Genomic DNA, 144,179 nt, shown 5'->3' with positions numbered 1-144,179 from the left:
GTGCGTAACAGAGGAAAAAAGTGTTAAACTTTGCTGTTCTGAAACACTATGTAAAGAAATTAACTTGGAAATATACTACATAAAAAACCGTATCACAAATACGATAATGTGCACAAGAGCTAAAATTTATTCCTAAAAATAGCCCTCCATTTTGCATTCTTGTAAACAGCCCATGAAACACAAACCACATTTTGTAGGCTAAGGTTATTCCACAATTTCATGCAACAGAAGTTAAATTTTAAATTTAAATGTAAATTCTTTGAGCTGTATAAAACATCAAAGAAGAAATATGGACTTTTGTTGTAAGTAAAGAACCAGCGATAAATTTAAAGACAACCCTATATTTCCATACATCAAATAATAAAATATCCAGTACAGATAAACCATATAGTTGTGTGCTATGGAACAGTGCCGAATTTAAAGAAGTAATCATACATTTTCGCGCACAATGGCACATTTCTTTTGCCAGATGTGTGAAGGTTGTATCTGTGCCCTTTACAACTAAGCATTTTTCTAAAATCTTAAATGAATCCCTAAACAGAATAAGCAGATTGGCCTCATCACTAAGAATATTTAGTGCAGCCAGTAATGTGTTTCTGTTTTACCACTTATTACGGTGTGCTGTTAGACGGTTATCCAAATAAGGGGAACAAGTTCTTCATACAGTTCATAATATCTGTGTTAGTTATGTGAGATGTTGCTGGCATGTGCCGTTGATATGAATCCATTTCCTTTGCGTATCGAGACGACACTGACAGTTCCTAATAATATCCGTACAATGATGAAACCCTCTTCTTGGGACAGCTTTTTCGACTATAAACAAAAAATAATAATAGGTTTTCGGTTTTGAGGAGTCACCCTATTTAAGCTTTTTCGATCGTATGACCAGTGATTTAAAATGCCTACCAGACAGCAAAGTTCCGTTTAAAAAGAAACTGAAAAAGAAGAAACTTAAAAAGATTTTTCCATGATTCCCGCAATTCCGTAGTCGAATTTTTGTTCAGAAGCGTGCGGTGGGGCATTACTTCTTGCGTCATAGAATTTAAAATGCCTTCCAGCCAACAAACGTATATGTAAAGAGGAACTGAAAAAGATTTATCACGGTTCTCGCAATTGCGTGTACGTATTTTTGTTCAGAAACCTGTCGTATTTAGGGTACGTACTGTGCAACAGAGTAACAAACATGCCTGCTTGTTTAGTATCGTTACACTGTTGATCATCAGTTGCTAGTGAATTGTTTATGACCTACAAGTATGATATCGGATTTTTTAACTGAATAGTGCTTCATATAAGAGTAGGTACGTATACAGGGTGAGTCACCTAACATTACCGCTGGATATATTTCGTAAACCACATCAAATACTGACGAATCGATTCCACAGTCCGAACGTGAGGAGAGGAGCTAGTGTAATTCGTTAATACAAACCATACAAAAATGCACGGAAGTATGTTTTTTAACACAAACCTACGTTTTTTTAAATGGAACCCCGCTAGTTTTGTTAGCACATCTGAACATATAAACAAATACGTAATCAGTGCCGTTTCTTGCATTGTAAAATGTTAATTACATCCGGAGATATTGTAACCTGAAGTTGACGCTTGAGTACCACTCCTCCGCTGTTCGATCGTGTGTATCGGAGAGCACCGAATTACGTAGGGATCCAAAGGGAACGGTGATGGACCTTAGGTACAGAAGAGACTGGAACAGCACATTACGTCCACATGCTAACACCTTTTTATTGGCCTTTTTCACTGACGCACATGTACATTACCATGAGAGGTGAGGTACACGTACACACGTGGTTTCCGTTTTCAATTACGGAGTGGAATAGAGTGTGTCCCGATACGTCAGGCCAATAGATGTTCAATGTGGTGGTCATCATTTGCTGCACGCAATTGCAATCTCTGGCGTAATGAATGTCGTACACGGCGCAGTATATCTGGTGTAATGTCGCCGCAGGCTGCCACAATACGTTGTTTCATATCCTCTGGGGTTGTAGGCACATCACGGTACACATTCTCCTTTAACGTACCCCACTAGTGCTAGCGCTCGTCTTAATGACAGCGACAGTAAAATTACTCTCCTGATCTGAGTCCGGATCGAAAGTTCTTCACCCTTGTAAAATATAGGATACCGAAGCTGATAAAAATCAGTAACCTTCCTGATAGTAGTATGAAGAATGTTAAGCATGCCTCCGAAATAACATGCAGGGTGTTTATAAATGAAGTCCAGAGGTGTAAGATCAGGAGAACGGGCTGGCCAATTTATGCGTCCTCCACGTCCTATGAAACGCCCGTCGAACATCCTGTCAAGGGTCAGCCTAATGTTAATTGCGGAATGTGCAGGTGCACCATCATGCTGATACCACATACGTCGACGCGTTTCCAGTGTGACATTTTCGAGCAACGTTGGCAGGTCATTCTATAGAAACGCGATGTATGTTGCAGCTGTTTGGGCCCCTGAAATGAAGTGAAGACCAATGAGGTGGTCGCCAATGATTCCGCACCATACATTTACAGTCCACGGTCGCTGTCGCTCTACCTGTCTGAGTCAGCGAGGATTGTCCACGGTAGAACTGCAACGCATTCTCTGTTCATGCCCGTTGACAGAATTGCACTTTGAGGGCAGATTTCAATTTTCGGAAGAGGAAGCAGTCGCATGGTGGTAGGTCAGGCGAATATGGCGGATGTCCCATCACTGGAATGTTGTTTTTTTGCGAAAAATCTCTCTACAGACATCGCGTTATGGACTGGACTGATGAAGTATCCATGAAAAATTCTTCCACAGATCTGGTATCGTAGCACACGTTACCAGAGGGTCTTCAGAAGTTACATAATAAGGTTGATTGACAGCCTGACCTTCAGGCACCCAGTCAATGTGGATAACCTCTCGAATATCGAAGAAAACAATCACCATTACTTTGAATTTTGATTTGCTCATGCACGCTTTCTTCTTCCTAGGGTATTGAAGGCTTTTCCAATGCTTCGATTGTCGCTTAGTCTGTGAATTTTATGGGAATATCCATGTTTTACCACACGTAATTACTTTTCTGAGGAAATCAGGGTCATTTTCAATGTTTTCAAGAGTGTCAGCACAGCAATCCATTCGATGACGCTTTTGCTCCTTTGTGAGAATTGTTGGCACCACCTTAAAATTAACCTTTATCATGTCCAGGCTGTCTAATGGTTTCCCTATCGATGTAGGCAAGTTCTGAAACTACTCGAATGCTCAGGCGGCGGTCTTCTCGAACAATTCTATTGACCTTCTCCCACATTCTCTTCAATTTTCGAACTGGAAGGAAGGCCTGATTTCGGATCGTCTTCGACGTGTTCCCTAGCGTCCTTGAACCTCATAATCCACTCGAAAACTTGCGTACGAGATACACACTGACCACTGTAAACTTGTTTCAACAAATCGTAAATTTCTGTGGCGGATTTTCCATGTTTTGTGAGGAATTTGTGGTTAACACGTCCAACGGGACTCAGACATACGACCCGTTTCTAAGAAGGCCCACAGCCAGACTAACCACCACAGAGGCGTAAAATTTTGTACACGTGTCAGAGATAGTCCCAAGGTTATTCTCTCTGCCCCACCTTCTCTTTGTCATCGACGAAGTCGGAAATGCGGTTTCTTTATTGCCACACAACATTACAGACTGCGGAGGCACAGCGCTAATAATCATGTACAGAAAGACAACTCCACATTCTACCTGGGCAGTCAATTACCGCCAAGAAAGATAAGCTCAGAGGATGCAATCGCGGTAGCAAATGATCTTCCAGCAGCATCTTCGAGGACGCTTATAAACTCTCGGCGTAGGTGCTAGAGGTGTTGCCCCACACTGCGTTACGTAAACAACACACTAGAAGCAACAGGAAAGAGTGATAAGTACAATGTGTCACCAGGGGACATGCCAGCAATTAATCTAACTGGTATCTTTACTTGCTGTAACACCAGGAATTTCAGAAGGCTCAATTCTATACCTATGACAGCAACTTTTATCAAATGAAATATAATAAAGAGTACTCTTTGATCAGTATTCCACAAATTGTGTTATTACTTGACGGATAGTTTCGGCTCACATGGTCCTAAAACGTGTGGGAAAAGGTTTAGAAAAATTATACCCGACTGTGAACAAGAAGCTGATATCTCGTAGTTTTACCATTGTCTACGAGACTGTCCATCAAACTGTTTTAATCTAATTTGTCTCAGAGTGGTCACAACTGACAAGTTTCAAGACCAGCGGTCACCTTCAGGTTATTACCCTATGCGTACTAACAGCTGCAGGATATGAATCTCTGGACTCTGGAGCGCATCTTGCGAATTACTTTAGTGGTTTCCATAATCCTCACTAAGCTGTAATTGTTAATATCCCTTCCTGCCTTCCCCCCGTTTGATCACACTATAATTACCTTTTGAAATCATTTATTTATTCATACTGTTGTGAATCTGTTACGATAGCGGTATTTTTTTAAAATAAGTCTTTGATCAGTATTCCACAAATTGTGTTATTACTTGACGGATAGTTTCGGCTCACATGGTCCTAAAACGTGTGGGAAAAGGTTTAGAAATATTATACCCGACTGTGAACAAGAACCTGATATCTCGTAGTTTTACCATTGTCTACGAGACTGTCCATCAAACTGCCAAATCGAAAATGGTTTTACATTTTTGTATGCAGCACAGCGTCGGAAGTGCGAAAAAGCAATTCCGCACTTGGTCCCAAAACTTTTCATCTATGCCTTGCATTTACGTTAAGTGAACAGAAGACTACTGGTCGGATTCGAGTGCAGCATAGTATGATGTAGGGGTCTATCGCACAAATTAATCTAGGTAAATGTTATGAGACAACAGAGCGCAACATGGTGAGCTTTGTATGCAGGACCAGTCTAAGAGTTCATTCTCTTCAGTCAGTCCACAAAATAGAGAGATCTTTACGATTTTTCTTGTATTTTTGAATAAATTAAAATAAACGTAACCCATTACTCCTAGCAGACATGCCCGAGGTGTGATTTAGGAAAATTTCATAAACATATCTTTATTAGGGTGCTGCGTACGTTCCGTCAGCTTGAAGCACACTGAGTCTGGCTTTGGATTCCGCAGAGTCGGTCGTGTGTGTGTCATTTGTAAGTAGGCTGTTTAGGTTTTTATGTTGGTAACGCCACGTAGCGCTCTGTATGAAAATCACTGACTGTGCTGCGTGCAGTCTGTGGCTGGTTGGCATTGTTGGAATAGTCGCTATTGTAGTGTTGGGCAGTTGGATGTGAACAGCGCATAGCGTTGTGCAGTTGGAGGTGAGCCGCCAGCAGTGGTAGATGTGTGGAGAGAGATGGCAGAGTTTTGAGCGAACGCTCTGGACGTGTGTCCGTCAGAAAAACGAAATTTTTTTAATTGGATGTCACAAAATATATAATGACGTTTGAACGCTATTAAGATAAATACATTGTTTGTTCTCTATCAAAATCTTTCATTTGTCAACTATGCCTATCAGTAGTTAGTGCCTTCAGTAGTTAGAATCTTTTATTTAGCTGGCAGTATTGGCGCTCGCTCTATTGCAGTAGTTGGAGTAACGAAGATTTTTGTGAGGTAAGTGATTCATGAAAGGTATAGGTTATTGTTAGTCAGGGCCACTCTTTTGTAGGGATTTTTGAAAGTCAGATTGCGTTGCGCTAAAAATATTGTGTGTGTCAGTGTAGTGATGATCAGAATAAGTAAAGAGAAAACTGTCCGAGTGCGTTCAGTTTTAGTCAGCTGTCTTTGTATCAAATAACGTAGAAGTTTACCAGCACAGTCATTCATAAATTTTCTAAGGGGATGTTTCAGTACCACAAATTTCGCTTCTCCCCAGTTCTGTGCAGTACCTCCTCATTAATTATGCGATCTACCCATTTAGTATTCAGAATTATTCTGTAGCACCACATTTCAAAAGCTTCTATTCTCTTCTTGTCTAAACTGTTTACCCTCCATGTTTCACTTCATACATGGCTGTACTCCATACAAATACTTGCTGGAAGGACTTCCTGACACTTGAATCTATACTCAATTTTAACAAGTTTCTCTTCTTCAGAAAAGGTTTCCTCGCCTTTGCCAGTCTATTTTTTATGTCCTCCCTACTTCGAACATCATCAGTTATTTTGCTTCCCAAATAGCAATACTCATTTACTACTTCGAGTTTCTCATTTCCTAATCTAATTCCCTCAGAATCACCTGATTTAATTAGACTACATTTAATTATCATCATTATGCTTTTGTTGATGTCCATCTTATATGCTTCTTTCAAGATACTGTCCAGTCTGTTCAACTGCTCTTCCAAGTTTTTTGCTGCCTCTGATAGAATTACGATATCATCGGCGAACCTCGAAGTTTTTATTTCCTCTCCCTGGATTTTAAATCCTATTCCGAATGTTTGTTTTGTTGCCTTTACTGCTTGTTCAATATACAGATTGAATACCATCGGGGATAGGCTACAACCCTGTCTCACTCCCTTCTCAACCACTGCTTACCTTTCGCGCCCCTCTACTTCTATAACCGCCATCTCGATTCGGTAAAAATTGTAAATAGCCTTTCACTCCTTGTATTTTACCCCTGTCACGTTTAGAATTTGAAAGGGAGTATTCCAGTAAACATTGTGGAAAGCTTTCTCTATGTCTACAAATGCTAGAAAAGTAGGTTTCCCTTTCCTTAAGCTATCTTCTGTAAGAAGTTGTAGAGTCAGTATTGCCTCGCGTGTTCCTACATTTCTCCGGAAACCAAACTGAACTTCCCAGAGGACGGTTTCTACCAGTTTTTCCAGCCTTCTCTACAGGATTCGTGTTAGTATTTTTCAGGCGTCAATTATTAAAATTATTGTTCCGGACTTTTAACATCTGTCGACACCTGCTTTCTTTGGAAGTGGGGAAAAAATATTATTCTTGAAGTCTGAGGGTATCTCGCCTGTCTCATACATCTTGCTCACCAAATGGAAGAGTTTTGTCATGGCTGGCTCTCGCAAGGCTACCAGTAGCTGTAACGGTATGTTGCCTACTCCTAGGGTCTTGTTTTGATTTAAATCTTTCAGTGCTTTATCAGACTCTTCACGCAGTATCATATCTCCCTTCTCACCTTCCTTTAAGTCCTCTTCCATTTCCATAACATTGCCCACAAGTACATCTCCCTTGTATAGCCCTGCTATATACCCCTTCTATCTTTCTGCTTTCCCTTCTTTGCATAGGATCGTCTGAGCTCTTGATATTCATACAGGTGCTTCTCTTTTCTCCAAATGTCTCTTTAATTTTCCTGTAGACAGTATCTACCTTACCCCTAGTGAGATATGCTCCTTACCTTTGTCCTCGAGCCATTCCTGGATAGCCATTTTGCACTTCCTGTCGTTCTCATTTTTTAGACGTTTGTATTCCCTTTCGCCCACTTTATTTATTGCATTTTTATATTTTCTCCTTTCCTCGATTAAATTCCGTATCTCTTGTGTTACCCAAGGATTTCTACTAGCCCTTGTCTTGGTCCTGTGGTGCCTCCACTGTTTCATCTCTCAATACTACCCATTCTTCTCCTATTGTATTCCTTTCCCATGTTCTTGTCAATCGTTCCCTAATGCTTCCTCTGAAGCCCTCTACAACCTGGTTCTTTCAGTTTATCCAGGTCCCATCTCCTTAAATTCCTGCCTTTTTGCTGTTTCTTCAGTTTTAAAATGCAGTTCATAACCAATAAATTGTGGTCAGGGTTCACATCTGCCCCTGGAAATGTCTTAAAATTTCAAATCTGGTTTCTAAATCTTTGTCTAACCATTACACCTTCCGGTGTCTCCAGGTCTCTTCCACGTGCACAGCCTTCTCTCATGTTTCTTAAACCAAGTATTAGCCATGTTTAAATTATCCTCTGTGCAAATTCTCCCTGGTGGCTTCCTATTTCATTCCTTCCGTCCAGTCCATATTCACTTACTACTTTTCCTTCTCTTCCATTTCCTGCTATTGAATTCCAGTCCCCCATGACTATTAAATTTTCGTTCCCTTTCACTATATGAATAATTTCTTTTAGCACCATCATACATTTCTTCTCTCTCTTCATCATCTGCAGAGCTAGTTAGCATATAAACTTGTACTACAGTGCCGCGCGGGGTAGCCGCGTGGTCTGGGGTGCCTTCTCACGGTTCGCGCGGCTCTCCCTTCGGAGGTTCGAGTCCTCCCTCGGGCATGGCTGTGTGTGTTGTATTTAGCGTAGGTTAGTGTAAGTTAGCATAAGTAGTGTGTTGGCTTGGGGACCGATGACCTGAGCAGTTTGGTCCCATAGTACTTACCACCAAATCAATTGTACTACTGTGGTGGGTGTGGTCTTCGAGTCTTATCTTTGCTACAATAATGCATTCACTATGCTGTTCTTAGGTTATCCGAGTTTCTATTTTTTTACTCATTACTAAACCTCCTCCTGCATGACCCATATTTGATTTTTTATTTATAACCCTGTATTTCGGATTCGGAGTAGGTATTAAAATTCATGGAGAAGAAGTAAAAACTTTGAGGTTTGCCGATGACATTGTAATTCTGTCAGAGACAGCAAAGGACTTGGAAGAGCAGTTGAACGGAATGGACAGTGTCTTGAAAGGAGGATATAAGATGAACATCAACAAAAGCAAAACGAGGATAATGGAATGTAGTCAAATTAAATCGGGTGATGCTGAGGGGATTAGATTAGGAAATGAGACACTTAAAGTAGTAAAGGAGTTTTGCTATTTAGGGAGTAAAATAACTGATGATGGTCGAAGTAGAGAGGATATAAAATGTAGACTGGCAATGGCAAGGAAAGCGTTTCTGAAGAAGAGGAATTTGTTAACATCGAGTATGGATTTGGGTGTCAGGAAGTCGTTTCTGAAAGTGTTTGTATGGAGTGTAGCCATGTATGGAAGTGAAACATGGACGATAACCAGTTTGGACAAGAAGAGAATAGAAGCTTTCGAAATGTGGTGCTACAGAAGAATGCTGAAGATAAGGTGGGTAGATCACGTAACTAATGAGGAGGTATTGAATAGGATTGGGGAGAAGAGAAGTTTGTGGCACAACTTGACTAGAAGAAGGGATCGGTTGGTGGGACATGTTTTGAGGCATCAAGGGATCACAAATTTAGCATTGGAGGGCAGCGTGGAGGGTAATAATCGTAGAGGGAGACCAAGAGATGAGTACACTAAGCAGATTCAGAAGGATGTAGGTTGCAGTAGGTACTGGGAGATGAAGAAGCTTGCACAGGATAGAGTAGCATGGAGAGCTGCATCAAACCAGTCTCAGGACTGAAGACAACAACAACAACAACAACAACCCTGTATTCACCTGACCAGAGGTGCTGTTTCTCTTGCTACCGAACTACACTAATTCCCACTTTATTCAAGTTTAACCTATCAATTTTCCTTTTTAAATATTCTAACCTACCTACTCGATTAAGGAATCTGACATTCCCCGCTCGGATGCGTTTTTTTTCTCCTGATGACGACGTCTTCCTTAGTAGTCTCCGGCAGGAAATGGGAGTGGGGGACTATTTTACCTCCGGAATATTTTACCCAAGATGATGCCATCCTTGCAGCAGAGCCGCATATCGTCGGGAAGAATTACGACTGTAGTTTCCCCTTACTTTCAGCCTTTGTCAGTACCAGCACAGCAAGGTCGTTTTGGTTGATGTTACAAGGCCAGATCAGTCAATCATCCCGACTGTTGCCATTGCAACTACTGAAAAGGCTGCTGACCTTCTTAAGGAACCACACGCTTGTCTGGCCTCTCAACAGATACCACTCCGTTGTGGTTGTACCTATAGTACGGCTATCTGTATCACTGAGGCACGCAAGCCTCCCCACCAACGGCGTTGTTCATGGGGAGCGAGGGGCCGGGAGGTACGTTTATCTGCTAAAAATCAGATACACAGACTCGGGTCTGCCTGAATTTAAGAGTAATACGGGGTGCAAACTCTGGCGCTGAAGAGAGTACGGAGGGCGGGGGAGAGGCTGCAGCGCAACTTCTCATCGATAGAATCAGATTGGAGTACAAGCCCGTTTTCAAAGGAAACGACCCGATAGTCCTGTTAACTAATTCAGAGAAAAGCCTGGATGACGATACGGTGATACAACTGACACCCCTACCACTCTTAATAATCAAATACCTTTCTAACTGTGCCACCTGGCTTGGTAAACTCACAGAAAACGCATGTCAAAATGTCTTGACAGGGAATCGATCCACACTCCATTCAAATTAGTCCATCTCTCTCGCTACCAGTGTTGCTACACCGATCAGCCAGAACAATATGACTACCTACCTAATAACCTGTATATCCACCTGTGGCACTGATAACAGCGACGATGCGTCGTGGCATAGAAGTAGTGAGGCCGTGGCAGGTAGCTCGAGGGAGTTGGCACCACATTTGCACGCGTTAGGTGACATGTTGTTGGTGTTGTTGTGGTCTTCAGTCCTGAGACTGGTTTGATGCAGCTCTCCATGCTACTCTATCCTGTGCAAGCTTCTTCATCTCCCAGTACCTACTGCAACCTACATCCTTCTGAATCTGCTTAGTGTAATCATCTCTTGGTCTTCTCCTACGATTTTTACCCTCCACGCTGCCCTCCAATACTAAATTGGTGATCCCTTGATGCCTCAGAACATGTCCTACCAACCGGTCCCTTCTTTTAGTCAAGTTGTGTCACAAACTCCTCTTCTCTCCAATCCTATTCAGCACCTCCTCATTAGTTATGTGATCTACCCACCTAATCTTCAGCATTCTTCTGTAGCACCACATTTCGAAAGCTTCTATTCTCTTCTTGTCCAAACTATTTACCGTCCATGTTTCACTTCCAAACATGGCTACACTCCATACAAATACTTTCAGAAATGACTTCCTGACACTTAAATCTATACTCGATTTTAACAAATTTCTCTTCTTCAGAAACGCTTTCCTTGCCATTGCCAGTCTACATTTTATAACCTCTCTATTTAGACCATCATCAGTTATTTTACTTCCCAAATAGCAAGAATCCTTTACTACTTTAAGTGTCTCATTTCCTAATCTAATACCCTCAACATCACCCGACTTAATTCGACTACATTCCATTATCCTCGTTTTGCTTTTGTTGATGTTCATCTTATATCCTCCTTTCAAGACACCATCCATTCCGTTCAACTGCTCTTCCAAGTCCTTTGCTGTCTCTGACAGAATTACAATGTCGAACCTCAAAGTTTTTATTTCTTCTCCATGGATTTTAATACCTACTCCGAATTTTTCTATTGTTTCCTTTACTGGTTGCTCAATATACAGATTGAATAACATCGGGGAGAGGCTACAACCCTGTCTTACTCCCTTCCCAACAACTGCTTCCCTTTCATGTCCCTCGACTCTTATAACTGCCATCTGGTTTCTGTACAAATTATAAATAGCCTTTCGCTCCCTGTATTTTACCCCTGCCACCTTGAGAATTTGAAAGAGAGTATTCCAGTCAACATTGTCAAAAGCTTTCTCTAAGTCTACAAATGCTAGAAACGTAGGTTTGCCTTTCCTTAATCTTTCTTCTAAGATAAGTCGTAAGGTCAGTATTGCCTCACGTGTTCCAGTATTTCTACGGAATCCAAACTGATCTTCCCCGAGATCGGCTTCTACTAGTTTTTCCATTCGTCTGTAAAGAATTCGGGTTAATATTTTGCAGCTGTGGCTTATTAAACTGACACCTAACACCTAATTCTCATAAATTCCGGGCAGGGGGACGATGAGCTCTGACGCCACGTTCAATCACATCCAAGATGTATTTGATCGGATTCAGATCTGATGAGATTGGGTGGCCAGTACATCAGCTGGAATTCGCAACTGTGTTCCTCGAATTTCCCCCTCCCCCCTCCCCCCCCAAAATAAGAATCACTCCTAGCCTGGTGACATGGCGTATTACTTTGTTGAAAAATACCACTGGTGGCGGGAAACATGATCGTCACGGAGGGGTGTACGTGGTCTGCAACCAATGCACGATACTCCTTGGCCGTCATGGTGCCTTGCATGAGCTCGATTGGAACCATGGACGTCCACGTGAATGTTCCCTGAGCATAATGGAGCCGCCGCGAGCTTGTCTCCGCCCCGCTGTACAGGCGTGTTCCACTGGAAGATCACTTATTCGCGCCCTCCCATTGGTACGATGAAAAAGGTATGGGGATTCATCAGACCACGCAACGCTCTGCCACTGCTCCAAAGCCCAGTGCCGATGGTCACGTGCCCCTTTCAGTCGTAGTTGCTGATGTCGTGGTGTTAACATTTTCACATGCATGGGTCGTCGGCTGTGGAGGTCCATTGTTGGGAGCGTTCGGTGCACTGTGTGCTCAGACACACTTTTACTCTGCCCAGAATTAAAGAGCGCCTCAGTTCGCCGCCTGTCGTGTTTCACCAGTCTGCCCAGCCTACGACGTTCGACGCAAGTAATGAGGGGTGGCCACCCAACACCACGACGTTTGGACGTGGTTTCACCTTGGGTTTGCTACTTCTTGAAGACACTCAGCACAGCACTCGATCACCCGGCAAATCGTACATTTCTTGAACGCTCTTACCGAGCATCCGGGCCGTCAAAATCTGCTATCGGTCAAACTCAGAGAGATCGCGCGCCTTCCTGCGCGTGTGTCTGACTGGCAGTCATTCTCGCCAGGTGACGCTGCTACCACCTGGACGGGTTTATATCGATAGTAGGCCGGTGGTCACAATGTTCTGGCTGATTAGCGTATGTTGCAGATTTATTAGTCTTATTGTAAGTAGTCAACAGTTTGTAAGAAAACTGCAGTCTCGTCCCTTTCTCTGAGGGGATGACGGCAGCCGTGGAGCTTGGGACAGGGAGGGACGTTTCCAGTCAGAGAAAGCTGCAGCCTTTGGCCAATACATTTCAGCTACGATGGGATGTTTTCTCCTCGAAGAAGCTTTTCACCCCCTTCCCCTCCACCCCCCGCCCCACCACCCTCGCCTCACACAAACACAATCCATGAGAGACAGGGACTATGGGAACAGTCATAAATTAGAAATTAGCTCAGTGAACGAGGAAAAGTCATAAATTAGAAATTAGCTCAGTGAACGACCTGAAGCAATAAGATGTTGAAAACAATCTGCTATTAAAGAGAGAACTTCGAATGTTATACGACATGTAACCATTTTGCAACAAGCATAGTAGGCACGACCTGTGGCAGCCGACCTCACGAATGGCTAATGGCTCAGTTCAAAACCGAGCAGTTGAGTGTAACACGGACATTATCCCACTAAAGATACTGGGAACAACCTAATTCTCGGTCATGATCGCCGGCCGTTGTAGCCGAGTGGTTCTAGGCGCTTCAGTCTGGAACCGCGCGACCGCTACGGTCGCAGGTTCGAATCCTGCCTCGGGCATGGATGTGTGTGATGTCCTTAGGTTAGTTCGGTTTAAGTAGTTCTAAGTTCTAGGGGACTGATGACCTCAGATGTTAAGTCCCATAGTGCTCAGAACCATTTGAACCATTTCGGTCACGATCTGGTAGACGTATCAAATGTATTTTCAGACAAGAACATAAAGAAAATATCACACAGATTTTAACTTCTACAACATTTCAGATCTTGAGAGGCCGTCGATTCCTCTTCTATTTTTAATATCCTATTACATTACTGGATATTAAACTGCTATTCATTGGACAAATACACTCCTGGAAATTGAAATAAGAACACCGTGAAATCATTGTCCTAGGAAGGGGAAACTTTATTGACACATTCCTGGGGTCAGATACATCACATGATCACACTGACAGAACCACAGGCACATAGACACAGGCAACAGAGCATGCACAATGTCGGCACTAGTACAGTGTGTATCCACCTTCGCAGCAATCCAGGCTGCTATTCTCCCATGGAGACGATCGTAGAGATGCTGGATGTAGTCCTGTGGAACCGCTTGCCATGCCATTTCCACCTGGCGCCTCAGTTGGACCAGCGTTCGTGCTGGACGTGCAGACCGCGTGAGACGACGCTTCATCCAGTCCCAAACATGCTCAATGGGGGACAGATCCGGAGATCTTGCTGGCCAGGGTAGTTGACTTACACCTTCTAGAGCACGTTGGGTGGCACGGGATACATGCGGACGTGCATTGTCCTGTTGGAACAGCAAGTTCCCTTGCCGGTCTAGGAATGGTAGAACGATGGGTTCGATGACGGTTTGGATGTACCGTGCACTATTCAGTGTCCCCTCGACGATCACCAGTGGTGTACGGCCAGTGTAGGAGATCGCTCCCCACACCATGATGCCGGGTGTTGGCCCTCTGTGTGCCTCGGTCGTATGCAGTCCTGATTGTGGCGCTCACCTGCACGGCGCCAAACACGCATACGACCATCATTGGCACCAAGGCAGAAGCGACTCTCATCGCTGAAGACGACACGTCTCCATTCGTCCCTCCATTCACGCCTGTCGCGACACCACTGGAGGCGGGCTGCACAATGTTGGGGCGTGAGTGGAAGACGGCCTAACGGTGTGCGGGACCGTAGCCCAGCTTCATGGAGACGGTTGCGAAAGGTCCTCGTCGATACCCGAGGAGCAACAGTGTCCCTAATTTGCTGGGAAGTGGCGGTGCGGTCCCCTACGGCACTGCGTAGGATCCTACGGTCTTGGCGTGCATCCGTGCGTCGCTGCGGTGCGGTCCCAGGTCGACGGGCACGTGCACCTTCCGCCGACCACTGGCGACAACATCGATGTACTGTGGAGACCTCACGCCCCACGTGTTGAGCAATTCGGCGGTACGTCCACCCGGCCTCCCGCATGCCCACTATACGCCCTCGCTCAAAGTCCGTCAACTGCACATACGGTTCACGTCCACGCTGTCGCGGCATGCTACCAGTGTTAAAGACTGCGATGGAGCTCCGTATGCCACGGCAAACTGGATGACACTGGCGGCGGCGGTGCACAAATGCTGCGCAGCTAGCGCCATTCGACGGCCAACACCGCGGTTCCTGGTGTGTCCGCTGTGCCGTGCGTGTGATCATTGCTTGTACAGCCCTCTCGCAGTGTCCGGAGCAAGTATGGTGGGTCTGACACACCGGTGTCAATATGTTCTTTTTTCCATTTCCAGGAGTGTATATTATATTAGAACTGACATGTGATTACATTTTCACGCAATTTGGGTGCACAGATCCCGAGAAATCAGTACCTAGAACAACCACCTCTGGCCGTAATAACGGCCTTGATACGCCTGGGCATTGAGTCAAACAGAGCTTGGATGGCGTCTACATGTACAGTTGCCCATGCAGCTTCAACACGATACCACAGTTCATCACGAGTAGTGACTGGCGTATTGTGACGAGCCAGTTGCTCGGCCACCATTGACCAGACGTTTTCAATTGGTGAGAGATCTGAAGAATGTGCTGGCCAGGTCATCAGTCGAACATTTTCTGTATCCAGAAAGGCCCATACAGGACTTGCAACATGCGGTCGTGCATTATCCTGTTGAAATGTAGGGTTTCGCAGGGATCGAATGAAGGGTAGAGCCACGGGTTGTAACACATCTGACATGTAACGTCCACTGTTCAAAGTGCCATTGAAACATCCCCTTAGAAAAATTAATGAATTACTGTGCTGATAAACCTCTTACGTTATTTGATTTTCAAACAGCTGAGCAGAACTGAACGTACTCAGACATTTCTCTCTTTACTTATTCTGATCAACACTAAACGGACACACTAAACTTTTAGCGCAACGGAATCTGACTTTCAATAACCTCTACAAAAAAGTGGCCCTGACTAACAATACCTATACCTTTCATGAATCACCTCACAAAAACCTTCGTTACACGAACTACTGCAATACAGCGAGCGCCAATACTGCCAGCTAAATAAAAGATTCAAACTACTGAAGGCACTAACTACTGACAGGCATAGTTAGCATATGAAAGATTTTGGTAGGGAACAAACAATGTATTTACCTTAATAATATACAAAAGTCATCATATATGTATCAGTTCATGATATCCAGTATTACAAATTTACACTTTCTGATGGACACACGTCCAGATCGTCCGCTCTCAAAATTCTGCCATCTCTCTCCCCACATCCACCACTGCTGGCGGCTCACCTCCAACTGCGCAACGCTACGCGCTGTTCACATCCAAGTGCCCAGCACTACAATAGCGACTATTCCAACAATGCCAACCAGCCACAGACTTCACACAGAACAGTCAGTGATTTTCATATATAGCGCTACGTGGCGTTACCAACGTAAAAACCTAAACAGCCTACTTACACCATCAATGCGAACAAGAGGTGACCAAGACGTGTAACCAATGGCACCCCATACCATCACGGCGGGTGATTCGCCAGTATGGCGATCACGACAACATGCTTCCAATGTGCGTTCACCGCGATGTCGCCGAACTCGGATGCGACCATCATGAAGCTGTAAACAGAACCTAGATTCATCCGAAAAAATGACGTTTTGCCATTCGTGCACCCAGTTTCGTCGTTGAGTACACCATCGCAGGAGCTCCTGTCTGTGATGCAGCGTCAAGGGTTACCGCAGCTATGGTCTCAGAGCTGATAGTCCGTGCTGCTGCAAAGGTCATCGAATTGTTCGTGCAGATGGTTGTTGTCATGCAAACGTCCCCATCTGCTGACTCAGGGATCGAGACGTGGCTGCACGATCCGTTACAGCCACGCGGATAAGATGCCTGTCATCTCGACTGCCAGTGATACGAGGCCGTTGGGATCCAGCACGGCGTTCCGTATTACCCTCCTGAACACACTGATTCCATATTCTGCTAACAGTCATTGGATCTCGACCAACGCGAGCAGCAATGTCGCGATACGATAAACCACAATCGCGACAGGCTACAATCCGACGTTTATCAAACTCGGAAATGTGATGGTACGCATTTCTCCTCCTTACACGAAGCATCACAACAACGTTTCACCAGGCAACGGCGGTCAACTGTTGTTTGTGTATGAGAAATCGGTTGGAAACTTTCCTCATGTCAGCACGTTGTAGGTGTCGCCGCCGGCGCCAACCTTGTGTGAATGCTCTGAAAAGCTAATCATTTGCATATCACAGCATCTTTTTCCAGTCGGTTAAATTTCGAGGCTGTGGCACGTCATCTTCGTGGTGTAGCAATTTTAATGGCCAGTAGTGTACTTTTTCGCAGTAAAAGTAGGCGTTTGTTTCCATACCCCTAACACGATGACACCTCTTGCGTTTTACAGTGTTTTGCGATTAAAAACAAATAAATACCAGGTAGAGGAAGGGCGCGTCCTAAGTGCTCCATGAGATTAGATGATTACAGCAGACGGTGGGTTAGAAACACCATGGGTATGTATTTGGCCTTAGGTGTACAAATTAGCACAATTTATTTACCTTTGTAATACTTCTAGGATATTTTTGACTATATGACTTGTAAATTTAAAACGTAGCGTGTAGTATGATAACCTTAGCAGGAAAACCTTGGCAGGAAAATTTTGACTATTCTTCTGTTGCTTGACTGTATTATTTGGAGAGAAGCATGTTATAGTGTCCTCATTGTTATACTGTAAATTTCTTTAAAGTAAATATCAACGAGTGCCTCAAGGTACTTTTCATTAAGTGAACTAAACTTTCTCAAGTTGATAATGTATGCTGTTACAAAATCTACTTTGCTACTCTAGCTGAAACATGAACACCAGACCCTACTTCCTACTTCTCTAGGTAATAACACCATCTGGTGACTATGTTATACACTCTTTCTTTTGTTTACTTCTCTCTCCTGGGTTACCAGTTGACTAGCAGCAGGTCTTATTTAACCGTAATTTAAGGGTCTGTGGCACAGTTAGGAAACGAAACAGAAGAGTTAAGGTAATAAACCAACTGCTTCTCAGCAAGTAAATACGTATGCGAGGCCAACATTCATGTAATCCCACTATGCAGAATTACCCTTCGCTTTCTTGATAGTCACTCTGATATTTTTACTTGATTATCTGCTGTTTTACGTTAGCTGCTTTATAAGATGGACCAGTTCTCCTTGAGTTGTAATTTTTTCTTTCTTTCCTATAGTTATCGTAGGCTGTATCAGTAACTCGTATGAAGCATTGAAGGCCTCGGGTAGAACGATCGCCAGCAAATGATATATCACAAAGACGATTGTTTTGCTTTCATTGCGGGTTATATAAGCTGCTTGTATGGTTTGGTCTGACCTTGACTTCTTCGCAAACCACTGCCTTGCGTCCCAGCGCATCGTGATATCATCCGCGTACTTAATTACGTGTCCGCAAGCTGCAAGCATCCGGCGCATGCGCTCTCGGTGTGATTCACTCCGTAAACATTGTGCCGTGCGCATCGGAGATGAATCGCATGTTACTGAGAACGTTGCATAGCGCGGTGCTGAGTGGAAGCCATCTTCAAATTGCTCCCAAGTCAGAGCGTACCTAGTATTAGATCTACAGCTACACTCTGCAAACCACTGAAGTGTGTAAGAGAGGGTACTTCATATTGCACCAATTATCAGATCTTCTTCACGTTCTGCTCACGCATTGAGTGCGGCAAGACTCATTGCTCGAATGCCTCTGTGCGCATTGTAATTAGTCTTGTTCGAACAGATTTCGGGATTGCAGCCGGTAGTCGTAAACTCCACGATATTTCGACTGGGCACCTGCCAGTCATCTTCAGGTGAGCCATCGAAGATTGGCGAAGATGTTCTCCGTTCCGCCCTACACAGCGCGCTGAGAATATTGCCGCGCGCATGCATCTGAGTCACGGTGACAGATTGATCACTCCACCCGGCGGCAGCTCTCGCTGTTGGATCCGCGATCTGCTGTCTTCGGCGTTGCCGCTCGCCGCAGCCATCGGAGTAGTCTGGCCTCTCCGTCTGGAGTAAATCTCGGAGATGACGGGATTCCACAAATTATCCATCTGGTAGCCGCTGTCACAGTTCACTAGATTTTCCGCGATGCGTATTTTAACGGATTCTTTTATAATGGAGTCCCAAAAAGATGTAGCTGTGGCTACAAATTAATGTTTTATCATACGCCATCGAATGTCCGTTGGAGATACAATGTTCCGAACTTGAAGCCTTGCTGGGTTGCAAAAGGCGAGTACAACGTTTATGTTTTCTTGCACTGTGTGTGTTGTTTGTCCTTTATAGGCCATATCATACTGGCAAGGTATTTTGTAAATTAACGCCTTCCGCAACAACAAATTATCCTTCACTGATACCAGCGGCTCAGAAATCTTAGATAGTGGGAGGAAAATCACTTTCACCTGAAAATTGCTAAAGATTCTGGCTATTTTGAAGGAAGTATTTACAACAAGAAGGGAAAAGCTAGGGACGTTGATGTCGCGTTTTCCTCTTTATCCACTTCCCGGTTCTTAGTTTTAGCTGAGAATGTGCTGTTAATTTTCCGTATAGAGTATCCTTTCTGAACACTGTGTTAAAATGTGCAAGCTCTTTAGGCAAACTATCTGCTTCCGAAACTGTATGGGCTCTGTGTGCAAGGGTTTTAAGCACATTCATGGTTTGGGTGGGATAGGTGATGGCAACTTGAAGAGCGGAAATTCATATTAATGTGAGTGGTGCGCTGTTAATTTTCCGTATAGAGTATCCTCTCTGAACACTGTGTTAAAATGTGCAAGCTCTTTAGGCAAACTATCTGCTTCCGAAACTTTATGGGCTCTGTGTACAAGGGTTTTAAGCACTTTCATGGTTTGGGTGGGATAGGCGATGGCAACTTGAAGAGCGGAAGTTCATATCAATGTGAGAGGACTTATGATAAACAGAATGTCCCAGAGAGGCGTCACTCTTCTGTCTAAGCGAAACACTCAGGATTGGGAGACAACCGTCTTTATCTAATTCCATAGTGAATCGAATGGAGTTAAGATGATGTAAAAATTTCATTAACTTATCTTCTCCGTGGGGCCACATTATGAAAGTATCATCCCCGTAGCTCCAAAAAACGGTTTAAGAACCCCTGATTCAAGTGCTCTTTCCTCAAAATCCTCCATAATATTGCCTTGGCAATCCCTATGGGAACGATAGTTAGGGGGCTGTAATATGTTCATGACTTAAGGTTGAATGTAGATACCTTCGAAGTAGGTTTCCACGGTAGTCCGCCAGTTCACTTCTTTCAGCACCTTCATAGCACACTCCTCGTGCGTCAAACAAACCTGTGATTGACACAAGAAAATTGGACGGATGCGAAACAGGACTCGCCGTCTGGGGGTTCCGTACAAATTTATCATCTGTACAGACAGTTCATCCATCCTGCGAGTCGAGAATCTTGACAGTTTCTGACAGTTATCGACATTGATACTGGCAAGATTTCGGTTCCGGGAATGTTTTATTTTTAAGCTTAAAGTCAGATAACAAACGAGAAAATAAAGAAAAGTGCGAAATTAGCAAATATCTGATTTTTTTCTTTATTTGTACTCCGAAACCTTGCTTTTTACACTCTCAATGGATCATAGGCCTTAGCATGTGATATAAATTTCAAGTTGATAGTTCTACCCTTTCATAAAGAAAAGGGGTCTTGGAAGACGGACGGAGAGACACGCAGTCGGAAAACAAATGTTTAAAAAAATTCATGTGAAACGTCCCCTTAGAAAAATTATACATCACTGTGCTTAAACTGACACACAATATTTTTTTAGCGCAACGCAATCTGACTTTCAGTAATCTCTACAAGAGAATGGCCCTGACTAAATTAACCTATACGTCTCACAAATCACTTACCTCACAAAAATCTTCGTTACTCGAACTACTGCAATACAGCGAGCGCCACTACTGCCAGCTAAATAAAAGATTCTAACTACTGAAGGCACTAACTACTGATAGGCATAGTTAGCAAATGAAAGATTTTGATAGAGGACAAACAATGTATTTACCTTAATAGTGTTGAAAAATCATAATATACATGGCAGTTCATGACATCCAGTCTTACAAATTTCAAAACTCCGCCATTTCTCTCCCCACATCCACCACTGCTGGCGGCTCACCTCCAGCTGCGCAACGCTACGCGCTGTTAACATCCAGCTGCCCAACACTACAATGGCAGACAACAATGCAAACTAGCCACAGACTGCACACAGCACAGCCAGTGATTTTCATACAGAGCGCTACGTAACGTTGCCAATAAGAAAACATAAACAGCCTACTTACACATGTAATATAATTACAAATTAACGATTTTCGGATTTTTTCCTTCAGTTGCCAAATTTCATGGTTTAATATCAATGGGAAGTAACCTACAGGTTTTGAGGAGTGAGTTTTGGAGTATCGAATAAAACGACACAAATAGTGGTATCTTTTGATTGCATTTTTCTAGAAGCTTCAATTTTCTACACCACCAAGGGACCATAGACCTTCGTTGTGACATAAATTTCAACTTGACACGTCTACCATTTCCAGAGAAAAGGGCAGACAGACAAACAAACAAACAAACAGACTGACAACAAAGTGATACTACAAGGGTTCCATTTTTACCAGTTGAGGTAAAATATGCGAGGAACTGCTGACAAATAATTTATTCATGTAACCTGATCTCATTAGGGCCATCAAGCAACCACATGTATTTATTCTGTTCTGAATACTAGTTGAGGTATTACATGTCATGCATATTATGATGACACAAATTACTAGGGGCGATGAGGGATGAAAAATCAATCAGTTTATCAGACAGAACCTTGTTACGGAAACGACTGCTTCGAAAGATACTAATCCAGACGTGTTCTGAAATAACTCACAACGAATAAGATGCCCGTCATAAAGTAATTTGTACGATGTTGTAAACTGATTTATTATGGATATAATTGCAAACTGTAATTGTTGACTGTAGTTGCTAACTGTATTTGCTGACTACGTAATGTAGGAAAACGTGATCAAACATAGGCCAATACTATAAGACCAAAAAACATCCGGAGACCTATTAGTGGATATTAATATCGTGTGTCAGTCCTCCGCCTTTATGATGGCTTTACCTCTGCCGGAGCCGGCCGCGGTGGGCTAGCGGTTCTACGCGCTCAGTCCGGAACCGCGCGACTGCTACGGTCGCAGGTTCGAATCCTGCCTCGGGCATGGATGTGTATGATGTCCATAGGTTAGTTAGGTTTAAGTAGTTCTAAGTTCTAGGGGACTGATGACCACAGATGTTAAGTCCCATAGTGCTCAGAGCCATTTGAACCTACCTCTGCCGGGGACAAGTTCAGTGAATGTCTGCGGGGGAATGGCAGACAATTGTTCCTCAAGAGCCGAACCTGGAGAAGGTGGAAAAGTTGCACACTGGGACATGAAGCGAAGTCGACATTCTGACGTATTCCAATCGTGTTTCACTGGTTTCAGGTGGCGGCGAAATAAATAATGCGATTGCTACTGTCATTTTGAATAATTGTTTTGCAGTCCAAATTACTCTTCTGAAGCGCGGCAGATCCGAGTCTGTGCTTGGGATACGGACAAAAAATTTTCTGATTTTTAGCAGATAAACGTAATTCTCCGCCCCCGCCCTCCCCCCGCTCACCGTGAACCACGCCGTTGGTGGGGAGGCTTGCATGACTCAACGATACAAATAACCGTACTGTAGGTACAACCACAACGGAGTAGTATCTGTTGAGAGGCCAGACAAGCGTGTGCTTCATTTAGACGGGCAGCGGCCTTTTCAGTAGTTGGAATGGCAACACTCTGGATGATTGACTGATCTGGCCATGTAATATCAACCAAAACGGCCTTGCTGTACTGGAATTCGATAGTAGGAAAGTGAAGAGAAGGGAAAGCAGTAGGGGAATTTGGACTGGGGGAAAGGAATGAAATAGGAAGCCACCTGGTAGAATTTGCACAATGTAAACACAGCTAACATTTGGTGTAAGAAACACGAGAGAAGATCGTGCACGTGTAAGAGACCTGGAGACACAGGAAGGTTTCAGAGTGATTATATAATGGTAATGGTCAGACAGAGATTTAGAAACCAGAATTTAAATTTTAAGACATTTCCAGGGACAGATGTGAACTCTGACCACAATTTATTAGGCAGGAATTTAGGGGGATGGGACCTGGATGAACTGAAAGAACCAGGTTGTAGAGGGTTTCAGAGGAAGCATTAGGGAACGATTGACAAGAACAAGTGGAAATGAACGCAATAGGAGAAAATTGGTAGCTTTGAGAGATGAAACTGTAAAGGCGGCACAGGATCAAGTAGGTAAGAAGACGAGGGCTAGTAGAAATCCTTGAGTAACTGAAGAGACACTGAATTTAATCGAGGAAAGGAGAAAATATAAAAATGAAATAAATAAAGCAGGCGAAAGGGAATACAAACGTCTAAAAAATGAGATCGACAGGGAGTGCAAAATGGCTATGCAGGAATGGCTCGAGGACAAAGGTAAGGATGTAGAAGCATATGTATGTCACAAGGGTTAAGATAGATACTGTCTACAGGAAAACTAACGAGACCTGTATGAATATCAAGAGTCCAGATGGTAAAACAGTGCTAAGCAAAGAAGGAAAAGCAGAAAGACAGGAGTATATAGCGGGCCTATACAAGGGAGATGTAGTTGTGGGCAAGGTTATGGAAATGAAAGAGGACGTAGAGGAAGGTGAGAAGTGTGATATGATACTGCGTGAAGAATTTGATAAAACACTCAAATACTTAAGTCAAAACAAAACCCCGGGAGTAGACAACATACTGTTATAGCTACTGGTAGGCTTGGGAGAGCCAGCCATGACAAAACTCTTCCATCTGGTGAGCAAGGTGTATGAGACAGGGGAAACACCCTCAGACTTCAAGAAGAATATAATAACTCCAATTCCAAAAAAAGCAAGTGTTGACAGATGTGAAAAGTCCCGAACTCTCAGTAGAATGATTGTCAGTTGCAAAATGCTAACATGAATCTTTTATAGAAGACTGGAAAAACTGGTAGAAGCTGACCTTGGGGAAGTTCAGTTTGGTTTCCGGAGAAATGTAGGAACACGCGAGGCGATACTGACCTTACGACTTATCTTAGAAGACAGCTTAAGGAAAGGCAAACCTACATTTCTAGCATTTGTAGACTTAGAGAAAGCTTTCGACAACGTTGGTTGGAATACTCCCTTTCAAATTCTGAAGGTGGCAGGGGTAAAATACAACGAGTGAAAGGCTATTTGCAATTTTTACAAAATCGAAATGGCAGTTATAAAACTTGAGGGGTGCGAAAGGGAAGCAGTGGTTGGGAAGGGAGTGAGACAGGGTTGTGGCCTATCCCCGATGTTATTCAATCTGTAAAGGCAACAAAACAAAAATTCGGAATAGGATTTAAAATCCATGGAGAAGAAATAAAAACTTTGAGGTTCGCTGATGACATTGGAATTCTGTCAGAGACAGCAAAGGACCTGGAAGAGCTGCTGAATGATGGACAGTATCTTGAAAGAAGGATAAAAGATGAACATCAAAAAAAGCAGAACGAGGATAATGGAATGTAGTCTAATTAAATCACGTGATGCTGAGGGAATTGGATTAGTAAATTAGACACTTAAAGTAGTAAACGAATATTGCTATTTGGGAAGCAAAATAACTGATGATGTTCGAAGTAGGGAGGACATAAAATGTAGACTGGCAAAGGCGAGGAAACCTTTTCTGACGAAGAGAAACTTGTTGACGTTGAGTATGGATTCAAGTGTCATGAAGTCCTTCCAGAACGTATTTGTATGGAGTACAGCCATGTATGAAGTGAAACATGGAGGGTAAATAGACAAGAAGAGAATAGAAGCCTTTGAAATGTGGTGCTACAGAAAAATTCTGAAGACTAAATGGGTAGATCACATAAGTAATTAGAAGATGCTGAACAGAACTGGGGAGAACTGAGTAAAAGAAGGGATTGGTTGGTACGACACATTCTGAGGCATCAAGGGACCACCATTTTGTACTGGAGGGAAGCATGGGTGGTAAAAATCGTAGAGGGAGACCAAAAGATGAATACAGTAAGTAGATTCAGACAGTTGTAGGTTGCAGTAGTTACTCGAAGATAAAGAGACTTGCACAGGATAGAGTAGCATGGAGACCTGCATCAAACCAGTCTTTTGACTGAAGACCACAACAACAACAAACGTTATTTGACTTTGGACTACTTTGCGGTAGTGTGCCCCTCCTAAGAACCTTCAGGCGCTTTTCTCTGCTATTTCGGTTGATATCTGTAAGTTCACTTCTGTAGTGGGTATATAGTGTCAGGCCAAATAAATAACGTCCGATACGTGTATCACACGATACCTAATGACAACGGAGAACGCCAGTTTATTCGTCGTTAGAAATAAAGGTTTGTTCAAATGGGATTTTATGTGGCCATACGATAGAGAGGTCTCAAATTAGTGGGATACTCGTTTTAGCGACATGAATTAACAGTGATAGAAAAACTCGAAAAAGGAGTGGTATACTCCTGCAACGACTGGGTAGTGTTGCTGCGTGGCTGTAGCAGAAAACGCGACGCAGTCTGGGCTTCGAGACGTGGGAGATCACCACCACCTAGAGACAAGCTGGTGGTGGGGAGATCGGGCAAGGGGTGCGTCCAAATAAGTTTTTACCGAGATGAACATTGTTGCTCTAGAGACAGCTGTTTTATTTGTTTATTTAGTAATTTTTAATCACAAAATATTGTAAAATGCAAGAGATATTACCGTGTTAGTGGTGCTGAAACAAACACCCGCAAAAATTATTGAAAGTTATACTGAAACGGGATGTATTAGAGCTGTGGTTCCGTGGCTTTCTCTCTATGTGTCTCTAATGTCACTGCTTCTAAAGATCGATAAATGTTTGTCCGATACGTTTTCATAAACGTGTACACGGTTAACTAAGGTGACAAGAGTCATGGGATGGCGATATGCACATGGCGGTAATATCACTTACAAAAGGTATAAAATGGAACTACATTATCGGTGCTGTCAGTTGTATTCAGGTTATTCGTGTGAAAAGATTTCTGACGAGACTGCGGCCGGACGACGGGAACTAACAGGCTCTGAACGCGGAATGGGCTTGGCGATAGAGGCATGGGCATTTCGTTGCGGAAGTCGTTAAGGAATTCAGTATTCCGAGATCCACAGTGTGCCGAGAATACTAAATTTAAAGCATTATCTCTCAACACTAACAGGCGATTAACGACCGAGAGCAGTGGCGTTTGTGTAGAGTTGTCAGTGGCAACAGACATGCAACGCTGGGTGAAATAACCGCAGAAATCGCTGTGGGACGTACGACGAACGTCTCTGTTTGAATACTATGACGGAATAGGGCGTTAATTGGGTATGGCAGCAGTCGAAACAGCACGTAATCATCTGCAGCGCCTCTCCTGGACTCGTGACCATATTGGTTGGACCCTAGACAAGTGGGAAACTGTGGCCTGGACAGATGAGTCCAGATTTCAGTTGGTAAGAGCCGATGGTAGGCACTGAATGTGGCCCATACCCCACCAAGCCATGAAACTGCGAACAAGACACTGTGCAAGCTGGTGATGGCTCCATAATGGTTTGGGCTGTGTTTACATAGAGCAGACTGGGCCTCTGGTCCAGCTGAACCGATCGCTGATTGGAAACAGCTATGTTTGGCTACTTGGAATCCATTTGCAGCTATTTATGGACTTCATGTCACCAAACAAAGATGTAATTTTTATGAGTGACAATATGCCAAGTCACCAGACCACAATTGCTCACGATTGGTTAGCAAAACATTCTGGACAATTCTAGAAAATTATCTGGCCACCCATTAAACAATTGATGGGACGTAATCGAGAGATCAGTTCCTGCACAAAATCCTGCATCACTTCCGCAATTATGGACCGCTATGAAGGCATCATGGCTCAATATTTCTTCAGGGGAGTTTCAGTGACTTGTTGAATCCATGCCACATCGAGATTGTGTAACACACCGTGTAAGAGGTATGCGATGTATGCGCTGCCTGCAACAGGCAAGACTTAGGAGAGTCTCTGACCAGAGAGCAGTATGTAGTTAGTTGTTGCTTGTCGTGAGTCGGCAGTAGTCTGCGTGAGTCGGCAGTTGTCGACAGTAGTTTGCGTGAGTCTGCAGTAGTGTGCAGTAGTCTGCGTGTCGGGAGTCTGCTCTGGTCGGGACTCTGGAGGATGGAGTGTTATTGTAGAAGGTAAAGAAGCAGCCTTGCGCATATCTAGTAAAGTATTTTAACTGTCATCCAATTTCTTTCAAAAATGCCCCAATAATAATTTTTATAATATAAAGCAATTTTTTCAAAAAAAAAGCATTCATTTCAATTTAAAGATTTTATTCAATGGATTATCTTTCCTTTCATGAATCACAAAGCATAGGCCAGCATTGCACGGAGCTGTGCCGAAATTTTTTTATGTAAGAGCAGATATATTCGCAGTTTTTATTGAGGTAAGAATTTTTGCTTTTTTTATTCAGAGTACAGGGCCGTGGCGCAGCGCTGCTGTCGTCATAAAATGTACCAGGTTACTGAATTTTTTTATTATTTTGGTGTTAAGGAATTTTTCTGTTTCGAACTTAACATTAAATGAGAAAAGAATTTTGTGGGTACATTAAATGTGAATGCATTTCTGCACGGAGATTATAAATGGGAACCAATTTTGTTCAGAGGTTACATTAAATAAGAATCACCTTCTTTACTCATCTTTCATTTTTTTGTGGGGAGGTTACACTTGGTTCATGGTTCATATTCATTTTTATATTTTTCTGGGGAGGTTACACTTGGCGACATCCGGCCAGGACAGTATTTCTTTGTGAATCTTCTGATAAGTAGTCATATATCTGCTCTTACATAAAAAATTTTCGGCACAGCTCCGTGCAATGCTGGCCTATGCTTTGTGATTCATGAAAGGAAAGATAATCCATTGAATAAAATCTTTAAATTGAAATGAATGCTTTTTTTTTTTTGAAAAAATTGCTTTATATTATAACAATTATTATTGGGGCATTTTTGAAAGAAATTGGATGACAGTTAAAATACTTTACTAGATATGCGCAAGGCTGCTTCTTTACCTTCTACAATAATACTCATCCTCCAGAGTCCCGACCAGAGCAGACTGCCGACACGCAGACTACTGCAGACTCATGCAGACTACTGTCGACAACTGCCGACTCACACAGACTACTGTCTACTCACGACAAGCAACAACTAACTACATACTGCTCTCTGGTCAGAGACTCTCCTAAGTCTTGCCTGTTGCAGGCAGCGTATACATCGCATACCTCTTAACCGGACAAAAGGAGATCCAACACGATATTAGGAGGTATCCCATGACTTTTGTCACCTCATTGTATAGACTAATGGTAGCTATTATCTAAGGTCTTACGCTTACCATAATCTCTGCGTCAACTTGTATGACCTCCTGCCATGGGCGCCAGACCTTATAAGGTGGCAGATTAAATGAAGTTCAATTTCGCACCTTACATGAGAGTTCTTATACATCGTAACAGGAAGGTGAATATAACCCAACTTACTTTGGTGCAAATGAGTAATTTTCCTCTAAGTATGTAATGCAAAGCGATGACACTCAATTGACGGTATTAACACACCGTTCCTATATACTGCATGTTAATGAGGAGGGGAAACAAACAGGTAGAGGAAACGTTTTGTTTGAAAGCAGGTGCGAGCAGGCGTGAAGGGCGCACCACGGGAAGTACAACGGAAAGCACTTAGGAGGTGTCCCATAGTGAGAGTCAACGAACGGGCACTCGGTGATTCATGCAGAAGAGCAAGTAGCGGGCCACCGGAGTAAGATGGAAACAAGCTTTAGAAATCTGTGTTTCTGAATTTCCAAATGGATACCAACAAACCAGTGATGCAGCTCATGCTGTACGCATGTAACTTTTAGGCGTCTGGAGCAGGCACAAAATGTCCAGTTGGCGGAAACGAACTAGGAAGGAGTAAAGTACCGAGATTTCGACGCAGTTTAATGGTAGGGCCTTTGCGATTGGCAGAGAGAGTTTCCACAAAATAAGAGGAACGCTCCTATTGGTTGGAAAAAGCTGTGATGTGGAGCACGAAAGGACCCAGGTGGGGACAGTTTTGCTGCGAGAAAGACAAGACCGAAATTTTCGTGGACACTCTCCTCTGAACCTGTCGTCAAGTGCAGAACGGGGCACATAACACTTTTTACGATACACAGGAGAAATTTCTGTGAACACTGGGTTCACTGCGAGCTGACATTCAGCTATGTATTAGCGTCGTTGAGCTCCAATTGCAGAGAAACTAAGCAGCCACTTAGTTAATTGTTCTTGTTAAAAGTGAGAGGGCATTGTAATATGCACGCTGCTCCAGCCATGCGCATGCATATCGCCGTATTCCAAGACTAGGGAGGTGTGCACGTTTTCTCGCCTCACGAGAAACATAGGGGAGTTTCTCTTGATAAAATCAGCATAGGTTTTGATTAGCTTTCATAGGAATTTCAGAGGACGAGAGCAGCCGTGTAGATGACAGCTCATCATAGCTGAGGTAAACACTGCGAGCAGAGGTGTAACTTGCTGGTTCGCCAGCTTGCGACCACTATGAACTCGAGCGACCCTTTGCTCAGCTTGTCGCTAAACTAACCATCCTCTGTAGACTTGATTATCATCCTAAACAGTACCGAACTTAGAACCGGAACCGGATGATTTGCCATAATATTGGCCAACTTCATGACGTATTAGTAAAAATAATGTTGTAAAGGAACCTCTAGTTAAAATTTGATATTGTTGTGTTATTTCACTTACTCAGGACGAGATGCGTTATCTTGACAACTATCCTAACATTGTCACGTTGCAAACTGTGTAAATTCGTGTATTTCTGTGAAAAAATTTCAGCATTAAAAACCAATTTGTTTACAGCTTAAACACCGTTGTGATCTGTCATAGAATAAGGGTCCACTCCTTACTCCAGTCATTTATTCTATATACGAATGCGCACTCAAAGAGTCTTTATGCTGACTTCTGATGGAGAAAATGGTTCAAATGACTCTAAGCACTTTGGGACTTAACATCTGAGGTCATCAGTCCCCTAGACGTAGAACTACTTAAACCTAACTAACCTAAGGACATCACACACATCCATGCCCGTGGCAGGATTAGAACCCGCGACCGTAGCAGCAGCGCGGTTCCGGACTGAAGCGCCTAGAACCGCTCGGCCACAACGGCCGGCGACTCCTGATGAAAGAGGAAAGGAGTGAAGTGTCAGAACCTTTATACGTTAGATCAACGTTTTCACTTGGTGTCGGGAGGGAACTGCGCAGAACATTTCAACTGAAACAGAAAAAGAGATAAAATTTATTTTGTATAACTTAATTTACAATTCTTCAGTTAAAACTTCCGGGCTGAGAGGCCGTGGTCGATGTATAAAATTTCCACCTGACGTTTCGTCTCCATCTGCGGGACACATCTTCTGAGGTCGTCCAGCTACTGCCACTGAGGCTCCAAGTACTCTCGCATTTATAGAGCGCATAGAGGGCACCACCATTCGTCACGTGATGTCGACGGCATGCCTATCTTTGGAAGGCGTCATCATTCTCGATTAAGAGTAATCGATTGTCATTCTGCTGGCGCAACGTCGACATCCATATTTTGTCCAACTTTAAAACTTCCTCTTTTCTATTGAAATTGTTGTGGTGTTCGTGAATTTCTATTGCTTCTCTATACATGCGCGCATGATAATGGGATGTTCGTGCTAGAACGCTTGTCTCATTAAATTTAATTTCATGATTCCCATCTCGAAAAACATCCCGAGCGAGGTGGCGCAGTGGCTAGCACACTGGACTCGCATTCGGGAGGACGACGGTTCAATCCCGCGTCCGGCCATCCTGATTTAGGTTTTCCGTGATTTCCCTAAATCACTCCAGGCAAATGCCGGGATGGTTCCTTTGAAAGGGCACGGCCGACTTCCTTCTCCGTCCTTCCCTAACCCGATGAGACCGATGACCTCGCTGTTTGGTCTCTTCCCCCCAAACCAACCAACCAACCATCGAAAAACATGCTACATTGTATGATTAATTTACAATTAATTATGAGTTAAAATGCCCAGTGAACTGAGGATCGCTTGAACAACATCAGAAGTGTAGAAGTGCCTTACGTGGTTTACCATTTGTGAGGAATTCTGGTGCTGCTGCGGCTACCTGAGTGGGTCCTTTTTCCGGCCCAGTGCGTCAGTGGTCCGACAAGTGAACAAACACTGGACCTGCACTCGGTCGCTGGACTCTGGTGTGTGTCTGGTGACTGCGTGCTCGCCAGTCACTGCCTTCAGGTCTCAAATCCGAGCCATCTCATCACGTTCAACAGGTTTCATGGGTGCATTACGTGTTTCCACATCTCGCCACACAAGGCTACGTCCAGCATCTTGTGAACAACGTTTTGGTGCTCCAGGTGTTATCGTGAGAGGAGGCAAAATTTCGAATGGGTGTACCGATCTCCAAATTTCTGAACACGGTACACTCATCGGCCGACGTTGTTGTGACGCTCTACTCTCCCCTCTCGAGTGGCTTCTCTGGAGTTCATACGGCTGTGACTTCATTTCTATGGATGACACATCGAACTGTGGAGGTGAAGAAGCTCTTGAAATGAGAGGGTATTCGGCGAAATGACAAGCCGGCTCCTTCCCTCGACGATGAATCCCATCGAGCACATTTGGGATGCGTTGGGGAGACATACTGCAGCTCCGGCCGGTGTGGCCGACCGGTTCTAGGCGCTACAGTTGTAACCTCCCCCTCACTTATCGACCTTAATGACAGTGAAATATTAAACCGCGTGTACCTGATGGAAATTTGGGAAAAGCAATCGTCACCGAAGTTAATTCGTCGGTAAAGAGTGAGGAAAGGTTTACATTTAAATGAAAGGAAAAATGCAAGTGAAACTGGTGGAAACTAATTTTGAAAGGGCTTAAAGTTAATAAAGAAAGTAAATGTGCGGCCGTTACGTTAACAATTAACTAGCGGTAATTAGATATTTGAGATTTGGGGAAAATTACGGTCGCCAGTCCTGTGAACAATTACTATAGGAACTGAAAAAGGAAGGTTATTGCACATATAATTAGCACAAGAAGCGTGGCAACTGAAGGTTGACACGTGTAGTGTGAAAACTGAATGTTTGTCAGAAGTAATAAATTTCGCTACACTCTGACTTAATTTAGCAAAAGAATTAATAAAACCTGAAAATTGAAAGTTAATTTAGTGACTGAAATTAATTGTGAGCTTTGTTTCTGAAGCACATCGAAATTCAGTAAAATACGGTTAGTCTTGGGCTACCTCAACAATCATTTCAAAAGCTACTTGAATCTACGCAATTTAGAAATAAGAGATTTAACTTTGAACTTGAATTAAATGATTCTGAACAATTAACAAAAGTAAAATTTAGTACGTACCAAGCTGAGCTGCAGTCACAGGTAAGCTAAAATACGGTAACAAAACTCGCACTCTTAATTTGTGCTTGTGTAATCTAAATATTGTAGCCAGCTATGAATACCTTAACTGAACTTTGAAATTAAAGCAGTGAAATCGAATGATATTACTTTAATGCTGGCGTTTGAATTTCAACGACACTCGGGTTCATGCCGGAAAAGGAAGGGACCCTGCTTGGTAATGCAATTGGAACAATGAGCAACAAAGGTTCATGCTACGTTGCTGTAATTTAATGAGAAAAATTCAACAGTTTGAAAAGCTGAGGTCTGCCATACAGTTCTAAAACTTTACGTGCTACCAGTCTTCCTTGTTGGTTGATTGAAGGTTTGAAGTCGTCGATCGAGGAGGTGGCGACAGTCACTCATTGTCGGCCGTCGCTGTTGCAGAAGCTGGATGATGGCGCGCCTTCTTCTCGACACGGTCTCCAGCCGAAACGGGCCTTGATGTGTGCCAGCTAACGCTTCCCGTCAGCGACACCATGTCAGAAACTAACATAGCAAGTAGAGCGCAATTACATGCTGCCAAACCCCGAAAGCGCGGCAACCACACAACACACCTCCTTAACCACACTACTCCAGCCAGACTCTGTCTGCTCTGCCCGCGCTGCACGCGGCAGAGTTAACACTACCAAAGATCCTAAACACTTTGATTCTCCACACGACCTATCGATGTATTCGTTCGATAGCATAGTTTTCCATAGGCAAGACCCAGCGTAAAAATACAAATAGTATTTACAAAACAAACCAATTATATATCGACATAAATGCATATATATATATATATATATATATATATATATATATATATATATATAAACAGTAAAACAATTACAATACATAAAGAGACAGAAATGTCATATCATCAAGTGACAAAATAAGGAAAAAATTTGTAGTATAATAGATGGAAATAGGAGGATATGCATTTCCGTCGTTACACAGTCTGGAACCGCGCGACCGTCACGGTCGCAGGTTCGAATCCTGCCTCGGGCATGGGTGTGTGTGATGTTCTTAGGTTAGTTAGGTTTAAGTAGTTCTAAGTTCTAGGAGACTGATGACTTCAGATGTTAAGTCCCATAGTGCTCAGAGCCATTTGTACCATTTGAACATACTTCAGCGCGCCCACGACCACTAACGATCATCCAGCTGGAGGAATGAAATGCCTCACCACATGAACTCCTTACCAACGTTGTGGCTAGCATCGTAGCACGTTGCAGAGCATGGATTGTCGTCCAAGGTTATCATCATTATCTTCGACAATTCTCAGCCTCTGGCCGTTCTGTATGGAACACAGGCCTCTCCATCGTCTTTTGTCTTGCTACCATCTCTCCGTCTTCATCTTGCTCCAGTCTTCTCCTTTCTTCTGGGCGCATTCCTCTATTCCTTTCAGCCACCAGTCTCTCGGTCTTCCTCTTGGTCTCTCTCCTTCCAGTTTCATCTCGTTTACCCTCCTGGGTATCCCCGTCTCCCTTTCTGAGCCCCGTTCTATTTCTGAAAGCAGAAATCATAATCCACTACTGGCTTGCTAGGCCTATCGTGGTAATAACACACCCAGTTAAGAACTACGTCCCGCCTTTTGTAACGTCCCGGGAATCCGCAAGGATCGTTGTGACATCCGTTTAATTACTGTCTTTGAATAAAGGTAACGTTTCCAGTGATAAAATTTACTCACTGGTCAGCTGAGTGGTGGCGTCATCTCGTCGTGATGTTTCAATGAGAGTCGTATCTGAAGACGCAGAGGAAGCTCACAATGACGGTGTCTTTTTCCTTCGTATCCTTACGTATTTATTTCACTTGCTTTCTGAACTATACTGTAGCAGTCCTGGTTTTAGTTTCATAGAGCTAGTTTTCTATGCATAAGTTCCTTTCGTCCTTAAGTATATACATAAAATCTTAATGACATTTACAAAGCACCACAATCTGTGATTGTTGGTCCGCTACTAACAGAGCGATGCATGGGCGTGCAGAGGAATGTAAGTATTTCAACGCTACTGTTTCTAAAAATTCATCGGACTTCGAAAACCATATTCTGGAATAAGCGTGGGCTATTTTAGGAATCATGCAATATCTGCTTAAGGCTGCCACAATAGCATCAATGCATTAGTGACACAATTCTGTAAAATACACTCAAAAATAATCTGAGGACAGGAAATATTAGTAAGATTAAACTAAATTAATTAAGCTTTAGATCATATGTAATGAATCTGAACTGTACAACAGCATTACCCTCTAATGTCCGTTCAGACAGATAAGGCGGTAAGAGATAAGTGGTACAAGGAGAAGAGGGTTAGACATACCAAATGATTTTTCAGACAAAATAGCAACGAGAATATCAGAGAGATTCTAATTTCTACAATAGATATAGTAGAATATATTACATATATTGTATATATATTATACATGTTGCAGAAATTAGAATCTCTGTGATATTTTACTTGTGTTTTTGTCTTAAAAAAACATTTGAAACATTTGATACGTCTAGCCCACTTCTCCTTTATATATACCGGGTATCCAAAAAGTCAGTATAAATTTGAAAACTGAATAAATCACGGAATAATGTAGATAGAGAGGTACGAATTGAGACACCTGCTTGGAATGACATGGGGTTTTATTAGAACAAAAAAAAATACAAAAGTTCAAAAAATGTCCTACCGATGGCGCTTTATCTGATCAGAATAGCAATAATTAGCATAACAAAAGGAAGACAAAGCAAATATGATGTTCTTTACAGGAAATTCTCAATATGTCCACCATCATTCCTCAACAATAGCTGTAGTCGAGGAATAATGTTGTGAACAGCACTGTAAAGCATGTCCGGAGTTATGCTGAGGCATTGGCATCGGATGTTGTCTTTCAGCATCCCTAGAGATGTCGGTCGATCACGATACACTTGCGACTTCAGGTAAACCCAAAGCCAATAATCGCACGGACTGAGGTCTGGGGACCTGGGAGGCCAAGCATGACAAAAGTGGTGGCTGAGCACACGATCATCACCAAACGACGCGCGCAACAGATCTGTCGGACATTTTGTGAACTTTGCTTTTTTTTTGTTCTAATAAAACCCCATGTCATTCCAAGCATGTGTGTCAATTTTTACCTCTCTATCTACATTATTCCCTGGTTTATTAAGTTTTCAAATTTATACTGATTTTTTTAATGTGTGTATGTTTTTTACAACTTACCTCCACGCATTCAAATGATTTCCTGCGTTTCGCAGGTATATTCACAGTGAAACTCAAGTTACGTGCATGTGGTAGCGAGAGAGGGCTGTCGCGACATTCTAACACGGCCAAGGTGCCTTTGTCCGCAGCTGGCAGTACCTGAAAACACGCATAAACAGAGCACAACCGGACGTGTGGTAGCAAAGTGAAGAAACACTGCACCTGTCTGCGGCTGCGTCAGCTTCCTGGATTACGAAGCGGGTGCATAACTGCCTGGTACCGCAGAGATGTGAATCACCGCTTTTACAATCCGCTTCTTGCTGTTTATCCTCTTACTTGTTAGCCGCGTTACTCTGTTCTTATCTGCTTTTAACGCAAACGATCACTCGTTCCACCCGTCGGAATTCTGTCCTAGCTCATCTTCGCTCACAGTTTCCTGGAACACTATAAATAATAGCATTCTCTGAGGATGCCTCTTGTAGAAAGAAATACCTAAATACCTCCAGAAATCGGGAAGATATGTTTTATCAACACACACACATACACACACACACACACAAGATCTCTCCGACAGGATTTCACGTCATTCGCGTGTTTAATCGAAACATCATATACAAGATAACTAGACCAGTTCTGATTCTCAAGATATCCTTTAACACGAGTCGAAGTTCTACTGAAGCGTGATTCTGTCGTCGGTAGACAGCAAAGAAGCGAGTCGAAGAAGTTACCGAAATGATAAGATGATGTCTATACGTAGAAATGAGAGTCATCTGATTTTTGTAGGAATATCACCAACAGAATAGTAACTGACTCATGAAATTTCTTCTTTTGACTCCCTCTAAAGACGTTGCTGTCAATTTATTACTTTTCTTCCATACGGAAGAAGTCGTTTCAGGAGTGTGGTGAAAGAATTTTACAAGCCTATCGCCGACTGGCGCCAACTACGCAAATTGGAGGCGAGACCCAAAAGTAGCAAAAATTCGCCTATGGACTGAGGGCCGATAGTGAGTACTTTTTTACGCTCTAGCTACCTTTGCTACACACCGTTTTTAATCAGTTGACCGACTGTCGTCATCTGTGCAGAAGCATCGCTTATCTGGGCTCTTTATTTTCCTAATCACTGTTGAGAGGGTCGCCTTTACAAATTATCATTAAACGACGCTGTTAAGATGATGTAACCTGCCACGCCTTTCAGAACTATACACGAGAGTTCGCGCAAAGCGAGGAACACAATTTATGCCCTGAAATACTCTGTCAGACAGAAAATGCGATCCAATGATATGGTGATTTGACCTTTTATTACCAACAGAAGATGGCAAGAGCACGCAAAGTGCAACGAATAAGCAAAGCTGTTGCATGTTGAACACATACATGACCTGCTACCTGCGTGCTACACAACTTCATTGTACATTAAATCCTACCTTATAGGTCCGATTTTTGAAAACACAAATATTTTTGTCGTTGACTGCATACATTACCTAATAACCTTTCAACATATGGCATGTGCGGTGAATACAATGAAATGCAATTACGTAGTCTCAGTCGCAAGAAATCCCGGAGAAACTGCATGAGCACCTATTTACCCAGTTTCCTGAAACTCACAAAAACAAGAAATTCCAGTACGGAACCCATGTGCATCGTAGCCCTAAATCAAATTCAATACAAGTCTGGGAAACACACCACCCCATGAAAATAAGTAAGAATTCCAACATGGAGACAAATACACGTTGCGGAAATCGTAATCATAAGAAAAGGTGTAAGTTAATGAATACGCGAATTCGAAATGCAACAGAAATTCAGTATAATTTACAAGTAGATATTGTATACAATCTCACCATGCTGATTGAACATCGAGTCAGAGTACATCATATCTCTTCCGAACAACCTCTGAGAATAACAAAAGACATAACATTACAAATGACTTGAAAACATCATCGTGAGTTAAAAATCTGCTTGTAAGTCACTTCAATATACAAGTGTATGGTACGGAGATGGATTCAGGTTACTAAATGTTCTCAATCAACTGCAAATGTGATCAGAGATCATATATTTTGAACGCTATACCCTCATGTGAAAGACAACGCGGAAAAGGCACAACATTACTTTACTTCAGTTTTATCATAGTTACCATCACATTAAAGTTATTGCAAAGCTCAAGTTTGCTTCTGTCTCATCATTGCACTGAAGATTGCTGGATATTAAGGCTAGACAAGTGTCTGAAATACTAAAAAAAAATGGTTCAAATGGCTCTGAGCACTATGGGACTTAACATCTGTGGTCATCAGTCCCCTAGAACTTAGAACTACTTAAACCTAACTAACCTAACGACATCACACACATCCATGCCCGAAGCAGGATTCGAACCTGCGACCGTAGCAGTCGCGCGGTTCCGGACTGAGCGCCTAGAACCGCTAGACCACCGCGGCCGGCATGTCTGAAATACTGTTGACTACCATGTGCTGGGCCGGGTGTAAGAAAAGCATACTGGAATCCAAAAGAAATCTGCCGCATAGCGTTTTTGATCGCTGGGTCAGTTCAAAGCGATTGAGTGAGGGAAGATTTTGTTTAACGTCTCATCGACATTCAGGTAACTAGAGACGGAATACAAGCTCGGATGTGTTAAGGTTGGGGAAGGAAATCGGCCGTGCCCTTTCAAAGGAACCATCCCGACATTTGGCTGGAGCGATTTAGGGAAATCATGGAAAACCTAAATCTGAACGGCTGGACGCGGATTTGAACCGCCGTCCTCTGCTAGCTACTACGCCACCTCGCTCGGTCAAAGTGTTTGGCCTTCCAGCAAGATACAGTAGCGCTTCTTTGTTTCTACCGAAGGTGAGTTCCTCTCGTGGCCAGAGGAAGCTCATGACTGGCTGCCAGTGATCAACAAGGGACCCAGGCCGAGCGTGGTGCACTTCTGTGCTGTATGAAATGCGCTCGTCCCGAAGTGTGACATTGCTATTGTTTCAAATTTGTGCTTTATTACTGGAATGAGGAAGTTATGCCCCAAATAATTTCTAAGAAAAACGATTACAAGGGAAGGCTTTCCTCTTCGGATGCTAATCTGTGAAAAATATGCAAAAATTCATTTCCTGCAAAAAATATGTTCAGAAATTTAGATCAATAATCATACACACATCACCATCAGATTTTAGAATTTTCTGAAAATAGTAGGCAAGGGAGGTATAGAAGGTCATTTTAATTAAATGTGAAAATTTTGGTGGAGCAAAATCATAAAAATTCAGGTTTCTGGTAAATTGCAAAAGAAGATTTACAAACTTATTAGCTAAACTCTATGTAATTTTAGAAAATACAAGCTGCAAATTCCTGTTGGCCATGTGTCTTTTTATCCTCCATACTCTTCATCTCTTTGTTTATCCCAGTCTCCTTGGTAACAGCTTCTGCTGCTTTCTTCACTACAGTCACCGACAGCCGATCAACAACAGTTCGAACATAAAACATATTCCTTTCTGTGTGACAGCTAATGTTTCCAGAACATTTATCTTAGAAATTACACCACCGTCGAAAGTTATTACTATCTATTACACCTATCTTCAACAGAGTCAATTTAACATATACAGTTTTCGGTATTCGTTTCCTACGCAGCTGTTGAAGCTTTCGTTGGGATACTTAGAGATATTTCCTAGGAAGATTTGTACGTGTAAGATCCCTTTATTTATGCATAAGAGCTTCCATAATAGCAAGGAGTGCTTTTGAGTGTATTATACGCCTGTACACCCAATTTATGTAGGTGTCTGTTGAACTAAATGATGTGTATTATTCGATGTTGCTTTGAACCAGTTGCCTCGAAGCCTCCATTTGGTGTTAAATTTCTTTATTATCAGCATTTATAACACAGAAAGCACATACAGGGACGTAGAACAACACAGCAACAACTATGAAACATGGTGTCTAAAATTCCGAAAGTAAGAAGTAAACGATTATACATAAGGTCTTTGGTTGCAGCTAAACCACAGCCTACTAGATACGCCAGTGCTTATAGGCTCTGGTAGTCAGAGCCTTCTACAATACACCTGTGTTTACGTTCCATCTCTAAAAGCCGAAAAAAGTAGGGAAAAGAGGAATACATCATATTTTATGACTGAGTTGAAAATTACAGAACGGCATGGCAATTGGCACCTATGAGGCTTTACGTTTAAACTAATTTTACGAACAAATGAAAAATGAAAATGTCTGTAAACTATACTTTTGCCAATCAGCATGAAATATTCTTCTCCATAGAGTAGAAATATTTTTTTTTAATTTTTTGTCATTTTTCACGGGCAGGTCCCCTTAACGCCTGAGCATTCAGAAAAATACAATCATACAGTTTTAACAGAATTAGTACTCACACTCAAGCGTAGTTACACCAAGTATGAGCGTATGGCAATGGTGGCCGGGAGACCCCTCGCGGGGCGTTTCGGCCGCCGCTACACAAGTTCTCTAACGCCACTACGGCGACTTGCGAGTGAATGAGGATAAAATTATGATGAAAGACACAAACACCCAGTCATCTCGAGGCAGAGAAAATCCCTGACCCCGCCGGGAATCGAACCCGGGACACCGTGCGCGGCAAGCGAGAACGTTACCGCAAGACCACGAGCCGCGGACGTTACACCAAGTAATAATGAGATTTGAACTACGCAAAATATACGCCTTTTTACGACAGTCATACAAACTTGAGCGTGTTCCAGTTATTAGGGATGCTGATCACCATTTAAATCACAAGCCAAACTGATGACCACTATCGAGCCGGCCGCAGTGACCGAGCGGTTCTAGGCGCTTCAGTCTCGAACCGCGCGACCGCTACGGTCGCAGGTTCGAATCCTGCCTCGAGCATGGATGTGTGAGATGTCCTTAGGTTAGTTAGGTTTAAGTAGTTCTAAGTTCTAGGGGACTGATGACCTTAGAAGTTAAGTTCTATAGTGTTCAGAGCCATTTGAACCATTTTTGAACCACTATCGAAAGATACACAAAGCTATAGGCGAGAACCCAAAACAAATTTCAGTGACAATGGGTTAGTAAAGAAACAAGGGTTTTCGCATAGCACACCCAACACTTAATCGACGCAAGATAAGGTGCTCGCCTTTTATTTCAGTGCCGGCTGTTGGTGAAATGAGGACTGCAGACAGGGCCATATCAACCAGCCAAGGTAACAGAAATGGGGACTTTGACGTCTCATAAGACGAAATCTGCGATCACCAAGGCAGAGGGAAGCAGTGATTCTTCAAATGGCGTAGGCAAACTCTTCACGGTAAACAATCACCACCTACAACAAGGCGATCGGACCTCCTCGCAGGCGAGCGACCCCTGTTAGCGACCGGAATAGCCAGCAACACAAATTCGCGCAGAGAGCCACATGCGCGACTAAATGTTTTCAAAGAGTCGCTAGGTTGCCCCCTCACGAGACGCCAAGGAAGACGTCGCTAGGAAATGAATACCAGAGAATCAGAATCGATATGAGTACGTGCATGGCTAAAAATTTATTCGAAGAATTTCGTCGTCGTAGTTTAGCAATACGTTTCGTGATGGTCGATCAAAAACGGTCGCTGTTTCAAAAATGTCGATGTTGTGTGTAATATGATTGAAAAGAATATGCAAGTGACAACGTGACATACTGGCAGTTCGAAGACTGCAGTTCTACATTCGATTTTGGACTGATATTCAGCTGTCAAAAGGTCTACTCTCGATCGATTCCGCATTATTTGACCTGAGTCAGAAACAGGCTCGTGTGAATTAGTTTAAAGATGTACTGAAAATATGTCCATCAAAGAAATGCAAAATACATACACAACATCGCAACAGGAGACTAAATTTTAATTCAGCAGCATTCAACAATTTGTTCTCCTAGGATGTACAGAAACCAACAAAAGTGATTGGTTCATATACAGATCACTTCCACGAAAATGGACGCATGCTCCTTTGTTTATATTGTCATGCCCACTGCTTTAGAAGGCAACGGCCTTTCCGCAGTGGATACAGCAGTAAATGTTTCTAATCACAAATCTCAAAAAGCTTTTAACGAATGCTTTGAAATTTTGACACAATCTTGCTCTGGAATACGCCGGTGTTTCCTTATACCTCTTTTTTAATACATGGAATATATAATTTTTTGTAAATTTAGTATTACGGAAACGTTACATAAAACATCTCAAAAAGTTACATGTATATTAATATTTATTTAAGAAAGAGTTAGCTAAAAATACGCATGTATTAATATAAAGCGTTTTGCTAGAATTTCAAAGCAATCGGTCAAGAGTTTCTGGCGATACACGATTTTGAACATACGAACATTTATATTTTTATTTGTGTAGATGTACAGATGGTGCGTGCAAAATCACGTAAACTTAAGGGAGAGTGTTTTCGGAAACAGTAAAACAATTTTAACAAAAATGAGTTTTCCCATTGTTAACCCAAAAGATTTAAAGTTTGCCTTCGTTTCATTTCATCTACGAACAGAGAACTTAAGATCTAAATAAAAGAAGACTGCAAGACTGCAAGATTTGGCGATTAAGGCCAGGCAAAACTGCTGTCACTTTGTTTTCAGGCAAAAACTGTATGACAATCAGCGCTGTGTGATCGAGCGCGTTGTTGGTTAAGAGCCAACACCTTGTTCGCCACAATGCAGGTCGTATGTTGGGTAGCTGTGTTACCTCGGGAAACAAATTCATCGATTCAGTCGAAAGAGAAAACCAAATTTCTTTTGTAAATGACATCTTAGTCGCCTTTGAGTGTAGAATTGAATAATAATTTGTACAAACCCATCATCATCATCATCATCAGTGTTCTGCCTAAAGGCAGGTTTTCACATGGTAGTTCTCCACGCTGTCCGGTCTTCTGCCATCCTCTTCGGGTCTGCATAATTTCCTCTTCCCTTTATGTCGTCTATCACCTTGTATCTCCTTCTTCCTCTCAGTCTTCTTCCACAAACCAATCCTTCCGAAGCATCTACTAGCAAGCACTCCCTTCTCAATGAATGTCCCAACCAGTTCTTTTTTCTTTCTCTTGCAACCTTCAGCAGACATCTTCTCTCACCAACCCTTTCCAATACTCTTTCATTACTCACTCTTTCCATCCAGCTTATTCTCTCCATTCTCCTCCACATCCACATCTCAAATGCTTCTAACCTTTTTTCATCCTCTCGTCTTAGTGTCTATGTTTCTGCCCTATATAGTGCCACGCCCCAGACAAAAATTTGCCAAGCCTTTTCCTTAGTCCTTTATCTAATTTGCCACATAAGAGTCTCCTCTTTCTGTTGAATGCCTCCTTCGCTATGGCAATTCGAGTTTTCATCTGCTGGTGACATCTCAAGTCTTCAGTTATTGTGCTTCCGAGGTATTTAAATTGACGTACTTGGCTAATGGTAGATTGTCCTATTTTAATATTGGACAGTCTGCGTCTTGTACTGATGACCATACACTTTGTTTTTGCTGTGTTTATTTGCATCCCATATTCCACACAAGCTTCATTCAGATCTTTGAGCATGTTATTCACTGCCCGCTCACTTTCTGCCACTAATACCATGTCATCAGCAAATCTTAAACATTCTATTCTCTTTCCACCAATACATATTCCTCTTTTCCCATCTAAACTTTTCGCAATAATCTCTTCAAGGTATACGTTAAACAACAGTGGGGAAAGGCAACAACCTTGTCTAACACCTTGTCCAATGCTGATTCCTTCTGACGTTTCATTTCCAATCCTTATTCTTACCTTCCGGTGTAAATATAGATTCTGTATCAGTCGTCTCTCTTTCCAATCTACTCCTTTCCCCTTCAAGATATCCATCAGCTTTTTTCACTGAACTCTGTCAAAAACCTTTTCTAAATCTATAAAAACAGCAAAGATTTCTCTACCCTTTTCCATATATCTTTCCCCTATAGTTCTTAGCAGGACAATAGCATCTCTTGTTCCTTTTCCTCTTCTAAATCCGAACTGCTCCTCTGCAATAAAAAAAAACATTTGATGTATATAGTTTTTAGTTTTTGATACCTGCCGAAGCAGGATATAGGTTAGTTCGGTAGGTTTATTGTTCCATATAATAATGAAGCGGAAGCCAAGCTGTGACCAGTACAGTGAAGTACGATCATAAGGATACGTTTTATGCTGTGTTGCACGCACGTGGACTGAACGATAATGCAGGACAACACCTTTACCGGCGCATTAAACATGGACAGCACTGGTCAGCCTGAGGTGGAACTTACCTACAATGATATGAGCAGTTGCAGTTCAGACGTAAAAAGAGACGAGCAAAGAAACTATATAGAGAATGAAATAATATTCCGAGAAACTCCAGCACTATCACGGAAAGACTGAAATGCACCCATTCTCGTCTGACATAGTATTCTAATTACAAACCAGAGTGATGAAAGTGAGCTGTGTGTGTTAGTTCCAGTACATCTGGCAGCTTAACAGTCTTGCTACTTCTCTGGTCAAATCCCACAATTAGACTGCAAATCAGTTCTGTTGGGTTCATATTGTACAGTACCAAAAGTAAAAATGCAGCATTAGTATGATGTGCTTGATGCTGTGAAAATGATTGTTTTTCACGTTTCTACGACACTTACCTACCTCTGTGGTATAAAACGATGAACATATTGCAAATAAAGAGGGTTTGATTATTTTTGCCTTAAAAAATTAAATTATTATGTTTTCTTAATTTAAGCAACATTTATGAACAGTCTTTCATAAAACATCGATAATTAAGAATTTGTATTTGAAATGAAAACAGGAATGTGCAATTAGAAACAAGAAAACGTGCATTATTCATAAAAATAATGATGAGTTTAATAATTACGCGATGTGTGATTTCAAACTGAATCAGGAAAAAAATGATAGTGGAGAGATTTAAACCAACGAGTATCTGAGTAAATTTATGAAAAACATTTAACGTAACTTATGAATAATATATCTAATACATAAGTAGGGCCTACTTCCAAGAGCGTAACAACAAGTGTGTACGTGTGCTACGGCTTCTGACCAGTCATCGCGTTGGTGTTTGTTTACATCAGGTTTATTCTTATGATGAACGGATTATAGTAATACCATTCACCAGTCTGAATTACAACTTTTTATCATTATGTGCTATCTTGAAACTAGAGATATCGAAAGTGCGTTCTGAGATGAGTAAACTGTATTACAAGTACAATTAATACACGGTCAGAAAGAATAACCTAGATGACACATAAATACTTGTATGATCAGTCGCCATTACAGCTCTTCTTTTTTTATCACTTCCGGTTCTGCTGATTGCTACAATACGTCACAATAAAATAATGCGTCACAGTAAATCTTTGGATTGATAGTTCACCCAGAATCTTACTTAAAATGAAAGCAATTTTGGTGTAATGAGAACTATATTTAGCCTTAATTAACTGTGCATTGAACATTTACGGCATCAGTATTTCAGGAAGCTAACTGCTTTTTCTGCTCGTGTCACCCAGATTTCTGTAGCTGTGATAGAATCATGCTGGCGAATGCCGAACGTCAAGCCAGTGCATAGGGTGGCCACATGCCGAAGGCGAAACAAGCCACCTCCGATTTCTTTTCAATCTCTCGTGCCGCAGTTTGGAGAACAGGTCTGTATAAGTACGAAACAAGGACAATGGGGAGTACAAAACGAAACGATTAGAAGACTTTGAAGTGAGGAATTTGTTAAAGACCAGGTGGATTGATCGAGTAAGAAATGAAGATACACTGCAAAGAGCCAGCGAGGAAAAAAAGTCTGATAAAGAACGCGAAGAAACGAAGACTAGTTTGGCGTGCATTATGACGTGAACTGAAAACAGTAGTAGTAGGGATGCTAGCAGGTACGCAGGCCTAAACATATCTATGGAAGTTCGCCAGTGACGTGAGATCCTGCAGTTGAGCTGAAATGAAGGAGTTCAGCTGCCTGGTGTAAAGCCTTCTATTTGACGCCACTTTGGCGTCTTGCGCGTGGACGATGATGAGACAAGCGACAGAAAACCAAACAGACCCTAGAGCTGCTGAATGAAACGACTGCACGTGTAATCCATCCACAACTAAAACGTACCGCGTGGTTAGAATTAAACTGCAGCTGCCCTCGGAGGGCCAGCGTGGGCTGTAATTGTCACATGGCAACGAGACTTAGTATATATGCTAACACGATAATGCGGAACCGATTTATGCTGGAAAAAATTAGTTCCAGTTTTGACCACCAGGCGTCAATCTGGCGCTGTACACTGTATGATGATATCACATCCACGCTGTCATTTGACAAGCCATAACGTGAGTGAACAGTACGGCTATCGGGAAGAGAGACCGTGCGCTGTTAGTGAAACTGTTTTAGGTGAACAGCATCAATTACAGTGCTGCGCTGAGAGAATCGCCAAATGAAAGAGTTGAGGAGATGCCATTAAATGATTTAAAGAGGCTGATAATGGAATTCGAAAACACGAGTGAACTTTGTGTGGCACCTGGAAGAGGAAGGCGACCAACCTATCCCGGGAGACGTTACTGACAAGGTTGCAGTTGCAACAAACTCAACACGCACGCCAGGTTGTGCTAAAGCTCGTGCAGTATCACGAGAATTGTCCGTCCCAAGGTCAACAGTAAGGAAATTGGTGAACTGTACATGAAAATTAGTCTACTTTGTTTATTTTCATTCGCTAATGTCGTATGGTATTATATTTTGGGGTGACTCTTCTCATTCTAAAAGGATATTTTTGGATCAGAAACGGGCGGTTCGGGCATTAATGGTGTAAGTCCGCGAACCTCTTATCGACCCCTATTCACTACTCTGGGTATTTTGACATTGGCTTCTCAATATATATGTTCTTTACTGTAATTTCTTGTTAACAATAGTAGCTTATTCCCAGGAATAAGCAGCTTTCACCCGGCAGAAATCCAACCTGCATTTGAATCGGACTTCGTTAACTCTTGTGCAGAAAGGTGTGCAGTATACTGCTGCATCCATTTTCAATAAGCTGCCACAAGAACTCAAAAGTCTTAGCAATAAGCCACGCTCTTTCAAATCGAAACTGAAGAGTTTCCTCATGGGTCACTCCTTCTATTCTGTTGAGGAGTTCCTAGAAAAATTAATCTGATTCCCTTGTTATATTGTTGATTGCCTTTACTAAAACTTATGGCTTGACTTTTTTGGTTCTTAAATACTTTATTCTTATCTGTTATTACTTTTATGTTGTAATTTCATGTACTGACACGTTTAATGACCTTGGAGATTTGCTCCTCAATTTGGTCCTACGGAACTTGTGTAAATAAGTAAATAAATCCAGCTCTCGGCTTCGAGTATAATTTGTGTGCGACGGATTTCTTGGAGGGCGGTAAATTCAGGTATTTTGTTACGAATGCTTCGACAATTTATTGTTAAAATATACATTATAAATGCTTTTGCTCTGAACGCGATCTGATTTCGCACTCTGCGTATCGCTTGGCGGGTTTTCGTCTGACGACCTCAAACTATCGCCTACCCTGAACAAGCTCCATGCACTCCACAAGTATTCTTCCATCCGAGTAGCTGCTTCTGTTGTGTAGTTTATCCGCAACCTGTCCAGGGGACTCCTATAATTCTCCGCTTCATAACACAAGTCCAGAACTCTGCAAACAAGATCGTTACAGAATCGCCGGAGCTTCTGGTTGAGATATTTCACTCGACTGCAAACCGAAGGATCCCCATCAAACTTCTGAGTTCCATCTCTTATAAATAGAATGGGACTGCGGCTCGTCGATGACTTCAAGAAAACAGATACCAACAGCCGTAATTTTATGAATTAATTTATTGGACTATTAGTTTCGGTGCCTCATTGGGGCAATCTTCAGGCCACTGAATAAATCGACGAAAATCAAGCTCAAAACAGACAACAAATCTGTTTGCACACGTTTGTGCAGCGGTTCTACCAGTTGACAAATATTGGTTCACATCCTCTCTTATTTATATTATTCAGTCTCTCTTGTTCCACTGTTCGTACACTCATATTTTGTTGAGGATCTGTTGTCATTATTTTAAGATATCAGTCTTCTTCATAAACTATTTTATTCCAAGCCATTACAGCTTGTGACGACTGACAAGGTTTTCACTATAATAATTGTCATATTACATTGTATAGTGATAGGTACTGTAAGGATTGACTGCGTTTTAAAGTTTACTTCCTCTATGCTTCTAAAGCAGCATTCACAGCTTGAGAGTTTACTTCGTTGATGACTTCTGGTTTTATTTTCTTGCGTTTTATGCCTGTCGTTATATTTTAAAATTTAGTTCGTTCTCGATAAGATGCAAATGTGATAGGGCATGTGAATTACAGCTTCATACTGGAAAAAAATAGCTTTTCGATCGTCGGCTCTTACTTTTACCTAAATCCATCGTTCATTTATGGTTTTCTAGTCTTTTTAACTGTTATGACATTCCTTCACAATTCTGTTAGAGTTACTTTGCTTGTAACCTTCCCACCGAAATTTTAAAAGATATTACCTTAAATGCTAATGCACATTGAGCTAAGTGTAAGCTACCTAGAGAAATTTTGAAACACAATAGTTGAATGTTAACAAGAATACAACCTAACGTAACCTCCCAGCAAATAAATTCAATGACAATGACAATTAAACAAAAATTAGCAATCTGACCCAAGTATAAATTCCTCACAAAAAAATGAAAGTCAATTCAGTGATAATAAAATCTCAGTGACAATGACAACACAAACAGATCGAAATGTCGATCTTAGGCCCTGTTCATTAATTAAACTGAAATTCTTACCTTAGTAAAGCTGCATGTCAAAGTTCTGCTCTTATTGTTGGCCGCCGCTTGGAGGAAATTGATTGCAAAAATTTTGAATTTAAGGGAAGCTTTTCTTTAAGGAATATCAAGGGAATATTTCTTTCATTAAAGAATTCTTTGTTAAAAAAAATTGCTTTGAAAACCAAAAATTATTATTGGGGAGATTATTGCACAAATTAGTTACAGTTAATTTACATTATTAGCTGAGCGCATTTAAAAATAATATACCTCATCCTGAATCTTGACCAGAGTGCCATGTCGACGCCCGCCGACTCCTCACACACAACTGTACTCGACTGCTACTACCGACAGACTGCTCGCAACTGAACTGCACGACTACTACTGACAGAGTACCGCTCGCAACTCTCGCGCGGTCAAGCGCAGACTAGCCACGATAAAAAGCTCTCTGGTCAGAGACTCTGCAATGCCGCGCCATCGCCGCCACACAACATACGTGTTTCATAACCCTCCACTGGGGGGGCAAAAATTTGGCAGCGATGGTGAGTCATTTGGACTTGCCAAGCGCGGCAAAATTTTTCTTTAATTAATTAACTTCTACAATTTACAGAATATTTTGATGTAGTACATGAATCAAATGTTGTGCACATGCACCGAGTACAAAACATTTCAGACAAAGACAAAATATGAGTACAAAACATATTCGCAGATCAGAAAAATGTATATACAAATTATTTGATGGATAATAACGTGCACACGCACTAAAAAATTCTTGAGCATTTTCAGAACAAATAAATAGAATGGCAAAAAATCATGTTGACAAGTGACATGAGTGCACAGGCACTGCAGTTCAGAGCATATCAGCAAATGACGAAATGTATATACAATGAGTAACAAATGACATAAGTGCATACGCACTGAAGTATGAGTACAAATCATATTGAAAAATGAGAAAAGTGCACAGGCACTGAAGTTCAGTAGAAAACATATTAACACGTAAGTGTACATGCACTGTAGTTCAGAACATATCATCAAAATAAAAATGTATATACAATATAAAAGACAAGAGTGCACATATACTGTACTTCAGAACAAATCGAAAAAATGTCTTTAGCATTTTCACAACAAATAAACATAATGGCAAAAAAATCATGTCGACAAGTGACATAAGTGTACTCGCATTGGAGTTCAGCAAATCGAAGAAATGTATATCCCATGAACATAAATGATGTTAGCCAAAAAAAAATGATCTTCACTATTAGGATAGGAAAGGGAAGGGTTGCATCATGGTTGTAGCACTTTAGATTGCACATAGCTGCTCTGAAAGTCCATATCTTTCCACAGAAGTACGACACCAAGTGACACAATTTGAAGTTCATTTCCCATCATAATTTATCAGCGTAGCCAAGACACTGAACTGTCGTAGTAATGTTCCATGTTTTCATTTTGGCAGTACATTAGGTACACCAAACAGTGGGACTATAATAACGTCTTCATCGCTCACGGTGGTGGGCAGCATGTCGTGTCAACACCACGCTCTTACAAGGCACACCAACGTAGAATTAGTGCAAAAACCAAATATAGTGCTCCATGATCATGAGGATGGACAGGACAAATGGATATTGCAGTAATTCAGGGTAGTTAGCTCATAAGGTGAAGGACATTAAGTCACATAATAGGCTTCAATGAGAATTACAGTGGTAGTTTGCGGCATTCATAGCCCAGTTATTGAACATTTCTGTACCAAGTATGTAGTATTACAGAATAATGTTCATAAAATTAAATTATTGGCATCATGGGTAATCGTATTACAATAAACAGTGGCAGTCCTTGGCCAGTTACAAAGCATATTTAGTATGACAGAATAATGTTCATCAGAAGTCTTCATTGAAAAGGAGAGTCAATTATTGGCCTAGCATTAACATAATACATTGAGTGGACATTTACCAAAACATGAAAAGTCAACATTGAAAACAAGAGCTAATTAATGGCATAATTAATAACATAAGTCATTTAGTGACATTAATTATTGGCACTCAGTGGCCAGTTACCAAAACATGAAAGGTCATAATTCATTTAATTAGATTAATTATTGACACTCAGTGGCCAGTAGGTATTGAATATTATAAAACATTGTTCATCATTCAGTATTATTCAGAACTCTCTTAAATGAGTAGCATTATTTGAAACTGGTGATACACACCATTAAGAAGTCATGATTAAAAATCAGTTAATTACAGTCATAGCATTAATAATCATGGGCATTATAAGTAGTCTCATTACAATAAACAGTGGCAGTTATTTGCCAGTTACAAAGCATTATTTTATATTTTTTTTGTATCATTAAGAAGTCATTACTGAAGTGACATACTATTCAGAGCTGATTAGTATTATTCAGAATTCTCTTAAACTAGTAACATTATTTGGGACTGGTAATACATTTTGTTTTTGTGCTAGCAATGCATTGCTTTGGGTAATTATAAGGGAAAGCAAGAAGAAAAATATTTGTTTCTGGTTTGTTGGTATAAATGAAAATGTGTAATGTCATCTGTCATAAGTCAGCTGTGGCAAGGTTATGAAACAAGTAGAGTATATGTAATCACCTTCATAGATTTAATGAACAACTGCTTATAGCACATTAATCTCATAAATAATTTCTCCTGCAAAAAAATATATAAAATGGATTATTAAGCTGAAAAGAGAAATGCATTTTATGCTGAAAAGTAGTGAACTTCGAATTAACAGGTAGTGAAATGTGTATAAAAATGTGTTCCATAGCTGTCCTTTCCAAAACCTTCAGTCATTATACTGTGCAATATAACACTTGCTGTCAAAACGAACTGCAACAAATACTTAAATAACTACATAGCCTAAATATAACTTCAACATTATCCTCATCTGCAAAGAAAAAAACTTCATTATCCATATCATCAAAAACTCCATTATCATCATCACCTGTAAAGAAAAACTTCATTATTCATAGCAGCATATTCTTCATCATTATTCATCAGAATTCATTATCATCTGCAAATAATCACTTCATTACTCATTACACAACTATTCCTTATCTCTAGCATATTTCATCACTAAAACTAAGATGTGTAGTTCTGTCTGACAGCCTGCATCAATCACCTTGTATTCTGAAAGAAAAAATTAGTTAAGACTGCTATTCTACGATGAGTATAGTATATTCTTGTTAATGCTTGTTAATCCTGATCCATTTACTCTTCCTCATAAAGTTATTGCATCTTCTTTCGTTTATTCCGTAGGTGAAATTCCCATTTCTGTTGAATTTATTTCTTACACGCATCATTTCTTTCTGATATTGATGAACAAGGATTTATGTCTTGCATTTAAATCATATACCCACTAAATAATGACTGGTTTATGGTGACTTAATTAAGCATACAGCATAACATGACAGAAAACGTAATATGTCAAAAGCATAGACAGTGTTCAAAGGCAAAAATGTACAGAGAATAATACAATGCAGCAAAAAAAATGTAGAACAGTCACGATCTTGAGATGTCATAGGGCAACAAAAATGTCAAAGTCAACTGGTGAGTGTTATATCTTAACTATTTCACAGTGCATACAAACAAAACTGGACTACAATCATACACACAAAAAAATGGAAAATGTGCACGGTCTGATGTGTAACGACAAGAAGAGCGACCTGCTAACCTTACCTTGCCGGGCACTTGCCAAGAAAAAATATGATAATCATCAGTAATTAGTCATGTGAATATAATTGCATAAATGGTCATAAAAAATTAGTAAATGGCATCATAGTGTGTTGAATCATAAAGTGTCTTCATTCAATAAAGGGTTTAATATTTGACCAATGGTGGTTGCCTTTCGATTTTCTGGTTCTCGAAGTTTCGACGTGTACAACATTGGGGTGAGGGATGCTGCGAATCCGATATGGTCCTGCGTATAGAAGTTCAAATTTACTGCACCTACGTTTTATTTTGTTGGATAAATAGTGTGTACGCACTAATATCTTCTGTCCAATGTGCAAGTCTCGGCGTCTACAAACCTGTTTTTGTCGTCTTCTTCGGCGCTCTGCGGCACGTTTGATGTTGTTCAGCGCAATGTTAATTATTTCATGGTGTCTTAGTCGACGACAAGTAGGGAAGTTTACTAACTCTTTAATTTTGTTTGGTGGTTCAACGTTTTTCAGTATAACAGACGGAGATAGCATAGTGGATTCATTTGGAATGGAATTAATTACATCTTGAAATGAGAATATGTGTGTGTCCCAATCAATATGTCTTTTGTGGCAGTATATTCCACACAGCTTGCCAATTTCTTTCATTAATCTTTCACAGGGGTTCGAAGAAGCATGGTACTTGGATATATAAATCGGAGAAATGTTTCTAGCTCGTAAAATACGTGTCCATGTAGCAGAACGAAATTGTGATCCATTGTCAGAAATTACTTTCAACACATGCCCTACATGAAATAGAAAATGTTTTACAAATGCTTTCGAAACGGCTTTACCAGTAGCTTTGTGTAACGGAGTGAAAGTAACAAATTTTGAAGTGAGCTCAACAGCGACAAATATGTAGCAAAAACCTCTGTTAGTTCTCGGAATTGCACCAAAAATGTCTACTGCGGCCATATGTCTTAATTTAACAGGTATAATGGGATGTAATGGAGGAATATGTGAAGTGGTGTCTGACTTAGCTTTCTGGCAAATTTTACAAGACGCTAAAACTCGTCGTATACGTTTCTCCATGTTGGTAAAATAACAGTTCTGTCTCAGTATAAGAAAACATTTTCGTGCTCCGTAATGTGCGTAACTTAAATGAGTGTACCAGATTAATTTGTTAACCAGTTCGTCAGGAATGCATAATAACCAGTTGTTGCTGTCAGGATGAGAGCGGCGAAACAGAATGTCATTGCGTACAGTGTAATGGTTTCTAATCGTAACATTATTCCTATCTTGCCAAAGGTGTTTAATTTCTTTCCACACGTTGTCTTTATTTTGTTCTTGTGCTATATCCTGTAATGACGACGAAATAAAATTTTCAAATGCAACTTGATGAATGTACATGACACTGAAATTTGCTTTGCAGAAGTTGGTTGCTACGTCTTGCTGATTGTTGCTCAGAGAACGCGATAGTGCGTCTGCTATAACATTTTGTGTGCCGGGAATGTGAACTATTGTAAAATTAAATTCCTGTAAATAAAGTTTCCATCTGCTTAATCTGTCGTGAGTGAATTTAGCCGAAAGTAAAAATTGTATCGCTCTGTGGTCTGTGTAAACGGTGGTATGTCTGCCATAAAGAAAGTGCCGAAATCTCGTAAAAGCCCAGACAACACATAATGTTTCCAGTTCTGTAACGGAATAATTTCGCTCAGCGGGTGACAAAATGCGGCTTGCAAATGCGATGTTTTTAATTACTGTAGAACCATCTTCTTCAATTTCCTGGAAAATATGTACGCCTAAAGCGGTGTTGGAACTGTCGGTGGCAATGGAAAAATTTCTAGTAAGATCTGGGTGCGATAAAAGTGGAGCATTCAACAAAACATGTTTCAGGTTCACAAATTCAGAATGTGCTTGCTTATCCCAAGACCAAATAGTGTTTTTACCTGTTAATTGGCATAATCTAGGCGTGTCTAAAGCGGAGTGATGAATACATTTACGAAAAAAGTAAATTAAGCCCAAAAAACTGCGTAATTGCTTCTTCGTTGTAGGAATAGTAATGTCACGTAGAGCTTGAAGTTTTTCCGGATCAGGCGCAATGCCTTCTGCTGAAATTACGTGTCCAAGAAATTTTATGGAAGTTTTGCCAAAGTGCGATTTACTAAGATTAACTGTAAGTCCTTGTGCACGAAAAGTTTGTAACAGTTGTTCAAGAATCAGATTGTGTTCAGACCAGTTAGCTTCTGAGATAAGAATGTCGTCTACATACGTCGTAATTCTGTCCTTAAGTTCTGTCGAAAGTATTGTGTTCAAACCGCGAATAAAAGCTGCAGAAGAAATAGTTAACCCGAATGGTAATTTACAAAATTGATAACAGTCGCCAAAACAGAGAAAAGCTGTATATTTTCTGCAATTCGGATGAAGCTGAATTTGCCAAAATCCCGATTTCAAATCTAATCTGGAATAAACAGCTGTACCGTGAAATTTCTGTAGAAGTTCCTCTACCGTCTGTGGTCGATCTGTTTCATTAATAATAATGTCATTAATGTGACGTGAATCAAGTACAAGGCGAAGTGAGCCATCTTTATTCTTAACAATATGTAGCGGGTTTATGTACGGACTAACTGCCGGTTCTATAATTCCTTGATCAAGCATATCCTGCAATTCTTTTTTAACCTGTTCTCTGTGAATATATGGAATGGGATAATGCTTTGCTTTAAATGTGTCGTGCTGTTTCACTTGAAATTCATACATAAAGCCGGACATAGTACCAGGAACATTGTCAAAAACTGGAGCTTGCTGTAAAAGAATTTTGTGTAATTGCGTTCGTTCGTCGTCTGTATTTGCACTGCTTTGTCTAACTTTATCGGAAATCATTTGCATTACGTCGTAGTCAGCTTCGTCTGGAGTATTATAGTTGTGTACGTAGGTATCCGTGAACAATGCAGAATTACAGTCTATGTTACGTGTTGCGGAAATGACCTCTGTGCGGTTAATTGTTTGTTCTTCCGCAGACAATGAATGCTGAAACTCTAAAGCCAATTGTACATTTTCGTCCCCTTTAGCATTAAATAAGAATTCTGAAAATCAACCACTGCATCGTGTTGTATGAGAAAATTAGTACCTAAAATTACGTCTGTTGTCAATAAAGGAACAATCCAAAAATTTGAGTGGAAAGTATGACCTCCAATACAGAATGACAAATGCGTCGGTAATTTACCGTCTACTCCTTTACTCGATACTGCTCCTTTCACTTTTGTTTTGCCTAAAGGTAATGTCGGATAGGTATTCTCTTTGTTACACTCGTTAAACGTTTCTTCATTTATTACTGATATAGGTGAGCCGGAATCAATTACCGCTGAGAATTTCGATGAACCAATTTTAATTTCGATAACAGGATGTGAAATGGTTTTCTGAACGACAGGTCTTTCCTGTAAAAGAGTGTCTCGTATGTCGTCAAAAGTAATTACATTTTCGTGAACAACATTCTGCGTGTCTAAAGTAGTGCTCGTGTTACTGGAAGATGCGACCTGTACAGTATCTAGTCAGATTCTATCTGACGTGTTATTGTTATCAGGAGGATGCTGTGGCATTTCTACTATTTGAACAGTTCTATTACTTCTTCCAGACGTATTACGCTCTGGATGATACCTACTGTCGGGTTCATTCATGAGAATAGGTTCTTGCGGATAATTCTGCTCTTGGTATGACCGACTGTTGTTAGATGTACGCTGATAATTGTGCTCATAGTTTTTACGTCTGTCGTGAAAGTCATTCCTATACGGTGCATTGCGATAGGAATTGAAATACTGTCTTCTTTGTATGTAGTTGTTTCCTTGCTGCCGTACGTTACTATTTGTTGGACCAGGGACTATACGTCCACGCGGCGAAACATTAAAGCCTGGTTGACCTTCTAGACTGCATTGTTGGTTAGGTATGCTAAGCGGCTGACTTTCATGCTGTTGCAGTGAAAAACGTCTATTGTTACCAAAAAATGCGTTTGCTGTTAATTTTACACATACTGATGATTACGATTTTTACCTGTTATTAAAATTACGACGGTAGTTGTCATTACGGGAGTGCCTACTGAAAATTGTCACATTCGGTAAAAGATTTGTCATATCGGGTTTTCATTACATATTCTTAGTTCTACATAGAGCAATATTTAAAGAGCAGTTTTGATAGATATAAAGGATAGTAGAAGAGAAGGCAGCAGTGCAGAAAACTAAAGATGAAACAGCACTACTACAGCTCGGGGCCCTATGCACGCTACGGCACATATTCATTAAAGCGTAATGAATCCCCTGAGGTCTATTACGCACTGCAAATCAATTTTAGCTTTTGCGTTACAGGCAATGGCGGTAAAATTCCAAAACCAAATTGTTGTAACCATGTTAATTCAAGTTTCCTCATTACAGGCAATGCTGATGAAAATGCAAAACAAATTGTCGCATCAGGTTCAAAGCTAGCTTCCGCATTACAGGCAATAGCGGTGAAAGTACAAAAATAAATTGTCTTATACAGTGCAAATCGTGTATCTGTGTTCTGCCATTATTAAATTCCTTACATTTTCTTACAAATGCAAATTGCTTATAGTCAATGTTCTCGTCACTGAATTTGATAACACGTTCAGGTTTGTGTGTGAATCTGTTCGTCTGTGTCATTTCGGATTTCAAGTTGCGTAGCTTTTCAGATTTTAAGTCGCATGGCTTTTCGGGTTTTAATTCGCGTAGTCTCTGTAAATCGTTCACATTATACACGCTGCGTGACTCACAAATGCTCGCAACGTGGCGGGTTCTGTGACGTATTGGTGACTGAAATAATTGTTAATTCTGTTACTTTAATACCTTCGTCAATTTGATTGTTCTGACGTTCACTTTTATTATTGACTTCCGTATTCAGAGTGTGTGAAACTTCCAGTGACTCGAAATTAAACTCGTCGTGTATCTGTACTGCGTTTTTAGGGCATTGTTCAGTGACTGCATTAATTTCGTGTATCAGTGTTGCGTTTGCTGAACGTTGTTCAGTGACTGCATTAATGTCATCTTTATGTGATTCTGTTGTGCCTACACGTGTGCTACTTAATTCTTGTGCAACAGTGCCAACTTCTTCATTACTGTTATTAGCACAGGTCTTAGTAGCCTCACGTAATTGTTCTTTACTGTCCTGACATTGCACGGTAACAGCTGTAATCTGCTCACTAACTTGTTTGTTCTGTTCTTTAAGGTCGTCTTGTTTTTCGTTTGTGAGTTCGAAACTTTTATCAATTGTTTCGCTAAGTTGTTTGAAATGGTTGTCGAAACTTTCATCAAGTTGTTTGTGAAAGTCGTCTTGTTTTTTACTAATTTCATTAAGTTGTTTGAAACAATCATCCATCATTTCCTTCCGCTGTTTGTACTGTTCATCAATTTGTAGCAATATTGCCATAATTTGATCAAATCTAAAATGAATATCTCTATTCTCTTTACTGTGTGATGGAGTGTCTGCAATTGTCACATTTTGTGTATCCATTTGGACATTCTGTAATCTACCAGAGGGTTTGCCAGTCGGATGTACACTGTCAGTCACTATTTCAGGATTAAATAAATCCGTCGTACTTTTCGTACACTGTCCATTCTCATTAGAAACATTTGTCTGTACGTTATTTGAATTTTCCAAACCGGGTGAGTTAAGCTGGGCAGTGCTCATTACAATAGGGCGCCCCGCGTCATCGATTGTCGTCAAATCAACAGAAGACACAATCGAGTTCGTTTGTTCATCATTAAGGTAAATATCATCATTAGCGGTTGGAATGCACTGATTCTCAGTGAACGCAGGATTGTCATCATCACACTGCGTGTCACAATTACTATCGGTCACGCTGTTTAAGTCGGTAATTTCATTCAAAATACCTCCCGATACACTATTCACAGTCTTTCGCGGCATTTTTACAATAGTCACAATTGTTCACAAAAGAAATAAGCACAGATGCAAAAAGCAACAAACACAAATACAACAGAGCAACGAATTGCCGTTGACCTGTAGAAAGAAAGTCACAAGATTAGTAAAAGCGTTGCGCCAAATCCTAATTATATCTAAGCAAATAAGAGCAGATATCTGACTGTTTTTCAAAAGATTCTCAACGAAATACGATCCTGGACTGGGTGTCGCCAAGTGTAACCTCCCCAGCGAAATTTTAAAAGATATTACCTTAAATGCTAATGCACATTGAGCTAAGTGTAAGCTCCCTAGAGAAATTTTGAAACACAATAGTTGAATGTTAACAAGAATACAACCTAACGTAACCTCCCAGCAAATAAATTCAATGACAATGACAATTAAACAAAAATTAGCAATCTGACCCAAGTATAAATTCCTCACAAAAAAATGAAAGTCAATTCAGTGATAATAAAATCTCAGTGACAATGAAAACAGCTTTTCTTTAAGGAATATCAAGGGAATATATCTTTCATTAAAGAATTCTTTGTTAAAAAAAATTGCTTTGAAAACCAAAAATTATTATTGGGGCGATTATTGCACAAATTAGTTACAGTTAATTTACATTATTAGCTGAGCGCATTTAAAAATAATATACCTCATCCTGAATCTTGACCAGAGTGCCATGTCGACGCCCGCCGACTCCTCACACACAACTGTACTCGACTGCTACTACCGACAGACTGCTCGCAACTGAACTGCACGACTACTACTGACAGTACCGCTCGCAACTCTCGCGCGGTCAAGCGCAGACTAGCCACGATAAAAAACTCTCTGCAATGCCTCGCCATCGCCGCCACACAACATACGTGTTTCATCCTCTATTCGTTTATCATGTTTACGCAATAATTATTTCGGTTCCCTTTCTTCAGTATTTATATACCGAGACAGATTCTCTGTCTTCAAAACATTTCGTTACAGTACGACCACTGTATGTGATACCACTGTTTGTACAACATGGCTTAGAATATTTTTTCAATGAAGGTTTTTCTAATTACAACAGTTTGAGAACTTTTACCGTATTCCGTATTATTACTTTACCATTGTATGTCATACGGTTTTTGTTAATGCGGTTAATGGGTATATGACAATCCCGTGACCAATGTTTATATGTCATGCATTTCAGTTTACCGTCTTGATATCTTTGACCTCTTTTCTTTTGATTTATGCTAATGTATATCTATGGTTAATTTCATTTAAATAATGACAACTGAAGCTGCAGATCAGATTTGTTGTCTGTTTGATTTTGTCGATTTACACAAAAGACGGTGCCAATGGGGCACCGAAGCTGATAGTTCATCAAAATAATTAATAAAATTACGGCTGATGGTACTTATTTCCTTCAGCCTGATCAAGCTGTAAACTCTGCTTGTACGCCGCGATTAAGGTTGGCCTAAACTAATAGAACGGCGTGATTCTAGGCGACGTCTTGTGACGACCTCCCAAGTTGACGTCGCGGCCCTGGCAAACTGCCCAATACAGTTTGTTCCGCAGAATTAGCGCGGGGCGTATAAACCGCCACAGAACAACAGTAGTCCATTAGTTCCGCCGTAAATGAGCCGCAGCATTTGGTTCCCTTGGTGGACCGCCAAGACTATAAAGGCTGCACGACCAACGCACCTAGCTCCAAAACGTATTCCGTCAACAAACATCTTCTTCCATATGTCGCAACCATACAAGTAAACGAGTACATAGAATCAGCTGTCAACGTCTATACATTTTTAGATACATGCAGTTTACCAGTTTTATTCAATGCATACAGTATATTGTGGGCTAAGACTGATCCACTGCTGAAAATATTACATCTGCGTCAGTGAAAAGTTAACTGTATTAGATATTCCCCACAAAGTATTTCGACACCTACAACATCAGAAGATGGAGGGCCTCTTTTTACAAGTCTTTTCTCAGTGGGAAGCATGTTACGATATTTTATAACAGTACGTGAGGTGCTGACACGTAGAGATCTGCTTAGACGTGGATATCCACAGTAATAACAACATGTACTTTGCGGATCAAACCCTTGGGCTCATGCGAGTATCGTGGGTATGAGTGTGGTTAGCGTGGTTAATATACAGTGTCCGGAAATTACCTTTACAATCTTCTGTTGACTGGAATGCTCTCTTTCAAATTCTGAAGGTGGCAGGGGTAAAATACAGAGAGCGAAAGGCTATTTAAAATTTGTACAGAAACCAGATGGCAGTTATAAAAGTCGAGGGATATGAAAGGGAAGCAGTGGTTGGGAAGGGAGTGAGACAGGTTTGTAGCCTCTCCCCGATGTTATTCAATCTGTATATTGAGCAAGCAGTGAAGGAAACAAAAGAAACATTCGGAGTAGGTATTAAAATGCATGGAGAAGAAATAAATACATTGAGGTTCGCCGATGACATTGTAATTCTGTCAGAGACAGCAAAGGACTTGGAAGAGCAGTTGAACGGAATGGACAGTGTCTTGAAAGGAGGATATAAGATGAACATCAACAAAAGCAAAACGAGGATAATGGTACGTAGTCGAATTAAGTCGGGTGATGCTGAGGGAATTAGATTAGGAAATGAGACACTTAAAGTAGTAAAGGAGTTTTGCTATTTAGGGAGCAAAATTATTATTGGGGCGAAGTAGAGAGGATATAAAATGTAGAATGCCAATGGCAAGCAAAGCGTTTGTGATGAAGAAAAATTTGTTAACATCGAGTATAGATTTAAGTGTCAGGAAGTCGTTTCTGAAAGTATTTGTATGGAGTGTAGCCATGTATGGAAGTGAAACATGGCCGATAAATAGTTTGGGCAAGAAGAGAATAGAAGCTTTCGAAATTTGGTGCTACAGCAGAATGCTGACGATTAGATGGGTAGATCACAAAACTAATGGGGAAGTATTGAATAGAATTGGGGAGAAGAGGAGTTTGTGGCACAACTTGACAAAAAGAAGCGACCGGTTAGTAGGACATGTTCTGAGGCATCAAGGGATCACCAATTTAGAATTGGAGGGAAGCGTAGAGGGTAAAAATCGTAGAGGGAGACCAAGAGATGAATACACTAAGCAGATTCAGAAGGATGTAGGTTGCAGTAGGTACTGGGAGATGAAGAAGCTTGCACAGGATAGAGTAGCATGGAGAGCTGCATCAAACCAGTCTCCGGACTGAAGACCACAACAACAAGAACAATCGTCTAGGACTTGTAGAGGGAGTGAGTAGATGACATTTTGAAATGGAACCCATGTCCGGAAACCTACCGTTTCCGTGTTACAGGCGTTTGAAAACATATCTAATTGGTCTATTGTTTTGTTTATTAAACTTATAGAAAAAAGCTACAATTTTTACTTACCAACCCAATATTTTTGCGTTTCGACGGCAATTAGTCCATAACGGCACGCATTCGTTCCTGATTTGTCGAACACCTAGACAACCGATTCGGTCTCGACTTGTCCGCTAAATCATTCGATCTGAAACCCATAATAAAAATTTGGTTCAAATGGCTCTGAGCACTATGGGACTTAACATCTGATGTCATCAGTCCCCTAGAACTTAGAACTACTTAAACCTAACTAACCTAAGGACATCTCACACACATTCATGCCCGAGGCAGGATTCGAACCTGCGACCGTAGCGGTCGCGCGATTCTAGACTGAAGCGCGTAGAACCGCTCGGCCACACCGGGTGGCAAAATATGTCTGCTAGGTAGGTTGTGCAGCACCGTAGTCATGGTGGAAGGTGCTAACCTAGGGTTGGCTGATCTCATTTTACGTCTGTCCTACTTCTCTGACCTGGTTCGAGCCTCATTCACGGGTTTGTGTTAGAGCAACATGATTGAGCACACGTTTGCAAAATGCACCGACATGATCCTTCTGTGTAGCGAAGATTACAGTAATGGAAGAGCTGCTCGTCCCCTTGATCAACATCACAAAATTTTGTAAATGGCTGCACGTTCAGAGACCGTGAGTAGCTATAATTGAAAGAAATACAGCCCTCGGTCACTATTTTTAACGAATTAACCGGGTTTCGACACTGCTAGGAGTGTCTTCCTCAGAATTTAAATCAAAGAATGGTCTATAACACGGTCACGGAGTTATGACTAAAAACGAATGATACAGAGATTCTGTACTTATACTTTGTATCATGCGTTTTTAGTCTTAACTCTGTGACCATGTTATAGACCATTCTTTGATTTAAATTCTGAGGAAGATACTCCTAGCAGTGTCGAAACCTGGTTAATTCGTTAAAAATAGTGATCGTAGACTGTTTTTCTTTCAATTATATTTATCAACATCGTTTTCTACAACTCCCGACTCCACCGCATACCCTTTTCGCCACAATTACGCAACGGCTTCGTGAAAGGCTTAACTTCACCGTCATCAGGTGTGTCTGTGCTGCTCCAAGGACACGCCCCCGCACCCCCAGAATTGGAAGAGGCGGACTGCGTCACGTTGAACTGAACCCGTCAACGAGTAGACAAACAGTTGCGCGAGCAATGGATGTTGCTCCCAGCACCCTCTGGTTTGTTTCGGATGACCATCAACTACCGGGTGATCAAAAAGTCAGTATAAATTTGAAAACTGAATAAATCACGGAATAATGCCGATAGAGAGGTACAAATTGGCACACATGCTTGGAGTCACATCTTGTCTAAATCATTATTTACTTCGTTCCGGTTTTCTGATAGCTGTCAACAATCTAGGAGGCGTACTCACATTGTCATCTAAATCGTTCACACAGATTAGGAACGGTAAAGTGCCTGTAAACGCCATTAGGGAACGCCGGATATCACTTTTGTTTAAATCGATGGTTTTCCGTGGATTACTACAAACTGTGCCCTCGCTGACGGGAAATTACTAAGCCAGCCGCATAACTTTGACGGCACTGCGCAGTCACGCAATTTAATTAGTTTCCGCCTGTGAGGAACGGTATCAGAAGCCTTCTGGAATTTAGAAATATGGAATCAAAGCGAGAAAAAAAATTTGAAGGTCAGTGAAAAAATTACGATGTTATTCGATTTACATTACATGTATTATTGTGTAATGCCACTATTATTACGCATTGGGGAGAGTGACAGTGTACCGGTTTGAGGGAGCTAGTATCCTGCAGAGCGTAGATACGTTGCCGAAATTTACAAGAACTAAAGAATCTACCTACGCATTGCTTCGATCTGCCGTTAAGCTGACTACGTCGCATAAAAAGTCATACAGAGGTGAAGAATGACCTTATTGATCATAAAGTGATGCGTTTCGGAATTAATTCCATCTTCAGAGTCCTAAAACAAAAATATACGAAACAAATTCGTGTCCAAAAGTAAATAACTTTTTAAATAATAATAACTAACCAGCATTAAATAAAAGTGCAAACAGTCATTGCTACCTATCCTAGTGCAAAGGTAGCACAAGAATAAGAGCGTTCCAGTTGTGTTCGTAATACGATGTGAAAGACTACTAAGCGAGTTCCCACAATACAAAATTGCTACTAGGTGGGAGCGGGGTAAACATGTTGAAACAGTGTCGTATATACTACGATAATAAATTACATAAAATGAAAAAAAATGAAAAGTGGTACGTCAGCGCACATGGGAATACAGGGTAATTATCTATTTTAGTAACGTAATGCAGGAGATATTAAAAAAAAGTTACATACAGATCACATTACCTAAGTACGTGGAGCTATGTTGCAAGACATAGGTATGTCATTGATCTCCAATACTAAGAATGGTATACACTCCTGGAAATGGAAAAAAGAACACATTGACACCGGTGTGTCAGACCCACCATACTTGCTCCGGACACTGCGAGAGGGCTGTACAAGCAATGATCACACGCACGGCACAGCGGACACACCAGGAACCGCGGTGTTGGCCGTCGAATGGCGCTAGCTGCGCAGCATTTGTGCACCGCCGCCGTCAGTGTCAGCCAGTTTGCCGTGGCATACGGAGCTCCATCGCAGTCTTTAACACTGGTAGCATGCCGCGACAGCGTGGACGTGAACCGTATGTGCAGTTGACGGACTTTGAGTGAGGGCGTATAGTGGGCATGCGGGAGGCCGGGTGGACGTACCGCCGAATTGCTCAACACGCGGGGCGTGAAGTCTCCACAGTACATCGATGTTGTCGCCAGTGGTCGGCGGAAGGTGCACGTGCCCGTCGACCTGGGACCGGACCGCAGCGACGCACGGATGCACGCCAAGACCGTAGGATCCTACGCAGTGCCGTAGGGGACCGCACCGCCACTTCCCAGCAAATTAGGGACACTGTTGCTCCTGGGGTATCGGCGAGGACCATTCGCAACCGTCTCCATGAAGCTGGGCTACGGTCCCGCACACCGTTAGGCCGTCTTCCGCTCACGCCCCAACATCGTGCAGCCCGCCTCCAGTGGTGTCGCGACAGGAGTGAATGGAGGGACGAATGGAGACGTGTCGCCTTCAGCGATGAGAGTCGCTTCTACCTTGGTGCCAATGATGGTCGTATGCGTGTTTGGCGCCGTGCAGGTGAGCGCCACAATCAGGACTGCATACGACCGAGGCACACGGGGCCAACACCCGGCATCATGGTGTGGGGAGCGATCTCCTACACTGGCCGTACACCACTGGTGATCGTCGAGGGGACACTGAATAGTGCACGGTACATCCAAACCGTCATCGAACCCATCGTTCTACCATTCCTAGACCGGCAAGGGAACTTGCTGTTCCAACAGGACAAAGCACGTCCGCATGTATCCAGTGCCACCCAACGTGCTCTAGAAGGTGTAAGTCAACTACCCTGGCCAGCAAGATCTCCGGATCTGTCCCCCATTGAGCATGTTTGGGACTGGATGAAGCGTCGTCTCACGCGGTTTGCACGTCCAGCACGAACGCTGGTTCAACTGAGGCGCCAGGTGGAAATGGCATGGCAAGCCGTTCCACAGGACTACATCCAGCATCTCTACGATCGTCTCCATAGGAGAATAGCAGCCTGCATTGCTGCGAAAGGTGGATATACACTGTACTAGTGCCGACATTTTGCATGCTCTGTTGCCTGTGTCTATGTGCCTGTGGTTCTGTCAGTGTGATCATGTGATGTATCTGACCCCAGGAATGTGTCAATAAAGTTTCCCCTTCCTGGGACAATGAATTCACGGTGTTCTTATTTCAATTTCCAGGAGTGTATTTCACTGCCAAACGATATGACGCCAACATTGACAATTTGCTGTGGCAATACCAGAAATAAGGCAGAAGAAAACCATTACAATAATAATTAATTTTACAAATACACCATGTACATGGATCTGCGAATAGCAGTACATTACAATAATAAAATGTTAACAGTGTAGGTATGAAATATTATACTACGGATTTAAAATACAAAAACAAGGTTTGAGTCTCTAAATTAAGAAATGTGTGGTCGATGGAGGTGGGTGAGCCGGCCGGCGTGGGCGAGTGGTTCTAGGCGCTACAGTCTGGAACCGCACGACCGCTACGGTCGCAGGTTCGAATCCTGCCTCGGGCATGGGTGTGTGTGATGTGTTTAGGTTAGTTAGGTTTAAGTAGTTCTAAGTTCTAGGGGATTGATGACCTCAGAAGTTAAGTCTCATAGTGCTCAGAGCCATTTGAACCATTTTTGAGGTGGGTCAGTGGGGGGGGGGGGGGGGAGCGGTTCAGACGGGGGTAAGGGAAGGGGTTAGAGGGAACTGAGATGAAATAGGGTGTTGAAACAAGGGGACGGTGGAAAGAGAGGGGGGGGGGAAGAGAGAAGGAGGAAATATGGGGGAGAGAGAACGCAGGAAGGAAAGAGAGAGAGAGAGAGAGAGGATATGGTAAGGGCGGGAGGGGTGGTTACCGGAAGTGAGCAGTCGAAAAAGTAACAAGAGCTTAAAGCCTGCGAAGATCCCGTCAAATAGTCCCTTCACAAAGTACTTAAGCCCCTCCCCTGATGGGCAAGATGCTCCGTCCAGTCGGAACAACTACGAAACATATCAACGTCGCAGATATGTTCCTCTTAGGCCTAGAACCAGAAAAAGAACAGTTCTTAATGTATTATGCAAAGACTTTAAATTTCAGGTATTAATGTGTTTTCACATACGGCTCTGATAATAACTGTATATTGTTAATGAAGCAGAAGTATGTGTCACTTAAAGTGGATTACTTAACAATATTTACATGGGTAATATGTAAGTACCTATAGCGATTATGTGAGAAGAAAAAAATCACTACAATGTCGTCTAATTATCAAAAACTATCCGTCATTGGCTAATTTCCTTCAAGGAAATCGGTAGTGATTTAAAAGCAAAATCGCCAGGTAGACCAAGAACTTCTGAATATGTCGTTGAAAAGATCCTTGTTTCGTGTGTTCGGAGCCAGGAGAAATCATTGGCCAGACGTGGTCTACAATTACGAGTGCCTAAAGGTACTGTGTATGATGTTGTGCGTAAAAGACTTCAGTTGCGCGCCTACAAAGTGACCACTACGAAGCCCAGACTTAACCTCATTGGACTTTTTCTTTTGCGGTCACACAAAAAACGTGTACAGTGAAAAGATCAGAGACATCAATCATTTACGGGAAAGAATCGTCGCGGCGGTTGGGACAGTTACACCTGAAATGTAGGTGCATACGTGGCGATAAGTGAAATATCGTCTCGACGTGTGCAGGGCAACAAATGGATCCCAACGCCGTTTCCACTTCCGGAAGAAGTCTTGGTACGCCTCTTTCTGGATCGTGCAAGCGCCGTCTGCGAATTTTCTTTTATCTCGTCTATAGTTGCAAATCTTCGTCCTTTCAGCAAGGTTTTCGACTTTGGAGAGCACGGTAGGTGAGGCAGGACAGTGATTTCGTTTCTTGTGCAATAGTCTCGCACCAACAGGGATGAACGCGCGGGCACGTTATCGTGATACTAGAGCCATGAATTTATTGTCTCGCCCCATTTCCTTCACACATTTTCTCGCAGGGGTCGCGACGCGTCCCGATAGTACCAACGATCAACAGTTTTTCCCTATGGCACTACCTTCAAAATCAAGGAAAACTGTCGTCATGGATTTGACATTTTACTTGAACTGAAGAGCTTACTTTGGTCTTGGAGAACCTTTCGCGACCCATTGTGAAGATTGGACATTGGTCTCAGCATCGTACACCCATGTCTCATCACCGGTTACGGTTCTCTTAAGGAACATTTCGTTTTCATTTACACGATCCATCTCTTCACAGGTTGAGAGACGAAGATCTTTCTGGTCTCGACTCTTGAGCCATGGGACGAACTTGGTGGCACCACGATGCACTGCATTCTATGATGCTGTGTCAGGATTTCATGACATGGTGCAACTGAAATATTATATCCTTCTGCAGTCTCTAGGACAGTAAGTCTTCGATTGGCACACGCAATTTCGTTGAGATTCCTGACACGAGCGTCATCGGTAGACGTCGAAGGACGTCCTGAACGAGGGTCATCTTGAACTTTTGTCTGACCATTTTTAAATCGTGTGAACCATTCATAACACTGAGAGAAGCTTAAGCACTCATCATCGTAGGCTTCCTTCATTATTTGCTGTGTCGCTGTAAATGTTTTTTGAGTTTCACGCAAAATTTAATACAGCCGCGTTGCTCCTCTAACTGTGCCATCTAGAAATTCGCAAACTGTGCGACACAACGATCGACTCAATATAGCACTGAGCAGTAGCTAACAGACATACAGCAGTTGAACTTCCAGCAGTTTCACAACAAACACAGGCGTGTGCAGGGATTCCAACAACATTTCGCTTCAGCACAGCTTTGACGCGAAATTGCTAACGCTCTGGAATTGTTTGAACAGACCTCCTACAATGTCCGAATAGCTTACTGCAATGCAGCCGGGTGACATCTTCGGTAGCTACCGATATTTCAACAGAAGCACACCCTGCCATTTTCAAGGCGTAAGTCTCGACTGCGTTCCCCTAACTTATTTGAACATTTTCGTCACTTTTACAAAATCAGTGGTCACCAGTGTGGATAGTTGCACAGTGTGAAACCTGGCACCTAATCCTCTACAACTACATCGGTGGTTTCAAAAAGTCAGCCCCACTCCTGGTGTCTCAGTGACAAATAAATCTTGTATGTTTTCGGAAGTAAGTGAATTATGGGGATAACATTTTGCAATCAGATGAAACGCCGATAGCTCTTGGCTACACTGTTATATAGGATACACATACAACTTACTTTTTTTAAAACTTGGTAGCTTATATAAACAAAGCAAATACGTTTGTCTTATTTTTCAGTGCTTCTCAATTCCCTTCCTCTCGATAAATCACTAGATCAGCAGTTCCCAACCTGTTTGGCCGGCCAGTGTGGCCGAGCGGTTCTAGGCGCTTCAGTCTGGAACCGCGCGACCACTATGGTCGCAGGTTCGAATCCTGCCTCAGGCATGGATGTGTGTGATGTCCTTAGGTTACTTAGGTTTAAGTAGTTTTGAGTTCTAGGGGACTGATGACCTCAGTTGTTAAGTCCCATAGTGCTCAGAGCCATTTGAACCCAACCTGATCGAGACCTTTACCCGTGAGCCCCTGAGCGCGATCAGATCTTCCCCCTCCCCCCCCCCCCCCCCCGCTCTCCAATCACTAACAGTTCCCTTAGAACACTTTTATCTTTAAAAGGACGAAGCAGAAATGATATTTACTTTTTTTTAGGTTTTTACACTGACATAAGAAAATTGCGACACCAATAAATAATTAACGTAGAGAAATGAAATTTCGGGAATACATTTCTCTAGGTAACATATGTACGTGATTAACGCCGCAAGATCACAGGTTAATGTAAGCGAGAGATAAGCCACTGCAAATGTGAAATGCTGGTACATTAATAACCAGTTGTAAATGGGCTGCTTCTGTGTTGACAGCGCTGTGTAGCGCTTTGCATTGGATCTCTGACTGCGCTTTCTTTGTAAGAGACTCTGTGGCTGGTCGGACTCGTTGTTGGAAGTTAATCGCTAGTATGGTTGGGCAGTTGGAAGTTAGTCGCCAGCAGTGATGGAAGTACTGTTGGGCGGTTGGAGGTGAACAGCCAACAATGATGGATGTTAGGTGTGAGAAGTTAGCATTGATGGAGGGTAGAGGTCTGAAGTGTTAGCGTAGGCTAACGATCTGTACATGTTAGAGTTGGAGATTGAATATTACTCATGATTGTATACCTTTGTCCTAGATTTCAATGACGATTTATATTCGTGTCTGAACTCGATGTCACATTATTAAGGGGAAAAAATACATTATTTGGCTTTGCAACAATATCTTTCCTTTGCTAACAAAACGCCTATTGGTAGTTAGTGGCTTCGTAGTCAGAATCTTTTATTTAGATGGTAGTACTGAAGCTCGCTGTATTGCAGTAGTTCGCGTAATGAAGATTTTTGTGAGGAAAGTGCTTAATGAAATGTATAAGTTATTGTTAAGATTTCTTTTTAGTCAGGGCCATTCATTTGATTTAATTATTTTAAGTCAAGTTGTAACTTTTTTGAGCAGTCAGGTTGCGTTGCGCTAGGATTTTGTGGGTCTCAGTCATTCAGCAATTTAAGTACAGATTCACACATTTAAATAAAGAAGTTTCACAGTGTAACCGCCAGAATGTTGAATGCAAGCGCGCAAACGTGCATGCATTGTGTTGTACAGGTGACGGATGTCAGTTTGTTGGACGGAGTTGCATGCCTGTAGCACTTGGCCCGTCAATACAGGGACGGTTAATGCTGTCGTTATCCTGTTTAAGACACCCACTGGAGTACTGCTCATGAATGGCAGCACAACAGATCGAATCACCAGACTGACATACAAGTTTGCAGTATGGGTGCGTGGGATAAGTACGAGAATGGTCCTGCTGTCATATGAATTCGCACCCCAGTGTTCTTAGCTGGCAGACAGTTTTGTCGCAGACCCTCAACTCGTCTCCTCCCAACCAACACTCGGCCGTCACTGGCACCGAGGCAGACCCAGCTTTCATCAGAAAACACAAAAAATCTCCACTCTGCTCTTCACTGAGCTCTCACTTAACACCAGTGAAGTCGCAAATGGCAGTGGTTTGGGATCGGTGGAATGCACGCTACAGGACGTCTGGCTCAGAACTGTCCGTGAAGTAACCGTTCTGTAACAGTTCGTTGTGTCACTGTGGTGTCAACTGCTTTTAAAATTACTGCTGCAGATGCAGTACGATACGTCAGAGCCATACGCCGAACACTATGGTCTTCCCTCTCGGTACTGTCACGTGGTCTCCGGAGCCCAGTCTTCTTGCGACCTCGATTCTCGTGATCACCAGTGGCAGCAATCATGTGCAGTGGCAACATTCCAGCCAAGATCTTCTGCAGTACCGCAGAAGGAACATCTAGCTTCTCGTAGCCCTAGCCTAGTACACGACCTCGTACAAATACAGTAAGAGATGTTGATAATGGCGTCTTTGTCGCCTTAAAGGCATTCATGGACTAACATCATCTCACTACGTCCAGTGTCAAACGTAACTAACGCTCACGATAATTACTGCGTGTATTTAGAAGTAAACCTGATTTGATCCTCGTAGTGGTACTACTAGCACCAGTCTTATACGACTGGCTCGAAATTTGAGTGTAAATAATCTTTGACATGTAGAAAGACGCCTATCAACTTTTGTTTATGATTCACATCTACTTCTTGGTGTTCCGATTTTATTCCGTCTGTATACTAAATCACGAATTAATGAGTGAGAGACAGTTGTTCATCATCTTGGTGTGTTAATAGCCGCTTCAACTGTATTTAGTAATTTGTTATTGGATAACTACCGGTTTCGTGGCACTAAAAGTCACATCTTGAGGTGAACGTGTGACTAAAACCTTATGACATCTTCAGGTGAACATATGACATCTTCAGGTGAACATATGACTAAAACCTGAAGACATCTTCAGGTGAACATATGACATCTTCAGGTGAATATATGACTAAAACCTGAAGACATCTTCAGGTGAACATATGACATCTGCAGGTTAACATATGACTAAAACCTGAAGACATCTTCAGGTGAACATACGACTAAAACCTGAAGATGTGGCTTTTAGTGCCACGAAACCGGTAGTGATCCAGTAATAAAGGACTAAATACAGCAAAAGCGGTTATTAATACGCAAGATGAATACTCACAGCTGTGGTGCCCCAGCCACAAGGTTGTCTGCAGTTGTTATTGCTGAACTTTACCAATCACTTTTATTTATTTATAGAGAATGATGAAGTAATTCCCAGTGCATCTGAATGCTAACTAAAACTTCACAAAAAATAAAGCTAGCTACCCACGTTGAAGGTAGACACTTGTTACGAAAAATACTTCCTCTTCATCACTCTTCCCCCTAGCGACATTTCCTTCATCCAAACCCTGTACCCCCACTTAAAATCAACCAAGTTTAAATCTCTGCGCTATACTTGGTTTTTGTAAATCATTTCATTACGGGACACCGTGAAAGTTATATAAATTAATAAAAATATAACCTGAAGTACTCTGTTTCTGATTGTAAGCATGAGCTGTGATAATAAATAAACTGTTTTAATGGAACTTGTACTATCGTAATGTGAAATCCAAGCTACACTGTAAAATTGATTATTTGTCATAATGAAAAGGGAAGTATTTCAAACTGTAGTTAGCAATCTGACTCCAAGAATTTTTAACAGTATGAACTGCCTGAAAAACTTGGATATGAAACCTAGACTAATTGTCTTTGCAAAATTTGATCACAGAAACTGTCTCTGAACAACGTAAGTTGGCCCTGATTGAATAAATAAAAAAATCATAATCTTTTCTCCTTACCTCTATTCTGGATAACGGGTTGCAGTATGCTCTGTCTTGCGCGCCGCTGTGCTTAAGAGGAAATCGAGAGGTGCAGTGAGTTCCCTGTTAATTGCACATCGAACAGTTTACCGAACATACTTGGTTGGATGATCCATTAAAAATAATTATAAGACAAAGGTTGGTAAGAAAATGAAATATGCGCAAAAATGATAACACTGTTTTTTTTATATATTGAGAAAAGTGCTCAAGGCAATTTTTAAATTTGATGAACTTCTCAACATACAACCAGACACTTCCGTATCTCTCAAACCTAACAAGTTTCAGTACAATAACCAAGTCAGTTCGATGGCCCAGCAATAGTGAAAGAAAATAACATTATAATTCTATTTACTTGATATTCCATTAGATTTCTACCTTCACAAATCAGTTTCATAACCATGTTGATTGAACAAAATGATAAATATTGCCATAGCTTCCTCGCTAATCCCGGTTAACATTATCAGCTTAACTCTAACACAGCTGAACTTCGACATTACCTCCACCAAAATTAAACATGTCATTTCCCACTGCGCCTTCGCGCAGCTCAAAGATGTTAGCTTAACTTCTGCGATACAGCTTACAACATCGCTGCTCGCTCGCAGTCGATTCAGATACCAAAAATTAATATACCAAAATTATACTTGACATTTATCGACCGTACTTCTGATCTGGTTAAAATTGTAAGACTTCAGGCAACCCATGCTTTGTATCTGACCACTGCCTAATAATAATAACAATAACAATGAATAGATTCTACAGTTATGTAATTACACAGCTACTGTTGTGCTGCCAATTAGTTTGTTTTGTCTGCAACGAAGTGTATAATTAAGCAATTTCTGACCCACTGCCTATGTATCAGAAAAGACTTTTCATGAGATACCAAAGCGTATGCGACATATAAATCTCAACTCAACTGTAATGCATGTTTGCTACAAAGTACACGATATGTGTTTAGTGGGTGGAGTATGTGAGGAAGTTGTTGCTCATACATTCATTTCGCAAGGTATAATCTCCACCATACTGTGCCACGCATTTAAGATAGTATTTGAAAAATGTAATAGTTCATGGTTAAAGTAATCAGTATTACGAAATAGGAACAATCTCTTACAAATAATTTAATTTCGTGACCGCAACAATCAAACCCTTTTGGTTTTATCCCCAGAAAATTTCGTTTTACCCCTAAAGGGATAGCTACACCCAAGTTGAGAACCACTACACTTGATATAATTTTATTTCACCCTCTTAATATATTCTACTGTAATTAAACAGTAGTATTGTAGCCTATTAGTCCACAGTGACAGGCAAAACGACAACCCAACGGAAACGCTGGAACCTGAAACTACTACATGTTACGCAACACAGTCCACGAGCAAGAAAGCAGCCTAGACTATAGACGGCTCGTATCGAAAGTAATGTAAGAAAAGTCAATACACTGTGTAAGCTTTCTATGTAATTTGTGTATATGTGGAATAATGAATATTCTTTTTCAAAAGTTTTCTCCATCATGTAACGTATCCTAAAGATGTCGTATACAACTGTTGAGCAGTACTGACTATTGGTTGGTTCTGCATTGCGCTTGTGAACAGTGTCGTGAAACAAAACTTTAATCTTAGTGAAATGCTGAATTTTAAATAATTTAAATGAGTCGATGTAAATTACAAGAGATACTAACTGCATATCACTCAACTGAACTCAACACTGAAGTACTTTATGAAAGTTGATTAACATGAAGTGCAATATCTGACTTGAAACATCCACAAAATAAAATACTTCTCAACTTGGAAGAAAATAACTATTTGAGATTGCCTTCATTGTTCGCTGTAAATTAATCTGCTTGCTTAGCACAGTACCTGATCATTTTGACAACGAACTTTTTCCACAAAAGAATGCAAAGTGAGATTTGTCCTGAAATAAAAGTGACTCACCTCATGCTCAGCATGTTGTTTGGTGTCTAGTGTACTGATTTCCTTGAAAGTATATTTGAATCAGCAGATGCAGCAGCTAAAGAAAAGTAATCTACTCTCTTCTAAGACTATCTTTGCTGGTCAGAAACAATTTGTGGCTGCTTCTAGAGTAAGATGCAATGCAGAAACTACAGAATATTTTAAACTTTGGTAAGTTTGGTGAAGAAGGCTTTTATTTTCAAGAAAAGCGTTCTTGAAAACTGAAACTCTAATTATTGTCAAAAAGACCGTACAACATAAGAAGATTAACAATCACGAAAATCACTCAATACAAATATTATAGATCTTTAAACCAATTGTGACGTAATGAAAACAAATAGATCAGATAAACACTTGATCATGAATGTTATTAGTTATCTTAGGGACAAAGATTTGCTTCAGTCGATAGTGCTGACAAACATTTCATTCTTGTCCATTCGTTGGTTACCTTGAAGTATTCCTCCAAAAATCTTATCCATTCATGCAGTCAAGAAAATAACTTTGCAAGCAAGTCTCCAACTCCATAAAAAGGTTTCCCAGATAATTTATCCCACATTCACAAACATCAGATCTCCTTCTCTAAAATTCAACTGCTCGCTACCAAACTTCTAATAAAAATGCCCCAGCGCTGCAAAACTTACTAAGCGCACCACAAATTACACTAAACACAGAGTCAAGGATCTTATCCACTAAATGTGCAGCGCGCTCATACATCTTTTTCCCACTATAGTTGAGGTGAAATATTTATAATGGCAGAAAACATATGCAAACCTTACAGCTGTAGAAGGTATGAACGACTATAAACATAGACTTACAAAAATAAATACTACAGCCAATCCATTAATTACCTTCTTATTGGTAATCAAAAGGAACATATGGTTATTTCGAATGGCTCGGTCAACGTCGAGGAATTCTCAGTTAAGTTCTGTAGTGCTGTCAACTTATTACACATAATGTATGATTGGCCACTGCTCACGTTTAGAACAGAGCTAAAATTGTTGCTACTCACTGTAAAGTTGGACACCGCCAAATAGATATGGACACCGCCTTGTTTCCATTGGGCAGTAGATACAGGGCTATTACAAATGATTGAAGCGATTTCATAAATTCACTGTAGCTCCATTCATTGACATATGGTCACGACACACTACAGATACGTAGAAAAACTCATAAAGTTTTGTTCGGCTGAGGCCGCACTTCAGGTTTCTGCCGCCAGAGCGCTCGAGAGCGCAGTGAGACAAAATGGCGACAGGAGCCGAGAAAGCGTATGTCGTGCTTGAAATGCACTCACATCAGTCAGTCATAACAGTGCAACGACACTTCAGGACGAAGTTCGACAAAGATCCACCAACTGCTAACTCCATTCGGCGATAGTATGCGACTGCTTCTGGATGCCTCTGTAAGGGGAAATCAACGGGTCGGCCTGCAGTGAGCGAAGAAATGGTTGAACGCGTGCGGGCAAGTTTCACGCGTAGCCCGCGGAAGTCGACGAATAAAGCAAGCAGGGAGCTAAACGTACCACAGCCGACGGTTTGGAAAATCTTACGGAAAAGGCTAAAGCAGAAGCCTTACCGTTTACAATTGGTACAAGCCCTGACACCCGATGACAAAGTCAAACGCTTTGAATTTTCGGCGCGGTTGCAACAGCTCATGGAAGAGGATGCGTACAGTGCGAAACTTGTTTTCAGTGATGAAGCAACATTTTTTCTTAATGGTGAAGTGAACAGACTCAATGTGCGAATCTGGGCGGTAGAGAATCCCCACGCATTCGTGCAGCAAATTCGCAATTCACCAAAAGTTAACGTGTTTTGTGCAATCTCACGGTTTAAAGTTTACGGCCTCTTTTTCTTCTGCGAAAAAAACGTTACAGGACACGTGTATCTGGACATGCTGGAAAACTGGCTCATGCCACAACTGGAGACCGACAGCGCCGACTTCATCTTTCAGCAGGATGGTGCTCCACCGCACTTCCATCATGATGTTCGGCATTTCTTAAACAGGAGATTGGAAAACCGATGGATCGGTCGTGGTGGAGATCATGATCAGCAATTCATGTCATGGCCTCCACGCTCTCCCGACTTAACCCCATGCGACTTCTTTCTGTGGGGTTATGTGAAAGATTCAGTGTTTAAACCTCCTCTACCAAGAAACGTGCCAGAACTGCGAGCTCGCATCAACGATGCTTTGGAACTCATTGATGGGGACATGCTGCGCCGAGTGTGGGAGGAACTTGATTATCGGCTTGATGTCTGCCGAATCACTAAAGGGGCACATATCGAACATTTGTGAATGCCTAATAAAACTTTTTGAGCTTTTGTATGTGTGTCCAAAGCATTGTGAAAATATCTCAAATAATAAAGTTATTGTAGAGCTGTGAAATCGCTTCAATCATTTGTAATAACCCTGTAGAATACATTCATATCTAAGACACAAAGGAATTAAGGACATTAGCTGCCTGTGGACACTGATTTATATCAATGGGACAAGTTGAAAATTTGTGTTGGACTGGGACTCGATCTCAATTCTCCTGCATATTAGGCAGACGTCTCTGCCATCCAGGCATCGTGATCACCACAACTGCGCGGACTACTCTACCACGCCTCCCGCCAGGCCAAAATTCTCACCTTATACCACACACTACTGATGTAGTGCCCCGCTCATTAGCCTCATTACACGCGGCGTCTCATCGTTTCCTGTAAGAGTTCGACCCAGGTGTGCACCCCGTCATCACCTTAGTTATATATGTGGTGTCTGTTCTTTCGGGCATATCAGAAGCATATATATATATATATATATATATATATATATATATATATATATATATATATATATATATATATATATATGGCGATGATGTCAATAATACCTTCAGTTAAGATGCACACAAACCTATGTCCTCAAGAATAAGCACCACAGCCGCGCGGGATTAGCCGAGCGGTCATGGCGCTGCAGTCAAGGACTGTGCGGCTGATCCCAGCGGAGGTTCGAGTCCTCCCTCGGGCATGGGTGTGTGTGTTTGTCCTTAGGATAATTTAGGTTAAGTAGTGTGTAAGCTTAGGGACTGATAACCTCAGCAGTTAAGTCCCATAAGATTTCACACAGATTTTTTTAAATAAGCACCACACATATATAATTAAGGCGATGACTGCTAATGATCCCTTCGTGCAGATGCACACCAAGCTCGAACTCTTACGGGAATCTACATCTACATCTACATATATACTCCGCTAGCCACCAAGCGGTGCGTGGCGGAGGGCACAATTCGCGCCAGTCATAATTCCCCCCCCCCCCCCCCCCCCCCCCCCCGCCTTTCTATTCCACTCGCGGATCGCGCGAGGGAAAAGCGACTGTCTGAACGCCTCAGTACGAGCTCTTATTTCCCTTATCTTTGAATGATGATCATTACGCGATTTGAAAGTTGGTGGTAATAATATATGCTCTACATCCTCGGTGAAGATTGGATTTCGGAATTTAGAGAGCAGCCCCTTCTGTTTAGCGCGTCGTCTATCTGCAAGTGTGTCCCACTTCCAACTTCGTATGAGATTTGCAACGCTCTCGCGATGGCTAAATTTACCAGTCACGAATCTTGCCGCTCTTCTTTGGACCTTCTCAATCTCTTGAATCAGACCCAACTGGTAAGGGTCCCATACAGACGAACAATACTGTAAGACTGGACGAACTACCGTACTTTAAGCTATTTCATTTGTTGAAGGACTGCATCACTTCAGGATTCTACCAATAAACCGCAATCTAGAGTTCGCCTTACCCGTTACTTGTGTAATCAGATCATTCCATTTGAGATCATTTCGAATAGTCACACCCAGATACTTGACTGATGTTACCGCTTCCAAAGACTGATCATTTATTTTGTACTCATACGTTAATGGGGATGTTCGCCTTGTTATACGCAGTAGATTACACTTACTAATATTGAGAGATAACTGCCAGTCATTACAGCATGCATTTATTTTCTGCAAATCCTCATTGAGATGTGTGGTATAAGGTGAGAATTTGAGTGGAGGCGTGCTAGGGTAATCCGTGTGAGTGTAGTGATCACTGTGTGCGTATGCCCGCCCCCGGTAGCTGAGTGACAGCCGGCACGGTAGCTCAGCGTGTTCGGTCAGAGGGTTAGCTGCCCTCTGTAATAAAAAAACTGAGTGAATGGATCAATAACGAACTTCAAAGGGCGTCTGGGGACGTCCGCCACGAACAATTGCAACGAACTATAACGAACAAAATGAGATTACAAAAAAAAAAAAAAAAAAAAAAAAAAAGTGGTCAGCGCGACAGACTAGTAATTCTAAGCGCCCGGGTTCGATTCCCGGATGGGTAGGAGATTAAAAGACTTGGACCAGGCGAGCGGTCTACCCGACGGGAGGCCCTCGTCACACGACATTACATTACTGTGTGCGTATGGCGTAGAGGTAGGCGCATCTGTCTAGTAAGGAGGTGACCCAGGTTCGAATCCCGGTATGCCACAGATTTTCAACTTGCCCCATTGGAGCAAATCTATGTCCACAGACAGATAATGTCTTTAAATCCTGTGCGTCTTGATTCACAGTTGCTGCAGGATCAAAATGCAGTCTATTCTTTCTGACATTCTCCGAAACAACAGACACCACACGAATTCATACTTAACTTGATAGATTTCTTTCCTCCCAGGAGTGGGCGCTCGTTAATGTGCGGGACCCGTAGCATTTGCTAACTCATACTACGTGGCTAGTCTGGCTTTGTCCTGGAACCTCGCCGGCCGCGGTGGTCTCGCGGTTCTAGGCGCTCAGTCGGGAACCGCGCGACTGCTACGGTCGCAGGTTCGAATCCTGCCTCGGGCATGGATGTGTGTGATGTCCTTAGGTTAGTTAGGTTTAAGTAGTTCTAAGTTCTAGGGGACTGATGACCACAGATGCCAAGTCCCATAGTGCTCAGAGCCATCCTGGAACCTCGCTTGATAAGCGATGTCCACGAAAGCAGCGATTCTCACTTCGAGTCTTCATTAAAGGCCCTGTTTCACTATTACGAAATTTATTGGACCGTATATTATAGGCGTCTAGCGAGTAACCAGCTCTTACCCTCCAGAGTGACTCACTGTACTATGAACTTCATGATTTACTTCCTGGGTAAATGAGCTCGCCTTTTGTTATTGTTTTTGTGCCTTAGTCACTCGGCTGCAGCGGCCAGGCACGCCCGCGCCGTGTAGGAGGGCAGATAGCGTGTTTCGTGCGGCGTAGCTGCTGCTATCTTATCTGAGAGCCGCGCCGGACCCCAGCATTCGCCTATTGGAACCCCTGTTTCCGCGAACAGCCGGCGGACACGCCCGTAATACGTGGCATCATAACAACCGGATACGCGCAGCTGGCTTACTGCGCTGCGCCGCCAAGGACATCTACTGTCGGTGCCTTTGACGATGACTGATGGTCTGCAACACTACACGGGGACGTATTTCCTGTGGGGCATGAATAAAAAAAAAAAGATATTGGCTGGAATCGTAGGAGCGAACACGCAAGACATTGATCGCCGCACCACATAATAATGAATAACTCAGTTTTTCAAATGCTGTGTGAGAATATGACACAATCACCCTGCAACGACATTCGAAGTACAGTGTGTTACAGAATGAATATACCAATTGAAAACGTCTGGTCAATGGCGGTCGAGCAACTTGCTCTTCACAATACGCCAGTCACTAGTCTTGATGAACTGTGATATCGTGTTAAAGTTGCATGGGCAGCTGTAACTGTACACGCATTCCAAGCTCTGTTTGACTCAATGCGCAGGCGTATCAAGGCCGTTATTACGGTCAGAGGTGGTTGTTCTGGGTACTGATTTCTCAGGATCTATGCACCCAAGTTGCGTGAAAATGTCAGGTCTAGTATAATATATTTGTCCAATGAATACCGTTTATCATCTGAATTTCTTCTTGGTGTAGCCATTTTAACGGCCAGTAGTGTAAATAATACATCTAATGAAAGAGCAACTCAAACAGTTTTTCCTACAAGTTTTCAATGTGAGCACCATCAGTTACACATTGAGTTAATAGGCGAATAGGCGAGTTCTTCTCAAACTTTGATCAACAATGCTATTTCTGAAGTTGGGTAGATCAGCTGATAGACGGTAACTTTATGAACGGAAAGGTAAACATCGCATGATGTCAGATCGTGTGTGAATGTGGAGGTCATGCAAGGTAAACCCTGTGATCCGGCGCCTTCAGGCCAATCCAGCGGTCGGTTACAACGGCGTTTGACCAGTTGCATGCTGAATCATGCCAGTGAGGCAGCGCACCATCTTGCTGCCAAATAAAGTTCTATGGTCCAGCTTCTTCCAATCGAGGAAACAGCCTTAATTCTAAGGCATCAAGTTAAGAAACACCAGCTACTTTACAGAAAAAGAAAGGACCTTAAACTTTCTGGTACGATACGGCACAAAAAAACATTCAGTTTAGGAGAGTCTCGTTGCAACTGTACCATCTCTTGGGGATTTTCTGATCTCCATATGTCCACATATGTGTGTTCACTTTTCCATTTTCGTAAACGACAATTCATCACTGAAGACAAGATACAGAAAATCTTCATCGTCATGGAGTAACATTCCGCTTGCAAAACTGGCACGTAAACCGTAGTCTGTAGGCTTTACGGCTTGTGACAACCGTAAACGATAATAATAATGTAGTTGAAAGCGTCTCCTTAAAATTCTCTACACAAACGTCATCCGAACTGTTAATTCACGACTAGGCTTCAGTACTGACTTCCTGGGGCGACGCGTGGAAGATTCTCACTCCTTCAACTGGTTCTTCATCGCTCTTGGTCATTCCATACTCCTGCCTTTGAACACAGGCACACAAACAAAATTGTTCGAGTTGCTAGTTCATTTGATGTATTATTTATAACTTTAAGTTGAATGTCATAAATAATACAAAGCCTTAAAACCCGTATATTAATTTTAAACATGCTGACAGTCTGCAGCCTTTCGCGGCCGATGTCATTGAAAGTAAAACCATCCGTGTTGCTGGGCTGCGTCATATCTCCCTGCGCTGGGATCATTTTCACAGAGAAGGGTTTTTCCCGTGCTTATTCTGAGTTATTTAAAATTGCTTCTGCTGCTATTGGTCGGTCATCGTTATTCAATATAAGCGAAATGCGCAAAACAAGAGGGGGAAACGTTTGTCAAAAATACACTACTCTGTATCCAGAAAGGCCCTTACAGGACCTGCAACATACGGTCGTGCATTATCCTGCTGAAATGTAGGGATTCGCAGGGATCGAATGAAGGGTAGAGCCACGGGTCGTAACACATCTGAAACGTAACATCCACTGTTCAAAGTGCCGTCAATGCGAACAAGAGGTGACCGAGACGTGTAACCAATGGCACCCCATACCATCACGCCGGGTGATACGCCAGTATGGCGATGACGAATATACGCTTCCAATGTGCGTTCACCGCGATGTCGCCAAACACGGATGCAACCATCACGATGCTGTAAATAGAACCTGGATTCATCCGAAAAAATGACGTTTTGCCATACGTGCAATCCAGGTTCGTCGTTGAGTACACCATCGCAAGCGCTCTTGTGTGTGATGCAGCGTCAAGGGTAACCGCAGCCATGGTCTCTGAGCTGACAGTCCATGCTGCTGCAAACGTCATCGAACTGTTCATGCAGATGGTTGTTGTCTTGCAAACGTCCCCATCTGTTGACTCAGCGATCGAGACTTGGCTGCACGATCCGTTACAGCCATGCTGATTAGATGCCTGTCATCTCGACTGCTAGTGATACGAGGCCGTTGGGATCCAGCAGGGCGTTCCGTATTACTCTCCTGAACCCACCGATTCCATATTCTGCTAACAGTCATTGGATTTCGACCAACATGAGCAGCAATGTCGCGATACGATAAACCGCAATCGCGATAGGCTACAATCCGACCTTTATCAAAGTCGGAAACGTGATGGTACGCATTTCTCTACCTTACACGGAGCATCACATCATCGTTTCACCAGGCAACGTCGGTCAACTGCTGTTTGTGTATGAGAAATCGGTTGGAAACTTTCCTCATGTCAGCACGTTGTAGGTGTCGCCACCGGCGCCAACCTTGTGTGAATGCTCTGAAAAGCTAATCATTTGCATATCACAGCATCTTCTTCCAGTCGGTTAAATTTCCCGTCTTTAGCACGTCATCTTCGTGGTGTAGCAATTTTAATGGCCAGTAGTGTATAACTGCTGGCACAGGAGCCTTCCTGGACGTTGTTTGTACTGTTCGCAAACTGCAGCTGCGTATTCACTTTCTTGGTAGCGAGTAGCCACGAAGCAGGAAGCCTAGCTGTCCTGTCTATTGAGTTTACATTCGTTCTTAGAAATCTCAATCGCTTCTCGGACTTTTCTTCTATAAATGTTAGTTTCCTTAGCCAGCACACGTACGTTGTTGAAATCAATGTCATGGCCGCAGTTATAGTATTCCGCTAACGTAGATTTCACACTTCGATTTAGCCGCGTGCTGTGTTCGTGTTCCTCAATACGTTCTTTAACAGTCCGTCCTGTTTGGCCCATATACGAGGGTAGTAACTTAAATAGTGGCAACTATTTATTCACAACCGATACAAAATAGTTACATGTTTGCACCTGTTACTGTCCTGCAAAGTCGTCACTAGAGTTTGTGTAGAAACCGTTGTCAGCGATGTGGAAGACGTAGTACACCGTTAGCACAGCCTGTCCTGTTGATGGTGCGAATGGAGCGGTTTACTGCCTGTCGGATCTCTGGAACAGTTCAAATGGTTCAAATGGCTCTGAGCACTATGCGACTTAACTTCTGAGGTCATCAGTCACCTAGAACTTATCATTATCATCAACATCATCATCATATAAGACTGATTATGCCTTTCAGCGTTCAGTCTGGAGCATAGTCCCCTTTACAAAATTCCTCCATGATCCCCTATTCCGTGCTAACATTGGTGCCTCTTCTGATGTTAAGCGTATTACTTCAAAATCATTCTTAACCGAATCCAGGTACCTTCTCCTTGGTCTGCCCCGACTCCTTCTACCCTCTACTGCTGAACCCATGAGTCTCTTGGGTAACCTTGCTTCTCTCATGCGTGCAACATGACCCCACCATCTAAGCCTGTTCGCCCTGACTGCTACATCTATAGAGTTCATTCCCAGTTTTTCTTTGATTTCCTCATTATGGACACCCTCCTGCCATTGTTCCCATCTACTAGTACCTGCAATCATCCTAGCTACTTTCATATCCGTAACTTCAACCTTATTGATAAGGTAATCTGAATCCACCCAGCTTTCGCTCCCATGCAACAAAGTTGGTCGAAAGATTGAACGGTGCACAGATAACTTAGTCTTTGTACTGACTTCCTTCTTGCAGAAGAGAGTAGATCGTAGCTGAGCACTCACTGCATTAGCTTTGCTACACCTCGCTTCCAGTTCTTTCACTATGTTGCCATCCTGTGAGAATATGCATCCTAAGTACTTGAAACTGTCCACCTGCTCCAACTTTGTTCCTCCTATTTGGCACTCAATCCGTTTATATCATTTTCCCACTGACATTACTTTCGTTTTGGAGATGCTAATCTTCATACCATAGTCCTTACATTTCTGATCTAGCTCTGAAATATTACTTTGCAAACTTTCAATCGAATCTGCCATCACAACTAAGTCATCCGCATATGCAAGACTGCTTATTTTGTGTTCACACATCTTAATCTCACCCAGCCAGTCTATTGTTTTCAACATATGATCCATATATAATATGAACAACAGTGGAGACAGGTTGCAGCCTTGTCTTACCCCTGAAACTACTCTGAACCATGAACTCAATTTACCGCCTGACTATCCATGTGAAGACCTTTAATTGCTTGCAAAAGTTTGCCTCCTATTCCATAATCTCGTAGAACAGACAATAACTTCCTCCTAGGAACCCGGTTATATGCCCTTTCTAGATCTATAAAGCATAGATACAATTCCCTGTTCCATTCATAACACTTCTCCATTATTTGCCGTAAGCTAAAGATGTGGTCCTGACAACCTCTAAGAGGCCTAAACCCACACTGATTTTCATCCAATTGGTCCTCAACTAATACTCGCACTTTCCTTTCAACAATACCTGAGAAGATTTTACCCACAACGCTGATTAAAGAGATACCTCTGTAGTTGTTACAATCTTTTCTGTTTCCATGTTTAAAGATTGGTGTGATTACTGCTTTTGTCCAGTCTGATGGAACCTGTCCCGACTCCCAGACCATTTCAGTTATCCTGTGTAGCCATTTAAGACCTGACATTCCACTGTATTTGATGAGTTCCGACTTAATTTCATCCACCCCAGCTGCTTTATTGCACTGCAATCTATTGACCATTTTCACCACTTCCTCAAATGTGATCCTATTTCCATCCTCATTCCTATCCCATTGTACATCGAAATCTGAAACATTACTGATCGTATTTTCACCTACATTGAGCAACTCTTCATAATATTCCCTCCATCTGCCCAAGGAATCCACAGGATTCACAAGCAGTTTTCCTGACCTGTCCAAAATACTTGTCATTTCCTTCTTACCTGCCTTTCGAAGACAGCTAATTACACTCCAGAATGGTTTTCCAGCAGCTTGACCCAAAGTCTCCAACCTGTTTCCTCCTGCACTTTCGGTCTCACAATACCAATTTCGCTGCAGATTAAATAATGATCAGTGTCATCCAAGAATCCCCTGAATACACGTGTGTCCCTCACAGCCTTCCTGAATTCCTGATCTGTTATTATATAGTCAATGACAGATCTGGTTCCCCTGCCTTCCCAAGTATACCGGTGAATGTTCTTATGTTTAAAAAAGGAGTTTGTGATTACTAAGCCTATACTGGCACAGAAATCCAAGAGTTGTTTCCCGTTCCTGTTGGCCACCATATCCTCTCCAAATTTACCCATGACCTTTTCATACCCCTCTGTTCGATTTCCAATCCTGGCATTAAAATCACCCATGAGCAGAACACTGCCTTGGGAACTAATTAAACCTAACTAACCTAAGGACATCACATACATCCATGCCCGAGGCAGGATTCGAAACTGCGACCGTAGCGGTCGCTCAGTTCCAGACTGTAGCGCCTAGAACCGCACGGCCACTCCGGCCGGCTGGAACAGTTCTGAAGCGGATGCCACGAAGTGGCCCCTTCATCTTCGGAATCAAATGTACAGTATTACTGTTCGTTTTTGGAGAATCACCTGCGAGCAGCTTTGCGAAAGAAGCGGCGACACTCTCTGCACAACCCACCCACCATTTTGCACGACAATGCGCGGGCGCATACAGCGCAAGCTGTGGCTGCTCTGTTCGGTCGATCGGACAGGGAAGTACTGTACCATCCACCATACTCCCCGGACTTAAGCCCTTGTGACTTTGATTTGATTCCGAAGATAAAGGAACCACTTCGTGGCATTCGATTCAGAACTGTTCCAGAGATTCGACAGGCAATAGACCGCTTCATTCGCACCATCAACAGAACAGGCTCTGCTAACGGTATACTACGCCTTCCATATCGCTGGCAACGGGTTCTGCACAACGCTGGTGACTACTTTGAAGGACAGTAACAAGTGAAATCACGTAACTCTTTTGTATCAGTTGTGAATAAATAGTTGCCACTATTTAAGTTCCAACGCTCCTACGCTTTGCTAAGCATATAGCATTATGTATGTTAGGCATGAAATAAAATTATGCATTATGCATGAAACTACGAGAGTACGAAAAAAATAAACCGAATGTATAGTAACAAAAGTATGTAACTATTGTAATAAAATGTGAATTTCTTTCCTGCTTTGTTTGTTAAACACTTTATGTCATCAAAACGGAAGGAAAGCTTTGAAGACAAAGACTTTTGCTAATAATCCAATCTTCCAGAAATAAAAAGAACTCTGAGTAGCTTTTTGTAAAAAAACATATGAAAAATTGTACTAACACTTAATATCAGCGACAGTAAGAGTATATATGTGTCCGCCCCAGTAGCTGAGTGGTCAGCGTGACGGATTGCCGTCCTCTGGGCCCGGGTTCGATTCCCGGCTGGGTCGGAGATTTTCTCCGCTCAGGGACTGGGTGTTGTGTTCATCATCATTTCATCCCCATCCGGCGTGCAGGTCGCCCAATGTGGCGCCGACTGTAATAAGACCTGCGATATGGCGGCCGGACCTGCCCCGCGAGGGGCCTCCCGGCCAATGACGCCAAACGCTCATTTCCATTTTCCATTTCAGAGTATATATGTGGTATTTCACTTCTTGGTTAGTCATAACGAAATATTTGTTAGAGGATGGAAGTTGCTATGGAGATATCTCCACAACAGCTCAAAAGGCATGATTAACACAAATTTTGGACTCCAGCTACCAGTATCGCTTTAGGTGAGCGCTAAGGTAGTAGGACGTGATTATAAGAGCACTTTTTACAATATGATACAGCGACGGGTGTAAGATAGGGATACAGTCTTTCGCCGCTATTGTTCAATCTGTACATCGGGGAGCAATGATGGAAATAAAAGGAAAGTGCAGGAGTGGAATTAAAATTCAAGGTGAAAGGATATCAATGGTACGATTCGCTGATGACATTGCTATCCTGTGTTAAAGTGAAGAAGAATTACATGATCTGCTGAATGGTACGGACAGTCTAATGAGTCCAGAATACGGATTGAGAATAAATCGAAGGTAGAGGAAAGTAATGAGAAGTAGCAGATGTGAGAACAGCGAGAATGGACACGAAGTAGATGAAGTTAAGGAATCCTGCTACCTAGGCAGCAAAATAACCAATGACAGACGGAGAAAGGATGACATCAAAAGGAGGCTAGCACTGGCAAAGAGGGCATTCCTGGCCATTAGAAGTCTACTAGTATCTAACATAGGCCGTAATCTGAGGAAGAAAGTTCTGAGGATATACGTTTGGAGCACATGTACTGTTGGAAAACTGGAACAGAAGAGAATCGAAGCGCTTGGGATGTGGTGCTACAGACGAATGTTGAAAATTAGGTGGACTGATAAGGTAAGGAATGATGAGGTTCTACGCAGAGTCGGAGAGGAAAAGAATATGTGGAAACACTGACAAGGAGAACGGACAGGATGATAGGACATCTGTTAAGACATCAGGGACTGAGTTCCATGGTACTAGAGGGAGCTGCAGAGGGCAAAAAGTATGGAGGAAGACCATGTGATCAAAACTATCCGGACACGTGGCTGAAAATGACTTACAAGTTCGGGGCGCTCTCTATCGGTAATGCTGGAATTCAATATGATGCCGGCCCACCAATAGCCTTGAGGACAGCTTCCTCTCTGGCAGGCATACGTTCAGTCAAGTGCTGGAAGGTTTCTTGGGGAGTGGCAGCCCATTGTTCACAGAGTGCTGCACTGAGGAGAGGTATCGATGACGGTCGGTGAGGCCTGGCAGGAAGTCGGCGTTCCAAGAGATCCGAAAGGTGCTCTGTTGTTCTGTAGGATTCAGGTCAAGAATGAAAGCCGGTCCATTACAGGGATGTTATTGTCCTGCAACCACTCCGCCACAGGCCGTGCATTATGAACAGGAGCTCGGTCGTGTTGAAAGATGCAATCGCCATCCCCGAATTGCTCTTCAACAGTGGAATACAAGAAGGTGCTTAAAACATCAATGTAGGCCTGTGCCGTGATAGTACCACGCGAAACAGCAACGGGTGCAAGCCCCCTCCATGGAAAACACGACCACACCGTAACTCCTCAGCCTCCGACGACATTCACCAGGCATTCGCCATACCCACACCCTGCCATCGGATCGCCACATTGTGTAGCGTGATTCGTCACTCCACACAACGTTTTTCCACTGATCAATCGTCCAATGTTTACGCTCCTTGCAGTGGATCCTGATGCAGTTTGGAATTCATGTATGATGGTCTGCATAGATGTCTGCCTGTTACACACTACGACCCTCTTCAGCTGTCGGCGGTCTCTGTCAGTCAACAGACGACTTCGGCTTGTACGTCTTCGTGCTGTGCGTGTCACTTCACGTTTCCACTTCACTATCACATCGGAAACAGTGGACCTGGGGATGTTTAGGAGTGTGGAAACCTCGCGTACAGGCGAATGACATAAGTTACATCCAATCACCTAAGCACTTTCGAAGTCCGTGATCTCCGCGGAGCGCCCCATTCTGCTCTCTCACGATGTCTAATGACTACTGAGGTCTCTGATATGGAGTACCTGCCACGTATGTTTTTGCGGGGTGTCCGGGTACTTTTGATCACATAGTGTGTATATATGACGGACGGATCACCATCAAGTGTCTCACATGCCCTCATTTCATGTGACACTGCGGGAGGTTTGTTTATCGAGGACATTCTGCGAAGACTCGTGATCGAGAACCTAACGTCACCACTTCGCTCTTGCCGGCAAAATACTGGGAGTGAAAACTTCAGCCATCATCTGGCGTCGAACCGGTTTACCTCCGAGTTATATAACTTTTACAATGCCCACATTTGTAGCCGAAGTCGGTAAGGCACGCACGTGCTGCAGCACTCGACTCGGAGGAAGGCCGGTTCGAGTCCAAATCATGGTTGAAGTTTTCACTCCCAGTATTTGGCTGACAAAGGCGAAGTAGCAGCATAAGGTTCTCAAAAATTCAAATGGCTCTAATCACTATGGGACTTTACTTCTGAGGTCATCAGTCTCCTAGACTTAGAACTACTTAAACCTAACCAACCTAGGGACATCACACACATCCATGCCCGAGGCAGAATTCGAACCTGTGACCATAGCAATCGCGTGGTTCCGGACTGAAGCGCCTAGAGCCGCTCGGTCTCAGCGGCCGGCGCGTAAGGTTCTGGATCACCCCTCTTTGTAGAATGTCCTTGATTAACAAACGTCTCCGCAGTGTCACGTGAAATGAAAGCGCGTGAGACTGTTGATGGCGATCCATCCCTCAAATGTCGACGTTAAGCTAAGTAACCCTCTTGATGCCATTCGGAGTAGTAGATTATGAGCTCGCAGTGTTTCACCTCCTTCTCTCATCAATATCATACAACACGAAGAAAACATTACACTATACACGCACCCATTATACTCATCTACACTCTACAAATGCACATATGACACAACAATCAAATATTTTCAAGGAAAGGGGAAGGACACTTTCTCCATCTCTTTTGCTGCGCCATGAATTCTACAGTTCTATATCCATTCAGTTTCTATTAGATTGTAGTCTCGATGAGGCTTATACGTTGTAATCCCGATGAGTATTTCCTTGATGCATCTAAGTACAACACATCTGTGGAGGTACATCTCTTGTTCAGTTTCGTTTTACTTTAATTATAGTAATAATTAGGTCTCTCTCAGTGAAGTCTTCCCCGGTCCGTTTGCTTTTTTCCTTCTATCTCCTAGAAATTCCCAATATGTAATATTTGTGACGAAGTATGGCTAAGTTCGGTTGTAATGCACGCTGACGCACGGTAACGCATGATCGAATTGCCATTGTCCGGATGACAAGCGGCAGAGCGCATTAGTTCCTTCAGTTAGCCTACTCTCGTGCGATCTGTTTCCGTTTCCGATACCTTCTAAGTGGATGTCTAGTAGCCGAGGTACAATATTCATGCAGAACAGGAAAATTGGCTTTATCTGTGGTAATTTAAGAATGCAAAGTAATCTGCGTGGAATGAAAAGACATTCTGATGCTGATTGTAGATGAAGAAAAAAGGGACTGAAATATCCCAAGGGTTTGAATAGTACGCAATGTTTCTTCATTGTCTCGGAGCTGTGGTAAACAAGCCAGAATGTAAAACTGAAAACATTCAAATTCCTTACTTTTTCTCTAGCGCTGCTGGTGCTACTGACTCTGTTGCTGTACCAGCGTGGCTACCGCTCTTGTGGAGAAGACAGCGACTCAGGAATTTTCGAAGTTTCCGTTCTGTATGAGAAACTCAGTGGAAATGTTTGGAGGAACGGGAACAAAGGCCTTTAACAGAAAACTACGAGATGGCACTTCCTTACATGAGCGTAGGTCAGGAGTTCGCGACCTTTCCCTCTTGCGGAACATTGAGAGTCCTGGTACTTTTCTGGAACACCTCGTGCCCTTTGAAAGTTAATAAAAATCTTAAAAATGAGACAAACTTGATTCATTCAGTGATCACGTCAGTTTTAAACCAAAGCTAATAACAAAGAAATTACAATCAAATAGAAAATAAAATATCAGTATCGTCCAAATGTCCAGAAAGAAGCGCCATGTTGTTAATATTTTTCACGAAGCGCTTTCTCACTTCCCCCGGAATACCCGTGTGCAACGAAAGGCAGTTTGAGAAATCCTGGCGTAAGTACTGAAGCGTTTGGGCTGATGGAAAATTTAATGAGATGCAATGGTAGAGCGCAACTGATGTACGAAACAAAAGGATATTTAACTATTGGCTAACTTCAGCAGGTACCTACCCGCTGAAGTTGAGTGTACGTTTGTATAGCGTCTGATAAGTTGAAATGGTTCAAATGGCTCTGAGCACTATGGGACTTAACATCCGAGGTCATCAGTCCCCTAGAACTTAGAACTACTTAAACCTAACTAACCTAAGGACATCACACACATTCATGCCCCAGGCAGGATTCGAACCTGCGACCGTAGTGGTCATGCGGTTCCAGACTGAAGCGCTTAGAGCCGCACGGCCACACCGGCCGGCGTCTGATAAGTGGGGGATGCTACATCGCCCACTAGATGTCAGTGTGGATTGTGTCGGATACAGTGTGTAAGATGTTACAGTATCTCACAGCTGTGTTCAAATGAGAAACGAATTTAAACACGAAGACATCGTAGAAGAAATGGACGACCCACTTCATCAGCGGGTTGTGTGCGAGGTAAATTTACCAGTTATTTTGTTAGTGAAGGTAGCCTGAACATGTAGATCCTGTGACATGAACGAAAGTGTACAACAATAAAGCTTTTGCTGACAACTATGTAATTACTTTCTCTGTGAACTTAATGAAGACGGATATGTTTGCTAACTTTGCAGTATACGTATGTTACGGTACTGCTTATTACAGTTGATAGGTCACCATTATGTACATTTCTTATAACATATGCATATTTCTGTATTTAGATCAATCTGAGGATGATCAAAATGTCGAAAAAAAAAAAACAGAAAATACTTCTAGTCACGACAGAAACTTACCGTCAACCGAACAGCAGAGGCCCGCTATGTACCTTTCTGACCGCGAGTTTGTCTGTCTCTGAAGATTTTTTCCATGAGCTGCATTAACGCGTGTCAACGCACGTTAGGCGCGGTCGTATGATCGGTTGTAAGTAGAACGTTACATGTCTAAATCCACGATTCGGAAGCGCGCGTCAAATTTCCGTCATCTGAAGTAAGCTTAATAGTACACACCTCACTGCCATCCCTGTCATAAGTGAAAACTGGACACCCAAACTAACTGCAAACTTTCCTTTTCAGACGCACGCGAACCCATTTAGTTCACCGAAGTGCCGTAGACGATTGTCATATTTATGTTGATTTCTTCTGTTGCCGATCCATTCATTGTCTTCAACAGTTCTAAACATGAAGACTAAATAGCGTTACATTTTTAATTTGTACCTCTTGTCCCATAATTTCAGTTTTCTCATTTCGATTCAATATCTGTTTATAAGTTATTCTACATACCCATCTAATTTTTAGCGTTCTTATGTTGCACCACATTCCGAAAGCTTCTATTCAGCTCTTGTCTGTATTGTCTGTAGTCAACGTTTTACTTACGTACAAGGTTGCGCTCAACGCAAATACATGCAGGAAAGAATTCCTAACATTTAAATTTATTTTCGGTGTTAACAAATTTTTCATAAAATCCTATGCTTGCAATTGCCAGTCTGCAATTTTTATCCTCTCTACTTCGGCCATCCTCACTTTTCTGCAAAAATAGCAAAGATTTTCTACTAATGTTTTATTTGTTTACAATTGGCCCAATTTTTAGCAGTAATATGCAAAACCAGTCGTTCAATGTAAGAACTGCGTCTAAAGTCCGAAAAATTACAAGGGTCGCACCATAACAAAAAAAAAGAAAACAGAAGTAATCCAATTTTTGAACTGTATCTTTGGTATCGATTAGTGTTACTGATATATGTGTTCCAACAGAAAGAAAAATTAAAAAACACACCACAGCTGGTTTGTTACTCGTTTATTACGCCACGGCCGGTTTCGTTCGGAAGAATATTATCAATTTGCACTGTCAACAGTCTGCATAACAAATACCCATAACTTAGGAAGAGTGGCTTACTTACGTAACGTTGAAGGTAAATTCTGGAATATGCCTTTAAGGTTACGTAAAAAACTGGCACGCTTCTGTAGGGATCTTTTATCAACACGTTGCCTGTCTAACCTGATGGCGTTCTTTTGAACGAAACCGGTCGTGATGTAACAACTGTGTATCAGTACTGCTGTGGTAGCTTCTTATTAATATTAACAAGAGCTGTCTATGAATCTCAAGACGATCAATTCTGTTATGAAATATCTCAAACAAAATCCTGTACTGACAGGTAAGTAGCACGAATCTAGGAAACATCGCTCTTATGAAACACAACTGGTTCTTTATTCGCACTAAGAAATGAGTGATATAGACGAAGAATCTCGAACTGAGCCCACATTGCCAGATTTGCGGGATGTTTTGACATTGTCTGCACAACCAGCTTCTAATGAAATTCCGTGGCTACAGAATATTGTCTGAGCTGTGCGACAGAAACGGTGATTTCCTGTCATGAAGGTGACGTTGTTGGGGAGTCACCTAATGAAACCGAAGTTATACCTGGGGTACCCAAGGATGCGTTATTGCTCCTTTGCAGTTCTTGATTCATATAAACGATTGAGAAGACAATCAGAGTAGCCCTCTTGGGCTGGTAATCGTAAGGTTAAAAAGAAATTACAAAATCATTTGAATAAGGTACGTGCGTGGTGCGAAAAGGGCAACTGACCCAGGAGAATAAAACATGTGAGGCCCTCTATATGTTAAATTTCACTTCTTAAATTTCGGTTATTTAATAAATCACAAAAATTTAAAAGTTGTCGATTCAACTAAAGCTCTAGAGATTACAGTTACGGACAACCCAAATAAGAAACCTCACGTAGAAAATGTTGTAGAGAAGATTGCATTTTATTGCCAGAAGCCCTTGAAGGTGCAACGGAGCTACTTTCTACAGTACTGCTGTGCTGTACGGAGTCCTGACAGAGAACAATGAAAAAGTTTAAAGAGCAGTATCTACCTTTGTATGTTCGTCACTAAAAGGGGAAAGAGCGTCACAGATACATAATCCACTTGGGATGGCAGTCATTAATACAAAGACGGTTTTCGTTGAGGCGAGATCTTTTCTCGAAATTTCGAAAGCCAACTTTCTCCTCTGTGAACGAAATATGATTCCCACACATATAACATGAAATGACCTTCAGAGCTCGCAGGGAAATATTTAGATTCATTTTTCCCACGCGGTAGTGAGAGTTGGACGATAAAGAAACAGTCTGAAAGTAGCTCTGTGTATCCTGTATCAAGCACACGAATTTCTGCCTTAGAAGAAAACATAAAATGATGCCGTACAAGAAGACGTATAAAACAAAATTTTCACAAGCGTTAAAGTACTCAGTACACACATTTTCAACCATACCTGCCACGTCGTAGTCCATTTGGTAGCCAGACCTCAGTTCGTTTAAGTGGGGAGGAAAATGTGCGATATCATAATATTCAAGCGGGGTACGCAACTCGGGTATCTGGCAGGTAGGACTAGTACCCGAACAGGATATTTTAGATTGGTGCCTAAGTTGGTGGGCATTTGTTTTGCATGTTCCTATTCCGACTGCTATGGGCTTATTTCTCGATTATATTTTTTTTTATTTGTAGTTCATTGCTGCTTCTTGAGTTTGGATATTATCATTTTGTCATTTGAAGATAATGAGTGGAGCTGTGGACGCTAGGAAATGGAGGGCCAAGTGGAGAAATCGGAATATTTCCGACATATTTTTCTGTTTGAGTTCAATAGATGGGTGACAGTAGCGGAGGTAGACAACACTTGTACCGTTTACGGGGATAATGCCGCTGAATAGAGCGCAGCAAGAAAATTGTGTTCTCGTTTTAAGGAGGATCGTTTCGACATTTGTGATTCCCCACATTCAGGAAGATCTTTGGCGTTTGATGAAGATGGTTCAAAAAACATTAACCCACAATGATCCACGTTAGTGCACTCGAAAACTGGCAGATATGATGAGCAGTGATCATTCCACCATCGTGCAACATTTGAGTGCTGTTGTTGTTGTGATCTTCAGTCCTGAGACTGGTTTGATGCAGCTTTCCATGCTACCCTATCCTGTGCAAGCTTCTTCATCTCCCTGTACTTACTGCAACCTACATCCTTCTGAATCTGCTTAGTGTATTCATCTCTTGGTCTCCCTCTACGATTTTTACCCTCCACGCTGCCCTCCAATGCTAAATTTGTGATCCCTTGATGCCTCAGAATACGTCCTACTAACCGGTCCCTTCTTTTTGTCAAGTTGTGCCACAAACGTCTCTTCTCCCCAATTATATTCAATACTTCATCATTAGTTATGTGATCTACCCATCTAATCTTCAGCATTCTTCTGTAGCACCACATTTCAAAAGCTTCTATTCTCTTCTTGTCCAAACTATTTATCGTCCACGTTGATGGCTAGCGACGGTGTTACGTGTATCTGTTGTGTTTATTAAACTTATGGAAAATCGCTACGAGCTTACTTACCAACCAAATATTTTTGCGTTTCGTCCGCAACTAGTCCATACCGGCACGCATTCGTTCCTGATTTGTCGAACACCTAGACTGCTTTTTATTGGCAGCACACTTAGAAAATGTAACAGACCTACTAAGGAGACTGTCTACACTACACTTGTCCGTCCTCTTTTAGAATATTGCTGCGCGGTGTGGGATCCTTTCCATATAGGACTGACGGAGTACATCGAAAACGTTCAAAGAAAGGCAGCACGTTTTGTATCATCGCAAAATATGGGAGAGAATGTCACAGAAATGATACAAGATTTGGGCTGGACATCACTAGAAGAAAGGCGTTTTTCGTTGCGACGGAATCTTCTCACGAAATTCCAATCACCAGCTTTCTCCTCCGAATGCAAATATATATTGTTGACATCGACTTACATAGGGAGGAACGATCACCAAAATAAAATAAGGGAAATCAGAGCTCGTACGGAAAGATATAGGTGTTCATTCTTTCCGCGCGCTATACAAGATTGCAATAATAGAGAATTGTGAAGGTGGTTCGATAAACCCTCTGCCAGGCACTTAAATGTGATTTGCAGAGTATCTATGTAGATGCAGACAACCGATTCGGCCTCTCTAAATCATTCGGTCTTAACCCCATAACGCGTGGCGTTTTTGGCTAGGAGAAACGCGGTCACGGAGGTGTACGTACAGCAAGATTTGACAGAGATTTGCGGACATCACCTTTGCCAGAAATTTCGGACACCGATCCCTGGGTACGAGGAAAGGCAATCCTCGAGATGGTGGTGTGACTTGGGCCTCCCGTCGGGTAGACCGTTCGCCTGCTGCAAGTCTTTCGATTTGACACCACTTTGGCCACTTGCGCGTCGATGAGGATTAAATGATGATGATTAGGACAACACAACACCCAGTCCCTGAGCGGAGGAAATCTCCGACCCAGCCGGGAACCCAACCAGGGCCCTTAGGATTGACATTCTGTCGCGCTGACCACTCAGCTATCGGGGGCGGACTAGATGGTGGTGTCCGCAAGTCATTGCTTTCAAGCCGTCGTGTCGGCATATTTCTCGACACTGCCAGTACATAAACGGCTTCAACAGTTTCGATCTTTATTACGAATGCTATACTGTCAATCCTTCAGTATGTTGAAACTACCTTCTCACCATCAACAGTTACGTTATTACTTTCATTTGGTAACGCGATTTGAAGAAGCCAATGTGTCAAGGAACGATTAAGCCTTTGTTGCTGTATATTAAGTATGCCTATAGCAAGAATAACAAAAGAAAGAGTGGATATGTAAATGGTTATAGTTTATGAAAAAATCGGTATTGGAATTCTTATGCTGTTCAGAAGTATGATGCAACGTTCCTTCGGACAAACATACGTGTTTGAAGGAATCTTGCATTGTACTTCTGAACAGCACAGGCAGTGCAATATCGTATTTATCCGCCGAAACCGAGCCAGTGACTTTGAATTACAATGCCTCCCCTATACAGGAACATACGCAATGGGTGTACGAGTACAGGTTATGGACATACGGTTTATAACATACGGAAGTCTGAATCTGGCCATGAGCCGCGCTCGGATAGCTTACTGGTAAGGCGACAGCTCGCTATAAGTGGGAAATCCGGGTTCACGTCAGGCACAAATTTTCACTGTCGTTCCATTATACAACCGATGATTGCTTATATTCGCAGATTTTAAGACGTTTCATATACTATGGAAAATTATTAATGATGTCTTGCGGCAGGATAGAGAAAGGAAACACGATAACTAGGAAGGAAATTCTTGGTGAGAAATAGGATAGTAGTCTCTGGAATTTCCGACGACAGGACGGTCACTAAAGTGATGTTTAGTGTTGCAAAATCAGCAAACTTCAGCAGTACAATTTCCATGAAAACCTGGAAAGTAATTACACGTGTCATGAAACATCAGTTTCACTTAATTGACGAAAAGTAAAGAATTTGAATGTTTTGTGATTGTTATTTCGTACGGGATGAAGATCAAACAGGGATAAAAGTCTTACATATACATAGATTGAGATTTCGATCAGCACGCAGTTAAATATTTCTACAGCTGCATGTCTAGATTTCTTAACCGCTTGTGATAATTTTGCGAGACTGACGTGCATTTTACAGAATATCAGTTATTGTATAAATATAATGTGCTATTGGAAGTGCAAGCCGTTATCCGCAGGTGCAAGGTGGAATATTTCTGTGATTTGAGTCAACAAGCTAGAACTGTGTTTTAATATCACATTTATTTTTAAAACACTTAACTCACTCTGGGATTACTGGTATCAGCGACGGAACATTTACTTCCCCTATAAAGCATTATCTTCTTCTCTAATTTATCGTCTTCTAGAAGAAAACTGCTGCCATCACCCACTTTTGAGAGACATCCATGAAGCTGAATTTCAAAGCAGCTCTGTGGCTGTTGTTGGTTCCCCCACACTTGACTGCTGATAACGCGAGACAGTCGTCATACTTCCTGAGTTAGGTATTTACGTAACGAAATCACAACCTTTATTACGAAGTTTTTGTATGTCCATCCTTTTGACAGGAGGTCTTGGGGACGACGACCGTTTACTATTGTGAGAAAATGAAACGTCTACAGCTGTCCTTATGGTTTTATTTATTTTCTGGCTACCAGTTTCGGCGCTTCAATGCGCCATCTTATTATGAAGATCCCCGTTCCATCCACGTATATCTCGGATAACTGAGTATCCTCAAGTTTTCTTCTTCACCCTTTTCATTTGATACTTCAATTGCAGAGCTGGGTTGTTAGGTGATCCACAGATATTCGGCCACGTAAGCCGCTCCTCAGTTATTGGGAAGTATCTTTCCTTTTTCAGTGATCGGACTCGCGTAAACACATCACGTAAAATCACCTTCTTCAGCTTCCCTAAATTTGCGATACGCGTAACCATTGTAACGAGACGAAGGCTCACCACTGGTCGTTGTAAGAACATCCATGTTGATATTCACACCAGACCTTCGGAAGCAAAATATGCACAGAGACTTGTTTCCACCAGCGCTAAGACGTGGTACTTAGGGACCGGCAGACTTCGTTGTGGACGAGGCCTTACTCAGTTACCGTTGGTTGCTCAGTTTTTTTTTAATCACGTACACTTTATTTGGAACCAATTGCATATAAGGTTGACAATAAGTAACAATTATCAAATATGACTGATAATAACTAATAATATCTAATTAAAAATTCTTTAGACAAATTGCATTCACGGCTGAAGGCTTTATTGACCAGAAATTCAAATTATTTGTCGGCTGAAATCCGCAATTGTAATAACTCAAAAAACAATTTGACGGATGAAGGCCTAGATAGCAAATTCTTACTAAAATATTATAAAAAAGGACAATCTTATTTAGAGACAATATCTAATAAAAATTCTTAAGACAAATTACATTCACGGCTGAAGGGCTTACTGACAAGAAATTCAAATTATTTGTCAGCTGAATGCCCCAATAAAATTACTCAAAAACTATTTTACAGCTGAAGGCCTAGATAGCTACTTCTTACTAAAATATTATAAAAAAGGGACAATCATATTAAGAGACAATATCTAATTAAAAATTCTTAAGACAAATTGCATTCACAGATGAAGGCCTTATTGACTGTCATCACAATCTGACCAAATGAAGGGAGAAGTGGGCCTCAGACAGTGCTCCAAGGATCGACCTGGGAAAAGTTGCTCAACTTCGTAATCGATGACACATGCAGCCAAGAGTTGTATTCACTTAACCGGATGGCAACTCAAACTAGTAACAGTTTAAATGCGGGCCAACACTCTTGCAACATCTACCTACCGTCTGATAACCAATACAACGGTGGAATAACCCAGGCAAGGCGGAACCGGCGGACAGCACTGCGTCTTCAGAATCCGGTGTTTAGAACATCCAGAAGCAGAAGGATCCACTATGACCAAAGTAGTCCAAAAGAAACAAATATCCAAACCACAATCAAGGAGGCTGTCAAACTACACGCCTTACGGACAGCAGCGGCAAGGCGAGGAAAGGTACACTGCCGCGAAAATACGCTAACCTCCAGGGCAGGTAATTGGGGCGTTAGCGGCCACTAGGCAGAAAAATACTGCTGGTTGAACTTCATCAATAAACACAAGGAATTCAATGATTTAAAGGTGGAGGACGGTTAATTAATTTCGCCAACTCCAAACACTCCACTCGTTGCTCTTCGTCTCAGCGACCCTGCAAGCAGCAACGCGCTAACAAACGGCGTGATCTCAAAATAGTGGAGGTTTCACTACTAGGTTAATGTTCACTCAACTCCAACGTCCTGAGTCCGGTGGAGAACGAGGTTGTCGCCCCCGCAACTACAGCCCCTCGATCTGGCAGTACCTGCTTGCCGCCAGCGGTCGTGGCATGTCCTGGCGCTTTCGGTCCGAACTACCGACACACCCGACCCGGAAAACACTTGACGACCTTCCAAAGATGGCAATAAATATCGATAAACCCTGCTGCTGCTGCCACTCGCGGACAGACAACGCTAGAAAACGTAGTGGCGCCAGTAAGCACAAGAAAAAAACGAGACGCCACTATCCCTATTACACGATGCCAATCTACCAACGGCACCAACGTGAGCCGCACGCGGCTCAAGCATGACATTCACACAGCACTAAGGCGGAGGAAGGAGAAAGTACCGAAAGCCGAGGAGGGGAAGAAGAGCCTTTATTTAAATAACTGTTGTCGCTAAACCATTACATCGCGCCAACACCAGCTTCACTTCAAAGTGAAACTGTACCACCTCAGGCGCTTACAAATGTACAGCGTGGCCCATAAATATTGCGATCAATCTCGATGTGTGTTAGAGGGTGTCTTAAGGGGCTCCGGAACGCCCTATACTTGCAATGTTAAAATAACGCTTATAAATTACATCTTTCCTCACAAAGTATTTGAGGTAGGAAGTTGAACTGTTTACAGATTATTTATTGGAATATGGGCTACAGCTTTACACAGGGATTTTACAAAATTTTAGTTCAGTTATTAAAGATGATTTTTTTTCAATTGTAATGAAAATTCACAACATTTTTTTGCAATTTTTTATTTATATATTCAAAAATATACAGTTTTTTGGAAAAAGGCTGTGTTAAATTATGCAGAAGGTACTGTGTAACATTTACTGAAAGTTTGAAACAAATATGTTTGGAAGATCCTTAGAAAACATGTAACTAGTATGAGAAAATAAAAGTTTTGGGAATCGAGCGACAAAGATTGGATTAACTTTTTAGTGCATTCCAGGTCCATAGGATGGATTATCTTCATCTTCTGCAAACTCCTCCTCCAGCTTCCTCTTGTTCCTCCTCCTGTTTACTCTTGCTTGTATTTCTAGACTCTTTACAGCCCTGTCTGCAGCCCGAAGGCGTTCCTTGTCTAAAGCAAGCATCGCTCGTTGTTGTGTTCGTAGATTTTGCTACCATTTTCTTCAGTTGCAGTTACTGCAACACTGTCCAAAAGGTGGTCATGTATGAACACTTATCACATTTCAGTTGTATTTCACTAGCAAGTCCTACGTGCTTTATTATGGAGAGTTCCAGACCAACTTCACTACAATGAATACATCTTACACAGTTTGAAAAAATTCCTTTGAGAACCGACATATCAAATATTTCATTCACATCCGATTCGCCCATAAAACATTCATAGTTTTCACTCATTGAACCAAGCTTCTTCTGTGAAGTATTTTCTTTCCCACTTTGACTGCTATCGTCTTTATTGTTTACAGTAATAACACATACCTTTGGCTTTCCAACATTTCTCCTTTTCTTAAAAGCCTTCAGAGGATTTCTAATAACTTTACTTTTACTCATTATTATACTTCAACAAAACAGAGACTCAAGAAACAGAATTAATTACGAATATTTTCGAGATAACGACAGAGTAAATAAACATGAAACAATCGACAATCACACCAGCGATATATATTGAACCATCACAGGTTAGCCACAACACATACTTTATCTCACATCACTAAAATGTACCTGATGAACACGGACGTTAATAATAACACCATTTGACAGCAGTTTAACAGCGCCACAGTGGGTCACGCCCATGTAGAACACATTTCAAAAAAAATTTAAAAATAGTTGTAGTCTTCGGAATTGAATAAATTATATATCTATTAAAAGGTAATAGTCTGCAGATTCAGAAAACGCAAAAAAGTAAAAATTGAACTTTTCATGATTTTGAGCCTTTCCGGAGCCCCTTAAGGAACAAATCGAGGATAGAAACTCGTGCCCGGACATATCATCCAGCGATGCTACAAAGCGTGTCAGTTACAAGCGATGGCACCTCCCGCTAGGCTACCCATTCAGCGGCTAACGTGACTTTGGACACTGGCGGACCGAATTCGGAACGTCTCATTCAGTGATGACGACTGATTGCCACTATCACCAGTGGAGAGCTAACTGCTGTGTAGACAAACCTTGTCTCTTATAAACGCGATGCTCTGTTTATAAACGTAAACAAGGTCCGCAGTAGGCGGTAGTGGGATGATTATTTAACTGTGTGATGAGCTGGGTGCTACAAATATGTTTGACAATGACGCTTAGTCGAAATAAGCTAATCGTACAATTAAAGAAACATCGCATTACAGCCTACTACGGACCACGTTTACCTTCATTAGGCATCTGGAGCCTGTGGACCCCCAGAATTAGAAATTTTGATACTCTGTTGCTTTGGTGGATGACGGTTTCGCACATAGGTTTCCATCTGCAGTTTATTTCTCTCGCGTATACCGAAAATCATTGAAGATTTAGAGGCTACTAGGAGAAAAATAAACCGTGGATGGAAACCTTTGTCCGAAACTGTCTTCCACCAAGGTGACAGAGCATCACATTCGTAGGAGTCAAGGCCTTTCTACGCCCCAGCTAGCTCCATCTTCTCCATTGGCGATCGTGGCAGTCAGTCGCGATCACCGGATACAAATCAACGTTTTGAAAGTTTCCTCCCACGGTCTGTCACATTTCCTGCTGAAGTAACAGGCGCTGGCGTTTGTAACGTCGACGCTCTGTGGCGCCCTTGGATGACGGTTCCTGACACGGCTTCCTATCCACGAGTTATCCCTCGAGACACTCTCTACAACCTCTTGAATTTTGTCGCAACATCCTATACAAGACTTGCCAGTGTCGTAGGATCGTTTAACCGAACAATATAGTATGTGTCTAAAACTATAATCCTTATCCTGTGTTAATAATTTCCCCATCTCATTATTATCAAGAGTAGGACCTTTTCCTGTCACTATAATAATCGATTGTCATATCATTAAAACAGAAATAGACTATAATATAAAAATCTTGCTATTCCAAAGAAAAGTTCAAATATATTAATTGGCTGAAAATATTACATTAGTTCTATATATTACTTTCTTTCAATGTCGTTTTGAGAGGAACTTCATTAAATAACTAACTCCTTAATTCTGAAAAACTACAGTAAAAATTGGTACTCTGATTCGAAATTATTATTCAACTACATGCTTTTATTGATTGTCTGTATCGTTTTGTCTTTATTTTTTCGATGTCTCATCTAATTACGTCTATTTTTGACTTCTTTTGTGCTTAACTGTTATATTTCCTGGAACTGAATTTTCAGCATTAGAGAGAAATGGTTAACAAAAACATAGTAGCAGTGAATGTTATTTTGAGTTCAAATTTCTCAGTCATTACTAGATTATTACAGCAATTAATAAAGCAGTATTGGTTTTAGATAAGTAAAGTGGCTTAACTGTGAAAACAATTTGTAAATTCAATTGAGCCCCCAGGTGTCACCCATGTACATTTGATTAATATTGTTGCACAAGTTCAATTTCATTCCAGCACAACCAGTTTCATAACTATTGTCCTTAAACGGATCGGCGGCCACAATATTTCAATAATAATTATAGTTTCACTAAATCCAGTTTCATAATTAACAACAAATTCGATAACTAATCAAAATTAATCAAGCTAATTACACAGTTTTGTTTCCAATAGGTATCAGTGCAGTACGTTTCTCTGCCATTATAACCATCAGTAACACCCATGTCGGCGTTCTGTCGATTCATATTCTTTGCGATTATGTCTTATACGAAAATTAGGTACAACTGATTCACGGTGAATTGCTAATTACCGAAGAGTGCGTTGGTAATGGTGATGGTGGTGGTGGTGGTAAGTTCCTATGGGACAAAACTGCTGAGGTCATCGGTCCCTTGTCTTACACATTACTTAATCCAGCTTAAACTAACTTACGCTAAGGACAACACACTCACACACACCCAAGCCCGAGGGAGGGAGGACTCGAGCCTCCAACAGGAGAAACCGCGCGAGCCGTGGCAAGGCGCCCAACACCGGGTGGTTACCCGGCGCGGCCGAAGAGTGCAGACAGGTTGCACTAGCTCTGTGGAATCTAATCATCAATGAGTAGCTTCAGTTTTACCAGTAATTTTTAGTAGCTACAGAAAGTTTCCAACCGAAGTACATTGTTTCGTCTACAAGCATCGTACCTTCCCCTTTATCTCAGCGTATTTTAATTAGCTGCCTAACTATTTACTGCTCTGTGTACCTGGGGAAAACGTCAGTCCAAAAGCTTGTAATATTGAGGAAGGCAATATTATTAAAATTAACCTTATTACTGAAAAAATGAGACGTCATGTAGAAGGTGTGAAATATAAAAGTACACCCCACCCAGTGACTACACAGATAATTTTAATTACTGTGAATGCAGCTAATGGGTACTGATTTCAGAAGGTGTGTTCAGTCTTAGCAATGTGGATCCATTGTTACTTTATGAAGGAGTTGGTGTAGAAAACTTATCGCCCTGAAGGCGACCGCTGCAAAGGCAGCAGAAATGTCGCTTTTGTAGTTGTTATTAGTGTTTAATAGCGACACGGTCTAACAAACAAAACGATTCTATTCAAACGGTAACTATGTTAGATTAGATTAATTCTTGTTCCATAGATCATCAATACGACACTTCGTAATGATATAGAAAGCGTCAGTTTAACAAAAGGTTTCTTTACGCATCTAAAAATTCATATACTGAGTAGAAGGAGTTGTCATTCAGGAATACTTTTAATTTGGTTTTAAATGTTGGTTGGCTATCTGCCAGACTTTGTATGCTATTTTGTAAGTGACCAATGATTTTTATGGTAGCAAAATTCACCCCTTTCTGAGTGAAAGCTAAATTTAGTCCAAAGTAGTGAACATCAGCCTTTCTCCTAGTCTTGAAGCTCTGCACATTGCTATTGTTTTTGAATTGGGGTGAGTTATTAATAACAAACTTCATAAGTGAATGTATACAGGGTGAGTCACCTAACTTTACCGCTGGATATATTTCGTAAACCACATCAAATACTGACGAACCGATTCCATAGACCGAACGTGAGGAGAGGGGTTAGTGTAATTGTTTAATACAAACCATACAAAAATGTACGTATGTATGTTTTTTAACACAAACCTACGTTTTTTTAAATAGAACCCCGTTACTTTTGTTAGCACATCTGAACATATAAACAAATACGAAATCAGTGCCGTTTGTTGCATTGTAAAATGTTAATTACATACGGAGATATTGTAACCTAAAGTTGACGCTTGAGTACCACTCCTCCGCTGTTCGATCGAGTGTATCGGAGAGCACCGAATTACGTAGGGATCCAAAGGGAACGGTGATGGACCTTAGGTACAGAAGAGACTGGAACAGCACATTACGTCCACATGCTAACACCTTTTTATTGGCCTGTTTTCACTGACGCACATGTACATTACCATGAGGGGTGAGGTACACGTACACACGTGGTTTCCGTTTTCAATTACGGAGTGGAATAGAGTGTGTCCCGACATGTCAGGCCAATAGATGTTCAATGTGGTGGCCATCATTTGCTGTACACAATTGCAATCTCTGGCGTAATGAATGTCGTACACGCCGCAGTACACCTGGTGTAATGTCGCCGCAGGCTGCCACAATACGTTGTTTCATATCCTCTGGGGTTGTAGGCACATCGCGGTACACATTCTCCTTTAACGTACCCCACAGAAATAAGTCCAGAGGTGTAAGATCAGGAGAACGGGCTGGTCAATTTATGCGTCCTCCACGTCCTATGAAACGCCCGTCGAACATCCTGTCAAGGGTCAGCCTAGTGTTAATAGCGGAATGTGCAGGTGCACCATCATGCTGACACCACATAAGTCGACGCGTTTCCAGTGGGACATTTTCGAGCAACGTTGGCAGATCATTCTGTAGAAACGCAATGTACACTCCTGGAAATGGAAAAAAGAACACATTGACCCCGGTGTGTCAGACCCACCATACTTGCTCCGGACACTGCGAGAGGGCTGTACAAGCAATGATCACACGCACGGCACAGCGGACACACCAGGAACCGCGGTGTTGGCCGTCGAATGGCGCTAGCTGCGCAGCATTTGTGCACCGCCGCCGTCAGTGTCAGCCAGTTTGCCGTGGCATACGGAGCTCCATCGCAGTCTTTAACACTGGTAGCACGCCGCGACAGCGTGGACGTGAACCGTATGTGCAGTTGACGGACTTTGAGCGAGGGCGTATAGTGGGCATGCGGGAGGCCGGGTGGACGTACCGCCGAATTGCTCAACACGTGGGGCGTGAGGTCTCCACAGTACATCGATGTTGTCGCCAGTGGTCGGCGGAAGGTGCACGTGCCCGTCGACCTGGGACCGGACCGCAGCGACGCACGGATGCACGCCAAGACCGTGGGATCCTACGCAGTGCCGTAGGGGACCGCACCGCCACTTCCCAGCAAATTAGGGACACTGTTGCTCCTGGGGTATCGGCGAGGACCATTCGCAACCGTCTCCATGAAGCTGGGCTACGGTCCCGCACACCGTTAGGCCGTCTTCCGCTCACGCCCCAACATCGTGCAGCCCGCCTCCAGTGGTGTCGCGACAGGCGTGAATGGAGGGACGAATGGAGACGTGTCGTCTTCAGCGATGAGAGTCGCTTCTGCCTTGGTGCCAATGATGGTCGTATGCGTGTTTGGCGCCGTGCAGGTGAGCGCCACAATCAGGACTGCATACGACCGAGGCACACAGGGCCAACACCCGGCATCATGGTGTGGGGAGCGATCTCCTACACTGGCCGTACACCACTGGTGATCGTCGAGGGGACACTGAATAGTGGACGGTACATCCAAACCGTCATCGAACCCATCGTTCTACCATTCCTAGACCGGCAAGGGAACTTGCTGTTCCAACAGGACAATGCACGTCCGCATGTATCCCGCGCCACCCAACGTGCTCTAGAAGATGTAAGTCAACTACCCTGGCCAGCAAGATCTCCGGATCTGTCCCCCATTGAGCATGTTTGGGACTGGATGAAGCGTCGTCTCACGCGGTCTGCACGTCCAGCACGAACGCTGGTCCAACTGAGGCGCCAGGTGGAAATGGCATGGCAAGCCGTTCCACAGGACTACATCAAGCATCTCTACGATCGTCTCCATGGGAGAATAGCTGCCTGCATTGCTGCGAAAGGTGGATATACACTGTACTAGTGCCGACATTGTGCATGCTCTGTTGCCTGTGTCTATGTGCCTTTGGTTCTGTCAGTGTGATCATGTGATGTATCTGACCCCAGGAATGTGTCAATAAAGTTTCCCCTTCCTGGGACAATGAATTCACGGTGTTCTTATTTCAATTTCCAGGAGTGTATGTTGCAGTGCTCTCCGACACATACGATCGAACAGCGGAGGAGTGGTACTCAAGCGTCAATTTTAGGTTACAATATCTCTGGATGTAATTAACATTTTACAATGCAACAAACGGCACTGATTACGTATTTGTTTATATGTTCAGATGTGCTAACAAAACTAACGGGGTTCCATTTAAAAAACGTAGGTTAAAAAACATACTTCCGTGCATTTTTGTATGGTTTGTATTAAACAATTACACTAGCCCCTCTCCTCACGTTCGGTCTGTGGAATCGGTTCGTCAGTATTTGATGTGGTTTACGAAATACATCCAGCGGTAACGTTTGGTGACTCACCCTGTATATTGCGAAGCTACTGTGAGTATCCCTAGTTCCTGAAATAAATATTTGCAAGACAGCCTTTGCTGGACTCTAGCTGTTATTCTGATTACACGATTTTGTGTGATGAATACTTTTTCCCTAACGATATATTACTCCAAAATATTACGCCATACAAAAGCAATGAATCCAAATAGGCGTTATAAGCTAATTTACTTGCATGTTTATGCCAAAATTTGGAATAACCCTAACAGATAATCAATGTGTTTCTTCTAATTCAACCTCTCATCAACGCACACCCAAAAAATGTGAGATATTCTGATTAACAGTGTTGTGCCATTTACTGTGCAGAGCTGGTTCAAATGGTTCAAATGGCTCTGAGCACTATGGGACTTAACATCTATTGTCATCAGTCCCCTAGAACTTAGAACTAGTTAAACCTAACTAACCTAAGGACATCACACAACACCCAGCCATCACGAGGCAGAGAAAATCCCTGACCCCGCCGGGAATCGAACCCGGGAACCCGGGCGTGGGAAGTGAGAACGCTACCGCACGACCACGAGCTGCGGGCAGCAGAGCTGTATATACTGTGTTTTATCAAAATATAATGAGAGACCATTGCAGAGACCCATTTAATAGCTTTCTGAAAGACATTATTTGCACTTTTCTTCGCTAATACTTAATTTTTTGGTGTGATTATTATACTTCCATCATCAACAAAAAGAACTAGCTTCACAGCTTCGCTACTACAGAGTGGCAAGTCATTAATATATATTAAGAACAATAAGGGACCCAAGATTGAACCTTGGGGACCCCATTCTTGATAATTTCCACAGTCTGAGGAATCTACTGAATTTTGCTGTGGAAGCCTGCTTGCGTACATATCGGCCTTATCATTTATAGACTTAAGGAAACTACAGAGGAGGAGAAGGAAACCTCTTCAAATAAAGCAAGTCTGCTGTTATAAGACATGGCGCTTGGAGCAAGAGCAACAAAACTTACGTGTGACATGCACATTATTGTGTGGAAGCTGAACTTAGGGTAATTGAAGAAGCTAGAGATATTTCAAATGATTTGCTATGGATGAAAGTTAAAAATAAGTGGAGTAAAGTAGATCTCTGAAAATCCCTAGCAAGTGGGTAACAGACTGGTAAGGACTGAACCTACGCATCCAGGACTGGTAATGCAGGAAGTTGCGCAAAGAAAGAAATGGAGAGGACGTCAAGGACTGAAACACGAATTAGAAATCATCTGAAGCGCTGGGAACGGGAAACGAAGAGGTTGCAATAGGACAGGAAGAAACCGAGGGCAGCCTCGAGCTAGTGAGAGTCTAAAAATGAAACAAATAAAGAAACATGTTAATGACGTAGAGGGTCGGTTAAACATCCCAGCCTTGAAGTTCTGAAGTTCATATTCGCTGCACTCTGCACAAGTAGCAGCGTGCAAGTGAACGGCCTTAAATCCATCAACTTGATTGCTGGCTACGACGTGTTACTTGGGCAGTTTGTGTTACGCTCACCTGCGAACGTCTGCTGTTTATGAACGGACAGATTAATTAATTCCTTCAGCATAGGCGATGTTAATTACAATACCGAAGCTTACTTGTCTAACAGTAACTGGATATAATTTATGTCCTGCAAGGATATCATTAACGTTGGACATTATATGCGTTCTTCTCACAGTGCCTATGAATCCAATAAGTTGTAGCAACAAACAACATACTAAATATCATGAACGGCTGTACAGGCACATATTCATTTCGTCAAAAAATATTTAGCAATGGGGGAAACAGTGAAGTACAGATCAATAAAAGGGCAGTGAGCCACGACAATTAAGCAACCTTACTACTCGAAAGTTTGGGAAATGGCTTTTATGCATAACTGTTAGTGGTGGGACGTGTCTAATTGAAGGCAATGCGGATAGGTTTCGACTTAAGAGAATTACCGTTTACTCACTGGAGATTAACATTTTTACTTTCTAATGTAGACTTCCACAGCCATCTACTCATATATCCTCAACAAAACGTTTCTGGATATGTGACCACATTATCATAATGTTGTACTGACCAGTTCCCCCCATCCTTACGAGGAAAACTATTAACAGTGGCCCAAACGTTGGTCAATATAACACATTTAATGCATGGTCGAAAAACGGAAATTTGTTATGAAGCCTTTTATTTCCTTCTCGATCACCCAGTTAATTTTGTACACTGCAACAATATCATGTTTCAATTAGTCCTAACACATTTCGATCCATCAACATGACTATTCATGTAAAATCCGCGGACTTTCTTCAGCATACTTGTTAATCATGTTCAATATTAACGCTCAGATGTAAACGTGTAGTTACGCGACAGAGTATGTAGAGTGCATGATAAATTGAAAGATGGAACATTAGGAATAATTGTAGAGCTGTTAACTGTCTACGACTATATGACAGGTAACTGTCATGTACAGGAAAATTGAGGAATAGCAGAAAAGAGAAGCAGCTGAAAGAATGTCAGTAGCGTAGACGGCAGGGCTATAATACAGTTAAGGATTAGGAACTGAGCAGTAAGCACAAGATGAGAATATAAGATTTTAAAATGTTGTACCACAGGTGTCCGCTGAAGATTGGGTAGACAGATCGGATAACTAGTGAAAGCTACTGAATCGAAACAGGGAAAAAAGAAATTTATGGTACAACTTGACTAAAAGAAGGGATCGATGTGGAGCGCAAGTATATGCGAATCTATCACACTGTGGAACTGATACGAACAACAAAATTTCCATACTTTCGAGCATCCTTGCGATTTCACCTGGATCCAAACCGATCCTGCGTTATGTACTTGGGCTTCGGTTTATTTTCGAACACTAAGCCGTAGCTAAATTGTTTCACGAGGTTTATTTTAGGGGACGAGTATGCTGAAGTTAAGCGCACCCGGCTAGCCGTGTGGTCTAACGCACTGCTTCCCGAGCGGGAAGGCGTGCCGGTCCCCGGCACGAATCCACCAGGCGGATTAGTGTCGAGGTCCGGAGTGCCGGCCAGCCTGTCGATGGTTTTTAAGGCGGTTTTCCATCTACCTCGGTGAATGCGGGCTCGTTCCCCTTATTCCGCCTTAGTTACACCACGTCGGCGATTGCTGCGCAAACACGGCGTACACCATAATTACCCTACCATGGAAACAACATTGGGGGCTACACTCGTCTGGAATGAGACATTCCCGGGGGTGGGGGGTGGGGGGGGGGGGGGGGGGGTGGGCGGGTGTCCACTGAGGGCCGAACCGCACAATAATTCTGGTTCGGTGTTTGGCGGCGGTGGGGTGAGTGGACTTCTGTAACCTGTTATGGAGTTGTGTACCACTGTGGGCTACCGCAGGGACGAAGCCGCTCCGTCGTTTCTAGGTACCCAGTTCCATACATACACACACACACATGCTGAAGTTCGTTGAAACAGGTAAGAAATTTTTAGCAGTCTTCTGATTACTGTGCTGAACTCTTCAAATCCCAGTAGCACTTGCATCCTACCCCCTCAGTTTTGCTGGATGTCTTCCAAACTCTGTCGTTACCTAAGTTTTTTATTCTCTATAGTTCCTTCAAGTGCTGTGGATGTAATTTCTTGATATCTGAAAACATGTTCCATCATCCTGTCCCTTCATATACATCAACGTCTACAATTATACTCTGCAAACCACCGAGGGGTGTATGGTAGATGGTACGTCCCATTGTATCAGTTATTAGGGTTGCTTCCCGCTCTATTCACGTATGGAGGGCGGAAAGAATGGTTGTTTGAATGCCTCTGTGTGTGCAGTAATTATTCTGATCTTATCCTCACTGTCCTTAAGTGAGCGACACGTAGGCGATTGTAGTTTATTCCTAGAGGCATGTTTTGAAGACAGTTATTGAAACTTTGTTAGCAGACTTTCTTAGGATAGTTTACGTGTATTTACAAGAATCTTCCAGTTCAGTACCTTTAATAACTCTGAGACATTATCCCACGGAGACCCCCTTTGACCATTCGTGCTGCCCTTCTCTGTATACGTTCAATATCCCCTGTTAGTGCTACTTGGTACAGGGCCCACACACTTGAGCAATATTCTAGAGCCGGTCACACGAGTGATTTGCAAGCTATCTCCTTTTTAAACTGATTGCACTTCCCCAGTATTCCACCAATAAACTGAAGTCTACCACCTTATTTACACACAACTGAACCTGTGTTATCATTGCATTTCATATCCCTACAAAGTATTAGAGCCAGGTGTTTATATTAGTTGGCCGAATCCACCAGTAACTCATAGATATTATAGGCATAGGACGCTACGTTCTTTTAGTTTTGTGAAGTGTTTAATTTTACATTCCTGAACGTTTAAAACAAGTTGCCAATGTTTGAACCACTTTGTAGTCTTATCCACATCTGGCTGACCTGCAAGGTCAATAACATACAAAATGAACGGGAAGGGTCCCAAAAATCTCCCTGGGACGCACCTGACGTCACCTCTACATATGACGATGACTGTCCAACCAAGATAACATGCTGCGTCCTTCCTACCAAAAATTGCTCAATACAATCACAAATCTCACTTGATACCCCATATGATCGTACTTTTGACACTAAGCCTAGATGTGGTACTGGGTCAATTGCTTTTCGTAAATCAGGATATACTGCATCTACCTTACTGCCTTGATCCAAAGTTTTCAGTATGTCATATGAGAAAAGGGCGTATTGGCTTTCACATGCTCGATGTTTTCCGAACCCATGCTGATTGGCATTGAGGAGGTCATTCTGTTCAAGATATATCATTTTGTTTGAGCTCAGAGTATGTTCAAAGATTCTACAATAAATCCATGTCAAGGTTATTGAATTGTAGTTTTATGGATCACTTCTGCTACCCTTTTTGAAGACGGGTGCGACATGTGCCTTTTTACAAGAACTGGGCACTGCTTTTTGTCCGAGGGATCTACAACAGATTATAGTTACAAGAGGACCTAACGCAGCCGCAAATTCGGTATAGAACCTGACAGAAATTTCATCGGGCCGTGAGCTTTGTTCAATTTCAGAGATGTCAGCTGTTTCTCAACATCACTAACATGAATACTTATTTCATTCAACTTTTCAGTGGTAGGAGGATTAAACTGGACAATTGTCCTGGTTTTTTCTTTGTAAAGGAACATTTGAAAACGGAGTTAAGTATTTCCGTTTTTCCTTTGCTACTCACAGTTTTCTTTCGCATTCGATAGGGACTGGACACTAACTTCGGTGCTGCTAATAGTCTTTACATACGACCAGAATTTATTTGGGCTTTATGAAACATCATATGACACTATTCTGCTACGCTAGTCACTTAAGGCCTCATGCAGTGCTCTTTTGACAGCGTAACGCGTTTCATTCAACATCTTGCTATCTACAGCCCTACGCTTTGTTTTACATCTATTATACAGTAATATCGATTTCTCTAGAAATTTCTTTACGGTGACTGTATACGACGGAGGTTGCCTCCCATTATGAACTGTTCTACTGGGTACATATCTATCCAGTGCATGGTCAACTATTCTTTTAAACTTGAGCCACAGTTTCTCTACATTATCCTGCCCTGTGCTGAAAGTTTCAAGTTCCTCATTCAGATATGATGCTACTGATTTTTTTTATCCAGTTTACTGAACATATATTTCTTTTTGCTTGTTTTCGTTGTCCTTTTTCCTTCGGTACTCGTAGTTGGCACAACCGCGTCATGGTCACTGATGCCAGTTTCGATGTGGACGTCCTGAAAGAGGCCAGGGCTGTTTGTTGCCATTAGATCCAATATATTTTCATCATGAGCGGGGTTCCTATTTCTTCTAGGCACTTTTCAGAGAAGGCATCAGTAATGTTTCACAGGATCGTTTATCGCGCCCACCACAAACAAAACTGTAATATTCCCAATTAATTATTGGATGATTAAACTCTCCAACGATGATAACAGTATGGTTGACGAACTGATGTACATTTTAACTGAGGTTTTCCCTAAAGTTTTCGGTTACATCTGGAGATGAGTGTAGTGGGCGATAGAAAGATCTAATTATCATTTTATGCCCATCCCTAATACGGAGTCTTGCCCAAACAGTCTGACAAGCAGCTTCAATTTCTGTGTCGGTGGATTTGAGTTTCTTGTCTACTGAGACAAATACACGACCTCCTTGTTCCATTGCCTATCCTTTCGGTATACACTTAAATTTTCCTGTTTCAACCAGATTTCTGTAGCTAGTATTATGTGATCTTCACTAGTTTTCGGGAATGCCTCAAACTCTGGCACTTTGTTGCGAATGCTTCGGCATTTAACCATTAGAATTTTAATACTCTCACTTGTGGGAGGCATTTCTTTCGATCTTACACTGATACTTCTGGGTTTCCTGCAGGTATCGTTACCTGGATTGGATGGAGAGTCGCCTAATCTAAAAAAAACTCTTGTGATCACCCCACACACAGTCAGCTACGTGACGTGTAGTCCATACTTGATCCATTTAGGGGGACCCTACAGCATTCAGCCGTATGGCGCAAGTTCAGGAAGCCGCAGCCTTTGAAGTGTCTGGTTTAATCCTTCCTCACGACTCAGAACCAAGGGCCACGGACAGTTCTGGGAACAATGTAGGAAATTGTGAGTTTCGTTGAAACTCCATGCACAAAGCTGGTCTCCACAACCTTCTCCCCAGTCGCTGGAATGATCCAACTATGACCTCAGAGCCCAGAAAGCAGGCATCATTTGTTCCAATGTTCGCCACAACTTGCAGTTGATGGCACCCTGCCCCTCAATAGCTGCTGGAATAGCCTCTTCAAAAAGTTGAATGAGGCTCCCAGGCATGCATACCGAGTGCACCTGCTGCTCTTTCCTGTCCCTTGCTCCCATTTCCCTCGGGAGTCGGTGTACCATTATTCGCCGTACGTTTGTACTGCGGACGATTAATAGACCACCTACCCTTTTGCGTTTGCATTCTCTTGGAACTGGACAAAACATGTTTCCCCAAAACAGGGCCGGCCGAAGTGGCCGTGCGGTTAAAGGCGCTGCAGTCTGGAACCGCAAGACCGCTACGGTCGCAGGTTCGAATCCTGCCTCGGGCATGGATGTTTGTGATGTCCTTAGGTTAGTTAGGTTTAACTAGTTCTAAGTTCTAGGGGACTGATGACCACAGCAGTTAAGTCCCATAGTGCTCAGAGCCATTTTTTTTGAACCCAAAACAGGTGAAGAGAGTCCCACTAGCACAGCTTCAGTTACAGTGAAAGACAGCACCTCCGACTTGTTAGTTACGGAGATTGGTACAATACCATGAGTCCCCCCTGGTCCCCTTCCAACCTGTGTAGGACGCCTACATGTACCTGTAACACTCCACTCACGGCCAAGTGGATCAGTAATGACAGATTTTCTGCAGAGGAGAGGATCGACAGGAGAGGACACTACTTGTGGCACGTCTGGTACTGGTATCGCAGGTACATGCCGCTCTGGAGCTCCGCCAGCACACGGATTCGCCGCAGCTGCCATAGTTTGACAGCAGTCACGGCGATTTCCAGCTGCTTCCCGCTCGAGAACAGCATTCACAGTGGGGGTGGTGCAATGTATTGGAGGGCGGTGAACAAATAACATTAAATTAAACCCGCTGGTTATCTTTTAATCTGTTGATCTAAAAAGTTGCTAATTCCCTATAGGAATTCAAGCAAATACAGAAAACGAAATTTCTGTTAAGGGAACACAGAAACCTGTGGCAAAAATTACTAGTTTCCTACAACGTTTTGAGGCTGGATATAGTTGTTAGCAAACTCAAAAATAGGATTAATTTACTATAAATGTAGATACTATTTAGCGTTATTCCTCATTAATGGAAAACTAGATGTAACACATTATGTTAGAATATCTCCTACAGTAACTAATTTACTACAAAGTACTCGTAGATTATGAAAAGGACAGTGATAACTTCCGAAAGTTCTCAAAAACCTTTGGTTTCTTTGCATCGGTATACAGAGCGATTATAGTTAAAGTTAAGCTTTCAAAACGCTGTATAAAGAACACCACTGGTCAAAATGACGTCAAATTGCAACGGAATATTATCGGAAAAGGGGGAAAACGCATGGCAGAAGAAAAAAATAGTGTAAAAATTGATCAATAGATGGCGCTGTATGTGTCAGAATACGTAAATGAAAACACCTGTCATGCGCACGACCCATTGAAGATGGCATAAAAACGTCAGGTACACAGTTTTTCCTCCTTTCACGTCTGCGACGTTCGCCATGACTGTCTCAATGCAGGATCGCGCTTGCTTATAAAGTTGTAATACCAGAATGATGACTGTGCACACGCCGCTCTGCGGAAGTTGCTGACACTGAAGGTTTTGAAAAAAGGCGTTGGTCCGATGACTGCCTTGGGTCTGGAGAAAATGATTCGGAAATTCTAAAAGACGGGTTCTTTTGGTGTGCAACCTCGTAGAGGGACGAAACGAATTGATTCGACGTCAGTGGAAGCAGTGGCCACAACAATGCAGGACGAGACGAGTGGTGGTGTGCAAACGTGAAGTGCACGGAGAATTGCCCAAACATTGGACATACCCGTGAGCACGGTGCGTAAAACCCTACGAGACATCCTTCTTTGCTATCCATTCAAAATTACTCATGTGCACGAGTTGCTTCCTTTTGACCTGCCAGTAAGAGAGACCTTTGCTTTAGAATTTCTTGCTCGCATGCAAGTGGACAATGACTGGCCGTGGAAGATTTTGTGGACAGATGAAGCCCACTACCATCTGACAGGATTCAATACACAGAATTGTCGGATATGGGCAACGGAAAATCCACACGCAAATCAACCAGAACCACTTCATCCTGAAAACGACACTGTGTGATGCTGGTTTACGGCATCTTTTATCACAGGGCCATATTTTTTCGAAGAGACAGGTGCTTCCTGCCCTATTGCCTGTACCGTCACTGGTAAGCGCTACGAGTGTCTTTTGGGTAACCACGTCATTCTAGCTGCCCAAAAGCGTGGATATGTGGATGGGATCATTTTTATGCAAGATGACACACCTCCGTACATTGCAAATCAAGTTAACCAGCTGCTGAAGCACCATTTCGGAAATGCTAGAATTATCAGCCGCCATTTCCCTACAGCGTGGCCGTCCCGATCACCTGATCTTAATCCGTGTGACTTCTGTCTGTGGGGCTCTCTGAAAGATGTTGTGTTCAGTGTTCCGATTGCAAACTTAGCTGCGCTGAAGGCACGAACTGCGCAACACATTCTGAACGTGACCGGGGGAACACTTCGATCAGTTGTGGAACATGCTGTTTATCGATTTCAACTCAGAAGACGGTGAGCAGCACATTGAACATGTTTTGCGCCAGTCACACGGAAATTAATAATCTGATTTGATTTTGATTGATGCTTTTTATGCGGTTTTGGGTCACAGGACGATTAAAAACCGATGTGATTGATGCTTTTTATGCAGTTTTTGGTCTCAGGACAATTGAAAACTGATTTGAGTAGGCTTTTTATGTGGTTTTTGGCCTCAAGACAATTAAAAATCGATTTTTCCCATCCGATGTGATATGACCTTGTCGTGGTGGATGGGTTTACATAACTAACAGTATCACACCTGTACACGCATGCACACTGAGTAGTACAGTTTGTTTAACGTCAAACGTACACCTTAGACGTTGTTGTATGATTCATTTGTCGTTTATAGTCGACCACTATTAAATTATGATGCTTAAGCGCCATCTATTGCTACATTTTGTAACTATTTATTTTTCTTCTGCCATACTATTTCTCCCTTCTCTGATAATATTTCGTTGCAATTTGACGTCATTCTGACCAGTAGTGTTATTTTTAACGAGGTTTGAAAGTTTAACTTTAATTGTAATTATCCTGTACAATGAAATTCAGGGATGATGTATTTCTTCATGCTAAAGTTTTCCCCATGGTGCTGTCCTTGCAGATTCTGTGGAGAAACTCCTTGTTTCTTATCACTCCACCTTATTTTCAATATCCTTCTACAGCAAAGCATCTCAAACCGATTGTCTTCGTATCACGTTTCCCGCAGTCCAAGATTTAATACCATATAGTGCAGCTCTTCCTCAAGGCTGATGTTTGATACTTGTATTGGCCTCTTTTGGCCAAGAATGCTCTCTTTGCCCTTGCTAGTATACTTTTTGTGTCCTTCTTGCTCCATCCATCATGGGTTATTTTGCTGCCTAAGTGGCAGAATTGCTTAACCTTCTGCTTCAAGGTCCCCATCTTTTGTGTTCAGTTTATCACTCACCTCGTTTCTGCTACTTCTCATTACTTTCGTCTTTCTTCGATTTACTCTCAGTTCATACTGTGTTCTTCCTCACTTCCACTAATGATAGCAAAGTTATCAGCGAATCTTATTGTTGATAGCTTTCCACCCTGAGTTTTAATCCCACTGCTGAACCTTTCATTTTTTTCCATCATTGAATTTTCGATGTAGGCAGTGGTTTCAACGGGTGGAGATGCTGAATCTTTGTGGAAGATGTGTTGCCTCTGAATGTTAGGCAAAAGAGTGAGCGTCAGCCAACTTCAACATCACTGTCTGAAAGCCACCTTTGGGAGTCGACGGATTGGCCAAGGTGACCCTGTTGTCTAGCAACTCAGGTTACCTGACCTCACGCATCTGGATTTCTTCCTGTGGGAGCCTATGAAGCAACTGGGGTATGAAACGGTTGGGAAAACGCAAGAAGGCCTTGTCGTTAGAATTGCACTCGCTGCTGGTACCAATGAGGGCAAGCCAGAAATCTTTGAACGGATACAAAAGTCAAATTGTCTTATTTTTTCCCTCTTGGTTGTTGTACATATTGTAGACTAACCGTCTCTTTCCTATTTTTCTGAAAATTTTACATTTTGGACTGCATTTTTTTCGGTCTATAAATCTTGGCTCATGCTTCCACTATCAAAAGCAACGTCAGTGAGCTGTGGCTGGCTCATACTATACGTTGGATTAAACCTTGGTTGCTATTCTGTGTTTAGTCTCCTGCAGTTACCGCAATTATGCTGTTATCCTCTCCTTCCGCAGGTGGCAGCAGCAGTGTATATCGATATTCGCACCTTTGACTATCTTTGGCCTGGCGCTTATAGTTTCCGGCTGGGCTGTATGCGGGCAGTTGGTTGGTTGGCGTGGAGCAGCGAGGAAGTCTCCGCGGTGCGTGGTTTGGCCAGGCCCGCTGGTGGCCTCTGTGCGGCGTCAGAGTGTGTGGTGCTGTTCCCATTGCTACGAGGTTCGTGGCTCACCGATCCTGGAAATGGAACATGAGTTTTGACTTAATCTACCAGCAAGTCACGACTGTTCACATTTTTTCATTTGGAGTTCATTGTCGGCTGTTGGAATATTTCCGCGAGCAACAACGTGTGTTTTCAAGTTGGCAAATTTTTGCCACCCTCTGGTGGAGTGTAACTATACTTGGTTATTTGAATTGAAGTGCACCAGCGGAATCTTCTGCCTTGTGGCCGTTAACTTTCTGGTTACCTTAACTGGCCATTGACGTAAATTCAGACAGTGTAATTTCTTCATCGTGTTGTCACTGTCCAGCACAGTGTGTAGTTTGATAGCTCAATGTATAATTGCTTGTGGACGCCAATACCTTCCCTGTTGTTCCACTGAACTCCCTGTTGTGTGCTGGTCGGGTGAAGTGAAGGGTATCTTGTTGAGGGGTCTGTTGACTGTCTGTCGGTTGGGTTGTCGTCGGATCGACAACGGTTGGGCTGACTGCCTGTCTCACCTAAGCGAGCGTTGGTGTTTGAATTCCAGGCCGATCCTCAGAACTTCTAAGCACCCTTGGGGTTACTGCCTTTTCTTGTTTGTTCTTGTTTTTTGTACTTGTGTGGCTTCTAGTCGATTTTTAGATTAAGGTTCTTTTGCCCTTAAAGTGTCAGATGGTTTGGGCCTTCATCTTAATTTAAGAACTGTTTTACGTAAAGCCTTTGACATTTTTAAAATTAATGTTATTGAGTCTTAAGTGTTGGGCCTTCAGCCGATTTTGAGTTTAAGTTGTTTTGCTCTTAAAGTGTCAGACTCTTTGGGCCTTCAGCCAATTTTGAATTAAAGTTGTTCTGCTCTTAAACTGTCAGATGGTTTGGCCCTTCAGCCTAATTTAACAACTGTTTTACATAAAGCCTTTGGCATTTTTAAAATTAATGTTATTGAGTCTTAAGTGTTGGGCCCTCAGCCGATTTTGAATTTAAGTCGCTTGCTCTTAAACTGTCAGATTCTTTGGGCCTTGAGCCTAATTATGGAACTGTTTTAAGATAAGGCTTCGCCTTTTAAATTTCTGATTTTAGTTAAGCTTTAAGTTATTGGCTCTCGGCCGGCTGGAGTGGCCGCGCGGTTCTAGGCGCTGCAGTCTGGAGCCGAGCGGCCGCTACGGTCGCAGTTTCGAATCCTGCCTCGGGCATGGATGTGTGTGATGTCCTTAGGCTAGTTAGGTTTAATTAGTTCTAAGTTCTAGGCGACTGATGACTCAGAAGTTAAGTCGCATAGTGCTCAGAGCCATTATTGGCTTTCAGCTGTTTTTAAATTGAAGTGGTCTTACCCTTAAGGCAGGAGATTGTACGGCGCATTCAGCCGCTAATTAAGTTCCAAAACTAAAGCTGAGCTTTTTTAAATTTTTCTTGGCTCTTGTATTTGATCAAATAAAAGGTTGTATATTCGAGTGTAACTGACAGCGGCTTATTTTGGCCCCTTTCCACAATTTAAACTACCTGTCCTGTCCTGCTTGTTTAGCAGGGGGTCTCAGTCAGAACTGCATCTCTTGCGCCGTCACATTCTACGTCTGTATCTGTATAAAGACTCCGAAAACCACCACATGGTGTATGGCGGAGAGTACCTTGTACCAGTACATCATTCCCTTTCCTGCTCCACTCGCAAAAGGAGCGAAGGAAAAACGATTGTTCATATGCTTCCGAACAGACCGTAATTTCTCTTATCTTGTTTTCACTATCCTTAAGCGAAATGTTTTGCTGGTTACGTAGAATCGCTCTACAGTTATCCGAAAATGCCGTTTCTGTAAATCTTCTCGAATTGTTTGGCGAAAAGAAAGTCGTTTTCCATCCAGGGAGTATCTAAATGATCTTGAATTTTCTGTTCCATTTTTCTGTTCATCAGTCTCGTCAGCAATTTGGATACGTGAGCTAGTAACATGACTGTGCGATAGTTCTCACATAACCTCGGGGTTGTTTGGATGACAATTTTCCGAAAGTGTGATGTTATGTCTCCATACTCCTAGCGTCTAAAGGGCAACTTGAGCTGTCGTTGGGATGCCATTTCTCATATGGGCACGTAATCAAATAATATTTATGACTCCTTTACAGTTACATCATTTATGTAAGCAGGAAGACGCTATTTTTTATTAACTGTTAGATGATGGAACCATTGTTGCCAGAAAAATACGGGTGAAGTTGTTTTGGCTAAATCAGTACCCACTCAATTTAGATAGCCAATCAACATGCATCATTCGTTAATTTACGGCATGTGTTATATAGACGGTAGATGTGAGAGAAGAATTCGGCGTAAGTACGCTTACCTCTGCCTGGATGTGTGATTTACATGATATTTCACAGTTACAAACAATCGTTTACACGAAAGTACGTGTTCAAGACTGAGGCGCGATTTAACCCGGGGAAACAAATACGTGGAGTGAGTTGTACGCAGCAGATTTCGTACGCTGTTAGCTTTGAGTCTCTAGAGAGCGCAGTTTTTGAGAAGTCGTTCTGAAGCAACATCCGACTGCAAGTGTTTCGTCATAGTCTTAACACCCGCGAGGAACAATGAGTATTTGCCAACTGCGCTTCGTATGATAACGAGATCTGGTGACCGCGATGACAGTGCTACAGGGACAAAGAAGGGCGTTGTGTACGAGCGACTCCACTATCAGAAAACAGTAGCGTTGCATAAGGATTAGGACAGAAGGGCGCCGACCTGCGGCAGGAGACTTCGAACGGAAAATTACCCACGGCCACACACTTCAAAGCCGTATTAACAGCGGTGCAACTCACTCGGCCTAATAATGGCACGGATAAACTCACCGGATACGAAAACAGCTCTGATTACTCGAATATAAAGTCTTCTATGAACTAACAGTTTCATCATTTTGTTATCTCACTGTCATACAGGATGCATCATCTAAAACTTGCCCGGCTAATAATGCGGAAATGAAAAGTGCTATTGATGTAAGGTTTTCGCAGAATGCATTGGTCGTCAGGGACTCGTACTGCTAGCCGATCAACAGTTTGTAATAATACTTAGAACTACTCATCATTATGATTTCAGCTCCTTGTGTTGGCCGTGTTTCCAGTTAAAATTGTTGGATGTAAGCCGGCCGCTGTGGCCGAGCGGTTCTAGGCGCTACAGTCTGGAACCGCGCGACCGCTACGGTCGCAGGTTCGAATCCTGCCTCGGGCATGGATGTTTGTGATGTCCTTAGGTTAGTTAGGTTTAAGTAGTTCTAAGTTCTAGGGGACTAATGACCTCAGCAGTTGAGTCCCATAGTGCTCAGAGCCATTTGAACCATTTTTGTTGGATGTAAGATCCGCCAGTTATGCAAAACACCGTTTTTCTCAGTACCCAAACATGTTTCGGCACCACTGTGCCATCATCAGTGGGTTTTCGCTTTTATTTATTCTGCAATGTCAACATTTTTGTTAAATGATTATAAAATTTTGTGCATTCTTACTTCACACAACCGATCGTTTCTTTTTGTAAATACCTTTACATTTGTTGTTCATGAATCTTCTGGATCACGTGTGTATTAATTACTAAAGGTAGCATTTCATGTACAACCAAACGATGTTGATGAGAAAGTTTTTTGCTGGGAGTTAACCTATCTTCTAGAATGTACACAAACACACACGCATACACAAAGATAAAATGCAAACAAAATTCAAATCTGGCACTGAACTCTCTGGTGAACAAATGAACACTGACTGCGCTGGGACACACAACAAACCACAGCCACACTGTGTTTTAGTGAAGTGAAAAGTGTTTTACTACGATATTTGTGGAAAATACTTGTTAAGGTTACGTGTGCATCACAACACCTCAGCATGATGCGGAGAATGGAAGTGCTTGCCACACGAAAACGTAAGTAAAAACGAACAAAGGTGCGAAAACATCGCGACAAACTAAATTACATTCTAGAAGATAGGTAAACTCCCAGCAAAAAACTTTCTCATCAACATCGTTTGGTTGCACATGACATGCTACCTTTAGTAATTAATACACACGTGATCCAGAAGATTCATGCACAACAAATGTAAAGGTATTTACAAAAAGAAACGATCGGTTGTTTGAAGTAAAGATGCATATAATTTTATAATAATTTAACAAAAATGTTGACATTACAGAATAAATAAAAACGAAAACCCACTGATGATGGCACAGTGGTGGCGAAACATGTTTGGGTACTGAGAAAAACGGTGTTTTGCATAACTGGCGAATCTCACATCCAACAATACTTAGAACGTATTTTTTTTGTGTAAACATATGCTTTTTAAGTGTAACAACGCCTGTTGACATTCACAGACTAAAAGTGGGGTAAAACAGAATGTCAGTGGTGGTTGTTGCAGGATTCTAGTGCGACTCTTTTACGAGTTATCTTATTTTGAAAAGATCCCACACCAATATATGTTCCATACCTATGGTAGCACACAGTAGGGAACAACAGAAATGCCTACACTAGTTACGTGGTTTCTGACCAGTAACGAGACAATGAGCGTCGTAGGTTGTGTTCAAAATGGTCACCAGCAGTGGAAATAGTCCAGTCTGGTATGGAACGGCTTCTGCACAGGACAGGTGTCCGATTAGGCTGCAGTAGTACGTCGTTGTATATCATCGAGTGTGGTTGGTGTGTTCTTGTAGACAGCGTCCTTCGGCTTTCCCCACAGAAAAAACCCTACAGACGTTACATCCGGAGAAGGAGCCAGCCATGGTACACGTCCATTGTGTCCAATCCAAACACTTGGAAACAATTGGTGAAGACATGCTGCAGCACGTCGTGCATTAGGGGCTGGACAGCCACCATGTTGGTACCAAAGGTTCCTCCTAGTCTACGGAAGAACGTCTTCTAGCATCCGTAGAAAATGGTCTGTTAGGCGGCTGCGATACTTGTGTGCTTTCAGTGTTCCGTCTTTGAAAAAGGGGCCTATCAGCTGATCGTTCACTATCCCACACCACACGTTTACTATCCATGGACGCAGACGTTCTACCTGACGAAGCCAGCGGGGATTGTCGACAAACAAATATTGAATGTTCCGGTGGATTACCTGCTCATGACGGTATATGTAGCTTCATCACAAAGCGAGATGCATGATACAGCTGGAGTATCCTTTCTTAATGCCGATGTACAGAAGTTAACGCGAGTCTCGTAATCGTTTTCATACAGCTCCTGACGAAGAGAGATGTGATAGGGATGGAACCAAGTCGATGGAGAATGCGTGGGGCATTTGCCCTACTCATGCCATTTCCTGGTGCGATCGCGCCAGAGCTAATGTGCGTATCAACTGCAGCAGCAGCAAGAACATTAATTTCCCGCTCCCCTGTTGCCTCTGTACGTTGTCTAGGTGTTACACAACCACTTTCTCGTTACTGGTTGAAGAGACTGATAAATAATCGCCGAGATGGTTGACGTCTATTGGGATATCTTGCGTATATACCGTACAAGAACGAACCGTATTCTTCCAGGACTCTCCATACACCACATACCATGGGTATGTCAGCTTTTTCTGCAAATGGTAAATCCTATCATCCATTCACGACCTGCTACTAGAACTGTCGCACACTAACCGACCGTTAAGTCATAGTGCACTCAAGGAACACGCATGCACACTGTTAGCAATCATAAGAACGTCATACCTAGCAACTACGCAAGTTTAATGGCAAAAACAAGTGTCGGTGTGGAAACTTTTGAAATACGATATATCCTAAACGATTCGCACTACACCACATCGTCACTATGAAACGTTATCATGTAACCATATGATATATATTCACTGTAATGTTTGGTGTGGTTTGTTTGGGGAAGGAGACCAGACAGCGAGGTCATCGGTCTCGTCGGATTAGGGAAGGACGGGGAAGGAAGTCGGCCGTGCCCTTTCAAAGGAACCATCCCGGCATTTGCCTGGAGCGATTTAGGGAAATCACGGAAAACCTAAATCAGGATGGCCGGACCCGGGTTTAAACCGTCGTCCTCCCGAATGCGCGTCCCACTGTAATGTTTAATGACCTCATGATGAATGTATATCATATCGTCACATGATATCCTTTTCTGGATTAAGCACATTTGAAGATCGCAACTACACTGTCGAAAAAAAATCGCAGTAACAAGAAAAAATTAATATAGTGTAGTGAAATTTCGGGAATACATTCGTCTAGGTAAAACATTTCACTGATTAACTGCTGTTTCGTCCGAACAAGACACAGCCAGGGCATAAGCACCACAGGCGCAAAGATGTAGGCTGGTGCCAGTACCATACAGACTCGCCACTTGCGCGAGCTCCACGAGCACCACGGGCGGCGCTGAGAATGAAGACATCGACTTCGCCTCGGCCAACTGCAGGCCGAGTGCAATCCGTCAATGACCTGGCGACAACGGACAGAAGCCTACTCAGAAGACAGAAGAGCAGCTCTCGCCCACTTGGTTATAGACCATCGTCCAGAGCTAACTTACACAGGGAACGTCGTTTAGAAGCGAACAGACAGTTGTTGTAAATTGCATTTGGTATGTACTGGTAAATTTACCTACGATTATTTGCACTTGCACTTAGCCATTGAGGGCCCTTTTTGCGTTATATTACAAGCACTGTTGCAGACCTCAATATCCGACAAGTCACAAAGATAAGAAAACCTTTTTAAGTCACTTGTGTGACTTTGTTACTAGTTTGTTGGAGTGTTGTACAAACTTCGTTCTCCCATCCATTTACCGGACCCTGGGGCATAGCTGTGTAATAGTGGCATGGAGAAATTGTCTTAGCGGTGTATTGCACCAGAAGCCGCTTCACGAACTCAGAAACTCGGCCTCCACAGCAGTAGCGACGAAGTCTCTACAAAACTGGCGACGAGGGTTTACAAAATTAACATCACAGGCTGATGTAAGCATGAGACTAGCTACTGAAAATGTGAAATTCTGGTAGATGAATAGCCGGTGTAGCCGTCAGACTGTTGAATGCTAGCATACAATTTTGCATGCGTTGTGTTATACATGTGTCGATGTCAGTTTGTGGGGTGGAGTTCTATGCCTGTTGCACTTTGTTGTTCAATACAAGGATGGTTAATGCTGGTTGTGGACGACGCTGGATTTGTCCCGTATGTGCTCGATTGGAGGCAGATCTGTGATCAAGCACGTTTGGTTACAACAGCGGTACGTGGGCAAGCGTTATCCACTTGAAAAAATACCCCTCGAATACTGTCCATGAATACCAGCACAACATTTCGAATGACAAGCCTGACGTTCAAACTTGGAGTCAGTGCTCCCTCTGGCATACGAAATCGCATCCCAGACTACACTTTCTGGTTAAGTCCAGTGTGTCAAACATGCAGACAGGCTGGTTGCAGGCCCTCAACTGCCGTCCTTCTAACCAACACCGAAGCAGAACCAGCTTTCATCAGAAAACACAACAGACCTCCCCCCCCAGCCCTCCAGTGACCTCTCTCTTGACGCCAGTGAAGTCTCAAACGGCAGTGATTTGGGGTCAGTGGAATGCACGTTTCAGGGCGTCTGGCTCGGAGCTGTCCTTCATGTACCCCCGTTGGAGGTTCGAGTCCTTCCTCGGGCGTGAGAGTGTGTGTTGTCCTTAGCGTAAGTTAGTCTAGGTTAGATTAAATTGTGCATAAGCCTAGGGACCGATGACCTCAGCAGATTGGTCTTATAAGACCTTACCACAAATTTCCAAATTTACCTTGATGTATCCGAATAGTAACAGTTCGTTGCGTTATTGTGGTGCCAACTGATGGTCAGATTGTTGCTGCAGATGCTGTACGATTCTCCAGACCAGTAAGCCGAACACGATGGTCTTCCTTCTAAGGTAGGACCACGGATCCTGATATTCTTGCGAACATACATTCTCTACCGCTGCCAGCAATCATGTGCAATGGCTACATTCTGCCTAGTCTTTCTGTAGTATCACAGAAGGAACATCTATCTTCTCGTAGCCCTATTACACCACATCGTTCAAACTCAGTAGGGTGTTGATAATAGCGTTTTTTCGCCTTAAAGCATTCTTGACTAAGATCAACTCACCACATCCAAAGACAACTAATGCTCACCACTGTTACGGCGAGTGTTTAAAGCCAGCCTGATTTGCGTCCTCATCACTCTTATGCGAATGGCATGAAATTTGAATAGATATCATCTTTCAGATGCAGAAACATGCTTACCAACATTTATTTGTGTTACACAACTCCCTCTTGGTGTCGCGATTTTTTTTTCATCATTGTATTTACCGAAACCGGCAATATCTTTCATACATCCAAGCAATCTGTGTAATAAATTATTATACAGTCATTACAAACGTCGTATATCTCTACTTCGCAATATGACAGTTTTTAAAAAATTGTCCATTGAATCGTGTGAAATCCAAATCGCGTTCATCTTGCTGCGATACCCAAAGCTCCATCACAGGGTGGAATCGGATTGATTAGGTGTTTCCAGACTTTCGAGTCGTTTGTTATTGTTACACACCGATGTCTACCAAAGAAAATATCTACGTAAGGGTGCGGCGGCGTGATGCATTGCAAAATGAATAAAGCTCCACTCACCTCGTGGTGAATCTCTTGTTAAACTCACGCCTCCTTGAAGTTACTGACACGCAGTTCGCAGCCGGAAAAAGCTATAGAAAAAACAGCTGTAGACATCGTAAGCACAAGCCGCACCAAAATTGTTTTGTTGGTGGAAGGAGCAGTTAAATGGAACTATTTGTGTGCCTAAAATTTCACTCAATTACGGTAAATTTACATTCACCAATCACTACGAAGCCTTACTCTAAGGTGTACATAGTCTGAAAAGTCCACAGGTACACATCTATCATAACCGTAGCCAGTTTGTGGTAATTATGAATTATCCTTCACAGAACGGTTCGAAACGGATTCTTTCTTTTAGAATTGCTCATTCAGATGTAGCTCTAAACAGTCATGCTCGCAAGTAAGCCACGCGGAATTAAGTTATTTTAAATGTCACCAAAAGTTTCGAATTTCATACTGTGCTTTAACTCGAATTCCCTTCCACACTTTACGAAATTCTCAAACATTTTGGTACCGAAATATCACAATACTAATAATTTTCAACGGAGCACATACCAATAGGACTGATGACTATGAGATCCAAGAATCGACTCTGCTCCTGTCTCTACCCACAAGAATCTTCTAGTTCCCGAAATACGAGCGAATATGCTAATTTCTGATTGACAGAGAAACATCACAGCCAATGGAAAGCAGAACCCAACCCGCTCAATCCCCCGCATACATACAGAACCCATGAAAATTTGACACTGAATCAGAACAGTAAATTTCCCTGAATAAATTTAGAAAACCCACAAATATATGCCTACATTAACAATGGAAGTCTGATGCAACCAAACAATTCTGTGCACAACGGTTTATTACTCCGATAAAAACACAGCTATTCCTGGCAAGTTCACTCTTGTGTTACTGAAACGCATATAAAATGAGCATTCGTTCACTTGCCATGCCAATATTAGTGTCATCAATACAGTAGATTAGTAATTTAGATGTCTGGAACACACAAGACATTAATACATTCTCGTGCTTCCTATCAATGTTGGGCGTCTTGCGCGCCCCTGTCGTTATACCGTTCAACTCCTACTTTTCATTACTTGCTCCAACACGAGGCATAACCCTACACAATTACACTGCTTCGACATTACTAGAAACTTGAAATTAACTGCCTGCCATCAACCGGTAACTACAGCTCTTGTCAAGTAAATGCTGTTTATTTGTGGATCGGATGACACTCGGGATCTAGGAGTAGCGTCTTTGATTACTAATCAAAACGTCCTCCGTGTTGAAACACCTCTATCACTTAAAATTTGAATAAAAATCATCGGCCATGGCGGCCTAAGAATTTTGGCATAAGAAGTCACCCTCATTAAGCCAACGACCTTATCAATGATGGCGGAGAAGCGGACAGAGGTTCAGGGCACTCTCTTGCCCTTGGGGTAGGAAACTGATTGCTAAGGGCGGAAGAATCAACGGCAAGAGGTCACAGAAGGAATTGGAAACCACTGCATTAAAGACAAATAATACATACCGACAGGACATGTGTCTTGCATTTGATAAAGTGTCCTGATGATCTCTCCATTGCCAAAAGGTTCCGGACTAGTCGCCCATTCTATCGTCCGGGAGGGGGCTGAGAAGGGGGAGGTGATCATGAGAAAAAGGTCGAATAACCAACGAAGGATAGCATTCTACGAGTCGAGGCGTGGAGTTGGAACTTCGTAGGGAAGCTAGAAAATTTGAAAAGGGAAATGCTAAGACAGAATCAAGACATGCGGCGGGTCAGTGAAGTAAAAGGAATGAAGACAAAGATTTCTAGTCAGATGGGTACAGAGTATCATCAATATCAGCACAGGTTGATACTCGTTATGTGGAAGGTAGGGCAGAGAGGAGAGAGAGAAAGTATATGACGATCTTGAACGGGTAGTACAGCACGTAAGGGGAAATGAAAATCTAATAGTCATGGGGGACTGGAATGTGGTTGTAACGCAAGGAGAAAGAGTGACTGAGTGAGACGTGGCAAAATTTGCTATTTTGAAGAGCGCGCCGCAGCGCGTAGTATAAAGCAGTCACCTTCCGTTTCTGGCGGTGGCGCCGCTGTGGCAATCGCAGCTTTGGTGTCTCCCTCTGGTGGGAAAGGGGAAAAGTTGCCTGTTCATTGAAGGGGCTCTATGAGCTCGGGACGGGGTCAGTCTGTCAGTCTCGGCGAGTCTGGTCAGTTGATCAGCCGGGTCAGTGTGGGGCAGTCAGTGTGTGTCTGTCGTCCGGAGTTCTAGTACGCATTAGGCCGCCAGTCCGCTCTAGTTGCTTGGGCAACGCTCATTGGCGGTTGGATCGGTCGGTTGGCCGGTCGCGCACTGAGACACAAGATGACTGGTCCGTCTTGAGCGTCGGCACAATGTGAGGTCCCCACGCGAGTCCAGTGGACCGCGCCGTATAGAAAGGGGTAGTGGCTTCGCGGTTGACACGAGAGCAACAGGAGTCAAACCACGACATCGGGCTGGCCGGCGCGAGCTGCGACGCCGTGAGACGGGAGATCGGCGCGCCTTCCTGCGTCCATTGAAGCGGCTGGCTTGTGAGTGTTTTGTACCATTTCCATCCTTCCTATTGGGTGCATAGTTTATGTGTTTGTGTGAGTTGCTAAAATTTTTAGCTTAAAGTAATCTGGTGTGTTGCAGATTTACACCAGTGTAGTCTTTCAGAGGTTGTTGTGAGCGGTCGTGACTACGGCCGTGTTGAAAGGGAACGGCAAGCTTCTCAGCCCGAAGGCTCATACGGTCATTATTGTTCTTTCTGCCTCTAAATAAAATTGTAACTTGATATTTCGAGGGTGCTTTTCTGCTCATAAATTTTAAATCTGTTTTGAAAAGGCTTTTATGAATAAAATTCCCATTTGTTAAAGGTAATTTCATTTTCATCAGTTACTCCCTTGCAACTAGTCCCACGCTCATCTAGTGTGATTAAACGAGTTAATGTTCTTGATGAATCGCTAGTAAATAAAGTAAATTCTTTAAGAAAATGTTTTGAAAGTAAATTCACGGTTCACTGAGTTTTATAATAAATTTCAGCTAGTAATAGCGAATCACAAGAGGACGAAGCATATTTGGAAAATGCCGGAAGATACGGGAAGATTTCAGTTAGATTCCATCATAGTCAGCCAGAGATTCCGAAATCAGATACTGGTTTGTAAGACGTACCCAGCAGCAGATACTGACTCAGATCGCAATTAAGTAATGACGAAGATGTAACGCCAAGGTCCAAACAGCCTTCGGTGAAATTAAAGGCATGAGGAGTAACATAAAGAGAGCAATGGGAATTTCACTCTTAAATGAAGAGGAGAGAGCGGATAGATGGAAAAAGTACACTGAAGGCTTCTACGAAGGGGAAGATTTGTCTGTGATAGCAGAAGAAAGAGGAGTCGATATAGAAGAGATAGGAGATCCATTGTTAGAATCAGAAGTTGAAAGAGCTTTGGAAGACCTAAGATCTAATGAGGAAGAAGGGATAGATAACATTCCATCAGTAATTCTAAAATCATTGGAGAAGTGGCAACAAAATAACTATTCACGCTGGTGTGAGGAACGTATGAGACAGGCGATATACCGTCAGACTTTCGAAAAATTATCATCCATACAATTCCGAAGACTGTAAGAACCGAAAAGTGCGAGAATTATCGCACAATCAGCTTAACAGCATCCAAGTTGCCGATAAGAATTATATACAGAAGGATGGGGAAGAGAATTGAGGATGTGTTACAGGACGATCAGTTTTTCTTTAGGAACGGTAAATGAACCAGATAGACAGTTCTGACGTTGCGGTTGATAATGGAAGCAAGACTGAATGAATATTAAAGACGTTCGTAGGATTTGTCTACCTGGAAAAAACACCGACAATGTAAAATGGTGCGCCGGCCAGAGTGGTCGAGCGGTTCTAGGCGCTTCAGTCTGGAACCGCGCTACCATTACGGTCGCAGGTTCGAATCCTGCCTCGGGCATGGATGTGTGTGATGTCCTTAGGTTAGTTAGGTTTAAGTAGTTCTAAGTTCTAGGGGACTGATGACTTCAGCTGTTAAGTCCCATAGTGCTCAGAGCCTTTTTTTTTTTTTTTTTTTTTTTTTTTTTTTTTTTTTTTTTTGAATGGTGCAAGATATTCCGACTTCTGAGAAAACTAGTGGTACGCTATAGGTTAAGCTATGTAATGTACAATATATACAAGAGCCTAGAGGGAACTATCAGAATGAAAGACCAAGAACGAAGTGTTCAAATTGAAAAGGATGTAAGCAAGGATGTAATCTTTCACCCCTACTATTCGATCTATACATCGCAGAACCAATGACGGAAAAAAAGAAAAGTTGATAGCAAAATTAAAATTGAAGGTGAAAGGATATCAGTGACAAGTTTTGATGATGACATTGCTAATTTCAATGCAAATGGAAAAGAATTACAGTATATGATGATTGGAATGAACAATCTTATGACTACAGAATACAGATTGAGAGGAAATCGAAGAAAGACGAAGGTAATAACAAGTAGCAGAAATAAGAACAGCGGGAAACTTAACATTAGGACAGGTGATCACAGAGTAGATGAACTTAAGGAAGTCTACTACCTAAGCAGCATAGTAGCTCATGACGGACGGAGCAAGGAGGACATAAAAAGCAGAAAGGGTGTTGCTACCCGAGAGAAGTCCACTAGTACCAAACATACGCCTTAATTTGAGAAATAAATGCCTGAGAACACAGCATTGTATGGTAGTGAAACATAGACCGTGGGAAAATCAGAAAAGAAAAGAATCGAAGCATTTGAGATATGGTGCTGCAGAAGAATTTTGAAAATTAGGTGGTCTGACAAGGGAAGGAATGAGGAGGTTCTTCGAAGAATACGGATGGAGAGGAATATGTGGGAAACACTGACAAGGAGGTGGGACGTAATGGTAGAACATCTATTAAGACATCAGGGAATGACTTCCACTGTGCTAGAGGGAGCCGTAGAGGGGGAAAACTGTAGACAGAGTTTGGAATACACCCAACAAGTAATTAAGGTTGAAGTTTGCTAGTGGTACAAAATATTGGTGAAGGAGAGGAATTCGCTGCAAGAAACAAGCTGAAAAAAATTCGACCATTTGCATCAAGTGTCGGAAGCCAACTTTCTGACTCGCGCAGTCCAAAACAACATTGTTGACACTAGTTGATGGTGTTTAAGTGCCTTAGGGGGACATACAGAAATTAATGAATGATCAGATGTATGATAGATCGAAACCACTGTCGTCTCATGTAGATCAACTAGTTCTAAATCCGGTATGTTCCTGGTACAACGTCAACAACTGTTGTAAAATGTACTGTTGCTATAGAGTAATGGTGATATTTAGAGATTATTACCACCTGTCTCATTTTTTAAAAAGTAAACGACCATTACAACCTCTCTGCAATCTGCCGGGGTCGTTTAAGTGTTTCAGAATTAAATGTGTGTAGATGCTAAGGAGTGGCTCTCCCTGTTCGACATATTCAGTAGGTAGATTATCTAATCCAACTGCTTTGTTGTTGATTAGCTGTGGTATCGCGTTTTGGACCTCTCTTTAAAAAAAGAACATCATAAATTGGGTCCCTGTTGATTTAAAAGGACTTTTGCATTGTTCGTTCTTGTCTAAGCGTTCGCATAGTTCCTTGCGTGGCTCTTTCATTCTACGTGGAAGTGTAAACTTTTCTTTAATTATCTGATTTTTAGTATATTATTAGTTCTCATTTAGTTCACCATCTTGGTTGTTCACCAGCTAAGGACGCAGCAAATCTGAACATGGATCGCTATCGCTAAACACAATTCCGGATGTTTCTTTGAATCTTATTCACTGAGCAATTGATGTTTTCTTGTGTCAATGGATTCTACATAAAATTATTCTACGGTTTTCTTTCGTTCCCATCGCTGTGAGTGAATACGGACGGCCATTAACGATGTTACCAATACATAATCAGCGGCTATCGATATTTATCAGGACTTCGGCTGTTACCACTTCACTCTTATTACTGATATGTCCGATTACATTGCTATTCCAGTTCTAATGCTTTAATCTGTGAACTGAGATGTTTCCTGAAAAAAAAAATACATCCTACGAAAGAGTTTGTGGATATTTGTTATTAGAAAAATTCAGTTACCAAAACTATTACCTCTGTCTCTTTTGTTTATAACATCGAACCATAATATTTAGACCTTACCAAGCTACTCAATGAAAGCCTCCAACAGCAACTCTTTGTCGGTCGGTTGTTTGATTCAAGATCATCGCGTAGGCAGAATACCTCACTTTGAATTTCAGAGTCGGGGCATGTTCAATGGGTGTAATAGCTTGCTAGTTATTAGAGCACTTGAGTCGTACGAGTTGTAGAGTCACAAACCTTTTATTTACACCGGATGGCACTTCTTCAAGGCGATCGTTTAGTTCATTCATAGTGCCAAAAACGAACTCCGTGATAATGGGATTTACCTACACTGCCTGACAAGCTTCCAGAATCGGAGGAGGAAACGAAGTAAAATTTCTGTTGACGTCCGAGTTGGTCCCAAGGGTGTTGTATTGGAGAGAGATCTGGGGATTCTGCTGGCCATAGGAATAGCTTATCATGAAGAAAGTTCATAGAGACACGTGCCGTATGAGAGCGAGCCCTGTCCTGATGTACAAGAGGTAACACATGAGGACGCAGAATGTCCGCGACGAACGGTTGTGCCATGAGAGTTCCATCAGCCACCGCCAGCTATGACCAAAATTCAAACCGAATGGCTCCCCACATCTTGATGCTAGGAATAACACCGCCGTGTCTTTCGGGAGCGTTGAAAGAATGGGACCTCTCCCCATGTTGCAGCCATACTCTCCAAAATGATCATCCAGGGTATATAAAACCGCGACTCATCGCTGAACACAGTGCGACGCCAGTCATCAGCAGACCGTGCTTCCTGGTCATGGCCCCACTACAAACGCAGCCATTTATGTTGTGGTTTTGACATCGGCCTTCACATGGGACGATAATTCCATAGTCCTGCTGCTGCCAGTCTCCGACCAATGATGTGGGATCACACACAGCGTTGCAAAGACTATATTACTTATTCTGGGATGGTAGACACAGATTTGAAAGAGCTACAACGTGGTTGGTGCACAATATGGTGATCCTTCCTTGTGGTGGTCAGACGTGTGGTCGACGAGAATCTTGACGCCGAGTAAGCGTGCTCTCACGCTCCCGTGCAGTCTACCAGGCCACTGTCACAAACGAATGCGCCACAAACCTGGATATTAGACCATTCGATCAGATGGTCACATATTCGTGCTTTCTGTGGTCTGGCTTCATCACTTCCTGTGGTGCTTCGACTACTTCTCTCTTTCAGGTATCCACTGGTTTCTTCAGCACTCAAAAGGAGGCTCTTCTTTCACCATGAGCCCACCAGGCACTGCCCTCTCCCAGTTAAGTCCGATGCTGTCCCAGCCAATTCGCACCATCATCAGTACATTGTAGCCATGCTAGCCTTTTCTCCTATCTTCTGGGTGCTTGAGACAAAGTGATGGTTGTCTCTTCCTTTCGTTCTGGCAACGTAGCTCCTGATGTCCTCCAGCATGTGCCATTCAACATGCACCTCTATGCCATCTTCTCATGCTCCTGTCCACACGTCACTTTTTGTGACGTCTTTCGAGTTCCTTCCTGTCCCTTTAGGATCTCCTACCTACCAGTCTTCCCTCTTCTGGTGCTCCTCCATACGTCATACATTCTGCAGCGTCGTTCTCATCTTCCTGCGAAACTCTCTCAGTCCTTCCTTATGCTGCTCATACACGATCTAGAAGCCAGAATTACTTCCACTGTTACAGGCCAACTGTCGGATCTTTGGCTACGATTTGTAAGATGATACGTCGCCGCCTCATAAAACGCCCATAAAGGATTACGTGGAAGGCCTGGACCTTTGGCGAGAGAGAACTTCATTCACATTTAATTTTACACAAACTTTTATTCATGTAAACAATTAATTCAAATAACAATCGCAATGAAAAATTTTGTCAAATGAGTGGTTACCAGATATCTAAACAGGCACAAGTTTGTCCTTGTGACAATAATATTGATACAGATACAATCAGTGAAAGCAACAAACTAGGATTAAATAACAATTCTCTAAACAGCTTGTCGTTATAGTGATTACTAGTTAGACGTCAGGCGACAGCAGACGATTTACGCTAATGCAGCTTTTTGGGGATTATTGTATCATGATTAACAGTGGAATGATAGGGATCAATCGTTACAGATCAAACGGCAGAAGCCAGCTTGCTTTAGTCAAATTTCATGGGATTATAGAAAAGGGATTACAATAAAATGTTTTCGATGTTAAGTATCTCGATGACTAGAACTGAAGACAAACTGAACAGCGACAAAATTGAATTACAGACAATAAATGACATGTTTCGAAATGCATTTGTAACTGAATAATTAGAATAAGCAACTTTAAACATACAAGTTTTTCATCTGAAGCAAGACTTAGCTACCGCATGATAAGGACAGGCAATAATTCCACATACAGAAATTCTTTTTAAGTTTGTGAGCCTTGGATCCGTCAATGACAATTTTAAAAAAATCTGAGCACAAGGCACCAGCCATGTGCAGACACAAACGCTGTACACAACAGGCAGCTTGCACAACGTTGCCCGACCACCAATTGTCATTCCGACCAATAGTGCGAATTGTACAAGTCTCAGGCCGACTTTGTCTCACAAAAAACTTCAGAACAGCCAAATGTTACAGGGTGTATCTGAAGCACAAACGCCGGCCGCGGCGACCGAGCGGTTCGAGGCGCGTCAGTGCGGAACCGCGTGACTGCTACGGTCGCAGGTTCGAATCCTGCCTCGGGCATGGATGTGTGTGATGTCCTTAGGTTAGTTAGGTTTAAGTAGTTCTAAGTTCTAGGGGACTGATGACCTGAGATGTTAAGTCCCATAGTGCTCAGAGCCATTTGAACCATTTTTGCAGCATAAACGGAACATTGGAATGTACTGAATAAGAAAGACACCCAAGAGTCGAAGACTTAGATTAAAGCCACAACCCAGGCCTCAGAGATACAATAAATCGTAAGAAATTATGATCTAATAAATCGCGCGTCTCAGTACAATAACAAAGACCCTACAACTTCAGGTTCATCACAGTTTTGTCCTAATAAACCAAAGGCAGTGCGCTTATAACAATATTAGATAAAACAACATCAAAATTCTACCAAAACACGTTAAACAACTTGTCACTGCCTCCAAACAGTTACCAAATCGTACTCAAATAACAGGTATTTTAAACAAGCAATTCAAATCACACTAACATAAGATAAGCTCAAGGAAAGGCATAAAATGATAATTTCGCCCTACAATAATTTCAGTCCCTTAATGGACCTACACATTCAAGGCTTCAGAGAAAGATCTGGTGGAATGACTATACATTGGGCATCGACCTGTTCAATGATACACACTGCTTTCTGAAACAAACACTAAGATTAAGAAATAACACACAGTAAGCCTCAAGTTTTAAATGGTAAATCAGAATATCGACGCAATCAGATGCCAACGCGAATAACTACAGTCAGAATGGCACAAGTTTCGTAGGGGCGAACCATAAGATAAATTTTGCACAGAGTTTCGTGACTGAGAAGCAACCAGTAATCCGTCTCAGGTTCATCACACTTGCAACACGGAGGGCAGAAAATGTGTCTCCAACGAATGACTTAAATACAACGATGTCACCTTCTTGCGTCAGTTGAAGTCCGTGTCCAACAGCACTAGGAAGTTAATTCATGAGTCAGGACCCCCAACAACACATAATGAGCTAACGACCACCAAACTTCTTCGCTACGCAATCCATCCCAAAGGAACCCAATACAGAAGGCGCCAACCAGAAAGGATCTTATCTTAGCAACAGTCTTCGTCACGTAAGTAGCCTCTCTATATCTACATCTACATGGATACTCTGCAAATCCTGGCACATGGTTCATCGAACCACCTTCACAGTTCTTTATTATTTTAATCTCGTATAGCGCGCGGAAAGAAAGAACACCTGCCTCGCGCATGCCACCTCCTAACGCATGCGCCGTAAACCGCCAGTACAATTCGCATGCGCGGAATTCGCTATAAATACCATGACTGTGTCAGGTCTCTTCAGGACTCACCTGAGGATGGTCGGACGTCTCTGGGCCGAAATATCGTGGCAGAATGTTGATGGGATCCGGCTGCAAATCCGAAAATTACTGGAAGAAGATATACGCCGGCAAAATTTTAGAAGTCCCATCAAATACCTTTACGGGGAGGAGATGGTTCAGGATATCCACAGATTGGATAAAATACGTGAGAAAAGAGGCAGGTTATTGTGATCACTTAATTTCTTATGGAAATGTAGAGACAGTAATTTGATTCGAATCTTTGCTGGAGTTGTTCACTTTATTAGTAGTGTTGCTGCAAATAAGATTAAGCGAAGGGCAAGTACGCCCTTGGTTATAGAACGAATCCGTTTTACACGTCGAGAGTTAGAGGTGATTTCCAAGGATTTATTTTATTTGCATCTGAAGATTGTGGCAAGATGCTCCTCCCTTATTTGGGATTGGACAAATGGTGTAACTTGCGTCAAGGCGGACTGGGGCCACAGGGATAGTACAAATAGACAAGTGACAACATCAAGTTTACTATGGAGATTCAGAAAGATGGGACTACCCTTTCTAGAAGTGTTAGTACGCCGTACGAATGACGGGTCTTTGGGACATTCGGTGTACAGAAAACCCACACATACAGATCTATAGCCTCAGGCGTCCAGCTGCCATCACCCTGCACAAACCGCCGGTGTTCTCAGCACTTTAATTCATCGGGCGCATGTAATATCGAATGCTGGTAGCGTTCACGAAGACTTTGTGCATCTGGAGAAGGTTTTTAAAGAGAATGGCTACACTTTGTTTCAAATACAGAAGGCCATGCACAATTATAATAACAAGAAGCAACGCTCTGAGCAGATTGACTTCGACTATAAATCAACTGCGTTCCTTCCACATGCCGGGAACGTGTCTTCTAAAATAGGCAGATTGCTTAGGAAGAATAATATTAATGTCATCTACCGACCACCAGCAAAGAGCAGGGGAGGAGAATCGATAGGACCAAAGCAGGCACGGCTCAACATGTGCGCTCAGCCATATGTGTCGTTTTCTGTAATGTCATCCTGCCTGATAATGATAATGATCATGATGATGATGACGCATTACAATTACAATGTGCAAATGAGATAATGTTTCAATAGTGTGCTGTGTGATTTTAGTCGGTGAAGCATATCTATTGTGTATCTTGCAACATTCCGAAGCTTTTTAGTGTAAGTACTGCAACAAATATCATCAAACATCACCTGCATTCTTCGTAATATCTTCTTCATCGACGACTTTTGACACCGATTGTTCGATTAATATTACTCAACGTAAGTGGTGCAAACACAGTTTAATTTATCGCGCAGCTGAAACGAAAATTTTCGACAGTCATTTCAAACTACACTGTTCGTGCCCACAACACAACAGTCAATTACAAACGTCCCACAGAACACCCAAGAGCTGATAATTAAGTCGATGAATTCGCAGTAAATTGTACTATCATGTGACTGTAACGTTGACAAACAGCGACACAGAACGCAAATGCCGCCTCAATGCTGTCTCCGTGCGTTGCCTCTAGAATGTGATGCTCAATAAATCCTCGATGCTCTCGGAACTTCATACCACAACTTTTCATTTTTAATTAAAATTCCCGGCAGTCCCCCAACCCTCAAGTCAACCACTTGGTTCAAACTATCGCTGATGAGGCAACGGGGAACGTCGCTGTATGATTAATTAGAAAAAAGGAAATACCCTCAGACTAAAATTAAACGCTCTTCATTTTATTATACCATGATCGATTTCGAGGCGTCTGCAGTCTGAGGCAGTTCCTTTCTAATCCATCTACGTCTACATCTACATGGATATTCTGCAAATCACGTTAAGAAGTGCTTAGCAGACGGCACATCGAAGCACCTCCATAATAATTCTCTGTTATTCCACTCTCGAACAGCACGCGGAGAAACGAAGACCTTTCCGTGCGAGCTCTGATTTCCATTATTTTATTATGGTGATCCATAAGGACGCGTTTCGAGGTTAGGCTTATTACTGTTTCCTTAGTTTCTGCGGCATTGTCAAAATAATAATAATTATGATTCTTATAATAATAGTAATAATTATTATTAAGATTTGATTAACCCTATAATTGTCCTTGTTATATTTGTGTAACATCGGGAACCTATCAAATTATTTCCACAACAAATTAATATTTACGAGAGTTTCTGGTTTGCAGTCATGTAACAACGTTTGGAATACATTTAATTTCGCTCCAGCAGAAATTTATTGTGCCAGCTTGTTTGTGTTCTAACAATGAAAACAACAGTATCGCGACCCCACTAAGGAAAGGTTACATGGCGGTCAGACCTTTGATTGTCAACAATAGCCTACTTCTTCTTTTTTCTTGTGGCAAATGCAGTAAGTTGTCAGTTGTGTATCAGAAGCGTTTCCGTTCACATTAAAATGGACAAGTGGTTGACAAATGAATTTTGGGGAGGAAACAGGGTTTAACAAAATCGGAAATTAGTGTTGTGTCAACAAGTCATTCAGCTTTTAGTGATATGTGTCAATCGGAAAAAGTCAACCGAGTTTAAAGAAAAGAGAGTACGATGATAATTACATTAGGTTTGGATTTTCATGTATAGGTGACAAGGACTGTCCGTGGCCACAGTGCGTTGTTTCCGACGACACTCTTTCTAACAGTAATCTGAAACCTTCTCTGCTTAAACGCCATTTAGAAATTAAACAGGTAAACAAATCATTTGACTTTTTTACTCAAAAAGCTAACGAGTGGAAAAATGATTTAATTACTTTTGTATCCGCTACAAACGGTGACAACCAGAATGACAGAAGCGCCTTGCGCGTCAGCTACAGAATTGCTAAAACTGCAAAACATCATTCAATAGCTCCATATTTAGTGCAGCCATGTCTAAATGATGTAGTACAGTGCATTCTTGGAGACCCTTTCACAAAAAAGGCAATACGGTACCATTGTCCGACAATACGATTTACCGTCAATTTAAGTAGGAAATGAACTTTTGGAAGATAGTTCGTGCCAGTCCTTCTTTTGCGATTCAGCTCGACGAATCGACTGATGTTGCCAATTCAGCCATTTTGTTACTTTCCGTTCATTGTGTTGATGGGGAGTCTGTAGAAGAGGAGCTACTATACTGAAGACCATTAAAAGAGAGAACTACGAAAGAAGATATCTTCAAGTTAACCGACGAATACTTTCGTGTAAATTCGATGGGCTGGACTCGCTGTGTAGGCGTTTGTTCAGATGGTGCGAAATCTATGCCAAAGTGGAATCGGTAGCACCCAACACTTCTTGCATACACTGTTGCATTCATAGATAGGCTCTTGTTTCTAAACGCATTCCCGATGGATGGAAATCTGTGCTGGACAATGCAGTGAAAATAATTAATTTTATTAAGACTCGTCCTACAAATTCTCGCATTTTTGCAGTGTTTTGTGACTAAGTGGGAAGCATTTAAAAGTGTTTATTGTCTCATGCTGAAGTTAGGTGGCTATCTCGAGATAGAACTATTTCAGACTATATAAGCTTAAAGCAAAGTGTGTGGAAGATGAAATCCGGCTTCAGATTTTAGCTTATTTGGCAGACATTTTCTCAACTAACAGTTTAAATTTTATCTCTCCAGGGGTCAGACATAAATGTTTATATTTTGTAAGACCATATCGAATAATTTACTAAGAAACTTAACTTTTGGGAAATGTATTTCAGTAGGAATCATTCAATAGGAATCAAATCGAGTGTTTCGATACCCTTCACGACTTCCTGTATTTCTTTGGATGAAAACGTCGGAAACATGGTTAAAGAACATTCGAAGAGACTTGGAAAATCGTTTAGAAAATGTTTCCCTGTTATGTACAATAATAACAATTAGATTCGCAATCCCTTCGAAGAGTCAACAATTTTAGTATCCAAATTAAGCGTAAATGAAAAAAGAACAGCTTCTTGAAATTTCCACTGATATTGACTTACTGGATTTTGGTTAACTTTAACGGAGATCCCAGTGTTAGCGAATAAAGCCGTAACTGCTTCATTACCCTTTTCATCCGTATATTTATGCGAAATGTCGTTTTCCGTGTATGCCTATTTCAAAAATAAATACAGAAACAGACTTTGTGCTGAAAGTGATTTCAGACTTTAACTTCTGTGGTTCTGACTTCAAAGTTCTGTGGCATGGAAAGCAGGCCCAACCTTATCATTGAATTCCAAGAAAGAGGTGAGTAATTACAATGAAAACTTGTATTTATTACTGCAACTAGGACTACACGTTGCGTAACTTTTAAGCCGTAACTTTAGGTTACTGCTGAGGGTAAAGTTGTTTTAAGGTTATTAAACCTTTTTCTTTGAATTAATTTTATGCGCGTCTATTGTATATATATATTTAAAAGTCAGCGGTTCACCTAACTCAGAGCGTTTTAGAAGGGGTTCGCGAGTCGTAAAAGGTCGGGAACCGCCGTCATAACCAATCAAATACTTCTGTTTTTAGTGGCTTCTCTCACAATAGTAAGGAAAAGAGGAAAGTAGCTATCTAAATGCGATGAAGTAGGCATTTATGTGATAGCTTATTTTTACCTTTAATGAAGAATATGATTTATACCCTTCCTTGCCCAATCCTCCATCATACCCCCCCGCCCCCCTACCCAACAAAAATTAAATTTGAGAAAATCACTAAAACTGAATAACCCGTTGACAACAGAAACCAAATTCCCTCCAACACACTTGTATACTGTAGATAATGTTCCATCTCTACTGACTTTAAGCCGTCGGAAGATTTAATTCCGTCGCATGGAAAAGCAGGCTTTAAATATGGAGATAGTATCTGTTCTTTCGGACATGTCAGAAAGAACCGATACTATCGGTGATCTTGGAGTTCTCGAAGAATGAAATTACAGTGAAATCCAGACTATTAGCTGCTTATAGTCGTTGATAAATATCAACGGGGATAGTTGAAAGTGTGTCCCCCGACCGGGACTCGAACCCCGGATCTTCTGCTTACATGGCAGACGCTCTATCCGACTGAGACATCGTGGACACACAGAATAGGGCAACTGCAGGGGCTTATCTCCGGCACGCTCCCCGTGAGATCCACATTTCCAACTTACTGTCCATACACTACGTTTGTAGTGCCCCTGCCCACTATACTCATTACTCGCGACAGTCAATCTACCAATTCTCGTAAAATTTCTAGCAAACTAAATGTATCCTCACTGAAGAAGATGCTCTGCAAATCACAAGCTGCATGCCAGAGGGTTCATCGAACCACCTTCACAATAATTCTCTGTTGCTCCAGTCCTGAGCAGTGCGCGGAAAAAACGCACACCTTTATCTTTCCGTGCGAGCTCTGGTTGCCCTTATTTTATTATGATGATCGTTTCTTCCTATGAAGGTCGGCGCAGGTAGTTGGTGACTAAAATTTCATGAGAAGATCCCGCCCCAACGAGAAACACCTTTGTTTTAATGATGTCCACCCCAAATCCTGTATCATGTACGTGACCCTCTCTCCCCTGCTTCTCGATAATACAAAACGTGCTGTTCTTCTTTAAAGCTGGCCGTTGTGGCCGAGCGGTTCTAGGCGCTTCAGTCCGGAACCGCTCTGTTTCTTGGTAATTTATTTGCTATATGTCTTCACTACACTAAATAGATTCAGAAGGATGTAGGCTGCAGTACGTATTGGGAGATGAAGAAGCTTGCACAGGATAGAGTAGCATGGAGAGCTGCATCAAACCAGTCTCAGGACTGAAGACCACCCCAACAACATATCTTCAATTGTTATCGATACTATTTCTTTGAATTCAAGCCACATCTGGTCTACACTTACATTGTTAATGTAGTGGCGTGGCAAGACAGTCAAGCCACTCGGAGGTAGCCGAAAGGCACGCGTTAAGCTTACGCAGATTGGCGTGAGGTCTGGAACAAGGTAAAGTAATTATCCTATAAAGAAAAGAACGTAGTTCTTGGAATACTTAACTTTAATCCACAATTGGAGAACATCGCTCTTGTTTAGACATTATGACACTGAATATAAACTGGTAATGGCGCCTTGCTAGGTCGTAGCAAATGACGTAGCTGAAGGCTATGCTAACTATCGTCTCGGCAAATGAGAGCGTATTTGTCAGTGAACCATTGCTATTAACGTCGGCTGTACAACTGGGGCGAGTGCTAGGAAATCTCTCTAGACCTGTCGTGTGGTGGCGCTCGGTCTGCAATCACTGACAGTGGCGACACGCGGGTCCGACGTATACTACTGACCGCGGCCGATTTAAAGGCTACCACCTAGCAAGTGTGGTGTCTGGCGGTGACACCACAGTTAATGTGGAAGGAGTGGAGATTGCCTCTGAGGAAGGCGCCAAGCGAATTTTTATCTGCTTTTTGAGTAGGTGTATTTTTTGTTTAGTTTTGGTAGAATTGGGAGTTACGGTGTTAATTCTCGCTACGACATCCCTGTGTTCAGTGATCCCTACATCCGTTTTGATGCTCGTTATTAGCTCAGGATATTGTTGCCAAGTGCGTTTTCACAACCGTTTACTATTCGAATGGGCTCATGAGCTAACTACTCGAAATAATTTTCAGAGAATGCGATTAGCACAATTTCGTACAATGTTCTGATGCTTACCTCCGGATTTAAAGATCTATCGATGTTAGATTAAAATCACCACCAACTATAATTGTATGAATCGGGTACGAGTTTGAAATTAGAGTCGAGTTTTCTTTGAATCTTTTAGAAATTGTATCACCTTAGTTGGGAGGTCAGTAAATTGTTCCAATTATTGTTTTATTCCGGTTGCCAAGAATGACATCTACCCATACTGACTCTCAAGAACTACACGCTTCACTTTCATTAAAAGAGAAACTACTTCTAACAGCAACATCCACGCCACCACCAACTGTGTTTAGCCTATCCTACCTGAAAAGTCCTTTGCAAAAATTTCGGCTGAACATATCTCCGGCTTTAGCTAGCTTTCAGTGCCTATAACTATTTGAGCGTCAGTGCTTTCTATATGCGTTTGGAGCTCTGGCATTTTCCGTATTCGACCCGTACCCTTTGATACTGAAGCCGTTTTCGTGTTTCTCCAAGACCCTCTAACCTAAAAAAAACGTCCAGTCCACACCACACAGCCCCTGATAGCCGTGTAGCTGTCTCCTGTGTGTAATGGACTCCTGACTTATTTAGCGGAACGCGAAATCCCACCACCCTATGTCGCAAGTCGAGTAATCTGCAGCCTACACAGTCGCAGAACCGTCTGACCCTCCACTCGGCTCTGTACCAGAGGTCCGCAATCGGTTCTGTCGACTAAGCTGCAAATCGTGAGCTCCGTTTGCATCTTGGAAACAAGACTGGCAGTCTTTACCACTTCCGATAGCCACCTGAGACCAGAAAGAATCTCTCCCGATCCAAAGCGACACACTTCATTGGTACTGTCGTGAGTCACCAACTTCAGTTGGCTGCATCCTGTGCTCTTGATGACACCCGGAAGAACCCGTTCCACATCTGGAATGACTCCACCCACACGGAATGCACGCTGGCTTTCTTTGCCTCTGTGGCAGCCATGTTTCTAAGGTGCCCCATAATCCCACCCTCTCTGACTGCCCAGATCTTGCAGGCAGAGAGGTTTCCTCTGAAACAGGACAGGTGACTACATCTGGCTGAGCGACAGTGTCACCTGCAGACAGCACCTGGAACATGTTCGTCAGACTAACTGGGGAGGCCTTACGTTCGACCCCTGGGAAGTCTTTCGCCATCTGTCACGCTCTGGAGCGATCTCCCACACGACTACTGGGGAGAGATCAACCTCACTGGGAGCAGTAACTGGGATGGTCACCGGCGCTGACCAATCGGCAGTCTCGAAAGTCATGCTAGATGTAGGTTCGATCCCTACAGCTGGCCCCAAACAGTGATGCCCATCCACTGCAGCCTCAGTCTCTGTACACGAAACCATCACAGCCTGGAGCTAAGAAGGAAGTGTCACTAACTCGGCTCGAATCCACATGCATCAATCACAGTCCTTATAGTACTTTTTTTTTTGGTTATCATTCTTCTGAATGGTCTGATGCAGCCCACCATGAATTTCTCACCCATACTAACCTCTTCATCTCAGAGTAGCACTTGCAACCTACATCCTCAGTTATTTGCTGGATACGTTCGA

Source organism: Schistocerca serialis, chromosome 2 (assembly GCF_023864345.2).
Source record: "Schistocerca serialis cubense isolate TAMUIC-IGC-003099 chromosome 2, iqSchSeri2.2, whole genome shotgun sequence".
Classification (NCBI taxonomy): domain Eukaryota; kingdom Metazoa; phylum Arthropoda; class Insecta; order Orthoptera; family Acrididae; genus Schistocerca; species Schistocerca serialis.
Note: the sequence above shows the minus strand (reverse complement) of the source record.